Genomic DNA, 144,179 nt, shown 5'->3' on the forward strand with positions numbered 1-144,179 from the left:
AATAGGTTGCACAACAACGCCACCCTGGGAATTTCACCCAGAGAATATTTTCTTTTGGTATAAGGCACACAGGTTCAGTTATGCATGAATTTAGCACATCTGAGACAGTTTCAAATTTATAAAACAACCATTTATTAAGCTCTTTTTAAAACACTTTTTAAGACCAGTTTCTTTAAGAATGGGACACAAAGGAAAACAAAGAAAATCAAAGTAAGTGCAGTAGCTGAAGTTACCGGCCAGAGGGGGCGCTATAGGGACGGAATCCACCAAACACAGCAAACAAACAAAAAAAACCCTTTGACACACCAGACGCAGTGAGACAACCCCAAACTCAAGAATCACAGCACGCAGAAGAGGAAGACACCGTCACCACACAAACACCGCCACCGGACCTCAGCAACTGCAAAACAACAAAAGAAAAACAGTTAACCAAGATAACAATCTTAAACCTAATTAGAAAAAAACAATATCAGCCCAACTAAATAAAAGACAAAAAGGGCCGTAAGCAAAATAAGTAAAGTAATAGAAATTAACAATAGCCAATGCAAGTTAAAACATCAGGACCATGCGTGGCCCGCTTGTCATGCCACAACAGGGGGTGAAAGGGGTGCGCCGATGCCACACCCCAAACACCGCTTCGATGGAGGCGGATAATACCGCCGCAGTCCAACTTTAAAAACGACTGAGATGGAAGTCCGGGAAAACGAACGCCGACTGACAGATCCGGGAAACGAACGCAGACAGAGCAAAGCAGAGTAGATCCGAGCAGAACAGAGCAGCAATGGTCCAACTGTGGGGGGACCTAGAAAAAAATTAATTAGCCACCATTTTAAATAAAACTAACAAACTATTGCTTAGATGAGCGTTAGTTTCCTACCTGCCGATCCAAACACGCACACACACACTCGCAGAAGGAGGAAGAGAAGGAGCGCAGCGCAGTGGCGCTTTACCTATAATCACAATTCCATTTAGATTTTCTGGCCAAGATCAGCTGAAGTGCAGGGAGAGAGAACACCTACCACCAGGATCTTAGTGTAGCACGCACCAGCCAGCCAGAGATTCCGTTACTTTCCGCTGCCAGAGTCCACAGGATGCAAGCCACACAGTGGAAGAGCAAAGACGACACATCCTGAATGAACGCCGCAGCTCCTTATATACCACGCCCACCTTAACAACCGGAACTTCTCACCTGACAACCACCTGTGTGGAATTAGGTGCATTTCTATACCACTACATTCTACCCCCCCTTCTTGCATCGTCGACCCGACGATGACCAATTCAAACCAATACCATTAGTTCCAAGGTCTAAACATCGCTGATACAGTTGACAGGGATGCAGAAGAACCCCCAGGAAGATCGTCTCCTGCTGGCCGTGGAAGATGGTACAAATTAGAATGTTGTCCAGCAGTTGTACGTTTGGAGCGACGTAGGGCCACTGGATCAAAACAGCTGACAGTTGGAACAGTCCCAGATGTAGAGGGTTCAGCAGATACAACTGGTTCACATGGTGACCCCGGTTCCCGGGATGCAGTTGGAGGCTGTGATCTACCAGAAGGTAAGTCAGAAGCAACCACCAGGGGTTGTTCACAAACAAACAGATCATAATCAAATGGGCCATTGTCCTCAGACAGTCCCTTTTCTACAGGAGGTAAGTTGTGAGGAGGAATGTGATCAGGAGGAACAACACCAACCACGGGCTTTAGCATGGTCCGGTGCACCTGTCTTACTTTACTCTGGTCATTCATAGGTGCAATGGTGTAAACAGAGCCATCCTCCTTTGGTGCGCTCAACACTTTATACTTAACCGAGCTCCATCGGTCCCTGGTCTTATGAGGCCCCCTAGCAGTAAAGTCACGCAAAAACACAAATTGACCTTCCTTTAGTGGCAGATGTTTCACATGAGTGTCATGGGCATGCCTTCGGCGATCTGCAGCATGTTTCAGGTGCTCTCTAGCCCCATCAAAGGCTACCTGCAAACGAGCCTGATGCTCTTGAACCCACTCATGGACAGAACCACCAACTGGACTCTCAACTCTACCCAACAGGAAATCTAGGGGCAGTCTAGGTTCCTGACCAAACATCAAAAGGAAAGGAGACTCTCCAGTAGATTGGTGAGGAGTTGTGTTGTAGCAATAAAGAACCTGGGGCAAACAGGCATGCCAATCTCTTTTCCGAGATACAGGCAGCGTCCTTAACAGATTGTGCAGTGTCCGATTAAAACGCTCACATTGGCCATTTCCTTCTGGGTGGTATGGAGTGGTGCGTGATTTTATAATACCATACAAGCTACACAGCTGCTGGATAAGTGAGCTCTCAAAGTTACGACCCTGGTCGGAGTGCAACCGAGCTGGAACACCGAACTTATAAAACCATTCAGACACCAAAACCTTAGCCACAGTGGCTGCTCGCTGATCCCGTGTGGGGACAGCAACAGTATATTTACTGAAAACATCCGTCAAGACCAAGACATTTTCTAAGCCATTCTGAGTGGGCTCTAAGGTGGTATAATCAATAGCCAAAATTTCATTAGGACGTGACGCTAGTAAATGTCCCATGTAGCCATGAGCTTTAGGGTGGACATCCTTTGCCACCTGGCACCTCTCACAAGCCTGGCACCATTGGGCCACTTCAGAGGCCATATGAGGCCAGTAACACCGGGACCGCAAGAGCGCCAAAGTTCGCTCCACTCCCTGGTGACCATGTTCTTCATGGACTTGGGTCAGAACATCTTTAATTAGCACACTTGGTAGCACCAACTGGAACACAACATCACCCCCGTCAGATCTAAATACCCTTCGATAGAGAACTCCATTTCTCTCGACAAACCGGTCCCACTGTCGAAGCAAAACCAACGTGGATGAAGACAACTGGGCCCGCTCCTCTCGACTGGGATGCTGTCCCCTCTTCCAGAACACTAACATGTCTTGTAAAACAGGATCTGCCTGCTGCAAAGCACAAAGTTCAGCTGTAGTATGCTGTGGCAAAACTGCAACAACTGCTTGGGTTGCCTCAACCTTTTCAATCCCCAAAGCTTCTTGCAATGCTCTAGGCATAGCTGTACCTGGAAGCATGACTTTCACATCTGGTGGATCAGGTGGGTGCTGGCGAGAAAGTGCATCAGCATTGGTGTTACTCCGACCTGACCGGTACTTTATCTCAAAATCAAAAGATGCTAGCTGAGCAGCCCACCTCTGTTCAGTGGCAGCCAATTTAGCGGTGGACAGATGGCTGAGAGGGTTGTTATCGGTGTAGACAATACATCTGTTCCCCAACAGATACTCTCTAAACTTGTCAGTCATGGCCCACTTAAGGGCCAGAAACTCAAGCTTCATGGAGCTGTAATTTACCATGTTTCGCTCTGTGGGTCTCAAACCTCGACTGGCATAAGCAATCGGTCTCACCTTGCCTCCTTGCATCTGAGAGAGAACTGCTCCCAAGCCACCATGGCTGGCATCAACCTCCAAGATAAATGGCTGAGTGAAATCTGCATAGGCCAACACTGGTGTTGTTATCAACTTAGCCTTCAGGATTTCAAAGCTCTTTTGACACTCATCAGTCCAACATGCAGCAAGTCCACAATCTGATTTCTTACCAGCTTTGGCACCAGTACACTGAGCCACAGCTCTATGCAAAGGAGCTGCCAGTTTTGCAAAACCTTCTACAAAACGACGGTAATAACTGGCAAAGCCAAGGAACGACCGAAGTTCTGAAACTTTAGAGGGAGTTGGCCAGTTGGCTACAACTTCAACTTTACTAGGATCTGTAGCAACCCTTCACCAGAGATCACATGTCCTAAATAACGTACCTCTTTTTGAAAGAAGGAACATTTACTGAGCTTTGCTTTAAGCCCCTGTTGCAAAAGTCGATCCAGCACCACCTTCAAGCGTTCCAGATGTTGATCCACACTTGAAGAGAAAACAACAATGTCATCAAGATATAACAGGACAGATTGGCACTGTTGATCCCCAAAAATCCGCTGCATTAACCGCTGGAATGTGCTAGGCGCATTACAGAGCCCAAAAGGCATCCGGTTCCATTCAAACCGCCCGAAGGGGGTACAAAAGGCAGTTTTGAACGATCTGCCTCCACAACTGGAACCTGATTATACCCGCTAGCCAGATCAAGGGTGGAAAACCAACATGCACCAGACAAGGCATCCAACGACTCTTCTATTCGTGGAAGAGGAAAAGAATCTTTTCGGGTCTTGCTATTCAACTGCCTATAGTCAACACACATCTGAATACTTCCATCTTTCTTTCTCGCCAAGACTATGGGAGAAGCATATGGGCTGCTACTCTCTCTAATGATCTGTGAAGCTAGTAATTGGTTGATATGGTCCTTCACCACCTCATAATCAGAAGGGGGAATACGCCTATAGCGTTGTTTAACTGGGACATCGTCAACCAAAGGAATTTCGTGAGCTATCACACTAGTACAGCCCAGGTCACCATCATGAGATGAGAAAACTGTCATGTACTGATGGAGCAATGATCTCACCTGACCTTGTTCTTCCACAGGCAGTGAAGACAAATCCAAGTCCTTCACCTGCTGTTGCACACTAACTGAAGCCATCTGGCACCCCAGCGTGGCTACTTTTGCTGGAACTTCAGTAATTCCTGCAGGGAGACTCACCACATTAACAACATTCAGTGTGCCAACAACAGTGCGGGGGTATAACACCACTTCAGTCAAACCAACATTAATAATGGGCACATAAGCTGTACCCCTGATTACAGGAACCAAAGCAGGGGAAGCAAGCAAACCAGAAGGCAATCCGGACTCTAAAGGTTCAAACAGAGCGGTAGAGCTCGAGTACCCATCAGAACATGTGGCAGCCACAATTTTCATGACTCCACCAGGGATCCGACAGCCCTTTCTACCCCTGACCTTAGCCCTTCCAGGACTACGAGGCTCTTGCAAGTAGGCAGATTGACACTGCTGCAGTGCCTGCACAACTGCCTGGGGTGCCTCAGAGACACCAGACACAGAAGACCAAGCTACACCATGCAGCCCAAACAGTTCCTGATAACACTTCCTGATCACATTCATCCCCAAAACACCTGGGACTTTAGCTGGGAACTCACCACAAGGGTCCTGCACAACTAAAACACCACAGTTGGGAATCAATTTGCCACAGAGTTGTACATCAAGTTCTAAATAGCCAACATAAGGAATCCTAAGACCATTGGCAGCTCTAAGCTCCAACCAATGACACGAATGGAGGCGCTCCCAACCCCAGGACTCCATATGCTGACGAAAAAAACTCTCAGAGACAGTGGACACCATCGAACCAGTATCCACCAAACATGTGACTGTTACACCACCCATGACTACATCTGCATGAGGACAAGCTGAAATCAATTTAGAAGCACCCAAGCTTCCAATAACGGCTTGTGAGCCAGTAGCATCCCCACCCAAACTGTGGCTCTGCAGTTCGGTGGGAACTAGTTTTCCGCCGCTGAAGCAGAATGGGACCGAGTAGCTGAATCTGACTGAACTTGGGTTCGACGAGGGGCACGCACCCCGTCACACTCTCGTGCAAAATGACCAGGCTGATTACACCGCCTACAGATAACTGGACCAGCAAAGGGTGGACGGTTAGGACGACGGAAATTCTGCAACTGAGAAATGCTCTCACTAAGCTGCTGGAGCTGCTCTTGCTGATGCTTTAGCATTTCTCTTATCTGACTCATTTCCGTTGCTGATGTCAAAGAAGCCATCTGAGAACCGCCATGAACCCCATACTGGACACCATAAACTGAAGGAACCGACTGACTGCGGCTTCTCACAGGATGAGGTACCCCTTCGCGTTCCCACTGGATCGCTGCAGTCCTGACATCAAGCAAAGTGCTGTCTGGCCTCACGCGTACGAGCTGCTTCAGCTCACGACGCAGAGAACCGTCCAACACCTGCTCAACAAACTGATCTCTTAGCAGCGTCTCAGAATTCAACATACCAGCAGGTGCGCGCTGCTTTACCTTCTCCATAAGACCCATTAATGCGAGGGAGAACTCCTGAAGACTCTCTCCCTCTTGTTGTCTTCTGGAAAAGAAGGCCTCTTGCAGAGCAACATATGACTCTGAGCAACCATACAATTCCTGTAAGATTTCAAATATCCTAGCAGGGTCCTCTCTCTCTGCACTAGAGCGATACTTTATTTCATTCCTAGCCTCTCCATCCAAGTGATCAAACAGGAAAAACGCTTGGTCAGCCACAGATAGATGTCGCGCTCTCATACACACCTTCGCTTCCTCCATCCACTCACTCAATCCTATGCCTGTCCTTCCTCTAAAGATGGGGCATTTCCTATCTCTAGGCACAAAAATCAGTCTCTCTGCTACAGGGAGACTAGGCGTAGGAGGGGCATTAGGCAATGCTGAAGAAGTGGACGGCTGAGCACTTAAGCTAGCCTGCCCTTGTCGCAACTGCTCATTGTCAGCTCTTAAGCTTGCTACCAGCTTTTTAAGTTCCTGAATTTCTTCTTCCATTGTCACAAGCTTATGCTGCTTCTGATTACTGCAGTGCAAAAATAAATTTAAAAAAAAATCTACGGTTAAACTATTAACACCTCACCCACCACTTTGAAGCTCTACATGGAACCACTGCTGCTCTGTCTCTGGATCGGCCAATCTGCACAAATAGGAGGGGAAAAAAATACACAAAACAAATATTGAAAAACAAATACTTGTCTCAGATGTTCATAAAAAGCATAATCCTGCCAACAACGCCAAAAATGTGGCGATACTAGACGGAAACTCAGATTTGGTGAACTTTTAGTTTTAATAGGTTGCACAACAACGCCACCCTGGGAATTTCACCCAGAGAATATTTTCTTTTGGTATAAGGCACACAGGTTCAGTTATGCATGAATTTAGCACATCTGAGACAGTTTCAAATTTATAAAACAACCATTTATTAAGCTCTTTTTAAAACACTTTTTAAAACCAGTTTCTTTAAGAATGGGACACAAAGGAAAACAAAGAAAATCAAAGTAAGTGCAGTAGCTGAAGTTACCGGCCAGAGGGGCGCTATAGGGACGGAATCCACCAAACACAGCAAACAAACAAAAAAACCCTTTNACACACCAGACGCAGTGAGACAACCCCAAACTCAAGAATCACAGCACGCAGAAGAGGAAGACACCGTCACCACACAAACACCGCCACCGGACCTCAGCAACTGCAAAACAACAAAAGAAAAACAGTTAACCAAGATAACAATCTTAAACCTAATTAGAAAAAAAACAATATCAGCCCAACTAAATAAAAGACAAAAAGGGCCGTAAGCAAAATAAGTAAAGTAATAGAAATTAACAATAGCCAATGCAAGTTAAAACATCAGGACCATGCGTGGCCCGCTTGTCATGCCACAACAGGAGGTGAAATGGGTGCGCCGATGCCACACCCCAAACACCGCTTCGATGGAGGCGGATAATACCGCCGCAGTCCAACTTTAAAAACGACTGAGATGGAAGTCCGGGAAAACGAACGCCGACTGACAGATCCGGGAAACGAACGCAGACAGAGCAAAGCAGAGTAGATCCGAGCAGAACAGAGCAGCAATGGTCCAACTGTGGGGGGACCTAGGAAAAATTAATTAGCCACCATTTTAAATAAAACTAACAAACTATTGCTTAGATGAGCGTTAGTTTCCTACCTGCCGATCCAAACACGCACACACACACTCGCAGAAGGAGGAAGAGAAGGAGCGCAGCGCAGTGGCGCTTTACCTATAATCACAATTCAATTTAGATTTTCTGGCCAAGATCAGCTGAAGTGCAGGGAGAGAGAACACCTACCACCAGGATCTTAGTGTAGCACGCACCAGCCAGCCAGAGATTCCGTTACTTTCCGCTGCCAGAGTCCACAGGATGCAAGCCACACAGTGGAAGAGCAAAGACGACACATCCTGAATGAACGCCGCAGCTCCTTATATACCACGCCCACCTTAACAACCGGAACTTCTCACCTGACAACCACCTGTGTGGAATTAGGTGCATTTCTATACCACTACATATATATATATATATATATATATATATATATATATATATATATATATATATATATATATATATATATATATATATATATATATATAAACACACAGAAAAGAGACAAAAACAGGCAACCTTCTACCTGATAGGTAGCCGAAGATCAATGAGTAAGCATATTTTGTTTTCTTAGTCTAACAGAGTCCTTAACAATCTTCATTTCTGTATCAACGAGAGAAAAAATAGCAATAAAGAGAGTTTCAGAAGATGGAAATAATAATAAAGGCCCCAAAACACATAAGAACCAGAGGCAACAAAGAATCATCATCTAAATGGACAAAAATGATCCCAGAGAGATGCAAAGATGTGCAAAAAAACTGAGAAGAAGAATAAAATGGTCACAAAACCAACCTACAATCTGAAGTCAAAATCACAAACTGATTTCAAATGACAAATGTGCATAATTGGAGATCATTTGTTTCCATTGAGAATCATTAAGGCAATCTGTGGGATCTGTTTTCCATGGATGAGCGCACATGTGGGACTTTTGTTTCGTTACCTGTTACTTATCTTTTCAATCATGAAGAAACTGTTTCTAAACAGAATGTTTTTCTAATAAATCCCAAAGCAGACAGTTTGAAACTTGTAAGTTGAAACTTGCAGGCAATAATTGGAATACATCCATCTGACTATTTCAGGTGAATCAAGAGAAATGACAATGAATCCTGAGAAGTACTATTCATTGCAATGCTAGCTCCAGCTACAGCATCAAAGCTGTGACCCCAGCAGGATTCAATTTGGTTTCCTTTACAGTCTCTACCACAGCTTTTATTGACAGATGCCACTGCTGTGCTTGCTTGAGAATTAACTCACCAGCTTTATGCTTAAATTCTTTCCGTTCAGATATGTTGCTCTGGAAAGTTTGATACCAAACATTCTGCACGCTGCAACATGTTGTTTCTTGTACGAAAGAATGCGTTGTGCGTCTTTGAAATGTATGAGTTTGAGCAAAGAAGAATGCGATGTAAAAACATTACCTTGAGGGGATTCTTCACACCTCAGAGACAGAGAAGACAACAGTGATGCTATCTAAACACACTAGAGCACTGTTTCTAACCGCAGTGATCAGACAGAGTCGGATGCACGTCTTTCACAAAAAACGTCTCCGGCTCGTTTCAGAGTGAGATGTCCCACAGCTAACACCAGGCGAGCTTGACAAACTCCCCCCCAAGCTAAGCTGCGACTCACTGATAGGTCTGTCACACAGCAGTCGACTCGTATATCACAGCAAACCTGAAAAGTCCCCACCTGCAGGGAAAAGTCGTCCACAAAAGATTGAAAATGACACCACAAACAGTTTTACTTATCTGAGAGCTAACCAAAGCAACTCTGGTTGAATGTTTAGCCAGTCAATGCTTATTTAATGTCAGCGGTTCTGCTGTAAAAAAAGGATTTGACACGGATGCATAAATATTGAATTACTTGGGATCGTATTGCTCAGAAAATAACAACAGCAACAAAAAAAAAACACACTTAAAAATAATTGATCCAGTCTGTGCAGGGAGCAGCTGATTTACTGAAAGAGCCTCCAAAATCATGTCCACCTTCATGGTCATGCTGCCGCCTTCATTTTATAGCATTTTTAGCTTAGTCCTAAAAAATGTGGATGGGAAAGCAGGGAGGATAAATGAAAACCTGTGGGATACGACTCTAATCTGACAGTTAGGAGGCAAATGAATTACAACCACGATAACAAAGTCAGCAGCTATGAAACATCTAAGAATGTTGAACAGCAGGCGCCACCATTTCAACTGTAACATCAAAAAACCATCCAGTCTGAATGGGAGAACAAATCTTAAAAAGATAATTGTTTTTCTGTAAATTATTGTTATCCTTCTATCCCACGCTTTCTTAAAGATCTCAAAGTGTTTCCTGGCTTTCCCTCAAACTGGTTCCAGTATTAAACTGGTGCAAGTGCTTATTTAGTACCAGTTCGTTCTGGTTCTTTTCCTGCAATCGCAGGCTGTTCCTCAGATGAACTGGTGCTACCCTCGCTCCAACTGGAACTGGGCCAGAGGAAAGAGCTGCTAAAAGCTCCTGATGAAAGGAGGCCAACAAGCCATCATTTGACGGTCATGTGTAAAGTTGAGTTATTTTAGTCTTTCATCTTCCAAATTTAAGGTGAGAAAAACATCTAAAAACATCACACCTCAGCAGCACTAAAAAAATAAATAAATAGAAATCAATAAGCAGTGGAATAATCTAGGCTCTCTGCTTCTCCTCGCTCTTTATTTCCATATCACCCGTCACAGAGTTTGATTTGTTCTATGGGCTGCATAAACTGCTCTTACAGATTATATTTTAAACTGAATCCATAAAAAAAATTCCACCGCAGTTCATAAAGACCGTTGGCCATTTAAATGTTGCCAGGTTGTGGTAAATCCTGCTGTAGACGCTGCAGTTGCAGTACTGCTGATCATGCCAGGGCTGTGAAGCATTCGCAAACACTTGTTTGAAACACACTTAATAAATAAACCTTTACCCAGACATAGTAGGACATTTTATTGTAGGGAAAGTGCGAAAAATACTCTGATTTCACTGCAACTCTCCTCACAAACTCAGAAGGCAGAACTGGAGAACTGACTCTGAAACAAGGTGGAAAAACCTTCAAAGTCTCTTATGTAGCTCCTCATCCTACACTCCCTCTTCAGCCATATGACTTTTAGCAGCACCACCATTACTGCAGATGAGACCCAATTGGTCTCCCACTCCATTAAGCCATCACTTCTGAACAAGAAACTTAGATACTTGAACTCCTTGGCTTGAAGCAAAGACATACCTCTGACCTGGAGGGAGAAATTTACCTTTCAGAGGTCGAGAACTATGGTTTCAGACTTGGAGGAGCTTAATCGTGCCTGACTATCTCACACTCAGCTGTAAACTATTTTGATGTATGTTATTATGCTATTCACACAAAGCATATTTATCATATTTGCATTCATGGATTACTTTTCTATGGCATTTCTTGTTTTTATGAACTAAAAAATAGCAGTTCAGCGTCTGGTGCTGTTGCTACAATCATGGTATGGATCATTTTCTGTGCAAGACGTCTTCTCTTCAATACATAATTTCCTGCACGCTAGGAAAGAAAAGTAAAATCCGTCATAATGTGAAAATTGATTAAATCAATATTGAGCTTCATTATTTGCAGTATTGGTTGTATATAAATCCAGAGAGACTGCAGATGCAGCTTAACAGCTAAACTTTGTAACATAATATATGACCCCAGCTCTGACCCCTGCATGGCAAAGGTCAACTTCCCATATGCATGTCTTGGTGGCAGCTTTCCAAACTTTTCAACACAATGACGCAAACATACAAGCACACGCTGGGAGAAGAGTGGGATGTAGGGCACATACAATTAGTCAGGAATGTTTGCTCCCCTCTCCGACTTCTCAATCCTCTCAGTTTAAAAAAAAAAGACATTTCATTTTACAGCTCAGAGGTGAATACATTACATTACAACAGAAACTTTAATATATTGAGTGGAGCTTCTGTCTGAAGTCACAAAGCATCGCATAGGTAAGGTGGAGGGAAAAAGAAACACAATTTTTGAAATTATCTGCAAATTAAAATAGGAATGAACACTGAAGTGCAGCGTAGATTAAATTACACTGCTATACAATTCAATCGCTAATTCAGTTTTGTGTGTTTCCCCATTAATTATTTCATATGATTACTTAAATTGTTGATTTATTTTAACGAACTTCCTTTTTTTCCGTTCTCATTAAATGATCAATTACTATGCATTTAAAGCAACGAGGACTTAATCTGTTTCTTTCGATCAGAGATAAGGCCGTGTCACCCAGGGGACGGGAAAAAAAATCCTTTGGGGTTATGGTTTGAATCAAAATGTAACTTTATTATGTGTTTATATAGAGAGATATTTCTGACAAGAAACTTAATCAACAAACAGAAATTACAAAATCAAAGACAAACAATGAAAAACGAAAAGCACAATCTAATTCTGCTGACCAGAATTTGAAGGGCTTTGGCGAAAACAATGAGAAGACCTTTGATGACTTATCAATTAACCGATTAAAACTCCATGAGACCTTTCAGACTTTTCTTCAACCCTATCTGAAAGATATCCCTGCCTTTTCTGATTCCGCAAGCAAAAAGAGAAACTACAGTCCATCCCAGTAGTTTCTGTGACTTTGAATCGTACTGTGGTCAGTAACATGAACAATCCCAGCTGTGTGGCAGGAGGCTTCTGTCTCTCTTCTTCCAACTCTCACCACCATCTCTAGCTTTTGGTTAATGATCCTCCCTCAGCACGGGTGGTTTTAGCTGGAGGCCACACTTGGTGAGTCGTGGCTATCAAACAAAAGGAGACAATTTTTTGGCAAAAACAGAAAGGCTCTTTCTTCAGGAGGGCAGGGAATGAAGAGTAGACAGAACTAATTAACACATATAGTGTTTCCCAAACCATCAAGTGAGAGTCGTTGGTCCCACAGACGGCGCCTGCTTGTTGAAGTGAGGAGCTCTGATGACATAAAGATGCGAAAAAGTCTCTTTCTCCTGAAATCCAAATCACATTTGGAAGAACACCAAATCAGCAGCCACTATTAGATATGCATCGTAGTGTGTGTGAGTCCTAAATCGACCTCATCTGTCCTCATTAAATGCGAGACATTTTTTGCCCACATTCAGGGAACATATTCGCTAAAGCTTTCGATCATGGAAGTCTATATTCAAACATAAATATTGTTAAAGCAAATACTCAATCAGTCAAGTTTCACATCATTCAAAACAGCACTGCCATTATTTTATGTTTAGCAAAACCTTCAGTTTGACATAAAAATAATAATTAAGGAATATATTAGTGGGGGAAAAAAACAGCATTATGAAGAAAAAAAGAACATATCCGACAAGCTGTGACGAATTAATAACAGGGTTAAGTTACAAAGCAATATCCCAAACTTGGAATATTTCACAGAACACTGTTCAATCCACCATCTAAAAGGGGAAAGAGATAAAACTACAAATACTTTATGGTTCTCTAATCTGATAGGTTGCACAAGAAGAGATTTAAATAAGAGAAGCAGCTGAGAGACCAATTGTAGCTGCAGAGATCCACATGTCAGATCCGAGAGTCTGTCGACCTGAAAGCCATTAATCGTGCACTGCACAAATCTGGTCTAAATAGTGTTAAAGGGGCACTACTGTGTGTTTTCCAGGCACGTTGTATCATTTTATAGCACAATCAAGTAGCTATGTTGTTATAAAAATGCTGTATATATCAAAGATGACTTGAAATTGCTCCTTCATTAACCCTTTAGCAACATTTTTGCACTGGGAAGTAATGCATGTAATGAGCTCTGCTTTTGCTGTAGTGAACGAATACATCAAACTATTTCTACTTTCATTTGTAATAAAATATAAAAAAAACTATGATTCCTTTGTACCATCAACTGAATGCATTTCCAGTAAAATGTACTGAATTTACTTATTTTTGCAAGTCACTCTACTGTTCTGCAGTATTAGAAAAATGCAGCCAGGCAGCACTGAGAGGCAGAAGGGGAGTTATGGAGGTAAATAATTTAAGTAACTGAGAATATGGAACGATACACTTGCTCTTTCTCATGCATGAATGCTCTTACATTTTTCATCCTATATGTGTAACAGAGATATTTTACAGAGCTATGCTCTCAGATCTCGCGTCAAATAAAGTGGACAGGCCTGATAAGCCGATAAGGATCCGTCTGAGAGAAGTACCAGAGCTCCTTACTCACACATAAATAGTCAGGAGACTGACATGCCAGGAAGCTGCAGTTGCTCTTTTTTTCCGTTACAGCACATGAAGACCCTTCTGGTCTCATAATAATCATCACTAGAAGGATTTCTTTTTTGTTTCTTCGTAAAAAAAAAAGTTCAGAAGAGACATAAAATAAAAGCAAAAGTAAAAAAAAAAAAAAACATCTCTCCATGTGTGCTCATCCTTGTTGAACAAAACAATGAAAATGCACCTCAAACCCTGTTTACTCCACCAGCTGGAGAGAAGGGAGTGAATACCTGAGTGCGAGGAAGAGAAAAAGGAGGACAAGCTCGGCTACAATGGAACAGCCCCATTAGTAAATCAGTGGAGCATAAGATAGTAATTATCAGGTGCACTCCTGGGACGTCTCTAAGTTGCTCTAACTGTCACCGCTATTACTATTACAACACACGAGGGAGCGCACAGAGAAAGACGGGACATAGAGAGGCGTAGGAGGGATGCAGGCATCACCGCCATGATGTAAACATGTTTTTTCTGGCACCTGTGTGTGTCTAACCTCAGGCAGTTGGGCATGTTTTAAAATGTATTTTTTATTCATTTTTTTTTGCTGTGAGAGTTGGGAAACAAAGGTCAACTGCGAAGAATGTGCTATACTCTTTCATTATGCTGCAGAGCTCAACACGCTCCCAGCTATGTGCGCCATTTCTGTTCGTCTTGATTTATCATATATGTTAAAGACAGGAGCAGAGGTGTTTTTTTTTTTTTAAATGTGTGGATAATGTGTTTTAAAGTGTAGATAATCAAGAAAGACACTACAGTGTATTTTTTTTTTCAGACAGCTGCTGTAAAGTAACGTTAGCCAGTTGCAGGAGCCTGTAGCACGTAGCTATAGAAGTTCTCAGAGGAGGGAGCAACGCTCAACAGCTGCTCTTCCTTCCTGCAGGCTTCTTTCTCCTGCTCATTCCTCCACTTTAAACTCCAACTTTCTTCTCTGATCCTTTCTTTTCGCTATCTCTCTTTCAGACCCCAGGGGACTTTTTTATGCTTTTGGCGGTGCTTTAAAATCCAGCTCAGAATGTCTGCGAATATGAGAGGAATCGGAGTATTTTATACCAGACTTTATGGCTTTACTGGTGTTCAGATAAGTATTGCAGTTTATCTAGAGTTTAATTGCATGGTTATGCTTTGAGAGGACAGCCAAACAAAAAATAAGTCCCTTAAAATGATAAGATCAAAGTAATGTAACAAATAGAACACATCGCTTTAATTGCAAAAGTCGCAGTAGGTTTAAATTGTCACATTTCAGCTCAGACAGCAGTTTCTATTAAAGTTAAAATTTCAGGCAACTTATAAATATCCTCGATAAACTTGCAAAGACTTAAAAGGAAGACCAATACAATAAAGTGCATAAGTGAAAGGAAAAGACATGCTTTTCATGTTTATTTGTGCATTAACTTCAGAAGTCACACGTTGGCAGGACAAATGCTAGTCCTCCACAAATCAGAGCAATGTCTGCAAGGAGGTGCCTTGGTTGAAGTTGAAGTTATTTTAAGGTATTCTTTTGTTTGGAGGAAACTAATACATGGTGTCATGTTGTGGGAGAGATTTTATATAAGAACAGGGAAGATTAATGTAAATAAATACACGACGATCCTGGAATTACAGTCTGCAAATCAACTGACATGAGCAGAGCTCAATCTGTCTGAGCACTTTCAACAAAGAATTAGTAAACTATTCTGCCTCTCAGTTTGCAAAGCTGGTGATGACACAGCCCAAAGGTCTTTCAGCTTTGTTCACCAAAATGTGGTTCTATAAGGATTTGACTCAGGAGGGCTGCATGGAAATATGTCACACAGTTTTCAGATGCTTGAGTTAAAAAAAATCTGAAAACCATGAATCATTTTCCTTCCACTTAACAGCCATGAAATTGCTCGTATTTGCTTTGTCACATAGCACCCCGATATAATACGCTTTGTGGAAATGTTCCAGGAATATGGGTGCTGTTGAAAGGCTCCATGAGACTTCAGGTTCTGACTTAGTGGATTTTCACTTTTTCTTTTCCTGTTCAGTGAAATTTTCAAGCCTTTGATGCTCTGTTCTTTTGAGGTTTGTCTCCGATTTCCAATAATCTTTGCGTCAGGGAACTGGTGCTACCATGAAAAAAACAACAAAAAACAACCTTTCTCCTGCACTTCTTGCAGTACTTTATTTTTGAGGCATGCTGAGCACTGCCAGGTATGTCATTCTTGGTTCACTCTTACTGTTTATTTTATTTAATTATTTTTAAGTCATTTGCCATTATGCTTTCCCTGCAAGTCCTTTGATGTTCTATCATTGAAATTGTTACAATAGTAGAGAATATAACTGATTGGCAGCGTGTGCTGACCAAGCCAAGCTTCATTAATTTATCTTCAGACAATTACTGTTAACTCTAATAAAGAAATCAGGATGGCAACATATTTGCATCAGTGTTGTACAAATTTGCATATTGTGCACAAGACTTCAAAGCTTCAACGTCATGCAACTGTGCAGGATGTAGTTGGCAGAACAGTTTCCTAAAAATCTAATTACTGCCATAAAGTTGACCTGATTCTGAGAAAAGGTGACCTTTTACCTTCGTGAAGTGACAAACACCTGAGCCACATTCAACAGTGCTTTACAACAGCATGCATGAACCTTTTCACAGTTAAAGATTCAACAAGTTTCAGGCTGTTTATTGGGATCTATTGAAAAACACAAAGGATACATGCGTCACATTTTCTTGCAAATAAAAATATGTAAACATTTATATTCAACCACTTGAGTCAATAATTTCCAGAAATAACTTTTTCTCCAATGACAGCTGCAGGTCTTTGGGGACAACTTATTTTTTCTGTTTTTTTTTCTTTTTTTTTTGCTCGTTCTTGTTTGCAAAATATCTCAAACTCAGTGAGATTTGATTGAGTGTCTGCATGACAAACATTGTCTTTTCAACAGATTCTCAACTGGATTTAGGTCTAGTTTTGAAAGGCATGATGGCGCCGCCAACGTTTCAGAGATAAGACTGTTTGCTTACAACTTAAAAATATTTCTGTATGGGTCAAAAAGTTACTCTTTTGTCTCATCTGACCAGAGTACCTTCTTCTTACGACTTGTATCCTAAAAGGGCATCGGAAAACTTAAAAGAGACATTTTTATAAATTTAAATTCTCTGTGTTCTTTGACACAATTATGTTATTAGCTCTCTGAGATTATCTAACATAAACATCTATACAAAACATCTGTACAATACAGATATTTTTAGTACAGATATAGCTAATTAGTAGAGTTCATTAATAGGTGAGGTCTGCTAACATTCTCCTTTGAACTTAAATGTGTCAGCCATCAGATAAAATCCCATTTTAAAGCCTTTTAGCATGTGACTATAACATGGCATGAATACTTTTGTGTTACACACTAGGTATGCACTATAAAAGGCTCTTAAACTGACACGTTTTACAGTTTTCCAAGTTTTAAGCAACAATACGTTTACATTTTTATTGCTTTTATCTTTAAACCCCTTCTGGAAATGTATCTCTATTCCCTGCATTCGTTTCTCATTCCTTCAGACACAGCACAATGTAACATTGCCAATTAAAATGAGAGCACACCCAGCTGTGCCTTAATAACCAACCGTCCCACAGGTGGTCTGGAAGTCCTGACTGACACCCACTCACATGTTCGATAAAACTCTGGCTGCGGGAAATCAGACACTGCTTGTCTGACCGACATGCTTGGTGATATAACAGATCTCCACAATGTAGATATAGAAAACGCAGACGCAAGATACACAGACACCAGCTTCCCTGCATCATATGCAAGCAGCAAACACAGTTGGGCCCACACAGGATATGAAACCTAAAGAAGAAAGCAGATAAACACATTTATCACAGGTTCTTTCATTCTTTATCTTTGCTCAACACACCTCCCCTCTCTCCTTTCCTCCATCCAACTTCCTCCCCAGCCTCTATTTGAGTAACGCAGATTTATGACATATTAACAAATATTTAACAACAATCACTACTTTCATTTCCTGCCATCCTGACAGGTGTTCCTCCTCCCTTCCCTTCTTAGCTTGCTACTTTTCTAGAGCCTCTGCATCAATAATATTCTTCCCCTGACATAAGCAGCCTGTTATTAATCTCTACACACATGCAGATCTTTATCTTGCCTTGTTTATTCACTGGGGTTCTGTGTGCTGCTCGTTATGCAGGATGATGGATCACATGGTGTCTCTAGGAACTTGTCTGACATGGAATCATCTCCATCCCAATGCACATAAAGTCTAGTACTCTCTAGAAAGGAATGCTACGTGCTTTAAAATATTAGTCATGTAATTATTTGCGGTTTAAATAATTCTTGCAGAGCAGTTTGTGAATGTATGATTTAGTAATTGGTTGCATTTCAACAAGTTTAGCTAAATTTTAATTAGAATTCAACGATGTTAAATGTTAAACATGAATCATATTTGTTGTGTTCAGTGTCCAGCGGAGAACATTAAGGCTGTTATGGGAATATGGGTTATGTTACCAATGAAAATCTAAATTCTTTAAACGTTAAGAACTGCGATGAGTCTAGCCCAACAAAAGGTTTAGCTATTTTAGCAACAGAGCTAATGCTAAAGCCTTAGACTAGGAGGAATTGTTAGTAATCAGTGGCCCATTAGATATGGACCCATGGTGACATTGGGAGGAAAAATAAAAACTCGTGAGAAGTATTTGTTTAATTCGTGGCCACTACTTAATTACTTATGACCACAACTTGTTATTTTAGGTAATTCCCACAAAATAAATAAGTTGAGGTCGTGAGTAATTAAGTCGTGGTAAACAAATTGTTCCCACAAGTTATTAAGTTGTGAGCACGAATTTTTATGTCTTTTTTTCCCATGTCACCAGGCGAGCTCTGTAGCTAGCTGTGGTTATCAGTAAGAAGGAAAGAAGTTTGCTTTCCACCTTGTCATAATGTTGGGACATGGCTTCCAACTAACTAGCATGCTATAGGCTAAGCATTTAGCCATAGAAACTAGCAAGCTGTGCTTGCTAATGAATGGCATGTTAGCTACGTCCACTGATATGTTTAAACTATATGTGAACGTAAAAAAAATATAGGACATCTAGGCTAAAATTGGGATATTTGGTATGAAATTGACATAGTATATAAATCAAGTTTTTAGATGTTGATTAGTGGGCTAAATGTAAACATGTTGTAGCCAAACGTTTTAAGAAAAACTGAACTACAATACAGTGAACCTGCAGAGTGGATGGACTCATGGGGATTAGGAACCACAGCCACCTACAAAAAACACAAATAATTGAAACCCCCTCTAGTAACGCTTACAACTACCTTAATAGGTCAAACACCAAATATACCTACCTACCTTAACATGCATTAATGCACACAGTGGAAACCACTCTAGCACCATCACAGATGATAATATCTACATTTTTCCTTATATCCATTCCTGTACAGTCAGTGAAAAGAAAAACAAATTCGGCTCCTGGATTGGCTGCTTTGCAAATGCAAGCCAACAGCATGTCAAGTAGAACTGTGCCAAGGTGTTTCACCTTCCCAAGAGGCATTTTCTTTTGAATATTTTAGATACAAATATCCAAATAAATCTGTGAGCAGGCAGACTTTGTGGGAATAATTTGGAGTTATGTTCCACAGAAAAAAATAGAATGGGTGAATCTATGAATACTGAATTGCAAATAGGGAGAGGTTCACCGTAGCTTCATGTGTTGGGATTGCACATCTAAAAGCACACTGACTTTTTTTTTTTTTTTTGCGTGAATTAAACTCCATTCCTCATTTGGCTTAGTAACATCAGTGCTGCATCATCACCTTTACAAGGCTGAATTAACGACTTAACTTAGAAGGCTTAGAGCTGCTGAGTCTATATGAGAGTTTAATAGCTCCAGTTGGAAATTATGATTTATACTGAACAGATTACATTTTGTTTATGCGAAAATGACACAAATTTAGTGTCATGATACAGAAAGTCTCTTATTTTCAAAGAACAACCTGCACTAATTGAGCTTTTGGAAACACTTAAGATAAAATTGTTTATTGTTTTCGTCCTCAAGTGTACACATATGTAAATCTGTCTTTACAGTTATCCTGTTCCTTTTTATTCTTCATTCGGAAATAAAAATACAAAAATTTCCATAGCAATAATATCAACAATATGAAATCAATTACGTTTTGGTTTGTAATTTGTCTCCTGTATGAAATTTTAAACTGATCAGTAAATAAATCTGAGTTGAGTTTTTTTTTTTTTTTTACCTTAGATTTATTGCTTAATGAGGTAAACAAATTAAAGCAAAACACTTGTATACCACCGTGAGAGAATACATTTAAATAGTTTTCATTTGATTACAATACCTTATTGATGAGGCTAATGAGTCAAGCTTGCTAGCATGGTGAACGTTTTACCTACGAGGTAGACATCCCAGTGATTAACATATTTTAGCTGCGGTTGTCAAGGAAACAAAAATTTACACGCCATCTCCTTGGAACAGATTTAAAATGTGTATTACTATTTTAAAATATGCACATTTTATTCTAGGTTGATAGGGTATTTACATGCTTTGCTTTCCGCTGGTTAAATTTTAACAGCTTGCGTTTTTTTTCTGTGCAGCCCCTGCTACTCTCTGTTATAGAGGTTGAGCCAAGAGCTGCTGAGTAACGACCGGACGTGGGCTGAAGAGGAAGAAGGGGACAGACAGTGGCTGTCATTTCTCAATAGGCTGACAGAAAATGGCTAAATCAGTTTAAAGCTACTGCAGCTTAAAACCCATTGAAGGGAGAAGGAAGGCTCCCAGCGGGTCGAGGGAAAGAAGGAAGGACTTTGGTGTGAATGACAGTAATCCGTGTCATAGTCAGAGAGACTGAAAATGCTCTGATCCCCCTCATTCTTTCTAAAACAAAGCTTGAGAAAATCACATGCTCATAAATACACACTCTCTTGATTCATATCCCACTTCTAAACCCTTGTTATATTCTTCAAACACTGCAGAGCTTTAATCGAGGATTTGCCTCTGATATAGTATTTCAATGATTATTCAACATTTTAATTGCTAATAGAAAACCTAGTAACTTCTAAAGAACATTTGAAAACAGCATTCTTTTTTTTTCTTAATCCTTCAAAATGCTCACTGTCAATTCAATAATTTGAAAAAAGCTCATAAAGAGCAAATGTAGCCACATCGACAGACGCAAAGGGACAGTAAGTGTTTTTGGTGAAATGCTTGTGTCTTCTCCCTCTTTGGCCGTTTGCTTCCCGTTTTGCTGCTTTGTATTCAAAGCACACATTGATTTGACTGGGTCACTTTGACAAGAGACTTTTAATTTCCTAATGGAGTTCCAGCAGTGCAGTGGGCGTGTGTCGCTACAATGACTCCAACCAGAACGGCAGAGCATGATTCCAGTAAAAGGTTTACACAAACACATCCTCAGCATGATTTTTTTTTTTTTTTTTTAGGTTTTATCTATTATTTGAACTACAATGAGTAAATATTTTAAATACAAATTAGATCCACAAATTAGATTGTTTGTATTCCTCTTAATTTCCAGTAATCCACACAGTCAAATATGTGCATAAGCTTCTCCTAATATTTAGTTAAAAATCCCTCAGTTCATGATGCCACCACTGGGTTTGAAAGTCTTACCTGAACCTCTCCAACATACATCTTGTCATTGTGGTTTAATGGCTCTAAGTTTGTTTTGTCTGACCATAAAAATGTTCAACAGAATTTATTCAGGTTGCACATTTACACACCTCCAACCAGCTGAGTTAAACTGCAGGAAGGGTCATCAGGGCTGACCTTTCTTCCTCCAAGGTCAGGAAAATGGCTACTAACATCTCTCCACAGCACCTCACACATCCCAGAAACACACATCAAATCTGGTTTTGGTTACATTAAGCATCCGATGTGGGTTTCTTGATACCCTGTTCTCACCTAGAGTGGATTAGAGAGGATCCACTTTAAATTGAATCATGTGGACTCAATTCTTCTTTTCTACTCTAGCAAAGAAAGTTGGAGTAAAGTCTAAAATTAATATGTTTTCCCATTTTGGCCGTAATGTATGTGTGCATAAGCTGCATATGAAGGTGTTGGGTAAATCTCACTGTTCTGGTACAAAGTTAGAAGCTAAAAGTATCAAACACAATTTCCAAATTCTGAAGGTTTTGTTCATTTTGTGTAGTGATTGCTGTTGCTTTTGATGGAAGCATCAGATTGGGAGGCAAGTCATGATTTCCTAACGTCATCCCACTGACTTGTACTGATCTGTGCACAAAGCAACTGAGCAATTTGCTCATGATTGATGGAACTAATTTCAGGAAACAATGGTGTGATGAAAGTAACCAGCATCGTAAAATTTAGCAGAGAGAAAATCCATAAACGCATCACAGATGCGAAACGTGTTCCTCCATTTTTCCGTTCTGTCAGAATAAATCATGAGATCAGCCGATGTACATAAAGATTTGCATAATGTGGTGGGTGGTTGAAATATAGTTAGATATATTATTTCTAGAAAGCAAATGAAAAAAACTGAATTACATCAAGAGGGATTTGATGGCTGGCATGTGAATGTAGGGCGCATACGGGCGCATCTTAATATTCAAATTCAAATCAATTCAAAAATACTTTATTAATCCCAAAGGGAAATTAAATCTTGTTGTAACTCATTAATTTAGATTCTTTAGAGTTATTGAAGATTGTGGTGGCTGCTGGCAGGACAGACCTTCTGGAATGATGAATGTTATGCAAGAATATTATTGAATCAAATTTTATTTCGTAGTTCAATTAAAAAAAAAACAAACAAACCTGAAAATCAGATTTTGAGTGATCTACTTTCAAAAAATTATTGTGGTTTGCAGCTAATATTCACTCAAATTAAATTATCAGAAAATTGGAAGATGGTGTAATAGAAATAAAAAGGATTTTTCATATAAAAATGTAATTTTAAGGCCCTTTCAGTTACTGTAAATGCTCTTGACTTGGCAATTAACTTGAAGGTGTTTGCTGAAAATGTATGTGGATGTACAAGTGCTAACAAAATGGGTTGTTCATAAAGTGATGTATTTTAGTGTGCATTTTAATGGAAAGTTGTAAGGAAGGAATAAGTTTGGCGAGCTTTCTTTTTTTGTTGCATTTTGGTCCCACGTTGTACTTTTTTGCAAGCGGACTATAATTTGTAAACAAAACCGACGACCATCATTGCTCCCATTTGACTTAAAATTACGTGGGCAGGAGAGAACACACACACGGAAAAAAGAAACTGTGTAAATCCTGCACTCTGCATTTCTGTCATGCACGTTTGTGTTCTAATTGCGACTTAAATATCATTTTGAACGTCAAGAGCAGCTCATGCAACACAGATTTTACAATGTGGTTTTCCTAACTTTGAAACAGTGTCTGCAAAAATGTGTGCTGCATGCTGAATGAGACCGGAGGCTCTGCGTGTTCTGATCTACAACATGGTGACAGCAGCATCGATAAGCAGAAAACTGGGAATCAGGTACGATTTCAGTACAATCAATACATTGAATAGTAGTGTTGGCAACACAGAAGGGCTGATTTTTACCATGATGCCCACCCACAGCAGCTCATGAAGTTCAAAAAGATGTATATTTCCTGTAGTTGGTTAGTATCAAGGCCGGTCTGGTGTATTCACACCAGAAGCGAACTGGTCCACTTCCAGTTCGTCTGGAAGTGGACCAGGACCACCTGAAAAAGAGAGTGCTGGTCCAACAGGGGAAACAAACTCTGGTTCATTTAAAGTGGAAGAAATGTTAAAATTAATACCCAAAATTAATATGAATAACCACATATCTGTAAGATACTTTGAAAGTAATTAGTCTATTCATGGTCTTAATCTATTTAGATGCATCTGTGCTTCAGGTATAATGATGTCATGTGGGTTTTACTGCACAAATGTTTCTATAGTTATAAAACCACAATTAACTCAGAGAGAAATAAAACCACAGAGTATTGGGGTGTGATTGGCTTTCTTGAGTTTTTTTTTTTGTTTGTTTCATTATAAATTCTAAACAACTGGAAAAAAAAAAGTAAAAACACATCACAATGATCACAAACAGTGTACCACAAAATATACAGCATACAATAAAAAGAGAAAGAAGTAAAGCACTGAGAATATCTCATTTGACAAAATAAAATCAAAAGTAACGCAAAATGTCCCAAACAATTCTATCTTTTCTCGGCAAGCGGAAAAAGTGTGGAAACAATAAAACTCAGTAGTTCCAAAATTAAGAATCCCCTTTCTAGAAAAACAAAACAAAAACAAAACAAAAAACAAATTATATATGACAACATTATTATATAAAACATGGCAAAAAAAAAAGCAAGGACAACGATCATTTCTGCTGAATAATTACAACTGACATTGAAAAAAATAAAATAATAGGTTTCTGGCCACAGACAGTGGTTTGATGTGACCTTTTCTCAGGAAATCTATTAAGGTAATTGGTTCCAGTGTATAACAAAGTAAAAAAATATGGAATCAACCTGCTACCCAACCTTTTCTGGCCTGCTGACAGTGAAAGAAGAATGTCTGAATTACGTACCTGAACACTGACAATCTGATGTGTCTGTCGCCACATTTAAACTGGTAAAAAATAGAAAATAAAGACACACCTCATATATTCCAGAAACAACCCCAAATCTTGTTTTCTCTCTTCCCTGCGTGCTCCAAACTAGTTTTACTTCTAACAGGTGACGTTATGACTGCGCTGCTGCACCTCCTGAAAATCCCATTTTTCTGTAATAGAAAAAAAAGCTAATGTTTAAGACTCCATTTATAGTTTAACATGGAGATCATAAAGATGTGAGAGGTGGACATCCAAATATGCTCTAATTGTAACAAATGAAACACAGCAGCTTTTTCTGATGTCACACAGCAGCTTTTTCTGATGTCATAATTTGTAGTTCCCCATCTGAAAAATGTAATTGAATGTTCATTAAATTTGGAAGTTTCACTTGTAAAGTCAAAGATCCCAAGCCAGCTTGAGCTTATATTCAATATGGCTGCTGCGCATAAATGAAACACAGCTGAAGCTGTGGGAATTACTGTTTACTTTCACTTTTGAGAGCTTGTAACTTGAAACAGTGCAGCTACTATTTGGGAACAGATTTAAGTTTACATGCATAAAAATAGAGGGAAAAAAAACACACTTTTAATAGCTAGTATCTAACGCTAGTTCCAAGCTAATTCCACAGTTTTTCCCAACTTGCTACCAGAACTCACTTAATTCGAGACTGAAGTCCTTCCTAGATATCAAGATACATCAAACACAAGAGTAGGAGCCAATTTCACCATGTTCTCTCACAAGAAAAACTCTCTCTGAACTTGCAGGGAAGGATAACAGCAAAGCAAAAAGTAAAACAAACAAAAACAGAAACAACAAAACTCCCAGAAACTGACATCATATACATAAATGTAAATGAAAACACAAAAAAAAAAAAGTACAACCAAAAATTCTGGCTTGTTTATTGTTTTTTCAAATGAATTTAACACCATTTGGGATTCTAGAGAGAGTGATTAAGTACCTGGCCTGATTCTATTAAAAGTTTTGGATTTTGAAAATAAATTTTATGCCAAACACAAGCAGCTGGCAACAATAATGTAAAACAAATCAAATACAAACTCTGAAGCAAAGATTTAACAGAAACGGTTTGCTTGAAGGATAACCTTATAAGAGAGGAAATTCTCCACAGAAGTGAGTGAGATAATAGATTATAGTTTTTCCCACTATCCCCAGCAGACAGAAAACAAATTAAACACATATTACAAAACAGAAAAGCTTACTGCTTAATCACTGAATTAAGACGCCAAACAAAACAAGACACCATGGGTTAATGAAATGATTTGATTGCAAAAATAAAAAATAAAAAATCATGTTATCCAGTGAAGCAATTTATTTTTTGTGTGAATTGTTTTGATGCTGTGAGTTAGATGGAGTTTTAAACAATTTTATTGAGCAAGAAAGGTAAAAATCTCCACCCAGCTGCTGTAGCCCAGGTTGGAAAACAAGCTTAGCCAAAGTTAATCATGGTGATCCTTGAAGCTATGAGCATGCACACATCCCCAGCACCACCCAGGTCACCCCCCTCACAATCACAAATCAGAAACCAAAAAAGCCCTGCTGTCCTCAAAACTGTCCTCTTCTGTCCTTCGTCCCTCAGAGTTATTTAATCATCTGGGTTGATTACTGAAAACAAACAAACAAGTGAAACACAAAATTATTGGAAATATGTCTAGCAGTTACAGACTAAATAAAAATTTTTTTTCTTAAAATATACTCTGATATTTATTATTAGTGTTTTTAGAAAAATCTGCTCTTTCTTTTCATGTCTATGGAGCCACAAAGGGACACTGAAGGAAAAGAACAAACAAACAAAAAAAAAAAACCCAAAAACGCTCTGATGCTCAAATGCTTATGAGAATTTTTTCCCCCATTTTTTCCCCTTCAATGTCCCTTTAGGGTTTCCATACATGTTCCAGTCAACATAAATAATAAATAAAGATTTGTCAAAGGCTACAAGATTCAAATGCATGAATGAACTTGTAATGTATTAACACTGAAAATACATACACTTCCATTCAGTTTACACACTCACCTCATCTTTAATGATATAATAGTTTTGGGCTTTTAGTTGTGATTTGAGTCTGATGTGTGTTTGTCCTGACTGAACACCAAGTTATGCCAAGTTTCATTCATCTAGCTGCTATAAAGTTGATGAATTTGGAGAGAATGCTCATAATTTGTCATTATTCAAGAACTTAATGCAAAGCCACAGCCCCATTAATAATGAAGCAAACCCCTTACCCTGGCTATTCCCTTAGAGAATAGACCTCAAAATAATTTTGTTAGTTTCTAAATCACTGAATGGCTCAGCACCAAAATACTTTAAAGAGCTATTGTTGTTGTTGTTAGATGAACCTTTCAGACCACTCAGGTCTTCTGGTTCAAGCTTACTCTGCATCCCCAGAATCAGAACCAACATTCAGTTTCTATGCTCTACTAATTTGTGACAAACATCCAGAAAATTGAAAAAAAAAATAAAAATACTGAGTTCCTATAAATTAAGTATAAAAAAACCCCCATCATGTTTTGAGCACCACTGCTTTTTCACTCAGTCTCACAATTTACCGTCCTGGGTCAGCTGAACAGATTGGGCAGCTAAAAAAAATCTGACTTTTTTCTCCTAATTCTTATCTCAGGTTTCTGAGATTAAAGTCAGAATTATTATTTTTTTCAGTGGCCCTAATCCTCTTCCAAATGTTTTGACAAGTTATTGTGGAAGATGACAATAACTTAGGGATCTTATTCCTTATTTCTGTTTTTACCACTAAAGGTAGCTGGCCCTGCATAACAGATCAGTGGGCCTAGAGAACTGTAGTTTCAGCCTGTTCTAACCTGTTCTGTGTTCATCTTTTTGTTGAGGAGTCCGGCCTCTTCGTTGGCCTTTTCCGTCTTCATCTCCACCACAATGTTGTTCACCGGTGTAGCAGCCCTGAAAAGAAAACACGAAAATCACTGACTACAAGTCAACAACTACAGAGATGACATATTTGGTGCAATCGGTTTACTGGTTAATCTAACCAACCACAGAAGACTGTGCTTTTTATTTTGCTCAAAACAGACAAAGCATGAGCTCAGTACTGTCAGAGTTCATGCCATCTGTCTCCTCATGTCATCTACTCACGCTTCCTTCTTATCCTTCTCGCCGCAAATCGTGGTCTTCTTGCTCAGGCAGTAGATGAAAGCTACCAGCAGCAGAAGAAGAAGAACGCAGACCACCACGGCAATCACCACAGCGCTGGAGCCTTCCTGCTGCTTCTCAGCTACAGCGCCACAATAGAGGGAATGATGGAGGGGAAGGAGGAGGGTGGGGTGAGGGGTTGGTGGGACAGTGGGGAGCAGATTTAAGGGAGCGGGGGGGAAGGGAGGGATGATCAAAGTGAAGAGGTGGGGGAGTGGGGATGGAAAAGAGGGGAGTTTTTGATTTGCAGGGGGAGAGAAGAAGTGCGTGGGGGGTGTTTGATTTGTGAGTTGATGGGGGGCATAGGGAAGGATTGGTGGAGGGGTGTTGATTTGATTTGGGAAGGATTAAAAAGGGAAAGGATGGGAGTTGGTGGGATCCAGGTGAAGAGAGTTAATAGGTGGACAGGTAGGAGGGAGGAGATAATAAGGGAGTGGGGGTTGGGATGTGGAGTTAGACTAACTTCTGAATGCAATGGTTGAAATGTGATGGGACCCAAACACAGGGCCAAGTTCCTCAAGGAGAAAACACACAACTGACCAGAGCCAGAAAACAACACTGAACATACTCACCCATCGCTTCACACTTGTATTACTATAATTTTGAGGACAAGACATGACATGACAGACGTGTTTTTGAACTGACTTTGCCCTGTAAGGGCAAAAGCAAAAATGGGATTTTATGGTTATTATAACTGCTTTTATATTTTTTCTCCTGGTAAATGAAGAAACATGCTTTCTTTTATGGAGCAGTTTAATAGGAGGTTTGATGATAGACCGTTTCTTGGCTTGCAGTGCTGACATTCTGGCATCTCATCTGTTTGCCTGGCAACCACACATTAAACACAAGACTCTAGCTAAATTTTTGCTTCTGGTTGTGAAACATTATGAGACTCTTTATTAGGTTCTGTGGGCTTTCTTAGAGTCAGTCCTACCTCCAGAACCTTTTTTTTACAACTTTCCCTTATGAACAAACCAGAAACAAGTTAGTGGCATTGTGAATTGTTGTGAGATGAATCAGATATGTTGTAAATTCTTAACTAATGAAGTCACTTTTAACATAACACAAGACATCTGTCAATTATGGGACTTATTTCTGTAAAAAAAATGTATTAAAAGCAACAATCAAAAGGAAAAAAAAGTGTATTGTAGACTGTATTTCAACTTGGAAACCTAAAATGTTTTATTAAAGGAAGATAATTTCCCAGTACCTTTTATTTTACTCTTGCAATAAACCATGTGCTTTTTCACTGTGAGATCCAAAACCAGGCTATTTAGGTAAATGCTGTCCACCAACTACGACACTACAGCCAGAATGTAATTGAAAACAGTGAAGTCAGATTAACACAGCAATAAAACTAGACTTTTTCACAGCAGTCATGGCTTACTAGTAGAGGTGTGCCGATCGATCGGCCACCGATCATAATCGGCCGACGTCCGTGAAAAAGTGTATGATCGGTGATCGCCGATCCACGGTCTCTTGTTGCCGATACCGATCACCTGCATCTCATTTCGCAGCCTGTCTGTGCAGCTGGTCTCCTCTTTCCTTCACACTGCGCAAACGCGCAGCAACAAATCCTAAGCGATGTGGAACTATAACGCACTGAGTGAATGGGGAAGTTTGCGCGTTGCAGCAGAAAACTGAAGCACATGGGGTGAAGCATATCAAAATGCATCTTTCGCTGTCCTAACATGAGACAGATAATCTCTGAAAAAATAATCAATCTCCTCCCTGTTCTGCATAATTACTCCGCTCAGTCAGAAACAGCCAATCAAAACTAGCAGTAATCAGCTAGCCACCATGCTAGCAGGAAGTTTTCATTCAGTAACTCAGGATTGTTTATTTTAATGGATCCTGTATTTGCCTTTGAATGTTAAGTTTTATACTTGAATTTTTTGGGGAATGTTGAGAGGTTTTATTTTGGCTCTTTGCATTATTTAGCCTCTTCATAGCCTTCATATGTTATCAGTCTGTTAAAGATAGTATTATTGATAGCAGTACAATTTGCAGAATGCCTGTTTTGTTTTTTTCTTGGGAAAAGTTATTAAAAACAAGTTTTTGTCTAAATTAAGGTGAATTCATAGTTACTTTTTCCACATAATGTAACCGGTAGTGCTTATGATTAAAAAAATAATTATGTGATCGGTATCTGTGATCGGTATTGGTGATCGGTATTGGTGATCGGCCCTCATGGGTGATTGGAATGGGCAGGAAAAAACCTGATCGACACATCTCTACTTACTAGCTAGGTGAATTCACTCCAAACCTAAATTATTAACTACAACAGATTTTAAGCTAACTGCCTGAGTCACAGAAGGAATGAAGGAATTTCAGATCCAAAAAAAGCTGTGATTTTTGGCAAATGACTTCTCTTTCATAGCGATTACCCTTCATTGCTTATGAAGAAATTCTTCAAATTTTTAGAAAAGTTGCACATTTAACACATTTTGAGAAATGTACTCATTTTGAAGCAAGAGGAGCTCTATAAACTCGGATTATAACCCTACATAGCATAGTCATAAATTGAATGTTTCATAGCAGATACTTTCTACACCTACTTCAATACTCAGAAAAAGTTTGTAGCCATCATAAACACTTAATTAAAGCCTATGTATCACATCTATAAGAATCAATAATGACACAAATGCATAGCAGTCCTGGAGGTTGTGATTTTTGAAGGAATCTAACTGGGAGAGGACTGAAACATCACGCTGGGAAATTTAACCAGCAAGAAAGTTTCAAAACCTCACCTATTCTTAAGATTCCATCCTTAAAGTACCAACTATCCTCTGGAAATGTTTTTTGGAAAACATTTCTACTCCTCGAAACAGATTTAGTCCTGGCTCAGTGTAAATGGTGGTTAAAAAACAAGAACAAAGAATAAAAGCTATTCAAATTGGCAGATTCCTTGAAAAGGCTCCAGCAGTGGAAATGTACTTTTAGGTGTATTTTTTATTTTAAAATAATTTTTCAAGTGAAGGTTAGAACTTATTTTGGTTATTTATCCTAGAAAGTAAAATGACAAATGTTTTCATAAAAAAACTAAAATAAAAATAAAAATCTCAAAAGTTGGAAAACAAAATTTTCCAAAATCCAGATTGATTTACTGTGAAATAAGGCAAGAAAACCCTCATGTTTATGTTTTGTATCAAAAATAATATAGTCTAAAACATTTTATTCTAGTGTCAGACCATAAAATGGAGATGCAAAACTAAGATAATTTAAGATAATATGATGGTTTATCATCATCATATTGGTAAAAATGTGTAAGTCAATGCTTCCAAAGCAGCGGCATAATCACGCAGCAAAACATCTGTTTCAATTCTCTAATTGTACTGTTTGAAGATGATATTTTCCATCGTCTCCATCCACCTCTCAGCTGTCAGATAAAAACTGCACCCCGTCCAGCCTTGATTCTCACAGGGGCAAATTGTTGCTCACCCTGCAGATATTGGCTAGTGAAACCTAGTTGCATGTTTTTTGTATTTATTTCCTGACTTATGAGGATAAATCTGACTTAAAGCATGTTTTCTTGTCGTTCCCATTCTGAAGATTCTGTCACATTGTTTTCATACGCCAGGGAAATAATAAGACACGTATTATTAACTATCAGCTCCCAGACACTTTGATATGCTTATATTATAGGAATTGTTAGAAGTGCCAAAATTTGCACTAATTTTGCACAAGTTTTTCAGTTTGAGGTCATGCTACTACCATAAAAGATTTCGCTAGGACAAACGACCTTCGTTCATCTTTGTCAGGTATGCCAATAAAATGTGGAAGACATCATTTTCAGGCTTATTTTGTTATCCACGGGATTTTATGCAATTTTATTTAACCTTTATATTATAATACTAATACAGTATGTTGTTAAAAGACATGAAATATTGAGAAAAGCTTTTAAAAAATATATAAAACTTTTCTGTATTTGCAGTAAGGAAATTTTAGATGAAATAATTATTTGACTGCATGACTATAAATAGTAAAGCTAAATAACTAAAAGTCAGTTTAAGAAAACTTTGGGCTGTGCATTGTGCAAGCAAAAAGCTATTTATCCTTCTTATAACGTCCCATTTCTTTTGTCCTCGCAACTATAGTAAAACAAATAGGCTGCAAATACACGAAAACAACAACTGCTCTAAACATAAATACATTAACCTGTGTGTGTAAACAGACATCAATACACACACAGTAACTTGCAGCTCTAGACAAACACCAGAGACACGACATGTCAGTAGGGTTAGCCATACAGACCTGACGTAAGCACAGGGTTTCCAGAGAGCAGCACTTTGAAAGAAAGAGAGTTTTCAGTCCCATTGCATAGCAAAGCAACAACCACAAATGACACACACACCACTGATAGCATTCGCACAAAAAAGCCAAAGCTACTCTATCTACATACAGCGCCAGGAAAAGGAGAAAAGCAGAAAATAGAAGTGCAGTTGGAAAAAAGGGGTGACCAAGAAGACACAGTCAGGAAACAAAGAGAGGAATGGAAGGAATAGAATAGAATAAAATTCTTTATTGTCCCCAAAGGGCCACAAAAACTTAGTTGCATCCAGGAAATATTGGACAGACATCATACAAAGGTGACAAGAGAAGAAGAAGAAGAAGAAGAAGAAAAAGAACAATATACAATATCCACAGTGTTCGGTAGCAAGAGGGCAAATATACAAGATTACAGTACGACAGAGGAAGATGCGTATTCTGAATGTGTATGTGTGTGTTTGTGAAAGATGGTGGGGCTGGGGCAAGAGGAGATGGATGGATGGGAGGTTTCTAGATTACAGGGTCTATACAACAAAGAGTCCTGAGAGAAGAAGTGAGGAGAGGAGGAGAAGGAGGGAGAAGGCTCTACCTTCAGCTGTGTTTGCTGCAAGAGAGAACAAGAGAACAGAAGAGAGATTCGGAGTTATGTTGCTGCAGCATGGCTGGCTGCAATTAGGTGGCGGCAACTGTTAGTAAATCAACTCCCAAGTTTGTGATACCTTGCTGGATTATAGATACACAAATGTCAGAAGTGATGTAGTGGAGGAAAGAAGCTAAGCTGCGAAACCACTCTGGCATAGGTTCTGGATTAATACAGAGTCTGTTAACGTTTGTGCAAGTTACAGACACTCTCACATGAAAAGAAGCAATAAAAACACCAAGAGATTACAGTTTAGTTGCAACATTTACGTCAATTTTAACTCTTTAGTAGTAGTAAATATTCTGTTTATTATACTCATGCTTCAGATAAATTTAATTTGAATGACAACTTGAGTAAATTGAAAAATAAAGTTTTTTACATGATGATTTATTTTACTAAAGAATAACAGCTATTCAAACCAACCTTATGTTTGAACTGTAATACTCTACTGAGACCAAGATGTCAGTCATGTTAAGCCAGCACTGGAAAAACACTTGATACAATGTGATTGTGGTTTCACTTAAAGTAACAATAGGTCCAGACCTGTGAGACCTTCTTTACTTTTCTACATGCAATGTGGCAACCCTAGATAGCCTAAGAGAGTCTGACCCTCATGAAATGTGTCAGTCATTTTCAGCGGTGCTCAGAATTTCCTGTTATTTTTCCATCCACTAGACTGTAAAAGTAATCTACTGAAAATGCACACTCTGTTCTCTGAAATTGCAGTGAAATGTATGGTAAATGTAAGATATCTTGGTTGTTTTTTTATAAAATAAATTGTGTTGAAAGAGGGAAAGACAATTTTCACACTGACCTCGTTTGACAGCTACAGGGAAGTCCTTGCTATCTTTTCCGAACTCGTTGGAGACCTCGCACTTCACACCGCTCTTTATGATCTCAGGAGTGGCTTTTAGGGTCAGAGAGCCTACCACCTTGTTCTCTTCCACTGAGACAGACTGGTAAAAAAAAATGGAAGAAAGAAAGCAGTGAGGGGAATGCACTATTAAAATTTAAATGAATTGTTTTACCAAGCCCCAAGGTTCCCAAACTATGATCCCACTGTTGGTACTTGGGCTGGTTTTAAATGTACTCAGAGGAAATATTGCTATTAATTATTTGCAAGCTTAATAATAACTAGGATGTAATTGATGACAGACAACCAGAAACAGCTACTTATGCTGTAGCAGAAACTTGGATCTGGGAAGGATATGAAATAAAACTTAACCTTCTTGCATTTCCAGGTCAAAAAACATGTAATAGTTGTTCAGTTTACGTCAATTTTAACTCTGTAGTAGTAAACACTACCAGGCTAACAGCTACCACTGGTAAAAGCAACTAACATGTTGCATTTTATTTTTATTTTCAAACACAGTCACTAAATATTTATTACATGAGGTTTAATACATGAGTGTGTGTGATTACTATGTCAGTGCAAAAATGTGTAAATAAGTATTGTTTTTTTTTTTTAAATAGGCTGCATCTTAATAAATTAATAAATGAATCCTATTGTAGCTTATGGTGATATTATTTACAGGAATGTTTCCATTAACTGGAGATGATCTCCAGTTAATGGACTGTTTTTGTTTTTTCCCATGTGCCTCGTTCAGCTTTCAGCACTTTAAACTCTACCTTCTTGCCAACTGTCCAGTTGACAAGTTGCTCCATTGGTACCAAAACAATTTAATTACAAGACAATCATTGGCAAAACTGTTTTTTTTACCACTGTCGCTTAGGTTGATGTTAAAAGGAGAACTAGTTCTCAGTCATCTCACCTGGTCAGATAAAGTTTGAATTAAGTTTGTTGAGCCAGGGAAACATCAAATATATGCAGGATACCTCCCTTCTATGACTTCCTGTGGATATCAGTGGATTAAGGGTAGGTGGTACTTGTTATAATACATTTAAGAACCTCTGACTAAGACTTGCTGTAAAGTTAAGTCAAGTCAGTGAACTAAGTCCTGCTTGTTACGTTTTGTACTTAATGCCAGAGTGTGATTCCTTCATTTTCCCTATGCTCTTACAAATTATCACTCGAGCAAGTTAAAGGTTCTCGTAACTTTGATCTAACATGCATCATTATTTTCACCTAAAATTATCCAGTTTTTCTGAATGTTCATTAAAATTTAATCTTATGATAAAAGCCAAACTCCCTGTGTAAAATCTTTTTTGCTGCTTCTTGGGGAATATTCACTGAGTTCTTTATCGGGGCTTTTTTTTTTTTTAGAAGAATCAAGAATAAAAATGTGATAATGTAATGAAAAATTTTAAATTCCATTCTGACACATGGAAAGAAACATTTATTTTCCAGGAACCCTGCTGTGTTTTCAGATTTGGAAGTGGTACAACAGAAAGTAGATGCAAAGGATAAAGAGCTGATTCATTTTGCTTCTGTCTTTTTTTGAAGTGGTTACCTGCTTTCCTTGGGTTGACCAGGTAAACTGAGGTTTGGGAAAACCGTTGGCCGAACACTTCAGGGTCAATTCATCTCCTTCTTTTGCCACCTCCCCAGCATGAGGGGTGTCAATCTCTGGTTTTCCTGGGGAGGGTGAGAGAAAGTTGTGATTAAGCAATGCAAACAATAAAGGAATGTTTCAAACCAAACACACACTGTTGAATTTTGTGATTTAACGAATGACAGGAAGTGATAGCCACATTTCCTCTGCAGTGCTTCCATCAAACATACAACATGCTTCCTTTAACTGGAACAATGCTGAAACATTAGCATTGCTCCACTGTTCACTACTATTCTCTAACAATAGGGTATACTTCGGATATTTAAGCTTGATAAAATGACTGTGTAGTTTTTTTTTTTTTAGATCTGTTGAACACCAAATGTGATGAAAACATATTTTATTGACGCCACCATTATAAACCACAAACTGCAATGTATTTTTTGGCTTCTATGTGAAGGAACAACGAAAGAATGCATATTGATGGTGAGCCTCAAGCTGAGCAGTTCAAGTATCTTAGTGTTTTGTTAAAAAGTGATAGCAGGAATGTGTGGCACATGGTTAGAGAGATATGGGGTATAATGTGCCACAATGTGAGTATTGCTGTATTCTGATGTGATGAAGAAAGAGCTGACACAAAGAAATAAAACTCTCAAATTGCTGGTCCAACTCTGCATTTGGTCAACAGGATCATCCTTCTCCCTCTTTGGTTTGTTTATTATTAAAAAATATGGAAGTACGTGTCCATCCACTTCTCTCAAAACTTTTTTAAAGACAGAGCGAATAAAAGTAACTTTCTTCTCTTACTTTTTCTCAGATAGGATGTGCAAGGTTTGGATGAATATTTAGAAATCATCTGGGTGTGTTACCTTTCACCGTCAGGTTTACACTGGCCTGAGCTGTCAGTCCCGGGACTTCTGGAACGCCGCCAAAACACACGTACTCGCCAGCATCTTTATAGGCAACACTTGCAATTGATAGAGTGCCATCCTGAGAAAGCACTACGTCGCCCTGAGGAAGAGAGAAATGCTGTAATAAAACCGGTTGGATTCACAGTATCACCCCTTTCATACTTTCTTTATGCTCCGTCTGTTTAAAATTGAAAACAGAACAGCACAGAGAAAATCTAGACGGAGGGCTTGGTGTTGTGCTGGGAAAGCAGGGGAGCAATCTTCACACACACTGTTTGACAGTGCAGTGATAACAGGTCATCCTCGGTGATAAACCTTTCGTTTGCAATTCTTCTCCTCTTCTTCTCATAGGAATCCTTCCAACTCGGAAACAACATATTCCCAACACAGTTTCTACCGTACCCACGAGACACAACAACAGATAATAAGACTGGAACAACAGGCCTAACGCTGCAGGAGCATCACACACATAACAAGAGCAGATGCTGGGGTAAATAGCAAAACATTAAAGTATGATCGTATGTAAATAGAGATGCTTCAAATAGTGTAAGAAAAAGAACATATTAACTTAATAGGTTAGTCACAGGAAATAATTACTGAACAAAATCAGTATAATTTGAGAAAAAACTGACAGTATTGAGTCGAGAACATATAATCTAAAGATACCTATTTATTTATTTATTTGATTTTTAAGCAGGAAAAGATTAAATGAAAGACTCAGCATAATTGCTGTTTTAGAGCACGTTACTGTTCCACGCAAAACACAAAGATATGCAACATAACATCACAACAACATATACTGTAAGACACACAGAGATACTAATTTACAAAATAACGGTGATCACAAACAGTGTTGTGGAACAGATGACGTGCATGAGTCGTCTTAGTGCCAGTGCCGAGATGGACTTTATATGTTGTGGAATGTCATTCCATGCTTTAGTATAAACACAGAAAAATGATCTCTGGTCATAAGAGTTTTCAAAGTACTGACCAATACTGACCTCAGATGTATATTACTACCTTGTAAGTTATTTAATATGTAACCAAAAAAACTTTGAAGTTTAAATAATTTTGTGTTTGAATAATGAAAATGCTAAATTGCATGTTAATGGGCATGAAAATTCGCTTTAGCTTTTATTTTTTCTTGCTTTCACTTTTTGTCTGTTTTGAAGAATATAAGTAAGGTAAAATAAAAATAATAATTTTGATAAAGTTGACTTGTTTCATGTATTATCAGCTTAGGTTTATAATATCTGAGAAAAATAATGTAGCAAATAGTATTTATTGAAAGCCTATTTATTGAGGACTAATACCCACAGCAGCTCTACACCATCCTCTTTCTATTTTGACTATTAAACATCAGAGTCATAAAGAGTCTAGCTGTATTCTTCCACCAATAAGAAAGCTGGTTCAGCCTTAATGTACCTTCTTCCACAGCACGGTGTGAATTTTAGACGCCTTGGTCTTACACTGCCACTGAACCTGCTTTCCCAAATCGATAATCTGATTCCCAGCGGGAGTGACGCTCATCTCGTCAATGTCTAGAGAAAAGAAAACAAACAGACGCTTAGCAACATGGATTGAGACACCTTGAAATCTGAGGTTTGGTACAGAGAGGGTAAGGAAAAAATTTTAAATAAAAAAAAACCTGCTCATCCATTTAACATCCATGTAATAAGACTCCAGAAATTACAGTACATAACAGAGTATTGAATCTTAAACTTACTCTTAATTTAATCCAATTCTGAAGCCAGAGTTAACAATTTTTCAAGGCTATCAACGCTTAATGTGTGTGATGAGATCAAATTAGACACTGTGGTGGAGATAGCATTAAAGCAGCAGATGAACTGTGAAGAAGTGAAGCAGATATTGAAACCCTGAAAGGATTTTATTATCGCTAATTCCATGCAAGACTTTTAAATTTAAGGATTTATGACTCAAATGTGAAAAAAAAAAAATCTTAAAAGAATGATTCACTGTTAGGTTGAAATTATTTTTTTTATGCATTGTACTTTGATGTGCATTTGTGTATGTGTCTGTCTCACTCACAGTTGACAGTAAGGACCGTGGTGTTAAACTTCTCAATCACGTCTGAGTCGTAGTCGTACGTAGAGCACTTGTATGTACCGGAATCCGTACGCTTGACATTCCTCAGTATCAGAGAACCGTCCGCACCAGGAATATTCTTTTCCTGTAAATTGAATCACAGATTTAACACCTGAATGATGAAGCCAGCTAAATATGATGTGAAAGATCGATAATCTTGACGTGTTTACATACATCTTTCGAAAAGTCAAACTCAGGCTGTGGGTTTCCATCCGTTTCACATTTTAGGGTGACAGTATCACCCTCTTTGACCACAGTTGGGTTGAACAGATTAAACATAATGTTTTCAAAAGGATCTGGATGACGACAAGAGCAGATGTGGAACAGGTTGAAAATTCAATCAGTGGTTAAAGCTACAGTTATACTTTACATAAAAAGATGAGCATGACATTACATTACAATCTACAACCATTGGAGTTGAGATAATTATTGTCTGTAACAGCACCTGAGATATTTGGACAGGTTTTTATGTGCTTTTTAACCCGCAGGTTAGGGGTCAGTCAAGTATGGAAATACCATGGTGATTCAACCAATGCAAATGGAATCAGAGTAGTCATAAGCCCTCCTTATCTAAATTAACCAGGTAGATGGCTGCTTTTGCTTTGGATTTTATTAAGCACAGTTGACCAACAACTGTACTTAAAATTGTTTTTACTAAAAAGACAATTTTCATCCACTCCTTTCATGTCCTTTGCCCAGGGCTAAGATGGAAGACAACTTATTAGACACTGCAAAGGACTTGAGACTATAAGGTGGAGGTTTGCCTAAAAGCAGCAACAAATGACTCTTATCGTACAGCCAGTACGATAACTGAATGGTTTCGAAGAAAGTATTGTTATGTCTTACAACAGTCAAAATACTGGGAAAAAAAATTGAGGCAAGACTTCAAATGTATTGTTCTCTGCTCTGACTGGAGCTTTGGCAATTTTGCATTTTTAACTATTCTATTTATACTATTTTGCTGGGAAGCAGCATAATCTTTATTGGAAATTGCTTTGTTATCTGCCGTTTCCATGTTCTATCTGAGGCAGAACGAGTGTCCAAACGTTCCGATTCCTGTCACTGTCCAAATGCACTCATGTCACACTAACAAGTAAATCTAAATTTGCTGAAAATGTGTTCTGTTTGTATAAAAAAAATGAAACAAACCCCCATTAAAAACACCCAAGCACCAGTCTTTCTGTATTCACTCAAACATTCAGCTCCCAGATTTTCACTCACAGTTAAGATCAATTTTCATGGGTTCAGACTTCTTCTGGATGTTCTTGTTCTTCTCTCCTGCCAGGCTGTACTCCACAGTACAATGAAACGTAGAGTCCTTGTCGGCCTTCGTGGGCTGCATGTACAGTGTGTTCTTTATGGTGTAAAGACCCGTAGTCTCCTTCACCGTAGAAAGAATCATGTAGGTCTCTGACAGAGATTAGTAAAACCATTAATCATGACATAAACGCCTTTGAGTGTCTTAAGCAAAACAGTATCAAGCTCCATCGTCCAGAGGACACATACTTTCCCTTCTGTCTTTGATCTCAGGAAGAGGCTGGTTGTCTTTGAACCAAATGATCCTTGGAGAGGGGAATCCATTCTTTGCTTCGCAAGTGCCGACCTGATTCCAATTTGAGAAAACAGAAATTACAAAGTGATATCAGTTGAGAAACTATTTGCTGAAAGGATTTGGAAGGTTTTCCAACTGGTCCAGCTCTGACTGGTGAGAAACGGTTTGAAATGCAGAAATCTGATCTTATTTTCAATCGGAGAGTGCATCGTACCCTAACACTAACGTTTTGCACCACAACACTCTTTAACTGTAGGAAGACAAAATAGCTATTTTCAATATCAGTGAGATGATATCACATCCAAATTTTCATCTGGACTTAAATTAGACTTTAAATGGCCATGTTAAGACATTGCTTTTGTTGTCCTTAAGCCATTTTGTGACATCAGCACTAATAATGGCCACTGTCTCAAAACAAAGACAAAAAACTAAGTTTATTCTCCAGGGGAAAAAAAACCCCAAACAAACAAAAAAAAAACAAGGATTATTTTTTTGTAGTAATTTACATTCCATTCTGAATATTTGATTACAAAACAACAACCCTAAAATCTTGGATAATAACAATCACCATCCAACACAATGTTAAAAATTTTCAGCATCGACAAATAAAACTTTTGAATCCAACAAAAATCAAAATCAGAATCAGCCTTATTGGCCAAACAAGGGATTTTACTGGGGGTTTCAAGTGTTCACAGTGTATATACATAAAATATACTGCTCAAAAAAATAAAGGGAACACTTCAGTGTTCACTTAAATGTTAAAGTGTTCCCTTTATTTTTTTGAGCAGTGTATAAATGTATAAGCTTTAGAGGAAATAAAATAAGGTAACATGTACACAAGATGAAATACAAACCTCTGAGCTGAACTGTTGTGTCACTGAGATGGCCTGAGACGGTTTTTGGATTTCTGGTTTCTGGGGAGCAACTGAAATGAAAAAGAAAACAACTATTAATCATCAAGAGAAAGGGGTTTTTAGATATCATATGCAAGTGCTCACAATCACTGACTTCCCACATTTGTATTTCAAACCACACGCCCTCTGACCCTGTTAATTAAATCTAGTAGTAAATAACCTTGCTCATAGTATTCCTTTGCAAACCGGGTTCATCTGCGTAGATAAGAGTCAGACAGGGAAGAAACTCCCACTTCCTACTCCCTGCTTAACACAAACACACACATTCAGCCACAGGTGTGAGCTCCCCCATTTATTTCTCTCCTTTATTCCCAAGCTGACTTGTCCAAGGTCATTTTATCTCCTCCTGCAGCTGTCGACTGTGCATGGAAATAAACAATAGATGGGTGTTTCTTTTTCTCAATCCTTCACAGAGATCTACAATTTTCAATCCCCTCCTTGTCCACATACGTGTGGAGTGTTTGGAGAGAAAGAGACTATATTTTTTTTTTTGAAATTAAACCCTCCAGATGGAGTTTCTGTCCTTCGTAGCTCCATGGTGAAGGACCTCTACCCTCTCAAGGACTTTCTAAAAGTACTGGCAGGCCAAGGGAACGGGAAACTGAGAGTTGTTTTTCTTTTGTAACACGGTTCCAAATTCCCTTGAGAACTGTTTATATTCTGGACAATAGCAGTGTAACCAGATTTATCTTCTCTTCCCTCCCACATATAAAGCAATGTTTTCAGCAAAAAACTATTTGGTTTTCTGTAGCTGATTGTAATTTATGAAAACTTGGCTAGAGGAGGAGAAAAAACAGCATAAAATAAATTATGCTGGTAACCAGTATTACAGTATTCAAATGTTTCAAAAAGTAGGATTTTGAAGTAATTCTGATGGTCTAAAGACTTTTTTCATAAAATGCCAGAGACAGTGCAGGAGTGGCTGATGCTTTCTCCAGATGTGTAGAGTACAGAAATGCAGCATTGTCTTCTCACTGTCCCATTGTCCTCAGACAATGGGAAACACACTATTTCCTCGTTTACAAAAATATTGTCTGATTGGAAATGTTTCGAGTCTGTTTGAAATCAAGAACTGTCACAACTTCTCTCACTCTAAAATTCAAATAAAGTTTTATACTGTTACAGAGTGATTTTGTTGGATATAGTGGCTTTTGAGACAATTTTATTCAACATCTACCGCACCACAGTAAAGCCAAAGATCTTTAAGCAAAAGCTTGATGTCCTGAGTTCTGTTGTGCTCCTCTAACTCCTTCTTTTCTGTTGTCTGTATTCAGATTTAGTAGCTATGCAGTAGCCAAAGTTACACATTCAAGCATAAAAGAGTTACTCCGAGGCTTATTCAGTTATTGGTAGTAGATTGGCACTCTTAAATCCTGGGTATGAGCATAAACAATAAATAAGTGCTATTACATTATTGTTGCAATATTATGCCTGTGATTTTTATCAGAAAGCGTGATAATCAATATTACATTATGCATTATGTTTTTTATGCTATAATGTGTCGTGTTATTGTAGCGTTTTTGACAAAAAACTATTACACACTGTCACTATAATATTTTCCCTCAAAGTTACTGTTTGAATATCATACCTGATGCCTTTTCACAAAGTAATTGCTGGTTTGCATTTCAGATATTATTTAGCAGAAATGTCTAGTTATTGTGATAACACGCATATAACAATCTCATTGTTTAGTCATGTAGCATTTTTTTTAGATGCTACCTGACTATATGGTTGTTATTCAGTATTTAAAAAAATAAGAACAAAATAACAAAAATAAGAACAACTGAAAGTCCAATACAAGACAGAAGTAAGTGCTTCTCATTTAAGATTACATGGTAAGGAAGGAGCAAGGAAACATCGCTCTGCACCAGGGTCAGGCCTTCGCATGACGGTGATAAATCTTGACTCTTATTAGGAAGAGATATATGAGACGTGACAAGTATGATTGAACTATTCATCAATTATGCCTAGTGCCATTAAACTGTGGTTAATTGACCTCTGGGGAACTTGTCAAAGGAATTTGGGATCAGCGAAAGCCTAAAATTATAACACATAAAAATAAAAAAACATCACACAAATGTTTTGGTTCTTGAAAGGTCCAGACTATTGCAACAAATCTCTCTACATCTCATTTAGGAGACTTAAGTGTAAACGCATACATGTCTCAAATCAATTCAATATGCATTAGGTGCTTAAGACAAGCATAAATGGACACACATAAATCTCACAATTTTGAAACCTTTTTGAAAGTGACACAAAAAAACTCAGCATAAGTTACTTTTGAAGTTCAGTAGGAATGTTTGATGCGTTAAGGAGAACTGGCCTACGTACCAAACACTTCAAGAATGGTTTCGCCTTCTCCAGACCCGTCCTTGCCGGCAGTGACCTGGCAGTAGTATTTGTTTGGATCTGAGGGTTTCACAGACTTGATGGTCAAGGTGAGGTCTTCTTCGAGAGTGACTCGACCAACCAGAGGAGTACCGGGGTCGCTCATTCGCTCGCCAGAATTTGTACGATAGGCCACTCTTATTCTTTGATTATCAATCTCCTGAAAAAGATTTAAAGAGAACAAACAAAAAAACAAAAAGCTGAATCTCTGACAGTGCGCTTTGTACTTTAGGAACTTCAATGTAAAAATGCTTCTTATGTGTAAATATTTTGACACAGTATATAATCCACTTACAATGTGCCAACCAACAACAAAACTTGGCAAGGCTGTGCCAGAAAATGTACAGGGCAGTTTGGCTGTTGTTCCTCCGTCCGCCTCCACCTTCGGAGTCACCTTCACAGTTACAGCGCCACAGCAAACTGGAAAAAGAAAAGCAAAAACAAAAAAGTTGATCATACGTGTCATCCTGTTTACACAGACCTATTTAATACATTTGAATATTATTGAAAGGTTATTTTATTTCTGTAATTCAATTCACAAAGAAAGAAACATTATGTAAATTAATTACACACAGAATAAAGTTTTCTTGCATTTATTTTGCTAATATGATCATCTCTCTGATTACAGCTATTAAAGGCAAGATATTTAAGATTTAGGAAAAAAAAAACATGGTGGGAGTGTTGTGATGTCTGGAGCTGCTTTGTGACTTGCTGTAATTGATTGAACCTGGCATTCTGCTGTCTACATGAAAATCCTAAAGGGTAATATCGATAACTGGCCTTAAGCTTACATCTATTTGGGTAAGTAGCAGAACAATGTTCCAAAGCACACCATTAACTCTACATAGGAATGACTGGGCTTCTCCAAAACCTTCATTTAGTTTTTGTTTTTTTGGGTGTTTGGACCTCTGATTGAGATCCTGTGACATCAGTTCAAACAGGATATTCAGGCTGGAAAACCCTCCAAGAAATAAATGAACTCTTTAAAACAGGTGGGCAAATCTTCCTCCTTAGCTGCTTAAAAGATGACCTTCCCTGTTGTCAACACTTGAGATCTATTCCGCCCATGTTGACAATTATTTATAAGGCTAAAGAGCTAATTAAGTTAAGTCAGGCTGGTTTGAAAAGTTACAATTTCTTTTTCCCAAGGATTCCTTTGTTTGTTAAAAGATGAATTTCATTTCAGCTCTCCAAAAAATATTCTTTCAACACATCTGTTTGAAAACAATGCTGAACCTCAATAGCAAGAATGTAAGAGACAAAGAAAGACATACAGGTAAATCTTTCTGGTGGTAAGACAATGTCAGAAGGTGAAACATCTTTTAAGTATCTAATCATTCTTGAATCGGTTATGGAAACTGTATATTAGGACCACAGCTGTTCTTTAATGCAAGAGCAGCACATCCACATTGTTAAGGTACCCCAGGAGAAGCAGTGCAGCCCTTGGGACTGGTGTGCTCCCATTTCAACAGACATTAGGATGCACCCAGTGTCCCAGATTTCCATGCAAGACAATGCAGCTGAGGAACAAAATGGGCCTTGGCTACTTTCTCCAGGGACAGACAACTTATTCCCCAAGAAGACTGAATTACAATTCGAGCTGCTGAGAAACAGGATGGAGAGCTGGGGGAAGCAAAAGAGCTCAATTCCTGCAAACACAATGTGTAAGTTCCACATGTTTTCAATCAAAATGACAAAAAGCTGCAGGAAAAAGGCAGTACTACAAAGGGTTAATATATTTATCATGCTATATTTAATTAGAAATCTGTCGATAACCATGACCGGTCTTTGTCGTTCCCAATTTAGATGTGCAATTTCAGGGCTTGTCAATATTACTTATGTCAGACTTATTCAACACGTCGGGAAATAGACCAAAGTTTTTAAGAAGTCAGTCGTGTTTGTGATAAAATAAAGCATTGAACCAAAGTAGTTAATCCGAAACGCTTCAAAAACACCCTTATATATAAACTGAAGTTAATATTTAAACTGCAGGCATGCATATGGCTAATGAAATACACAGACCCAATATTCTGTATGATCACATAAATTAATCATACCATCAATTTCTAGACTACAAAATCCACCTCTGAATAATTTATTTGTTGTGAAAATCTGCCAAGAGTGGAGAGAATATAGACTTCTGGGAACCGTAGCGGCTTGACAGGCTAGTTTTATTAAGGAGGCAGAGAGACGGAGAAGGAGAGGATGAAAGGGAGTTTTTATAAAATGTCTGCAGAGAGATGAGAGGAGCTAAGTGATGGACGTCTCGTTATCAGTCTGAAGAATAGAAGGGAAGACACGGAGCATTAAAAAATTTGGGAGGAAATAACAGGGTGTGCTGTCAAAATGAAGTACTATTTTAGCTTTGAGTTGTTAGTGAGACACATTCCACTGTGGTCAGTCGCTGCGATTCACCACAACCCACAAACCACAGAGGGGTCAAAGACCAGTGAGGTGCTGACATTTGATAAAACGATCTCACGTCTCTGTCCAACATTTTACCCTCTCGCTTACTTTGCTCGGTTACTTTTTCACTTCCCTTGTCTCTATTTTTAATCTTGCTTCTCTTTTTTTCCCCCCACTCCTCCTCATAAAATTTTTCAATCTCAAGAGGACTGGTTTTACAAACTGATACTCATGGCCTATGTTTGTAAAGGGGGGAACGCCGCTAAAAGTATCCTCTACTTTTACGCCAAAACAAACAACAAAGCAGCCAAGCAAATGTACGGGAATGTTTGCGCAAATGAAGCACAGAGCTTTTCAACAGCACTTAAGGTTTAAGCGTCCCGCTGAGTGCTACATGGGAAAAACACACATTGTCGCACACAAAACATTAAAGTAAAAGACCTTTTGGCACATGTGCAGGATGTTTTACTCTTTACCAGGTGAGATACAGTAATTGGAGTTCTTTTAGATTTACAGTAATTATGGTACTAATAATTGCAACTTTTGCTAAAACTTTTTTAAGCTACAAGAAACTATGCTTGGGTGGTGAGACGCTGTAATCAGACCACCCAGGAAATCTAAAAGCAACACTGCTTTGCTTTGATTGCTGTTTTCAAACTCTGTTTTAACTGATGCAAATGTGGACAGATAAGTTCAAACTGTGCAATTGGGTTTGTGTTCATGTTCTGTATGAGTGCAGAATTATTTTTCTCTTCAGTGATAAAAGCAGGAAGAGCAGTACATTTGTATTAAAAAGTGTATTTTCATTTAAAAGTGTTTCACCAGATGTAGTGGGACATGCTGTCCTAGAATAAGCAGTGGAAGAGTCGCCTGTGGAAGCACAACACCTGCTACTTGACGTGTTTGCTGCAAGAAAACTTCCAGTTGGGTCTTCAGAGGTTAAAACTTTGCCACATTCCCAGTTTAGACATGATTAAACGTTAATGAGATTTGGGAAGTCTCAAACTTGATTAGAAATCATAATTCATGGCTTGTCAAAGCGCGAAAGCTAGAAACTTGTTGAACTATTTTCCCATATCTACCCGTATTACAGGTTTTGAAGTGACGTCTTCATCTAAAATCATCTAAAATCCAAAGTGGCAGATCAGAAATGGGACTGAACTCTGAAAAGTGCATTATCTAGTTGCAGCTGCATGAGAAAATGGTTCCAATTATAATCTTTAAAAAGGTTTGCAAATATGCTACAAATAACTAAAATGATTTAATTTAGAAGGCGACACACATTCTTTGACAATAAGTTGTAATACTTTATACTGCAGCTTACTTTAGATGGCTTAAAGACTGGATTTCAAATTCCAACCCTGAAAGCAAAGAATATTTTCAGTTTCCTCACTAGTGTTTGAGCCATCTGTTAGAACTCAGATTGGACAACCTTGTCCTGACCGCTTAGTATTTCTGACTGCCACTGATGTCACATGAGCAGAATACATTGAGAAAAATTAAAATAAATAAAGGTTTGTCAGAAAACCTTGAGCATTGATGCAATAAGGGGAAAGAAGACTCTTCTTGTAACAATAACGCACAAGAGTAAAAGGGAGATGTAGCCTTTTCCACAGCAAATGTGAAGCCTCTTCACTGATTATTTGAGGATGCAGATTAAAGATTCAAATCACATTGGCTGACAGTTGATTTTGAGCCATGCAAGTCACACTAAAGCAATCCTATTTCAACTCAGGAGGAAATACTGTAACATCTGTGTCTCATTCTTGCATCACACATTAAGAACATTTTTCAACCATCCATCCATCCATCCATTTTCTTGCACCCTTTTTCCCTCAGTGGGGTCGGGAGGGGTGCTGGTGCCCATATCCAGCCAACGTTTCGGGCGAGAGGCGGGGTACACCCTGGACAGGTCGCCAGTCTGTCGCAGGGCAACACAGAGACACACAGGACACACAACCATGCACACACACACTCATACCTAGGGGCAATTTGGAGAGGCCAATTAACCTGACAGTCATGTTTTTGGACTGTGGGAGGAAACCGGAGTACCCGGAGAAAACCCACCATGCACAGGGAGAACATGCAAACTCCATGCAGAAAGACCCCAGGCCGGGAATCGAACCCAGAACCTTCTTGCTGCAAGGCAACAGCTCTACCAACTGCGCCACTGTGCAGCCCCATTTTTCAACCACTGGTGCAAATTTGCCAAACATAATGTGTTTACAACCGATCCCCTCTCACTTCCACAACTGTTAAAGCCCCCCCCTTTTTTTATTTTACTTTTATTTTATAATGATGTAAAACTGTTATGAGTTGAAGCATTCGGTGAAAGACTGTTACCATAATTTACAGAACAAACAACCCACTGAGGACGATTAGGTGGCGCTGACGTCTGGTAGGACTCAATTAAAAGGCATAAAAGTCTAAATCAGCAGAGTCCATCTACATCACATCCTGCTTCTTCGGCCAAATTGCTGCTCACTGATTTTATTTTCTGTCTCCCTCTCAGACGTATCTTTTGGTGCAATTCGCAACACGCTGAGTCCGGAGTGATCAATCGGGCCACCGCTCTGTGTTTTATACACTCGGGGCAGCTGGACAGTCAGAGATGGGCAATTAAAGAATAATTAGGGAGTCTTCCATCCAATCTGAGCCTGGAGCAGCTTGTGGGTGTGTGCTGCAGTGTTTGTGTATTTACAGAAACAGGCTGATGGCTATCATATTGTGTGAGAGCGAGAAAAAGAAACAAGGAGGAGCAGTGGGGGCTACTGGAGCGTAGGGAGGGATGGGGGGGAACGGTGGCGGAGGGGCCTCGTTAGCTGATGCAGGCTAGATAATCGGATTTTGTTAAAGAGAGGGAAAGTGTGTGTGAGGTGTGTTTGAGCGGGTAGAAAGGCAGATGGGAACAATATGGTCAGATTGTGACCTGCACACATAAAACATAAACACACACACACCCTTACAGTACATCTATAATGCATGTGATATTTATGAGCATCCTAACTCCTTTAAAAAAGCTCTGGCTAAGTACGCTGTGTGAGGAAAAGCATCCAAAGTCTGCAGCAGAAGCAGAGAGGAGGAGACCCAGAGGGTTGTGTCAGTCCCACATCTACTGAAAAGTTAATGTGAAACGAACTTTAAAACCCTCCTGTCTGCCTCCTCTCTCTGCTGCATCTCTTTCTTTTTTCTCCTCTCTTTCTCTCTCTCTCTCACACACACACACACATGCACACACACCCACGCACACACGAAGAGAGAAAAGAGGGAGCCTCTCATTATGAAAAGAGCCAGCTGGAGCCTCTCGCTCTCTTGTCCTCTTTTTCTTTTGTTTTTGTCTCACCTACTGTCATATTCTGGACATCATACCGGGAGCCCTTTCTCTTTGGCATGCCTCCTTTTATCCCTGAATCTCAAAGAGCATCTTTTAATACCCAGTGCTCAAGTCTTTTATTTACAACAGAAGCTTAAGATTTGCAAGTTGGCGATATAATAAACCAAAGAAGAAAGAGGGACGGAGGGAGAGAAGAAAAGAAAAACACTGTGCTGTATGACAGTCAGCTATAACCAAAGTTTTTTAAGTCACCATATACTCTTTTTATATATATATTTATATATATAGCTATCTTGCTAATCCAAACACAGTTCTTGTAAAAAGTGATAGGTGATTGATGTAACTCAGAGAAGTGTTTACCTCTGCATAATACAGCTAGGGGTCCAAGAGAGGTGACTTAGACTTCAGACTGCATATATTACAGTGATGGATCATAAAACCCCACATCAACACTGCCACAGGAAGTGTACAGAAGATTATTCTGAGCCAAACATAGGGAAGTGCAGCACACACACAACGTGGCACCTGATGAACGATGAATGTCAGTGTGCGTGCGTGCGTGTGTGTGTGTGTGTGGGCGTGACGGGGTGCGTGTGTGTGTGTGCGTGCGTGTGTGGGGGTGAGTGTGCGTGTGTGGTCCAAAACTCAGACAGGATTAGTGGCTTTGAAAGTTGGCAAAGCAAACAGTGCTGGGAGACACAGCTTCAATGTCATGAAGGACTTAATCACCTACAGTATGAGGTAATGAGGCTCACAGCAAAAACACAGGCAACTTGCAGACATTTTCACATGATGTCAACCAGAAGCTTCAATGCATTTCATTGGGAAATTATGTGACAAATCAAAGCAAATACTACATAACTGTGAAGAAGAAGAACATTAAGACATGGTTTTCATATTCTGTTACAAATGAAACTGATGGAAGCTCCTTCATATTTGGCAAATCAATGTCAATATTTTGTTGAACAAAATTTCAAACTGTCAACTGTGGCCTGAATTTTGACTAGAGCGTTGCAACATTGGGTAATAATAGGTTAAGATTTTTGTTGCAACTTTGACGAAGAACTGGTTGCTTGAAAAATCTCTTTGGTTGAATAAGTAAAAAGTCTAAGAGTGCAAGTCTCTTTTGAGGTCTTTGCAATTGTTCATCAACTATTAATAGATGGAAAAATCATTCTAAATATACTGAAAGAGGTGCTGATCAGTCGAAAGCGTTGAATTCTGGAAGTTGCATCATGCTTTGCTGATTACCACATGCTGAAATCCACTCAGCTCTCTATGACATCGCAGCTGTTTCTTCTAGATTTCACTCAGTTTGCTGTGCTTTGCATTTTTTATCATGCTTCTTCCATGTTGTTCCAGCTATTCTCTTTTTTGGAATGCATATGTTGTATTTCTTACAGCTGTAAATAGCGTCCTTTCCTTTTCCATTTAAATAGATTTGCCTAATGAAAAATAATATTCGGAGGTGCACTCAGTTGGAACTGAGACGAAACACGTTCCTCTGGCTTATCTTTAAGCAAGAAAGCCTAGAATATTTTTGATTTGAAGCCATCAGGGGATGAAATTGATTGTAAGACTATCTATTTATTCTAACAAAGAAAGTAGCAGAAGAACAATGCAGTTTCACTTCCACAAACAAAACGCTAGCATCGCCTGTGTGGACAAAGTTTTTTAGCTAAGGATTAAGTCATCTTCCCCTCATCTGGCTAGCACTGACAATTTCCTGTAAATATTAAGGACTGGAGCAGATTCAAATCTTGTCTTTATGGGCCTCCTTCACTAAGTGCTCACATCAATCTGCTTGCCATGCCATATTGCAACAGTATGACAATACAGTTTGTTTAGGGAGTTTCATTTCTGCAGCCAAACTTGATCAATCTCAGACATTTTTCCCAAAGGTGGAGACATAATGGAGTAAAACAAATAGGAAAGTGTCCCTGTGGGTGTTCTCTAAGTAAATGCGGTGATTTTTCTTTAAGTTGCAAAAACACACAGCATCCCAAAGATGGTTGTTTACTGTATTTACAGATAAGAAAGAATAAAAAAGGAATTGTTATTATGTAGTGTGTAAGTATCCGGAAACAAATTAAAACTTTGTTAGTGATTTCCTCTTGAATCTCCTAAAGTTTGAGTGGGTGACAGTTTGAGACAGAAATAAGCATGGGTTTACACCACATGGCACAAACCCAGCATGTGAGCTGGGTCTGTGTGTGTGTGGGTCAGAGCCTTTCAGGGGCAGACTCCCTCTGTCAGGGTGGGACCTTGTAAGGCATGGAGTCCATCAACGCCTGAGTGATGAGGCAGGAACAGGTGCAGCGCTGGGGAACGGCAGCTGCTGCGAGCGCCAGACTCAATCGGCAAACCAACAATGAGGGCCACATAGAGAGCAGCATGGGAGAGAGTGAGAAACCACGAGTCACACAGATGACAGACAAGCAGTAAGACGGCAAGTAACATGGTTGGAAAAAAAAAAGTCAAACCGTTTGGAGAATAAGGCTTTTAGTGACCAAGGAGACAAAGACACAGCTCATGAAAACAAGCTAGACGTCTGGCCCCATGGAAGGGTGTGAAGGTAATTGCATCCTAACATGATGCATGCAGATATTGAGGGTTGTCAGTTCAATGTATTAAAAATAATCAAAAGTAATAATAATATTAATAGATTTCACTTTCCTTGAACATAGAAAGTACTTCTGATTGAGCTTTTTAAAGGACAAAGGAAATGAAGGAATCATCTATCAAAAAATGCTGTCACATGGTAAACATCAATTGCACCTTATACTTAGCTAAACAAAGTATAGTCATTAGTAGATGGCAGGTTGAATGTGTAGTCTGCTGAGGAAAACTAGGAAGGTTCTTTTTTTTCTGAAAGAAATAATGTAACTGATCAACTTCTGCGATCTGCCACCATGCTTGTTTGAACCTTAAACACACTGAAAACTCTGCTCCAACATACAAACCACCGGATTACTTGTATCCATTCATAACATTAACCTTGTGCTTTTTCTTTGTTTTACTTTTAGGTTTATTTATGTCTTTTCTGTCATTTCTACCCAGCAGGGATAGATTTTTTTTTTATCATATTGGCAATAAATGATCAACTGAATATGACTGTATTGTATTTTAAGTTGATTTGAACTGGGATCATTAGATCTGGCTCTAACTATATGACTTAATTTGATTTATATGAACTGAACTTATTTAAAATCAGTTGTAGCAGACTTAGATACTGTATAACTCAACATGATCTGGACCTGCTTGTCTTGTAAAGTACGCTGAGATTAAATTTGTTGTCATATAGATAAACTAATCTGACATGAACTTAATAGAGGAATATTAATGCTAAGCTTTAGCAACTCATTTGCATTCAATGTGCCAATTCACCAAAAGTATTAATAAGGAATATTAATGATTCATTTTTAGCTTTTCATTATGACTAAAACTACAAAATAAAATAATTCTAAAAGTGTCAAAGTGTAATTGATATTTCTTAAAATCATGTTTTACCAAATACCTGTAAAGAAAAATTACACTGAAAATTGTACCATCGACTGTAAGGAAAACAAGGAGAAAGAAAATGTAAAACTCAGGCCATCATAAAAGATGTTTGTTGATAAAAATAGTCATACATTTGTCAAAGACCATAAAAATGAAAATGTCAAGTCTGACCACTGATCTAATAAAATGTCCAATATCCTGAAGCACTTAGAGCCTCATCCAGTTCTTTACGTAGATTCCATACACAGTAAACAATAACATAAATTTCTCCATTTTGGCAGACAATTACAGTAACTATGGCTACAGTTTCTCAGCTGTTTTCTATGCGTTTTATACAGAAGCCCTTTGCAAACCTTCCTCATAACAGATTCATGCACAGCTGAGACCAAATTATCTCATATAACCAGATACTAAACACTTTATGAAAGGGTACAACTTTGTTTTTACAATGTTTGACACTAAATCTGAGTTTATTTTCTTTTCCATCTAAATTAGGACAACTAAACTATTTCAGCTGGCTAAATGTCAGAAATATTTGGTAAAACTAACATTCATTTTCCAAAACAGCATCAGAAGTTTACACTGACATTACTTTAAGAAAGGTAAGATTATGAAGTCATGTAAACTTCTGATGAGTTAATTGCCAACATTCATTAATGTGACACAATATTGTAATTTGATTTGCTCCACATCGATTTACAGGGCATTTCTATCAAATGCTACAAAACTATACGTAAACTTCTACAGCTTAGAAAAGTAACAATACTTGTCTAAACATTTATGTTGTTATTCTGAAATTTAGCAAATATAAATAATTTGTGGAAGTCTTAACTGAACATAAAACATCAACAAAAAACTTTTATACTGATTTCATGTCAAACTGCAAGAAAAAAAAGTTATGAATCTTGTTATGATGGTTGTAAATATAATTTTAATTTGATGTTTTATGGTAAACTGTAATTTAGGACGATGTGTACAATTCCCTGCTTCTTCTCCAAAAACAGAAAATTGAAGTTCTGAATCTTAAGACTCTCTGAACATCCAGTAAATCCGTATAAACTTGTTCACTCAAACACCCACGGATTAACTAAAGTGATCATCAGAACCCTTGTGGAGACGAAAACTTTTTTTTTTTTTTGAAGATCTTGGCTAAGTAGAGCATTGACAGCAGCACTCTAAAGTCCCAATTACAGCAATCTGAAATTCAGCTTCAGATTTATGAATCTTATCTGATCCCCACAGGCCCTTTAAAAGCCTCTCTTCTCATAACTTTGACTGGATGGCAGAGATTTAATGTCCGTCATAGACGATATCTGGGCCTCTAATTGGAGTCAAACAGGATTACATGTTTAGTTCTCGCATGTCGAATAGAGGTACCCTCATTTTCAGTGGATTTCCTGTATTTTATGAGGGCGAAGTGTCATATCCGTATGTCTTCAGAAGGAGGATTGTTGATTAAAGGTGCAATACAAGGATACCAGCTATTATTCTGATGCCACCTGCTAACCCCCCCACAATTACAGGATAAATGACGGTCTGCTCGTCTTCCTGTCTCTGCTTGTACCGACGCTGCTTCAAGTAAAAATAAAATTCACACCTGGGACCCTGCAGTAACACACAAATTCACAGTTATACCTGAAGGCCATCAGACTTTGTATCATGTTTTCTTTTAGCATATTGATATTTGAATAAGTTAAAAAGTGATGTCTTCACAAACACAGAAGATAAAACCTGATATGCCTCAAGATTCAATCCCATATAAGTTAAGGCTTCGGTATCCTTTTAATGTTAGGGTTTAATGTTAACTTAATTTGTCTATTCTCTTAGGCTGCACTTTTATAGCTCTTAGATCAATCCCCTTGGTTAAAATCTGTTTCATCTTCTGTGTCTGAAGTGCAAAACACACTTTCAATGGCACCAATTTGATTAACACTTAAAACACGTTTCACTTTATGTGGATTTAGAGGTCGAGCTTCCTTTTAAACAAGTGAAATGAGATGAAAGGATGGGGCAGAATGGAGCAGGATGGGGAGAACACAGACATTAGTTTGGAAGGTCGGATCTTCTCGGGGACTTGATGTTGACGTAATGCAGCTGAGTCAAACACAAGCCAATTTGCAATGGGCTGAGATTGCATCAGTCGTCTCCCCCTACTGCCATAAGGCTCCACGACTTTCACATCTGCATCAATGCTGTAAAGCAGGGCGAAAAGGCAATGCAGTGTTTAATGACTCTGCAAATGAGTGAACAGCAGTACCCCCCCATATGGTACCATAAGGCAAGAAGATTTTAAAATATTCCCTGTAGCTCAGTAAATCTGATCAGATGCGATTTCACATGTCTGCAATTTTAGGGGTTTTTCCCAAAAAATTTGGTGACTTCACTTTGACAAACAGATGTACAAAAACAATGACATGAGGCTACAGAAGTAGTAATAACCACCCCAAAAAAAACCCAGCAACAACGATCGTGTGCACTGATGACTGAAATATGACCTGACTGTCTATTCATCGTACCAAAGGTAGTTCAGTGATACACCGGCCCCAAAGAGGCTCAGTGGTGAACAAGTGAAGCGAAGGCTGACCAATGGTCCAGTGTAGCTCACATTGCTGAGGAACCTCATTGTCAGATTAAACAGTTCATAACAGTTTATGAAATATGAGGCTACATAGCCACGGACTAATCAAGGTGCCCTATGTTGACCCTTGTTTAGTGACGACATGCCAACAAAAAGTATGAGCACAATAAATGGAGCATGTAGAAAGGAGGAAGGTGTCCTGGTCTAACGAATCATGTTTTCACTTCAAACAGGTTTCTGCCACGTGAGGCTCCAGAGCTAACTGGATTTTGACAACATTTTTTAACAAAGTTATGGTAACAAAGGTTTTCAGGTTTCAACAGTTTTTAATTCATGGAATGGATCCATTTGATTTCTGCAACAAAACGGCACAGAAAGTAACACTAGTATTTTTTTAGATGTATTTTTCTTATCAGGTTTGAAACAAGTGTATGTGGTCTTTTTTTTTTACATCCCACAGAAGGAGTTTTTATCTCTTCTCTTTTTGCAACATTTTTACAATGTTGTTTTATTTAAAAATCCAAATATATTTTAAAAATAGCAAATTTGGTAGAATTTGCTATATTTATAAATATAAATTTGCTATATTTTTTTTCAAATTTTTTAGGTATTAACTTGGGATCCAAATTTTCCAGATGTCAATCCAGTCATGCATTCGTGTAGAAATTTAGAATCGCCAAGGTTTTCACTACTTCCAGGTCCAAAATAAATATGGCTGCCTGTGGCAAACAGGGTTCTTAGTTTTAGTCATAAAGTTGTGCTGTCGGTTTGAATTTTACTAACTTGGTAACACAATGATGTATGACCTCTATTAGTGAGAATGTTGTTGCAGTGTTGCAAGGTAAGACATGCCATCACTAGACTGGTCATGCAAATAGTCCTCGTTTTCCAAATCGAACCTGAAATACTGTGGAGCTCAGTAAAACGTCATTCCCAGATCTCTGACTTCAGTGACATGATTTAGGAGTGTGGGTTTTGTTTCCTGTAGGCAGTAGGGATTGGCACTGGGTCTGCACTGCAGTAGAGGGCAAAGAGGTAAGATCACAGCGTGTGTCACTGTGACAGATAAATCACAGCTTTACGACTTGTGCGCTGTATCATCTCATGGTGGTTTAGGAGCTCAAGACAAACAGTGTGAAGTGGGCTACAAGGTCGGCCCGTCACGCACCCTTTTGTCCACTGAGAAATTCCCCCTCATCAGTCTTGCTGCCCTGGCAACGGGGTGAGAAGTCAACTCCATTCAAACAGAAGAGTTTGGAGCGACGCCGTAAATAAGAGGATTTGTACGTGCGTGGGAGAGGGAGTGTTTGCCCTCTTCGGACATAAGCGTGCAAGTGGGAAGGGGAAAGTCTGGACAAGGAGAGATGGGAGACAGGGAGAAAGAGTCCACAAGAAGAAGATAAATCTGCCTGCTGACACTGCAGCCTACTGTCCTCCCTGGAGCAAGCAACAGTTGTAAAAGAAAAAATAAAACAAAAGAAATAGACTCAAGTAAGAGATTAAAAATAGAGAGAAGAATGTATGAGTCTGGGGGAATTTTAGTGCCGTGTCAGCACTCCTGGAAAGGTTGCTTTGATATATCGCCTTAGTGAAAGAGCAAAGTGTCCTTCATCATTTGAATTAGCTATGTAAAACCCCGCTCATCTCTCACACTGGATTTCTAAGTCATTCATAATGCTAATACATTTCAGTTAATGCAATCTGCACGCACTGACTGACTCCATTTATAGTGACTAATTTTTTCCAAAAGGCAGAGGGAGAAAAGATACACTCACCAGTTACTTAGTTAAGTACACTTATTCAATTGCTCATGCTCAAATAGTGAATCAGTCACTCATATGACAGTAACTTCAGTAATTCAAGTCTAATGAACATAGTAAACATAGTTATCTGAAGTTGAAACAGAGGATCAGAATGAGGACCGAGGGAGATTTAAGTGACTTTAAATGCGTCGTGGCTGTTGGTGCAAAATGAGCTCATCTGACTACATCAGGAACTGCTGATCTGCTGGGATGTTTGCACACAAGCATCCATCAGGTTTACAGAGAATTGCCTGAAAAAGAAAAAGTATCCAACGAGCAGCAGTTGTGTTTGATGAAAATAGTCTTCTTGATGTCAGAAGTCTGAGAAGACTATAAGATTATAGAAAATAGCTCAAATAATCACTTTTCGTAAGAAGAAGATACAAGATGCATAATCCACATATCTTGCGACTGTTACAATCTGTGTTTTCTGTGTAGTTAGTTTTGAAGTTTTTCTGTGTTTTAGTTCTGTGTCCCCCATGAGTCTCTGTGATGTCCTGTCCTCCCTGTTGGCTTCCCAGGTTTGTCTAGTTACCTGATTACCCGCCCTGTGTATTTAAACCCACCTGTTGTCTTTGTCTCTTCTCGGGTTCTCATCTACTGTCGTCTAATGTCAGTTGTTGTTTCACGTCTCTCCAGTAGAACTGTTAAGTCCTGGTTTGCTTAGCTCTTGTTTTTCAGTCTTCAGTTATCAGTTGCTACCTGTATTTAGCTGTTTGCTAAACTCTCTGCTGTGCCGCCTGTTCTGGACTGTTTTGAGCTTCTTTCATTAAATTCGTCATCATCTTCATGATGGGTCTCCGCGTTCATCCTCACCACTCTCCAACCACCACTTTATGACAAGTTGCGTGAATTACCTTAAAACGAATCGGATGGACAACAGCTGCAGGAAACCACTTCTGTCAGCTAAAATAAACTGAAGCTCCAATGTGCATGTGGTCTCCAAAACTAGACAATGACAGAAACAATTAAAAGTTTCCTGGCGTGATGAGTATTGATTTGAGTCGTGACATTCAGCAAGAAAGCGTAGATTCCTCTTAACCATTGCTTTCAGTACAGACGACAGCAGTGCTCTGGTGTGGAGGATATTTTCATGATACACTCCAGGCTGCATAGAACTGACAACCCAATGATCTCCACTGTCACTCAGTCTCAGTCCATGCCTCTTTAACATGTGGTTCAAAATGAGATTAACATTTTAAATTTGCAACCAAACAATCTGATGAAATGAAGACAATATGAAGCGAAATTAAAACAAGGAATGATTCACGTTGTTGTTTTTGTGCCTCTGCAAATTATGGCGAAAGGGAGTGCAACCCAGTGTGATGAAGGTGTACCTAATAAAGTGGCTGGTGACTGCATGCATGTGAATAATATGCAAGAATGGATTAAAATATAAACTAGAATTTTATAAGTCTGTAAATCAAAGTGAACCAAACATAAAGCATCTCCAATTACAGCAAACCATCTAGTCTTGGCTGGCTTTCATTTTTAGGGAGAATTCAATTTGGAAAAAGATTGAACAGGACGAAAAAGTGTGTCTGTGTGTGTGTCCTGACCGACCTAGAAAGAACCCAATCAGTGGATGTCACTAAAGGGGCAGAGATGAGAAAACGTGTTAATATTTAATGTTTTGGGGGCCCCAGAATCAGGGCCTCCTCTCTCTTTTGCCGCAGGCCCTCCAATTACCATATTCTGTCCTGTACTACCCACACTATCTCTTTCTCGCTATTACTCTCCTTCCCTGAAACGCATCCACAAGCAAAAAAGGATGAGAAAGGACCAAGGAATGGAGAGGATGAAAAGAAAAAAAATGACAGGAATAGTTTGTTGAACAAGGTTTTTTTTTAGAGACCAAGGTAAGGTAGCCAGAAGGTTTCGCAAGACTGCAAACATATGCAGAAGAGAAATGAGAAAACGAAACTGAAACAAACAATAAGGAGGAAGATGAAGTGAGAGAATAAGAGAGTCCCCTGTGCGTTTTCAATTCCACTCTGCCTCTATCCATTTATCAAAGTAAATGACTTGCCTTAATGGGCCACAATAATATGCAGTGTTTGGCAGAGGTAATCTGCTTGCATATGTTGCCGCTAATCTTGCTGGTGCCTATAATGGGCTGTCCTAATGAGTTGCATTCAGTGATGGAAGTGGTGGAAAACACTATAAATTGCCCACAGGACCAAAATAAAAGGTAAGACAGCAAAGGGAAGATGATAGAGGAAGGAATTGCAAATCAAAAGGAGAAAACTGGTTTATTTATCTCTCACATTTTGAGAAAAATGTCAACAACTCTCCTAGCCATTAAGTATGTTGTTCTTTCATTGAATAATGTTAAAAATCAGTGAAACTATTAAAATAACTGCTGTTATGCATAGATATATAAATATATATGTATATTCTCAAGTTATCTGCATATAATTGGAATTATTACTGCCAATTTATGTTTTCTGTTTTTCTTCTTTCTAGAGACTGTACCCCTGGTCTAGTATTTTTATGTCTAGTTGGGTCTTTTTCATGGAAGAAGCCATGACAAACACAGCAATGGGTGCAATTTCTACCTTTATTTTCCCCATTAATATTAACCCTGGTTTAGTGACTCTGTGTTTAGATGGATCTCTTTTCTGGTAAGAGACATTGGTGAAGGTAATACTCTCACTCACTTTACAGTGCTTTTTTCCTGTATGTGATTTTAGTCCTCTCAACCTTGAGTCACTCCCTGCAGACGGTCACTGATGCTAATAAATCCGACTTTTTCTTGTCAAAAATTATGATTTTTTTTTTCTCCACTGCAGATGCAGGTTTGTTCAGGGTGTTAAACTGATACGAGTCAAGAACTAAAAGCCATCAGCTACATTTATTAAATGATCAACTGAACTCGACTGCATTGCACAATAATTAAAATGCATTTAGACTGTCCAATTTGATCCAAATCTGGCTACATGATTATGATTGTATTGTGTTACAGTTATTATTTGTATTCAATTAAGTTTACATTTGGACTGAAATGGATTATACATGACCACATAAGAGTTACATTTGAACCTATTTCAAAGTTTTTTAAGGCAATGTTTTGAATTTATTTTTGTGGTAGAAGTACAGGGGTTTTATTTTATACTGGATAAAACTGTACTCACTGCTAGTTCCAGTATTTTTCTTCTAAAAATGAATGGTACTTTCTAATGCCTAGTTTCCACTGAGTTTGTGCAGTGTGCTATTTTATGATACAACAAATTCAGGAAAATGTTTACATTGGGTTTATCTGGAGTTCAACCCAAATGGCTAATGTTGCGTCATTCTAGTGCAATGATAAACATGACGCACTTGTATGTCTAGTGTTTGCTGCAAGCTGTGACGTTCTCCTATCCCACATCCAATGGACTGTGTTGTGTAACACCAATAGATTTACACTAACCTTACTGTGCAGTTGTCTTAGGGACCTACAACTGAATTCGGCCCATCAATGTTGTGAAACTGGTCAGTTGTATGGGCCGTTTTACAATAGAAACATACAAAATATCACATCAAAATGCACCGCCCCTGTCTAACCTCTCAGTTTGAAATGAGGCATAAGCCTTGGTGGTTAATGCTTTTACTGTGTAAGCCTTAATGCTTCTATTTACTGTGGAGTAGTTTAAATTCAGTTTGTGAGATGTTCTGAAAGGTCAATGTTTCTGCGATTTTACGTTTTGATTAAATGGATCACAAAAGGAAAGGAGCTGCAATTCTCAAATATTTCTAGAATAAAAACATTTGAGTACATCTATAAAGGTTAGTGTCTTCAATATTGAAAACCTTTTATTTTGGGATGATTTCATAGACGAGTAGCTGGAGTGCAGAGACAGGAAGGAAAATGTTCTGAGGTAAAATAATCTTCAGTCATATTGTCCTTAACAGCATCTAAGTGTATTAGTTTCCATTTCTCTACTGCCCAGAATTGGACAACCATCTGTTCCTTACTATAATTTCAGTGATTACCTTTCTCTAAAATTGGAAACATTCAGTAAACATCAAAATATGCATTCATTTCTCATGCAGATTTTGTGTTTTTTGAAATGAATTAGAACAAACTGGGTTTACAATCTGACAGGATTTATTTTTTTTTGGGAAACTCACTTGAACATTCATCACAGTCCAATTTCCCACATAATCATCTCCACCAGTCAAAATGAGAACTGACACTGCAGCTTGAAGCTTGGTTAAGAGTTTGGCAGTTTTATTATTAACTGATTAGACGCAGCTAAGCATCTCCATCCTGACATCATCTATCCGCAGAGCATTACAGCCTCCAATGTGGTTTCAGTGGTAACTATGTGGAGTTTAGAACCAAAGCTACAAAGCTACACTGGTGGTGCAAATTTATAGATTCAACAAGTCTTCGTTAACAAACTACTTTGCCAGGAGGCATTGTGATTCAACTTTGCAATGTTGTCAATCATAATATGAGGTTGAATTTGATATTGAGTGTAAAGCAAGACATTTAAAGATTTTTTTTTTAAATACATTAAAGCCCAGGTTCAGGCTCTGCAACAGCATATGAATGCAAACCACACAAACAAAAAACCTCAAATAAAAAACTTTAATGGGTTTTGGATGCAGTTTGCAAAGATTGGGTTTAATTTGCATTCCTGTTTCCCTTTATTTCCCCTTCTCTGACTTTATACGGCCAGTTGGTATACAACCTCAGCATATATAAAAAAAACTGATTTGCGCTCAAAGTATAGACAGAACCCTGAAGTCAGGAAGGATAAAAAGGATAGCAGAGCTGACTTAATAGAAATGAGTGGGTAGACATTACAGCTAATCTCACTAAAAGGGTTAGGACAAAGTGCTGCTGCCTCTGCTGTCGCTCTCGCTTCCCCAATAGATCTATCCTTGAATCAATTCATTCTGCAAGCCATTTCCAAACATGCTGTGCAGATAAATACTCTGCATTAAAATAGCTCTTTAGTCCATTTGATGTAATAAAAACCAACTCCATTAGCGGATGTCCATATGTGAGTGTGTTTCCAAAAATATCACAGGACAAGTTGTGTTAGGTAGAAAATAAAAAAATAAATTAAAAAAAGACAGACACTGTGATAGAGAAAGTGAGATTTGCGATAGGCAGTAGAGTGAGGAAATGGACAAGGTGCATTACGTGTTTCTCTGTAGGTCAAATATCACCGGCTGTGCTGCCAAATCTCAGTGTATTTTAATACTGATGAGACTGGAGATGAATATCTGAGGGTATATTTACAGTAACCTATTTACCAGCTCATGCTGCTCCAACTCCAAACAGCTAAAATACACATACAAACATACACATCTGCTTTTCACCTCTCAACATCTCTTTCTCAACTATAGCCTCCATCTGTCATCTTTTCTTTCTTTCTTTTTTTTTTTCCCAGCTCTCACCTCTTGCTGAATTGTAGCGCCGAAGTGTTTGGTTGGTCTGACAAAGGGGTCTCTCCCTGCATGGATGGGTTACACAAACAATGTGAGATGAGGTAAACATAGTGAGGGCCTATAGGTAAATAACAAAAATGTTTTCTGGCTTTCTAACCATCTCTCAGGGAGCAATATGACAGAATTGTAAAGATGACTGCTTCCTGCTTCTTCTCATTCTGCAGGTCATCAATCATGTTTACATGGGATGAAGGTGTAACAATTCATCAGCGCTGGTTTCATAAGACAGGACAAAGTAGCTGATGGTGAAAATGACTAAGTTGTGATTGTTATCACGTAAACACAGACTAAGTTGTGGCTGTAAGCTTAAGATTAAAATAATATATGACATGTTCAGCACTGTACTGCAACAGGAAATTGCTTTAAGACCTGCAGGTGTGTTTAAATAAACTAGATAACTAAAACAAAGTGAAAACAGAAGAGAAATAATAAGACAAATAGTCATGCCAGTTGACATGCCAATTTCTTCCAAATGAAAAGCAGGAGGAGGATCTGATGACTTCCTGTCCTGTCTCATACATATCAACATTTAAGCAACATTTAAGCATCACCAAACCAGATAAACATCCATTCAAAAAGGGAAATTCACACAGATTAATTCCTCGAAATGATATATCTCACTTTTATAGTGTAGAAATAAACGCTTTTATAGAAATAAAAACTCTTATTGTGTTTATTTCTGTTAATTTTGATTGCCATGGCTTCCCACTAATGGAAAGACTGCGAGCGTTTGCAGTCTACCTTCTACTGAGGGTATCACAGGTAAAAAAAAAACTGCCAACTGCCCCAAAGTTTTATATGTTCTAATATTCAGTTCTTCTTTTTGGTTTTCAGTTTTACTATGATCTATAATCTTTCCAAAGGCCAATTTGAAGCTTATTTTCACGAACAAGACTAAAAATTATCCTATTTAGTATAATTCTACCCACCTTGGCCCTAATTACAATTGCAGCTCTGCTCCAGATTGTATGTATTTTCCATAAATCATTTTGACTCTACTTCAGTTAGAATTGCTCTGTCTGCATTTTCTGTATCCGTTGCATCCTCTTCCAGGATCTCTCTCCTCCCCTTGCTTGTCTCTCATTCACTGTCTGTTGCAGTGCTGAGTAGCACTCTGCCCATCTCATTTAGAAGCAGCCCTCCCTTCTCGTCTAATGAGGCTTCAGCTTGGCAGAAAAGGGAGAAAAGGCAGAGAGAGGAAACCCATTTCCACTTCTTCGGCTGACAGCAGTTCCCTCTTGAGTTTCTTTTCTAATACCCACATGGGATTATGTTAGAGAGCTGGAATAGGGGGAAAATGGTGGAACAAATGGATATCCACTCTTCCCCATTAGCCTCCATTATCTGGAAGCATCATTTCATAACTAGTGACTAACAAGGCCGCAGTGGATGTGCCTGTGCCAGTGTTGTAGGTTCAATTGTGCGCCTCAGTTGGACCAGGATACACAAATCTGGTGCGGACAGCTCAGAAACCAGAGTGAATTGCCCTTCTTTGTGCCCAAGCTGAAATGCGAGAGCGCTTGCTGAATAAAGAGGGTCTTATAAGGGGGTGAGGGTCCTCCTTAGGGGCCCAGTCAGTCGGGCATGACAAGCCAGTGCCGCTGTAATGAGATAACAGGCCACTGGTGTACGCCTTGATTCATTCCTCCTTTCTTTTCTTTCTCTACATCCCTTATCCTTTTGCTGTTTTCTTATCCACCCATTGCTCTATTTTTTCAAAACAGGCCATCATGCTCAGCAGGCTGGTAAAGCCTGTGTGTAAGGGACAGATAGAGGGATAAAGAGGAATGGGTAAACCCAGTGGCAGGGAGATAGGGTGAAGGGGAAAGACAAGGGCACAGGGGTGTGAAAGTTAGAGCTTGAGAAGGAGCATGCCCCTTTGTGTGTGTGCATTTCTGGAAATATACCCGAGCAAATGATAAGAGCTCGGAAATCTTAAATTCAAAGAAGGGAGATAGGTGTAATCAAGAGACAGACATATGACGGGTATGCAGTCACCAGCTCTGTGAAGGCTGAGCAAAGCCAACCTTCAATCCTCAGACATCAGAGATTTACCACTGTACCAGCCCCCCAGCCCCCCAGCCCTCACATCTCTCCCCTCACCCTCAACTCTCCCTGCCTTGCCCAAGCAGACCTTTACGGTGTTAACAGTGGCAACACTCGGTGGGAGGTAGAGAGATACTGGAAATCCCCGTTCGACACTGAACCTGTTCACTGTGTGCTAGAAATATGGCTTTCAGCTTTTGACACCACCTACAGTGGCTTGAAAGTTTTCAGATTGTATCGCAGTACAACCACATGAGTTAATGTGTAGCATATTAAGATTAATTATGATAGACTTTTCCTAAAGAGTGCAACAAAACTGGCCCACCTATGAAAAGCTGTATGTGGAAAAAAACTGCAATAGCATGTAATCAACAAATGAATGTGGTGGTAGATGCGTCATGCTGTGGCAAGGCTTTTCTGCAGCAAAGCCGGTCAGAGTTGATGGAGAGATGTAAGGAGCTGAATCGGTCAAAACCAGTTCAACTCTGTAAGACAACATACGGGCTGTAAAAGATTCGAGACTGGTGAAATCCATGTTCCAGATGAACAACAACCCACAACCTCTAACTAAATAGATTAACACATACATGTGATAGCATTGCCAAGTCAAAGTCCAGGCCTAACTAAAGAAGCACTTGAAAATGTATATTAGTCCACTTATTCTGACTAAACTTGAGCTATTTGTGAAAAAAGAATTTCCCAAAACATCAGTCTCTAGATGTGCAAAGCTGGTAGAAAAAATATAACAAATAACTGTATCTAGCTTGTTATAATATGCTATAATAGCATTGTCTGCAATACAAAAATATATAAACAGACTCCTTGGATGCCAACACTTGATTTTCAGATTTAAATTTTTTTTTTTTTGTGACCAAAGTGCAACAGCTCACAGAGAGTAGTGGGAACATTATTATGAAGTTACAAAAAAGAAAAGCATAATCACACATTTCCCAAGATATTGTGTGACTATACACTGGTAATATGTGCATTGATGCAGAAGGTTTGAATAGAAATGCACCCCTCACATTTTTGCTTCTACAGCATTTAAAAACATGACAAAACACAAAAATTTCAAGTACCGCATTTTCCGCACTACAAGGTGCACCGAAGTATAAGGGGCATGGAATAGACGCTACAGTAGAGGCTGGACTTACGTTATGCATCTACTAGATGGAGCTGCACTAAAGTGAATATCAACAAAACAGTCCGACTCTGGTCGGTGAGGAGAGCCTTGCGTTACTGGGCCGGGGCGTGGCCAGACGATGGTCACAGTTCTCCGCTCGCGCACAGCATGTTCGTGGAGAATGTGGTGCTAAATGACCTGCAGACGACCTGATTCTAGATGGTCGGTAGGTAGATGGGTCAGTCAAACTTTATTTACAAACCAACATTCTGACAACTATCCCAGCATGCAATGCTTCTTCTTCTACGGGTGAAAATGAAGTCGGCGGCAGCTTACCGTAGTTGCTAGACCTGTTGTGGCTCAATATAAGGCGCACCAGATTATAAGGCGCACTGTCGACTTTTGAGGAAATTGAAGGTTTATAGGTGCGCCTTATAGTGCTGAAAACGAGGCACTTGCCTTTTTGTCTCTAAGCAGCAAAGATTGATGGCTTCAACTTTCCTCCTGGTATGATTTGCAGCTTAACTTTCTCACTTCCTCAATGATTCATTAGCATGCTTCTTCCTAAATCAATGTGTTCTTATCATACAAAGACATATTTATAGTCGGGGCATACAGGCAGCTAGTGCTGAGATTTAATCTCAGTCACATGAGCTGACTTCTTGGCTATAAACACTAGCACCACCAACATTAAGAGCTGTCTGTGGACCCTAAATCTACATCCTCCTGATTGCCACACAGAGCACACTGCAGACTATAACACATGCAAAGATACCTTTTAATACCCTTCATCCCACCTTCAGTTCCTTCCTAGCAAACTACCACTACCCCCACACGCTCTTTTTGCCTATTATGGTGGATTAACTTGTAATGCTTGGATGAACTTCAGTAAGTGGGGGGTACAAAGTCACACCTCGATACCATCGCTGGCAGGCAGGCAGGCTGATATGGTCACAGGACTGCTGGCACACACACATGGAGCCTTCTGGTCTATGGTGAGACACATGCAGGCATGAACACGCAAACACACGCATGCGGGTATACACACAGGAACCAGACTGCCATGCCACAACAGAAAGAAAGGTGCAAAATCCAAACCAAAGCCTCAATTAATCCCTATGATCCCTCAGAGATGGAATAATTCAGAGTTAATTACTATTCTCCTGCTTTGCCTCTTTTTTTTCTCCTTGATTTCTAAATCCACTAAAGTCCCTCTTCCATCCATGAGGCAACCATTCAAATATGCTGTCTACAGTAGATCCTTCTTTGTCTCGGCTCTACAATTGTATTTATTTTCCCCCTGCTGCTCGCCTTGTGCCTTGGCAGACTCTTCAACACTTTGTCTTGACTGAGTGAAATGAGAAGCAAAAATGGTTACGGGCCCTCTCTCTCTTTCAATTCCTGCCTTCTGACACACACATACACACACGCACACACCCAAACCCACGTAGAGGGTCTTGGCAAAAGGCAAATGCTGAGTCTGGCATCGAGGTTGTGTCTTTCTGGTTGGAGTTGGGAACCACAGAGAGTTTAATTAGAGTGGAGAGAGGCACCACATGGATGGTTGACTTCCTGGTAAGACTGGCTGAGCGGCTGAGGGGTGGAGAGGCCCACTAACAACCACCACACTGTGAGATGCTAGCTGTAAAGCAAAAAAAAATATGCACACAAGCAACCAGCAGTTATAGCTGTAGACACAGTAGCTGCACTCTCATTTGTATGCAGTGTGTGCTTTCAAAACAATCCTTATGCCTCAAACCGACGCCAGCGGTATTCCTGAGCAGATAGCTCATTAAAGAGATAAAGCGCAACCTTATAATTTAACCTAATTTATAACTGAAAGTGTGCTGCATTCTCACTCTCATTCCTCTGCATTATCTCATGTCTCATCTGGCATTTTGTTGCATGGGCTCTACCTGTTTTAAGAAACATATTGAAAAAATAATTTGCAACTCCCTGTTACTATTTTCTGCACCAAGACAAGCAAGAAGATAAGATAGAGACGAGGAAATGGAGTACTGGGGTAAATAGCTGTTACCTGTGCACAGGTACGGGCGACACACACACACGCGCACACACACACACCACAAGAAATGGAAGAGAGTCAAGGTATTTGCCCAGTCATTCATCATGGTATAGGTACATTCTGTAAAACACACTCCAGGTAATAACTGCTTGCTATACACACTTGATTTAACCTTCCAGCATTCCTGGATAATTTGCAACATAATGGCACACCTGCCTTCTCCTAAACTCAATTACAGTGCCTTGCAGAAGTGCCCAAACATTTGTCTCATTACAACCACAAACTTCAATCTATTTTTCAGGGATTTTATGTGATAGACTAACACAAAGAGGTGCATTATTGTGAAGTAATTGGAAATCTTAAAAGTGGAATGCATTAGTGTGCAGTATCAGTATTTTGTAGAACTACCTCTCATTGCTAATACAGTTGTTAAGGTTTTCAGGGGTGTCTCGGTTCAGACCGATTAATTTTTCAATCCCTGTTTGCAAATAAAATCTCAAGATGAGTCTCACTTTATGGTCAAATTGCCATACATTTTTAACTGGACAACAAGTCATGAATGTGTTTTGATTTGTCTTTTTGGGGTTGTTAGGTTGTGCCAGCACTTGGAGCAAACTGCAAATAGAACTTCTTCTGACTGTCTTTCAATAATGGATTTCTTCTTGCCACACTTTCATAAGTCAGATTGATGGAGTTCATGTTTCATAGTTGTCCTGACGGCAAATTCTTCCACCTGAGCTGTGGGTCTCTGTAACCATCAGGCAAATATTATACCCCTGACCCAGTTCAGGTTGTGTCCATTACCACTATGAACCTTCATGAAGTTCTTTAAGGGGTGATAAAAGATTCAGATATAATTTTCTGGCTCTGCAGAATCGGATGAAGATGATAACTTTGCTCACAATTAAAGCCCTGAATACATGTGGACATCATGTATGAGGATGGTGACACAGAACTCAACACTAGGGAAATCTCCCAGGGAAAATTCCCTGCAGAATAAGACTGCCAGTTTTAGGTCGAACCCCCTTTGATTCTGCAGTCAAAGGAAAATGAGCTGAAAGCACACAGGTCTCAGAAGATTGTATCATGTGACATGACAAAGTAATTTATAATAAGGTTTTCTGGTTGTGTGTTCATAAGGAAAAATGAACTTCTGATTAATGCTTAAATCTTAGGGTTTAAGCTTCTCTTACATAATGAGATAATAAAAAGATGCTAATTAATTCTCTTTACAAATTATAATATTTTGGAAGACAATTGGTAGCACAGGGCTTTACTTAGGAGTATCAGAGTAAATGGGGAGGGAGAGGCTACAAATGAGTGCAACACATTGTTTATGAATCATTAAAAAAAATTATGCTTTTTTATTTCATTTCACAATTATGTAGTACTTTGTGTTGGTTTACCATAAAATCAAAATAGAATAAACTGGTGTTTGTGGTTATGTTGTCATAAAACATGGAAAAGTTTGAGGGGCAATGAAATAGTTTGGCAAGGCACAGAAACACAGAGTCAAATTAAATTAAGCTTATTCAGGGACTAATATCTGTTTCACATCGTCTGTTAATTTTAACTTTAATTATGAATCCATTACAGGCAGTGGCTTGGCTTTTGCTTCAAGGGATTGCATGTTACCACAGTAATAGACGTAGAGGTTATTGTCACAGCAAGACAGGCATTACACTTTGTAAAAGTAGAAATAACTGAGGAAGAAAGGGTCTTTTCTGGGGCATAGGCGGGTCAGACACTGGAATATTGCAAGCCAGGGGGCGAATAACTAAAGCAGCGGGGAGGCAGGCTATGGCTCTGTGGGTCACATTATTATTGATTGCCAGACATTATGAGGACAACATGGGAGTCCACAGAGACAGTGGAATAAATTGTGGCTTGACATCAAAGTCAAGCTGCTGACACTGAGCCTGCAGGGGACAGGAGCTACCCAGCGCTGGATTAGAGGTGGATACATACCTCTCAAGCCCACAGAGAGTGAGAAAGAGAGAGAGGCACAAAAATAAACAGACAATGAGATCACTGTCCGCCAGTTACCTGATAAAATAAAGGTAAAGACTGAGCATGAAACGGAAAATGGCACAGCGTAACAGGAGGAAATGTCAACCGTGGAAAATTCCAGCTCCACGCTTTGATTCCTTAGGAAGTCACTTTTTATAAATTCAACACTTTTCATACAACTGTGTCTTATTCACTGACACATCAAGGCTCACCAGAGACTTCTGCGAAGGTGCATTATTCCAGGCCTCATAAAATTCCAATCTGCTACCCCAGAACATTTCCACATTCATTAAATCTTCGTTTAATCATTATTCATAGCATGACTGATGATGATATTAGAAAAGAAATGGAAGACAACAGATGAAATAATTAGGCAAATGAAGCTACGATATAAATATTCAATGTTCAGTTTCATTTAAGCTGATTTCAGGGACACAACGTCTTGGGAGTCTGAGCGCATTGGAAATGAAGCGTCTGATAGGGGCGTGAGGTTAGCTGCAAGGATAACCACACGACTGCCCCGACATGACAAGGACACATCTAAGGAGTGGCTTGTCATCGTCTCTTGGCATCAGGCCTAACTCGGAGGGCAACATGCGTCACCCACTGCTGTGCGACTGACCGCACTCCCATCAAGACAGCTATCAGACAAGATAGTTAACTGGAACTTTGGAGATATAATCTGGAATGCATCAAACTGAAACCAAAGACAAAACATGGTCACACATCACATGTCCTGACCTGCGCCGACGTGCAGCTACAGGAGAAACGATGACAGAGATACCTTAGTGGAGGGGGTGGGGGGCAGCTAAAGAAGATGTGAGGTATGTGATGGGGGAGGTGTTGCAGGTGATGACTGCACGGGTTAGTGGAAGAAAAGGCAGACAGAAACAGTGGGGTGTCGCTACGCTTTGAGAAAGAGACAATGAGGAGTGAAAGAAGGAGTGAGGAGGCTTGGGAGATTATTATGACTGGATGAATTCAAATCCTTGGAACCAACAGAGTTCTGCAGTTCCCCTTAAAGTAAACACATTAGGTTTGAGTCAATAATTAAATCTTGTCTACTGCTCGGACAGCACGTATGTTTTGTTGGCAAAAAGCAAAGAATAAAAAAAACTGTTATCAATTATTTCCCTACCCCTGAGTGCAAATTCAGGCCATATGCTCACATGTGGTCTCCCCTGAGGTCCCGCCACAGATTGGCCTGTGACCCTGTGAATTATGCCTACTTTTGCACCCACACATGCGCAGGCAATAATTCATCCTGACGAACAAAAGGAAATAAATACAACCTTCTGCAAGGTTCACATTTTGCACTGACGTTTTGTCAATACAAAACGTCAGAAATGTTCCTCTTGTGGTGCCCCTAGAAAGCTAAGCTCATGCCTCTTTAATGAAGCGTGTTAAAGGGAGAGTTCAGATTCGTTTTGAGAGGTTCTGCAAAGTTATCAATAATAGTTCCCTTATCTGTAGCGGAAAGGTTAATGTAACGGCGAGTTTGTAGAAAAGTAGAAAAAAAAATCCATAATGCAGAGTTGTAAATGACTAACAGTTCAACGTACCCACACAAAAAATGAATTTGAACTATTTAGAACAATTTAAGGTGCAAATGTTCACATTCACATCATTCAATGCTATTTTATCAAGTAATAAACACCTTCTGAAGAGACCTTTGTAAACTGTGTTGCTATGTACCCAGACCTGAAGGGATGTTTTAGGGTGTTTATGACAAACTAACTGCAGATGGATTGATGGAGATTTTGGGATGTGAAAGACAATGTTTTCACAGGTACCTTGTAGCAAAAATAGTTGAACAGAGTTAGCCGAGTTTGCCGTTCCTGATGCAACATCATCACACTTTGGCAGCTTTGACTTTGTGTATTTTTGTCTCGATTTCAAATAAAGTGTGTTTGTGTCACCATGTTCATGGCTGACTGATCAATTAAAGCAAAATCTATTCTGAGCTTTTAAAATACCAATCTGATGACTCCTTGTTAGAAGACAGATTTAAAAGATAATGATTCATCAGTCAAAACTCAGGTGTCTCTTGGAGATACCACAATGAGGGAAACAATGCATTTACAAAGTCTGAAAAACACAAATGATCATGTGAGTCTAGACGGTATAGATGAGAAGCGCGACAGACACTGAAGGCGGGAGAGTGTTAAAAGAAAAGCATGCAAGTGACAAAACAGGCAGAGAGACACAAAGCCAAATGAAGGCACACCAAGATGAAAGAAAAGATGAAGCATAAGAACGAAGCACGTCAGTGTGTCCTTGTACAGCTTCAATCGTGGCTCCTGCATACCACAGAGGCACACAGTGTGCAGGAGGTTTTGTTCCAAAATGTATCAGGGCTGAACTGGTCTGGGTAACAATTGCAATGTAATTAAATGCTAATCTGTCAGTGCAGAGAGCGGGTTCTGCTCTATATTCTGGGTTAAGCTTAACTTTGAATCCATTTACAAGAGGAAACCTACAATGTCAGCAAACGTTTGTGTTCACTTATCACTGGCAAAAAACCCTATTAATTTGGGGCTTTTGATGATGCAATGAAACGGTTCTTTTCCAGCAAGTAATTATTCATTGAAACTTTACAACAACCGTTAGCGCACAAGTTTAAATTTCTGGTGGATTTTTTTTAATATTAACTACAGGCTCAAAAATGCACAGGAAGCCCTAATAATATTTAGATAAAAATCCTGCAAGTTACAGAGAAACTACATACTTACGGATATTTGTCCATTCTAACATTTTAGAATATCGGAGCTCATGCATTTTGATTGGTTTCCTGCCCCCGATTTAACATTTGTGTATGAATAAGCCAAACTTACAATAGGATCAATGTGTCACAGTCATTTCACAAGCTTATTGTGCCTAATTTTTCCATTCCAATACCAGCTTCAGTGTGTTTGGGCACTATGTCCAGGTGGGATTTCCAAATTACATGATCTCCTCCATCAATATTTCAACCACCAGCCAGAGGTGCTGGTTCAACCGAGCCTCATTATGATGCTATCATCATGCCTAACAGTTAATAAAAGCAGAATTCAAAGCTATTTTTAAAAGCTGTTTGTTGTGTTATCATTTCACCCTGGAAATAAATAACACATGATTAGTAAATATGAACTTCTCACCAGTGCTGTATATGCATTATATAACCGTCCATGCTTGTAAACACATACTACACTTTATATAGGAATAACATTAAAGCTAAAACAGACTTTCATCTGCTAGAAAAACTTCCTGCTTTTTGACCTTGCAGATAAGGCTCAGAGTGAATGTTTACCGAAGCAGATGGTCCAGGTAGGCGTTGCAAAAGCTGTTTGTTTACAAGAATGGAGATGGAGAAAAACTCATCTTATGGTTGGGAGCCAAAAAGGACGGCCGTATGTGTTTGTGTGTATTTGGAAGAGGGGGTGGGGGGGGGGGTCTGATTTTGCTTGGTTGATGAAGCACGGCTATCAGAGCCTCGACTAGTCTGGCATCATCTCATCAACCTCCTCTGTCTCCAAAATCTGGTAATAATAGGGAAACAGTAAAACATCATGGGTGAGACAGGATGGAGACGGAGGAGGAGGAAGGAAGTGGCACTGAACCAGGATAGAAAAGTGGGGTTAAACAGAGGTTAGTGGACTAGAGAAAACCAGAGGAAATTAAGGAGAGAGCAGATAGAAAAGAATTTAACTGTCTGCAAGAAAATAACAAGATGGAACGCTCCTGTATATTATCATTGTGGTGCTGTCTTAAGATTGTATCCATCAATGTCAACGGGAGTAGCAAGAGGAGGAAAAATAGGAAAAAATGAAAACCAACCAGATGTTACTGAGCTTGTTTCAATTAGATGAACCAGTAAGGAAGTGGCCTGTACCACTGCGCTGAGCATCATGTAATATTTTCCCCAATGTGATCAAAATGAAAGCTTCATGCTAAAATCTCAAGTTGAGATTTCCATGTAACTTTCTCAAAGAAAGTCCTCTGAGGCACAAAATGCCATTAAGAAATGACTTAGCTAAGGTTAGAATTAGACCCATTTTGCAGATGGATTAGCAGGCCCGGGGCAAACTTTGACATTTATGGTGAGGAGGGCAAAACAGCATTTTCCGGTGGCTAGCAGAGGCAAGCTAGAGCTTGTCCATTCAAGTTCAAGCGGGAGAATGAGGGCAAAGAAGGAAGTGGAATGAGTGGGGAGTCTGTCATAAACTGGAAGATGTGAGAAGGCTGACGAAGTGTCACCAGAGGAATGTGGAAAAGAAGTCAGCCAAGTTGACGGACACGAGATGTGGAAACTGTCTGTCACGGGCCGCTCCAGAATTTTCCATGACTCCAACACTCCAAGTAGAGATGTTGCTGCAGGGCAAAAAAGCCAACCCTGTCTCCCTATAATGAGCTATGAACCAGAGGTGGAGATGGAAGATAGAATGCTGGGAGGAAACATTCGAACTTCAGCTTTAGCCACTCCTAAGTGAAAGCAGAAAGAACCAATGTGTTCAGATGTATCCCCCATGATTAAAGAGGCGTTCCTGTTTGTGTTCAGCGTACCAGCACCCAGATGCTCAGCATCCTCCGTTATAAATCAAACCAAGTGCTTGTTCCATCTAATAGGTTTCACAAAAACAGCACGTGGTTATATTTAGAAGCTATGCCCCAGAAAGCACACAGAATAAATTGTTTGAGTAAAAAACGGACATGCAGTCAGATAAATTAACTCAGTTAAGCAGTCTCACCTGTTTCTCACTGATCCTGGAAAAGAGTCATTTATGGTGGCAGCAAGTTGGAATAGTACTGTTACGATAGTTCTGATTAGCTCTTTTTTTAGACTTTTGTTCATAGTTTTCGGGTTGAGTTCTTTGCAATATCTTAGCTGTTCCTTGGACTGCGCTCTTCCGGATTTAGGGTATTCTTTGCATCCAGACTGCCTTGTTCCTGCCTGCATTTAGTCCTTGATTCAACAAATTATTGATTAAATAATTCTCTCAATTTATAAAATTGAGAGAATTACATTATCACCTTTTATCCGTAGTTACTCCAAGGAACAAACAATAAGCCCATAACAATGAGCAAATACCAATGTTTTCAGCTTGTAAAAAAAAAAGAAGAAGAAAATCCTTGTTCAACTTGGGCTTAAGCACCCCATTAATTGATATGGAAAAAAAGGGTTTCCATATCATAGTAGTTCCAGTTTTCCTGTGATGGGCTGCCGACCTGTAATGGGTGCATCCCGACTATCGCTCATCGACTCTGAGATAGGCAGCGTACCTCAACAACCCCGCATGTATAGATGGGTGTAGAGTAGACGAGGGATGGTTGGATGGACAAACAGTAGATCCAGTCAGAACTGTGTTTTGTGTGAGTCTGCAATATTGAAAAGCTATGACTGAGGTTAATGTTTGCACAGTTTAAATAAATAAGAAAAACTTTATAAATGAAATATGAACACATTCTAACTAAAGTAAAAGTAAAACTTGCGAAGCTGGAATACTGCATTGACCCATCACCAATCACTTGGAAAATAAATCTAAGAGCAAAAGCTCCTAGGGCTTTAAGCTTATTAACATTACATAACACTGTTTTTTTAAGCGCAACTCCTCTTCACACCCACATGTTAAACAAACAGTAATAGCTTCTGGCCATTTGTTCCATGTTGGACTGAACTACACTAAACACCAGCTGAAGCAAACAAACAGAGGCACAGCAGTGTATAGTATCACTGGCTAATATGGTTCATGGACTGAGCCTGGCTCAGTCTGATATGGTTGCTTGTTTCCTCAGTCTGGAGCCAAGTAGCCAACGATTTGGATATTGTCTCATGTTTGTACTGGAAGCCTGGTCTGCCCTCTGCGAGTCGACTGACTGATAATCCACAGCAGGGGCTCTGACCACATGGCAGAGTGAGAGCAAAGGGAGACTTGAATAAAGAAACTGCAAAAACAGCAACTGGCAATTGGTTGTGAAATGATATGAAATCAAATACAGACATAAAAATGCACAAACAATATCGCAACCAACACTCTAAAACCCTGGGAATAGAAATGACCCAGATTGAAGTTTTTTTTTTTTTTGTTAAGATAGAAATGTGTCATAAATTGACCAATCTAACTCTGGATTGAACTAATACAAGAAGATGTGTTTTAAATTAAATTCTGTATAAAAAATAACCAGATTAAACAAAAAAAAGACAATGTCTCATTTGAAACAGGATGAGGATTATACTGATTATACAGTAAAATATCACCTCTATATTGAAAATATAGGAAACATAAAGAATCTTTAATTTTTAAGATTCAAATTTACCATTTAAATCTTTAAATGGTACATAGGATGTGAAAGATGGTCAAATGTTAAACTTTTTACCTTCATTAACTAGTCTAGTAAAGTTCACTTTACTACACTGGGTGTAGTAAAGGACAGACAGAAGGACACAACCACAGAAAGGTCAGAGAGAAAACAGGTGCACAGCCCCAGGAGAACAAGTGTGTCGTAACTCGACTGGCTATCAGCGTAACCATCAGGTCCACCTCTTTTCCAATTGCTCTGAGCATGAAGCTTTTTTCAGGTAATCTGAGTGTAGAGTTAGCTTTAGCTTGGTGTTTCTGCAGCACGCTGACGCCTGAGTGCCTTCTATGCTGCCATGCCGATGGTGGGCTTGGCTTTGGTGCTATCCTCAACCGTTCTACCAACTGCCCCATAAGCACAGCCAAACACACACACACGTCCGCACACCCCCACGAGCAGATGGGGCAACGTGGGGTGTGTGTGTGTGTGTGTGTGTGTGTGTGTGTGTGTGTGTGTGTGTGTGTGTGTGTGTGTGTGTGTGTGTGTGTGTGTGTGTGTGTGTGTGTGTGTGTGGGTGAAGGGCTCCTGAAAAGGGTGCGGACCCTCAATGGTCGATTTTTTTTTGGCCAGCTTTACTTCACCAACATCCTTGCCAAGGAGAACAGGTTTAACTCTGACAGCCTGGATTATATATTGCCAGCTGTTAAGCGAGAGGCCACAGAATGGAACAAGCTAACAAGCAATATAGCTACAAAGTGCTAAAATAATCTAAATTAGAGCAGCTTATTTTTGCTAACACGTAAAAAAATAAAATTATTTAATCAACATTTGAACTTGCAAACATTTTTAATGATGAGTTTTTTAAAATGGGAATGAGGCAATGCAAAGGACAAAGCCAAAGCTAATGAGACATAATGACAAAAGCAAATCAAAGGAAAAAAAAAAAAGAGGTTGTTCTGTTCTTGTGCAGTCAGCAAAGAATTGGCTTTGGAGCAAACCTACTGCTGTCCTATCGCTCACTGGTACTCCTTCTTGAAGTGGGATTGGACACACACACACACACACGCACTCGCACACACACTTATTTATAACCTCTGTTAAGTCCAGATTCCAGGTTGTGTTGGGGTTCCATGTTCACATGCTTTTAACAGCCCTGACTGCCCCAAGTGATGAATGCCCACACACGCAGCAAAGGCTGGTTCCACACCAACTGCTAACACTCCCCTTTGTTTGTCTCTCTCTCAATTTCTTACTCCTTCTCTCTCTCTCCCTCTCTCTCTCTCCCTAACATACACACACACACACACACACACACATATATGATTGGTGTTAGTTACATTAACGCAGTAAACATTTCAAGCAAACATCTGTAAAACCCCACACCTGCAGCTACAGATCTGTCCTCGCACACGTTCATACATGTGTACAAGTATCCAACCATGTGTGCATAATTGCACATGAATTTTGAGTAGTACCAAGTACAATCTTTCATCGGACTCTCCCTTTCATGCTGCCTTCCTTCACTCCCTTCTCTCTGCACCTCCTCTCCCATTCCTTTCCTGCCCCCCCCCCCCCACTAAACCCTCCTATGTCTGTCTGTGCAATGTGTGTAATCAGCCCAGTTTTAATACCTGCATTCCAACAGACTGAAGGAATGCCCTTACAATGTAGCATTGTTCAGGTGCAAACAGAGGAGGGCCTAGTTGAAAATATACAGGAAAAAATACAGGTTCACTTGAAAAGTTATATTTGAACGTTTATTTCAGTAATTTAACTCATACATCAGTTCCATCACAGTATAATTCATATTAAGATATTAAATAATAACTTTGTTTTTGGCAATGAACTTAAAACCAGAGAACTCCTGCTTTCTTTCATGTCTGTTTTTAACTCAGTCCTCTGACTCATTGAATATACAATTGGACTGAAATACAGTTTGACTTAAACAATTTCAACAAACATGATTTATGTAGGGAAAAAAAAAGTTTGTTGCAGGTCTGTTAATAAATAATTAGTTGAAGCAAAATGATGGTGTATTCAACCACATGGTTGAATAAATACTCTATTTACTTTCCTGTCTTACATTTGCTTCAAAATACCTTTATCATTTTACAAAACAAATGATATGGAAGTAGAGAAAAGTTAGTTATCCAAACTGCTAGCTATCCAACATGCAAGGCCTAGCACCTTAGCCAATGCTAGTATTTTAGAAAATAATAGTTGCTGTTAGCATACCATATAATCTAGTGTAGTTAGATTTCGCTAATTACAGGTAAAATGCTGTTTTTTCAGGATTTAACAAGTCTTCTATGTTTGCATCTCTAGCACACCTTTTTAACTCTGTCAATGGATTTAATCCTTTAGATGTTTAGCTTTTCTTTTGTGATCATCTGCCTGCTTTGGATTCTTAGTTTTTTGTGGTTTTCAATATTTTTTTCCTGTACATTTCTTATCTGTCAGCTAATCTGTACTCTTCAACAACAGTCTGCTGAAGCTCAGCATTTTTAGCTGTGTTCAGCTTTAGTTTGCTTCATTCTACTTTTAGTACATTTCATTTGAAATGTTTGGTCAATTATTATTGACGTTACCATTTGAGCTTCAGCATATACGCTTCCAAATTTACCTTTCAGCCTCAATTGTATAAACAGATAAATCCAAATTACTCTCATTGTTTCTTCAGAACTATAAATTCCTTATTATTATTATAATTAAACCTGGTTAAAATGTTTTCATTTATATAAGGATATTAATTTCTAGTTCTAACTAGAAGTGAGACATAATGAAAAGCGGTGACACGTTAAATGCTCCATCATCCTCCCACCGTGCTGCAAACCCTCCCCTCTGCTTGTCCCTCTTTGTCAGGACTTATTATTAAACATGTGTCCACTCTGCCTGTGTCATTAACCCGTCCCCCCCCCATCACACATTGCTTTCGATTCACAGGAATATGGAGCGACACAACGAGCAGTGCAAACGCCTGGACTGCTAATTGACATGAGTAGTTGGTGCATCTTTAATCATTCTCCACAAACACAATCTTCAAAACGAGTGTGTATGTGTGTAGGGAACCGGATCAAAGGGATCCACTCAGCTGTCCTGGACCTTCACACCTCTCTCAGGACACATTGTGGCAGCGAGCACATGCCCTTCCCTTCCCAACCTTTACAAGCACAGAATACAATATATTCCCACTTCCACTTAAAAACACATTCAAACTTTATTTAGAACATTTGATCATAATGTTGCAACAAGCCGCAGGAGCAAAACGCAAGATGCTCTCAAGGCAAAGATTTGGAAAGTAATTACTTTAGTTCCTAATAACAAGTCTCTAAACCAGTTAAGTACTTTGTAACAATAACTATCCATCACATGTGTTTTTCTGCACTGCAGACATGTAATTGGGAGTCATTTAGTCTGATGGAGCCATAACACAATGGAAAGCTATTGATTTTGAATTCAATATTTATATTGGCCCGACGGAAACTTGCAATATTTTTCCACTAAATGGACAAAAGAAATGACAGAAAGAAATTTGACTCTACTTCTATGACAGAAATATGTCCACAAATAACACAACAAAAATGAAAATAATGCATAACACACAGTATCTGTTACTTAGCCTATCCATCCATCCATCCATTTTCTTACACCCTTGTCCCTCGGTGGGGTCGGGAGGGGTGCTGGTGCCCATCTCCAGCTAGCGTACCAGGCGAGAGGCGGGGTCACCCTGGACAAGTCGCCAATCTGTCGCAGGGCACACAACCATGCACACACATACTCACACCTAGGGGCAATTTGGAGAGGCCAATTAACCTAACAGTCATGTTTTTGGACTGTGGGAGGAAACCGGAGTACCCGGAGAAAACCCACCATGCACAGGGAGAACATGCAAACTCCATGCAGAGAGACCCGGGAATCGAACCCAGAACCTTCTTGCTGAAGGGCAACAGCTCTACCAACTGCGCCACTGTGCAGCCCTTTACTTAGCCTAATGCACTCTATTTTATAAATACAGTAAATGTAACAGTAGCTGTAAATGTCGGTGGGACAAGCACCTTTGAGCTTATTTATGTGAAGTAATTAATTGAATTATTTTTTACTCAAAGGGGAGAAACAAAAAATAGCGCAGTTGGGAAGTAAGTTGTCTATTGACTTGAACTGAATGATCTTCAGCATTATCAGCCCTGACTGGAAAGCAGGAAGTACAAAAATCCAATCTTTATTTTATCCATGAACATGCAACTACAAGGTCACATTAAACATTACATTTCAATGTGGACGCTAATACTGAGAAGATCCAAAGTTCTTCAGAAGAAGAACAAAAAATGCAAGAAGCTACAGTATGTCAAGACATCTCTGTGGTTTATTCAGGCTACGAGACAACGAGAGAGAGCAAGACTTAAAGCATACTACAAAGTTCTACTTTATCATTTTAATTTTTTTAATCTCTGTGAATCATAGAATATGCTGAATGTGGGTTTTTTGTGTTTTTTTTTTTAGAAAATACAAATACAGACTAGTTTAATAATGACAGTGTAGAGAATTAAAAATGTAACCTCTGGAATAATTTTGTTGTTTCAAAATAGTAAAACCCCGTTTTACGGCAACAGCTCTAAAACAAACCATCATGTCACATATGATTCTAACAGACAGACTTAATGACCAATAACAGAAGGTAGAAGACTGATATATCTTCTAATATAATATGATTCCTTAAACAGAAATTAGAAGTGACTTTACAAAAGCAACCACCAAATTCTAATCACTGAAGCATATCAAAACTGTGATTGGCAGAAATCTTCATATGAAGAGGATGGAGACTGAAAAACTTCCTAAGGAAAAGAAAAAAAAAAACTTTAGAGCAAAAAGACTTGCTCTAAAGTTAGGAACCTGGTGTGACTTGAGGAGAAAATTAACATTCAGAGCATAGGAACTCTTCTCTTTCAAAGTCAAGTTCACACAAGCAGAAAGCAGCAAAGGAAACTGAAGTCTTTGGCTATAGTTTGAGAGGGGCTCTGGTAAGAAAACAAATCCATAAAACAAAGGTGAGTTATCTCCTCAGGCAACAGGACTGAGTCAACGGCCTGAAAACTGATACTAGATTTGGTCAATGCGGACTTGTTCTCACAGGACTTCAGGTGCAACGCCTTCCTCACTAACATGCATCAAGTCACAGGAAACTATGAACTTCAAAAGCAAACAATTGCATGCAGGTGATGCAGCACACGCACATATATGTATACCACCTCTGTTCCTCACACACAAACACTACAACTAGCACTCCCCTCCTCCTTTTTCTTTCTACCGCAGAGGATTAATGTTGCCTCGCTTGTCTCCCAGGTCCCCCTGGCCCAGTTAAAGCAATACGATCTCATTGTCAAACAGTGACCAGCCTCACTGGGGAGGTTAACGCAGAAGCTTAACCATTAACTAGATTAAAGTTGAGGTCTCATCAGGAGTGCTCTGACATACGGAAAACTGACCATGAAAAATTGTGTAAAAGAAAGAGAATTTCATGTGATTTTTGGATGTGACATTGTCTTTGTTTTTTGAAAGAATAATAAATATTATAATAGTGGTTTGTTTATATTAACTTCTGGATAAATTGTTGCCACTTATTTCTTAGATTTTTTTTTATATCGTTCATTTTCTTTTAACTCTTCTTCCAGTTTCTTTTTAAAGTCTGTTTGGCTGTGGACACAACAGTTTGACCTCTGTCACATGAAATAAGTCTAGATTTTGCTATAATTGTTTTGTTTTGTTTTGTTTTTTCTTGGGATTTTGCCATCCTAGATTAAGACTGAAATTGTAAGATAAATATTTTACTACTAAAATCTTTCCATGCTCAGCTTATCAAGAAATTAGGACAAAAACATATCTTCATATTTCCTTAAAAAGACATTGGACTCAGGTTTACAAAATAGGTGATTGACTATAAAATAATAGATGGGTACGTCTCAAGCCAATTCTTAAAGTAATAGCGGGGAAAAAACTGAATTGTGAGTTAGAATTGTGCATTTCTAACTCACACAATTCTTGTGTGTTTTGTCTTTCACACACAAGTCAAAACCAGCAATGTGGAAAGACAGAAGGTGCTAATGAAACCCCAGTGTGTGTTTCTGTACGTGCTAAAAGAAAGTGGCTGTTGTGAGGCTTCAATCGAGGGATGCATTCAACAACTGCTGCTGAGGCAACTGTTGATGTCTGAGAGGCAACAGCTTGCGGGGCTCCCAGCGGGCCCTCTCCCAGCCAGCAGTCAGATGGTGGGTTTAGGGTTGGAGGGGCACAGGGGTTAGGATTTCTTCCCTGCTTGCCAGGAAAATGATCTCCTTGGCCACAGATCCAGGGATTCTGCATGGCATTCCCCGTTCTTAATTGGTATTCCTCAATCCTGTCGTTATCCCGCCTGTCGTATCTTTATTCCTGCAGCCGTAGATTTATTTTTAATAATATTTGATTAAATTAAATGGCAACGACATGAATTAAGTACTGAAAATCCCAACAAAATCATCGTATTTTACCTCTCGGTTTAATGCGTCTGGGTTAAATATGGAATTGTTGAAAGAGCTCAAGCAAATCCTGCCTTTCTTTGTGTATTCTAATGAAAAATGGACTGAGGCACAGAGGTTCTTCCTCTCATCTTTCTGCTGCACGCTCTATCTAAATGGGTTGGCTCTTAACCCCGTATCCTGAAAGAGCTTTGTGAATTTTCAATTTTGTTCCAACCCAAGCTGCATCGCCCACCCCCCAACCCAATTTGCCAACTTGCAGCAGCAAGGACACACATGCAGAGACATGCAGTCTCTGTTCAAGGCTGCATTCAAAATTACACATCAACACCAACTTCCTCCCCAGAGTCGAGAACAATAAAAGTCCACAGTAGCAGAACAACGCTCTGCTCTAATCACTCTCTCATCCCACTCCTTGATGTAACCATGTCCATCCCTTCCACCCTGCTTCCTTCCTTTCCTGGAAGCAACTCCCACTAATTTCACGGCAGCACTGCTTCAAAGTAAAAAAAGTAAAAAAAACAAAAAAAAACAACGCTCAGCAATTTTAGAAGCCTCTTATTCACCTCACTTTTCCATTTTTCATTTTTAAACAATGCATGTTAGTTTTCAAGCAATTAAAGGGCATGTGTCATATTTTTTTTCCTTTTTGTGGGCTGATAGCTTACAATAGCTGTGTTGATTTTCAATAGCTTGAGAGAAAGAAAAGCAGCACTAGAACACCACTGCAAGTTGTCATAAAGACATAATGTCAGGTCTGAAACACCAAAGGCACAAGTAGTGATACTAAAGTTTCCAGCTCAAATTTGGGTTTATGATTTAGAAGGTGATTTATTCAGACGGGTTGAAAAAGTTAAGAGAAAATTATTTTAGAGACTCAACAAATCAGTATCTTTTGCAGAGATTCAAAAGTGCTCTGTGGCAAATGCAATCTTCTTGTATTTTACTTCAGCAGGGAATGATCGCATGGGATGAAAACTCTTAATTTGAAACACTGAAATTCTGGCATTATTTAGGTTAAAATGCTGCAGTTTTTGATCCAGTTCTTATTTTGGGCACAAACAACACTCCAAACTACAGTCACCAAAACATTTTACATTATAGGTAGTTTCATCTCATCTTTCTCCACATAATTAACATTTAACAGTTCATCAAGAATGTAGCCTTAAGCTAAAGACATCGTCTGCCACACCCTCAATGATCCATTTGTCAACTTACTTTAGCCAAAACATGTAATTTAGCCATAACAGGTGCTTCAAGCTAACACGACTCATCTGTCGGTTGTAAGATAAAACATGTTTTACTACAGATGGATCCAAGGTAAAACGTTCTCTCCTTCATTTGGTTCAGATTCAGATAAACACTGGATACATTTTATCCGGCTCATAAACAACAGCTACAGTCGCCCATGCAGTCTGACTTTTCTTGAACCATCTCTAATGGTCGAGTCATAAACTGTTGTTTTTTCTTTCCTCGGGCTTGGGTTGTTTCCTGGCTTCAATATGTCTTCGTTTTATCCTTCTTTGGCCAAAACTGATTCCAGCAGAAAGGACGTTTTTCAGTGGATTTGGAAAATATGTTTATCAAGCAATTAATATATTAACATGGGAGAATCACACAATGGGGTTCCGGACAACCCGTTATCACACATGTATGTTTTTTTTTTTTTCAAAAAGCTCTTTTTGTTTCAGAAATATTTTTTTATATTTTTCAATATTGTTTTGTGCTCTACAAAACATGAAGAAATGTGGGCGGTAAAAACCCAATTGAAATACCAACCATGGCGTTGATGGATACAAAAGTAGACAAAGTGCTTTTCATAATGAAAAACAAGTGGGCAGGTCAAGTAGGGGGGAGGATGGTCAGTCTTATTTGAAAAATCATTAATAGTGTTCCATAAATCCATTGTGAAAGGGCTCTAGGGACGGGCGTAAAAGCAAACAGACCTCTCGCCCTCTGAAAACCAGCAGGCTGTCTTCCTGAAGCTTGGCGGGGTCATTAACAGTTAGCCACACATTAGAGCACAGCAGTTTGTACAGGCAAAGGCTACATGTTAAATCACAGCAAGCGATCGCACGTAGCAACAATAGGAAGAAGATAAGTGCAGTAAATCTCTCATCATAATGGAAACAACATAAACAGACAGAAAAAAAAACAAAATAAAGGGACGAATCAGATGGGATGATAAGGACAGTGACGGTGAACATTGACGAAGATAATCTGGTAAGTTCCACCTGTAGATTAAACTTGTGGAGGCTTGTGTAGTCACCTCTTTTTAAAGTAGTACACAACTTTTACAAAAATATGTTCTTTCAATGTTTGTTAAAACAGCCCCCATGTTGTGACAGTATAATCTGTGAAAAGATGGAGCTGCTCCACCGTATGAAGAAATACACTGCAACAAGAGGCAGGAGGAGGGTCTTAGCACTGTCAATCAGGCTCATGTACGCTGCTAAATGTGCTAATTGCGGGGAAACAACTCACAATTCCACTGTCATCCTTGACCATGCTAACTGACCCTAGCATTCGTGGAAGGCTACGTTTTGGTGAACTAGCTGTAGCCTAGCAGAGAACAAGGGAAGGGGGCGAATGGTAAGTACAGAAGAGTGATTGATTTTTGTCACAGACTGTATGTCTTATAGTATACTCTCACAAAATAAAGATAATTTCAACATTAGTGTAAAATATGTATATATAAAAGTTACATACTGCGGCTTTAAGCCTACAAGCCTGTAGGAAAAGACAAAAAATGAAGAGGAAAACTTTCTTTCATCTGCTCTCTGAACCACATTCAGCCTATTAACGAACTTTGGAGAATTAAGCACGTGTGTGCACTGTACCATGTGCTGATGCCCAGTTGTCTGGGGCTTGCTGCCAGCTCACCCGCCAACATCAGTGTCCTGTCACTTTGATGAAATGGCTTAACATGGTGTTCAGAGGAAATCACAAACTGCACTGGGCATTTTAAATGGACTTCAGAGCTTTTCAGAGTTTTTTTAAACCTTACTTAAAACATCCTCTTATCTATAATACTACGTCAATGAGGGAGATAAAAAGTACATTGTGGATGCTTGTTTGTGCATGGATTACTGCCTAAGAAATGTGGTTGGAGGGGGCTATAAAGTGAGAAAAGAAGCCCTCTTTCTGTAGAGTTTGAGCTGATGACAAACTAAAACACATATTACATGGCAGGTAACAGCATGCTCAGAGGAATGCCACTTATTCCAACTCAGTGATTTACTCAGTCATTATCTCAGTCACACATATCCTCAAACACAACCATTCTGAATCCTCCGTTTCAATCCCTACTCCCCCTACAGACCCAAATGGGAGTGGGGGCAAACATGTGCTTGCATTTCCAAGCAGTGACTAACTCAAAATTCAGTTACAGTCCCTTGCAAATTCATGCCCCTTAAACTTTTTAACGTTTTCACAGTACTAATTTTAAAGTACTTTACTGGGATTTTATTGATAGACCAACTCAAAGTAGAGTACTGCCTTGAAGTGGAGGTTTTATGGATTTACATTGATGTTCCACAGTTTTGCATTTCTATTCATCCCCAGACTCAACACATTGTGACAAACCTTTCGCTGAAATTACAGCTCAGAGTCTTTTGCTGTATGTCTCCACCAACTTTACACATCTAGAGACTGAAATGTATGCCTATTTTTCCTTGCAAAAAAGTTTAAGCCCAGTAAGACTGGACAGAGAATATGTGACACAAATTCCTACCTGGGTTTAGGTCTGGGGTTTGATTAGGCCATTCTAACAAATGAATATGCTTTCATCTAAACTATTCCACTACCTCTGGACAAACTGTTAAAAAAGTTCGAGTAGTGTGGATATTTTTGTTATGGACTGGAAATGGTAGAGGGGGCCAACTTGCCCCATGCATTCCCAAGCATTGTGCCACTGACAATTCATCTATACGGTTTTAGGTATTGCTTAACATCAGGAATCCCCATTAGTCATATACATGTTCGCAGGACAATTAAAGGTTGCGTGCCTGCACAGCTATAGATCACTGAGTAGATGACATCTGTGCATACCTCAGTGTGTGGCTTTACAAACCTGAGACCCAAAGTGCCCGAGGGCAGCTGTTAAAGGAGGTCCACTGGATTTTATCTTCCTTTGGCTTAAATGACTCTTTTTCTGGCCTAATACCATAATAATTACCCACGGCTGCAGGGGGTGCATTTCTGATGCGTCGCTGGCAGGGGGAACAGAAATTAAACAGTGAGGAAATGAGTATGGGGAATTAAGGCAGCCTTAGACAAAAAGGCCAACTCTATGTGTCAGAGGCCGACACCTTGATCTGAACGGAGCCTTGTCAAAATGATTCTTTACACCCAATGTTGGTTTGGATTCTTCTCTTTTCAGCTGTTACAAACCCAAATCAAAGCTTCCTTTCCTGGCCAAGATTTTAGAGAAGGTTGTAGTCAAGTAGATAACCGCTTCTAGTCAAGTAGATAACCGCTTCTCTTGATCAGTGTAGTATTCTGGACTACTTTCAGGCAGGTTTTTGTAAATCCCATTCAACTGAAATGTTTCTTCTTAGAGTCTCAAATGATATTTTGATGCAGAGTAACGCAGGTAAATTTTCCTCAGTCCTCTGCTTTTGATATTATTAACCACCCATCTCTGCTAAAAAGGCGAAAGTATTTACTGGTGTTTCAGGTTTTGCTTTAAAATGGTTGTCCTCATACTTGCATGACAGATTAATCTTCCTGGCTACATGCTTACAAATCAAATTCAAATCTTGCTTAATTTGGAGTTCCCCAGGGTTCAGTTTTGGAGCCATTGTTGTTTTTGCTTAATGTGCTCCCATTTGGTCCCTCACTGTTGTCTTTTAAAAATCTCTACTATCACTGCTATGCAGATGATATACAATTTTATTTTCTTACAAATGTAGTTTCAGAACTATACATTTTACAAAAATGTCTAGATCTAGAGAATGGGGATTTTTTTCAGTACTGTATGTGACAGATCACTGATAGGAGCTGATCAATGGAAGAAATATATGTTGAATTATATCAATAAATTATTTAGCAGCAATAGAGACCTTTTTTTTTTACCTTAAATAAGTCAGTTTTTCATCATTATATTTCAGTGCACACACTAAGGTACTGTGGTATTTTTTGTTCATACCAAAAGAATTTTATGCCTATTTGGACTTTAATCTTATAATGGCTAAAGACTCAGAGCTCAGCAGCCAGTAGTTGGTGCTTTAATGAACAAGAATGACTAGGTAGTAAAAGCTTTCTTTCACAAACTACTGACAGAGTTTTTAACCCACTTAAGTGACAGCAAACATCTGGGTGGTCTGTGTTTGTATATTTTTTCTCATCTGTGCTCAACATTGACATAGTTGGAAGCAGCAAGCATGAGACCAGCAACCTGTGAAAGTCAACAAGAGCTGCTATTGTTAGACAACAACAAAAAGACGCTCAAGGGAGACTGAAAAATATGAGACTCCCAAAAAGAAGAAGACAAAGTTTTTTGTTTTTTTTTCTTCTTTAGAGCAGCATTACCAGGGTGTGGGGCAGCATGGATGGAGGGAGGGATGGGGGGGGGGATTGGGCGGAGATAAGCTCTTAGCACCTGGAACCAAGCCTTTTAATCAACGCAGCGCAGCTGTGTGATATGCTGCACACTGCACCCAGTTCTATCAATTACAGGACACATTATGGGTTGGACTGTAAGCTCCAGGGAAACAGCAGCGCATGATAACTTTGTCACTTCCAAACAACAGACCCAACCAGGATATTTTAAAGAAATATTAGAATGAAAAAGAATGAGAACTGAGAAAACCAAAAGCAACATTGAGGTGGATACAGAAAGGAAGCAACAAAAAGAAAAACAATGGAAGAACCATGTCACTTTCACAAGAACTGAAAGTGACACAATTAGCTCAGGTTGTTGAGGTTGAATTCAATTTCTGTCTTGGAAGCTGGAACTTTTCCCAGGTGAAACACAGCCCTCATTAATATGCCCTTTTTATTGCTGTAGTGGCAGTATCATGCTTTGGGATTGTTTTCTTCAGTAAGTAAAGGGCAGCTTGTCAAAAGGAAAGATAGGTGGAGTTACATACAAATCCAATGGAGAATAAGGAAAATGCCAAGTACTAGTTGACAACTGCAAGTCTAAATACACACCACACTTTTCAGATTTGTTAGTGAAAATGTTGAAAAGTACTCCATAAATATGTGCTAATTTATATTTGAGCTATCACACTAAATAATAACAAATGCTGCAATATGTGTGAAAGGTCATGGGGTGTGAATACTTTCACAAGGCACCATAGTTCAGGTTTAAATGTCTGCTGTGAGACAGAGCTGCTGGTGAAGGAAGGAAAGCACAGAAAGAGACTCAGGCTCCACCCTTCACCCCCTCCCTCCAAAAAGGTAAAAGGCAGGGCTGTAATTCTCAACTTCCAGGATTCTGTATGTGTGTGTGTGTGTGTGTGTTTAAATATATTTCAATGTCATACAAATGGAACTAAGCAATGTGCATGCAAAGATTCTAGATTATTGTGATGATTAAAAAATAAAATTATATTCCCCAGGAGGAAAAGACAACAAAAAATAACAACTGGACCATTAAAGATGAGCATCAAGCGTACTATATAAATATTCCTCTATGGGTAAGCCATGACCAAAGTTTGTTTAATACGGATCAAATAAGGAGAAATACAGGTTAGATTTTAGAACTAAGTGTTTCTGGCAGCACCAAAGCAGAGCTGAGGGTGGAGGCTCAGTGCCAGCAAGGGAGACATAAATCCCAAAGATCAGACATCAAAGAGCTGGAAAACAGCCTGATCTTGATCCAGAGGTATGGTCTTCACAATGAAAGGGACTCCTAAATCCGAAGGGAGAGGTTTACTGAGGAGATTTTAGGATTTGGGAGCATTTTCTTTATGGGTTTGTGGTATTTTTTTTAGCAATTAAAAATTATGAGGGATTTAAAAAAAAAAACATTTATACAACATTATTATTTTTAATTTAGACACTACTAGGTGTTCTTTAGCTGAAGCCCTCTGAAGTAGCAGGAGTAGCATGTGAAAACTCCAAGCACTTCCACCGAGAGTCACCTTTCACACTTCGACCAATCACTTCACGCTCAGCGGCTGCGCAACTGCAGCGACTTTTTATTGCCAATTCCGAGTTGAAATAAATAAGTTCCGTCCAACGCCCAAATGTGCCTGCTTCTCCACTTGTTCTTTTTTGTCTTTTGTATAAACTCCAAAACCGAACAGGTTGTTTAACGGTGAAAAAAACTGGGAACCGAACCAAACCAAACCAAACCACAGCGAGTGGAAAAGAAGTTGCCCACAAACCGCGGGCGAAACGCAACGCGGCGTGTGCAGACAGGTTCGGTGTGGCTCTCAAAGTCGGAGTCAGCGGAGCAGAGAAGTGGGGAACTTACAGCCTGCAGGCACGAAAATCCAACCTGCACCAGTTCACAGCAAGTTAAAGTTATGTGTATGTTTTTTTGTTGTTTTTTTTTAAGTAGCGGACTTACCTTGAATTATCCAGAGGAGCAAGGTGCACAGCGGTGTTCTGCGTCCCAACCTTATTCCGGTCATGACTGCGTCTTCAACTTTTTTTTTTTAGAACAAAGTCCTCACTTTGTTTTTATTTATTTTGGGGGAGATGAAGAATCTGTAAATTTGACCCAGTAGTAAGTCTTTCGCTTCTTTCAATGCTCCAACGATGTTTTCCCTCTCCGTATCTCTCTCTCCCTGCGAAATGAACGCCTCTCTCTCTCTCCTCCTCTCTCTCTCTCTCTGTGTTTCTCTCCCTCTCAGAAACCTGATTCGAGTGGCAGTCTAGTTGGCTGATATATTTGCACAAAAGGTGACCCCCTCTTCTCCAAATACAGCCCCCTCCTCTCTTTTCCTCCCTGCCTCCTCCCCTGCCAGGCTCTCCACCTCAGTTGCAATGAAAAGACTTGGTTGACTAATCGCGTAGGTCTGCTGGGGGCCCGCGGGACTGCTTTAAAGAAAGTTAAAAGTGATTTTATCATGAGGCTGGGTGACTCATAGCAAACCCCAGAACTGTAGCTGCGCTTAAATTATTAATAACTAAGCTTCTCGGAGAAGATCTAGATTGTGTAAATCAGAAATTAGTTCGCTGCTGCTGCTAACATCTTAACATCACATTAAATGCACTCATGGAACTGAGAAGTGGAAGATAAGTGCGGTTCTTGCGTGAATGACGCCCTGGGCAAGCCCCCTCCTAAATATGCAAAGCATGCAATTCTGGAATCTGTGTGTAAAACATGTTGGAGGGAGCCCACGTTCACCTGGACCACATTACGGTCTTATGGAAGATAAAAACAATAAACATAGTCTCAACTTTACCTTCACATTGAGAAAATATGAAATAGAAAAGAATAGTTAGTTGCTATTTTATTATTACAAACATGGGAATAGAAGCCACTGACAGTATGTTGGAAAGTGTTTTTACTTCATTTGCCTTTGTTTCAAGTATAGCGATAATGAATGCTGTTTTAAAAACATAAATTGCAACTCATCTTATAAAGCCTGCCTGGTGGACCAACTTGGTATAATACTAAAAAAAAGCATTTAAGTGATGATATTAGCTAAAAAGATAACTCTAAGTTCCCAAGAGTCAGACAGAGGACAATATCACGGCAATATATTGTTGCAGAGTTTAATAATGATGCAGTACTGCTGCAAAGAGCCTACAATTCTATTAATTACTGTTATCTATTAATATATTTTGATCGTTTTATTATTTTGAAGTATATGTTTTACTTGGAAGTTATTTATGTAATAGCGAGACAGTAAAGTGAAAAACACTGTTGCAAATTATATATGGAGATGTGAGCCGATTAACTGCTGATTAAGTATGAAATTGGAAAAGAGACCATTTTGCATTTGTACACATGGGAAATCATCTCCATCTCTAATAATGGTTGGAGGAGAGTGAATTTTTCCAGGTACTCTTACTGTTGGAGGGATCATATATATATATATATATATATATATATATATATATATATATATATATATATATAAAGAGAGAGAGAGAGAAATGATGTTTGGCAAAATAATCTGTTTATTTTCAATCATTTTATCCCACAAAATAAGGAATCTCATTTGTTACACTTTTAACAACATCAACCTTTTTCCCCCAGATGTTATTCAGAAAGATTGTTGGATCAACTGGACACAAAGCTCTTCAAAGCATGTTAAGCTGTCTGTCATTGTCTGACATACTATTCATTCCTAGACACGTAATCCCCCCTGAATTTGTTGGGGTATTTACAGGGTGTGTCCAGAAGGTCCAACAAGCTTAGTTTATCTTATTTACAATGCTGCATTTATGTCTCAGTACTTGGACACAGCAAATCCTATAAGCTTGAGACTGGACAACACAACTGGCAATTATTCCAGCATCACCCAGTGTAATAAAACCAGCGTACACTTCAGTGGACAACGCAAATATCTATCTCATTGTAGTTTCCGTCAGCCGGACGCTATGGCACACTAAAGCATCGACGTGGCCTTCAGGTTATAAAAATCCTACAAAGAGCGGTTGCGTTCAAAGACGTGCATTCCTAACATAGCTGGCCCATAACAGCTGGTTAATATTTTCTCAGCCCTGTTTGAAGAAAAGCTATACCAGCAACCTGTTCCATGTCACCAAGCGCACACAGCAGTCACATCTTAGGATGGGATCTGTTAGCTGAGCTCCCAAGAATGTGCACTCACAGCTGCTCTTCACATAGAGGACACTGGGAGGAGAGTATAAATCTACTGAGAGTTTATTGGGACATAGACGAGAGGAGCATCTAAAGCCCTTTCTTTCTCTAAAAGTTGTTCATCCCATCTATTCTTGGATTTAACAGCAGGAGAAAGAGGCAAGTCTTCCCAGCAGCCTCCGAACATCAATACAGCCAGTGATTCCTAATATTGACCCACTCATAATCATCTCTCCGTGCTGTTGAGACATAAGATCCACTAACAAGTGTCCTGTCCTGTGGTGAAGGACTTAGCACAGCATGGTCCTTTTTTTTCTGCCTTACGTAAGACCCCTGCATCATGCTGCATCGCTGTGGAGAATGCTGATTTAGCCAAGCATGGGAGATTTTTTTTTGTTTTTTTATGTAAGGCTTTTAGTCATACGTACAGTAGCAGTGATTTACTGAGCTGGTTCATTACCTAATGGATCTGCAGTAGTGGAGAGGAGTGATGAGGACAGAGCTGGGAATGGAATTGGATTGTAGATGTAACAGCGAAGGAGAAATGAAGGGAAAATGTACACGATAATAGAGGACACAGACTGATTAAAAGAGGGACGTAAACACGGACGTTCCAAGTCACTTTCTCAGGCTTGTCTGGTGAGGCACGTGAAGCAAAGTTAAGACATCAAAAGGAAGAAGCTAACAATTTAATTATGCTAGTCATGCGGCATTTCATAATGTCACAGAGGGAATGCTTCTTCAGGGAAACGGCTGTCTGTGTAAAGGGCCTTGTGAAAGTATTTGCAACCTCCAAATCTCGCAAACACAAAGTTCAACATAGTTTTGGAGGGTTTATGTTGAGACTAGCACAAAGTAAAATAAATGTACTTCAGGAGTATTCTTAAAAAACCCTACTGAGTAAATGATCATAACATCTGATTTGATATTTTATAATGTCAACAGACAAAAACATAATTATGTGCAATGTCGGATAGACTAAAATGAAAAAAATGAATACAAATCAATGACGAATATCAATAATAACCTTTATTTATCCAGATTTATCCCATTTCGACAGCTTCCACTAGGTAATAGATATATATGAGAAAAGGGTAAAGTGCTTCCAGTTACAATGTATAGTGTTTACGGTATATTTACTTCCACATGGCAGTATAACCGGTTCAGCAGACAGAAAATAGCTTTAGAACAACAAAGATTGTGTGCAAACAAGAAAGTTCACTTTAATTTAAGCTCCAGGTTTAGAACAAGTACATTTTTGGTTTAAACATGTTTGCTCCTCATTCAGTGAAGTTATTTACAGTCAGGAGATTATCAAGAGGTTTTACTCAAGTATTATAATACTCTAAACTAAAAAGTACAGTGTAGTAAAACTATATATATATATTTTTTAAAGTTACTCAAGTAAATATAACAGTCAATGTAACTAGTTAGTCTGTTAAGATGAGTTTCTCTTCTAGAAGAAGCCACTGAAGGAGCCACCACTACCACTAACTTCCTACTTTTGACTCGATGCAATCTCCCAGGTCTCCTTTGATGGAAAACTGTTTTTAAGCAATTTGAATAATAAACTGAATTGGACTGCATTGTTTGATAACTAGATTAAATTGACTTTTTTCTATGTAAAGCGTCTGCAGATGACATTTGTGAAATTGAATTTAATTGCCACTATTTTCAGAAGATTAAAACTACTTTGTAAGATGTTTTTTTGTAGTGTTGAACTTCTACAAGTACAAATTAAAGGTACTGATTCTTTTTATCTTGATCAAAAGTATTTAACACCACAATGTGCATTCTACAAAAATCTGTATTGTAACTTTCTTCCACTGACACTGCTACCAAAGTGCATTGGTTTGCTTGCTTTCTTTTGGCTTTGCTTGCTTTCTTGCCTTTTAAATCTAACCAGGTGCCTTTGTCTCTAAAAGTTGCCTGAGTTCTGTTTTCCTCCTCATTCCATCCATTTCTCTTCTGCTGACACAGAACCAGGCTGCAGCTGTACCACACCGAGTCATTCCACATGCCTCTCTGCCTTGGTATGTTCCCAGGGCAGGTGGGGTTTAATCACCTCAGTTTCCTTCAAACAGACATGTCCTGAATATCTCCAGTTGAGGTAGATCCAGAGGGCATTCTGCTTGAAATCCCATGTCTATGCAGCTTACATCTTCTAACGCGAAAAAGGATCTATCCTGCTCCGAGTGATGTATGTTCAGGCTAGTCTCTCTTTAAAATAAATTTGACCCAGTTGAGCTAGTAGATCGTGTTGTTTTTCTACAGAGTTCTTATGCACAGGACGTGTTCAGAATGCAGATCGGCTGAATGGTTTAAAGTTTTGCTTTTAGCTTCAGTTCAACAGTCAGGTGCATTGCATCAGCGCTGAAGTCACAACAACCTGCTCGTAAATGTCAGGCTTCATCTTCCCATCAGTGATGAGTAAGACTATGTGGTATTTGATCTCCCTCTCCTGGGGGCTTCCAAGCCGAGGAGGGAAAATCCTCTAATTCTCAGAAATACATAATGGGCTCTAAGGGTGTTTTCACCCAGTTGCTTCACATTCAGCTGCAGTCTTACAAGTTTTCTGAAGCAGCCAGACTCAAGTCAATGAGATTCTCAGCTTAACTTGTTTGCAGTTTAAGTCAGCAGTTTATTCTCATGGTGAGAATATATATTTAATTTGTGCTTTTAATCATCATCATTCCTGTTTGGAATGATTATACAGGCTTAAATATGTTAATATAGCTTTAGTATTATTTGAGCAAATGTCTTGGCAAGTCGCACCTCAACCACATATGTTGCAGCTGTTAAACATCTGGCATAATCCAGGCTGGATTTTTGGTGAAGAACATTTAAATCAAATAGTAGGTTGATATGGATGCAGTTTTTCAGAATAATCTACACATTTCCAGTAAGACTGATGTCGGATATCAAGCAAAGCATAATGTTTGATTTGTTTGGGACCATTCTCCTATTAAAACAACCAGCTGCATCCAAGCATCTGATTAATACCATCACCCTCAGAGTGAATGAATTTGTTTACAATCAGAGACTGAGAGGTTGCTAGCAAAGAAAGAAGCATTTGTTCAAAAAAAGTACTGGAATTTGCTGCTGCCCTCTTAAACAAGCCAAATGGCTTCTGGGGAAAAGTTTTATCATTAGAAGAGATTCAGCAGTTTGGCAACAATAACTAGAGTTCTGTTTGGAGGACTCCAGTAAACCTGCAACGCTAACAACTGTGCAATGTTGTGATAGCATTATAATTAAACACTGATGGTTAAAACAACTTGATGTTGTAAGAAGACAACGATCTTAAACAATTAGCTTGTGAAGTGGGTCCAATATCAGTCCTGTTAATAGTTACGCCCTGTTACTTTAATGTTGGGTCTCTGCCAATTTAAGTGACATCCATCATTATTTATAAGAAAAGTGGCCAAATATCAGCCCTAATTATGCCACAAGACTGTTGGTAGCTGTAAAAACTGCTAACCAAATTTCAGTGAGGGTGTTTGTTTTACTACGTCTATATGTGTAATTATTTCATAAAACTGCTTCCCCAACTCTTGCTATTAAAAATCACCAGAGCCGTGCGTCAAACACTCGTTCCACCTTGAGACCGACCACATTTTATATGACATTCACGACAATGACGAGTAAATCTCTGGCCAAAACAACATGAGGCAGATGCATAATGATTTTAGAGCCCATTTCAGGGAAGCTGCAAATCATAGCCTTGTTTTGTTTCTTTTTTTCAAGTAAACACATCAGCACATAAGAATTTTTTTTTCAGCGTGGCCAAGCCATAGTGCAACAGATGCGCACCTTAGAGCTTATGGAGCAACCTGTCAGAATGATATTTTGACAGATCCATTCTATACCTCTTGTCCTTTCAGAGGAGATGTGCTTCATCTTAATTGCTTTCACTAAAACAATGACATGCAGAACATCACACTACATGGCAGCTCTGCCAACACAGAGTTGTCAACATGGTTTGACGTGCGTTGAACCTGAGTGTAAGTTGAGTGTTAGACTGTCAAAATTACAAATCAGCCTATTTTTTAGTCCCTTGTTTAATATGATTTCCACCCCCACCCCTTGTCAGAAATGAGGTTACCTGACAGAGGGAATATTTGACACACTGGCCCTAAAGCGAGAGGATAAAGAGAAATAGAGACATGGGGGAGCTACAAAGGGAACAGGGATGTGTAATGAAAGAATAATGAAGAGAGCAGATTAGGAGAGGAAGAGGAGGAGAGAGCTTTAATTCCAAAGTCAGAGGATGGGTAACACGTAGCCCCGGGGAATAAAAGCACAGAGAAATAAGAAGAGGAAAGATGAAAAGTGAAGGTAGCTGTAATCTCATATTAATTCTCATGTCCCAACGTTGTGGCAAAGAATGATATGCTGAGGCTCCATCCTTCGTTTCCCTCATGACGCTTTGATCTCACCCTTTGTTTCTCTCCTATGTGTCCCCACTCTCGCTGACTTTTTGGCAGGGCCACAGACAAAGTCATTACAGATTTCTGGGCACTGATGCACAGTGGGCCGTGAGTCACGTGAAACCTAAGTCACGATGACGGACAATGCGCTGTGAAGAATCCATTCCCAGGGAACTCAGCATTACACGCACATTCTTGTCGTATTACTTGGGTTTCCTGCCAACTGGTGTTGATGGTCTGTACAGCCAGCAGTGTTGTCACTGAAATTAACCTAATATGATTAACCACAGCATCGTTTTTTTGTTTTTTTATCCCAGATGCGATGTGGTTTGATGTGAAACGGAAGAAACAACTGCAAGGTTTTAATGACAGGAACCGAGCTCCAACATAGCTGTCTTTGTTTCCTGAAAAGTGTCACAGAGGACAGTAAGCCTGTCATGATGCCACCCACTCCCAGAGTGGCTTCCTGGGTGGATCTGTCACTCTGAGAGGAATATACAGGAGAATATGGGAGTTGCCCTGACACTTCTGAGCCTACAGGTTAAGGTCATGTTTGTGGAAAAGTGATTCTCATTCATGGGTACTTTGGAATTGTTAAAATATCATCAACAAATTGATTTATTTCAGCGGTATAATTGAAAAAGTGAAACTCGTTCGTTGCGCACAGAGGAATGTATTGCAAGCATATAACTGAGCAATTATTGATGACTATGGCTTACAGCTAATAAAAATACTAATACTCGTTTCTTAGAAAATTAGAACATTACATGAGACCAATAAAAAGGGTGTTAATTTGGAAATGTCAGCCTGCACAGCCGTGAACTGCGTAGAGAATGGATATCAATACTTAATACCTGGCAAGGGCTTCTGCTGCATGGCTTTCTGTCTCTAAGCAGCGTGGCATGGAAGCCCAGGTTGCTATAGTGGCCTTCAGCACATCTTTACAGTTGGCTCTTGGGTCTCATCTTCCTGAAGACAAATCTCCAAAGATTTTCTGGTGAATTTAGGTCAAGCCAGTCAAACGTAGTGATACCACGTTAATGAAACCAGATGCTGGTGCTTTTAGCAGTGTGGTCAGTTATCAAGTCCTGCTGTACAGCATCACGAGTCGGAAAGCATGAAGTTCTCAAACATATCCTGGAGGATGGATGTGCTGACTTTAGTCTTGAAAAAACATTATGGTACAGCAAAAAGCGATTACATGCCCTAAACAACACAGTCTACACCTTCTGGGTCTTCCCTAAACTCAACAGGGCTTTGCATCACAGTCTTCTTGAAAATAGGGTTTTGTTTGCCCCATTTTTTTTCTACAAAAGATTTTTCTTCCACCCAACTTTTCACATAACTTTTAAAGCAATTTAGCGATTACTTTTTTCTGCATTATTGGTTATATGCAACAGTCTAAAATAAGCACTCAAAACATCTATGAAATAAATTTATAATGTTCCCTTTTGAATGAAACTGTAACAAACCTTTGACATTCTAATTTAACGAGACGCATTTCTGCATCCACATTTCTGCATCCACATTTTCCAATAGAGCCTTACCTAAAACATATTCAAATCTCAATTTGTCTATAAAGAATCTCTCTGCAGCAGGGGACGATCATTATGGTGTCATTTCCAAACATTATGAACAGAAAGGAAAATACCTTTGCAGCACCGTTACAAAAAGAAGCTTTGTGATTAAACTGGGATAATGAAAGCGGGTTTGATTCACCTCTACGTGTCATTCAAATAAATCTCTCACAAATACTTTGAACCCCCTGAATAGTTCAGTGCCACAGAGATGGTCCAAAGCCTCACCAAACATTATTTTCATCACAGTGCAAAGAATAAACTTCAGAACAGCATCTATTTTGTTCAACTTTACATGAGTCACTCTCTATAGGGAAAATCTAATTCTATGAATTTCTGTTTTGGATCATCTTGTTATTTTTTTTATTCTTTTCTGAGCATTATTGATGGAGTATTAAAAACCCTTTCTCTCTTTGAAATGAGAAAAAATAATTGTTTTGTGAGTTTTTTTTATGTGAAAAGCAACCATTTGTTTTCTTCCTCATCTATAAAACATTATCCAAAAAGCCTGGGGAACCTTTTTTTATTTTTGTGCTCATATATTGTCAACAACTAAACTTGAATCATTACTTGTGATTGAGCATGCTCTACGTAGAGTTATGGCATAAAATCTAATTTTGCTACTATAAATCCATTTCAGTATAAAGTGAACAAGCAGGCTTTTGTATTATTAAATTACATGACGTCTTCTCTTATGACCGTTTTCCAATACGATGTCTGTTAATTCTTTGTATATTTTGGCTAATCGAAATAAACAATTTTTAAAAAAAAGCTTGCATCCTTCATGAAAAGTAATAAGCTGAAAGGAAAAAAGAGAAGCGGGAATAGAGAGAAAACAAGAACATATGACTTTTCCATAAACTCCAAATGTAAATTCTAAGCAGCTTTTATTCTCAAAAACTACAACTGGCTTCCCTTCAGAAATGTTTTTAGCAAAGGATGTTAATGTCGCTTTCAGAGGAAAATTAATTAGGAATCAGCTCTTTCGCCTTCAAAGTCCCCAGCGCATCCAGCGCTGCACTTTATGTTGCGCATTAACACACATTCACAATCCGGCATGCCTGCTGGGCTTTGTGGACTTTATCAACCCTACACCAACTCAACGTTTGCGTCGTGCTCATATTCAGACCCTCAGGCTTTCAATGGGAATTCATAAACTATTTTCCGGAATATTAATCATCCTTTGCCACTGAATGAATTGCAAGCAAGAGCAATTTATCTGTGTCCTCCCCAGCGGTTACAGCTGAAATATGAAAGTGTTCCCACCTCTGTCAAACTTAAATGGTGTATTTATGTGCACACATTCTTATTTGCATGTTGAGACCTTCTTTGGGGGGGGCTTGCTATGATTACACGCAGCATTCTGATTCGCTTTTGATGGGTAATATCCCCCAAAAGACACATTAATGGTTGTGTAAACAGTGGAGTCAAAGTTGCTGTGGATGTCAGCTTTTAAAGAGCAACAACTAGGTCAAAAACATGCGATCTCATCATTTACCTGCTATAAACAGCAGCCAGAGCAACCTTAGTCTTAAAGATAAATGGTCTGTACTTTTAGAGCACCCAGCTAGTCTGTGGCTTATCTTAGTCATTCACACACTGTTGGTGGTAAACTATACTGCAGCCACAACCTCTGACAGAAGTGAAACAAGGACACACTGACTGATAGATGAAGCAGGGGTTCAAACCAGCAATCCACCAGTTACAGAATGACAATACCTCCATAAGTTAGGAGTTCATTATCCCTCATCTGTTGTCCCAGATGAGGGATAATTCTAGGACACTCAGCCGGCGATCCGGCCGTCCGTAAAGGGTTTAATTTACGGACGGCCGGATCGCCAGACCTTGAATCTAGTCAAAGAAGGACAGGTTCAGGTGATTGTCTAAAACAATCTCAAACATACCTAAAAGTGTGATCAAATAACATTTTCACACCCTAACTTTTGTATGATATTACACTTTAACTTAATTTCCATCTATCTGGGTGTAACTGTAATTTGAAATTCAAGCAGATGCTTTACAATAACGGAACGTGTGATGGGAAGCCATTTTCGTGTACAGGAACCTGAACAGATGTACCTAATAAAGTGGCCCATGAGTGTATAATTAGTAAATAAAAAAAAATGTAATGACGGACGTGGTTTTGCCAACCACTGATAATCAGAATTCAATCAGCAGATCATGATTGGCTGCCCATATCAGTTAGCTTTTACATGGCAATGTGTGCATTTTGTGGTCCAACAAAAGGGCCCCATCTGTGCGTGTCCAATGAAGCCTGAACATCTTTATTGATGTGCCCACCCCCATCCCCCACCACAGGGTGCAGAAAAGCATGCCCCTCTGAAACACGGTGCTCCAGACGGTGTTTCTCACGGAGCACACACACACACACACACACTGAGCACAAAAAAAAAAGACTGGATGATCTCCTGTACATCATGCTGACTGTCAAATATTTCACCCTTTACTTTCTCCCAGTCATCCCTCTGCTCAATCGACCTGGACCGCCTGATCGATTCTGCCATCTCATTCTGCATTCTGTCACTTTCTCTTTCCAGCTGAAACCAACTCCCATCTCTCCCCATCTTGTCTATAAAGTGGGGGTAATTACCTTATTACAGCCACAACGGGGGTCCGAGGAACTGCAACACTTGATCATACATTAAGGCCGACTGCGGGGGGGCATTAGGGCTGGGTGGAGTCAGAATAGGTTGGGGTAAAATACGATTTGGTGTGGAGAGTTAATTATTGCAAGTAGAAGAACGAGAAGGACAAAAACACTATCTTCATGTAATGGGTTGTAACTCCTGCAGACAGTATGATAATAAAAAAAAAGAATAAACAGTACATCTACAGGAAAGGATTGACTGACTGGAAACAGAGAAGCAGACTAATGTATTTCAGACAGTGCCAAATCAACTTGGGGCAGGAGATAGAGAGAACGACCGGAAAAGAAGAGAGAACAGAAAGAGGTGGTTTCTGTCAATAAAAGCAAGAGGGAGTGTTTGCAAGCCGACGGGCTCCCTGTGGCTGTCTGTGTACTTTGTTTAGCTTGACTTGAAGGGCTGGGCAGAATGCTTGGCATGATGAGATTTAATGCAACTCTGTAGCGAGCTGCCAGTGGGAATGTGACTGGTGGCTGAGCTGTACATCACGCTGCTTTAGCAGCACAAGACGAGACGGCTGCATGAGCAGCTAAAGAAGCAGCGTTGTGCAGAAAGGGGATTTGTTTAGTAAATTTAACAATATATTTTAAAAGGAATGAAGTCGATATGTACTGGGTGGCTGCTTAAAGGCGCCGTTGGCTAAGGTTGTCTGTTTGAATCAATACTTGTTACTGTAATCAATTGGCAGCAGATGGTTACAGCTAGTAAGGAATTCAGCTGAAACATGAGTGGTCAGCTGTGTGCCACTTAAGCAGAGTGCATTTGAGGCCCCGGCCCAAAACAAAAGCATCAATTAGTGCCCGTGTCTGTGGGTGTTTCTGCATCCGCTCACACTCCTGGCAGATCACATGTTCATGAGCCCTCTGAGTTCATTCGAGGCAAAACCATACTCCATACTCATTCCTTTGTGAGTTAAGCATGACTCATATAAAGAGAAATGAACTCGCAATGTCTTTATCGCCATGTATCATCGTGACCTTGAGGTCATTCGTCATCACTTTCAGAATGTGGGGGAGGAGGGGGAGTGCTGATGCAGAAATGGACAATGGGAAAGCTGATAGACTCGTGATCAGAGAGCACGCTTTGCTTTGGTGAGTCATTAGGAAGCACAGGGGAGCTGCTGGTGAAACTCTGATACAATCTGCATTTTGCTGCCTTTAACTTGTTTTCTTCTATGATTGCCTTGTTTTTAGCATCCACACGTCACCAGTTTGTTCATTAGGATGTGCAGGGATAGTTTTCTTCCACATATGTTTTACATGAAGGCCAAACAGTTCAGTTTTGGTCTCATCTGACCAGAGCTCCTTCTTCTACATGTTTTCTGTCCCCCTTACATGTGTTAGGTTAAACTTCACCCCCAATGGTGTTAAATCAACAATGGTTTTCTTCTTGTGCCTCTTCTGTCACTGCAAGATTTGTGAAGTGTGCACTGTTGGTGTGGCACAAAGTGGCAGCCTGGCTGACACACTTGTGCCAATAGTGTCACATACAAAACTGTTCAATGTGAACATCCCCCCCACCCCCCCTCCTGAGAACTTCACTACTTGTGGCCACAACTTAACAAGTCGTGGCCACAAGTTGGTTTTTTGTTTTTCCCATGTCATCAGATAGCCTCAGTAGTTTACTGTGCAACACAAAGTTTTCAATTGCAAAAAATTACCTTTGTGCGGATGTGTCCATTGGACGTCTGCTTTGAGTGCATGTGGACATTTGCATTGTGAAGTACGCCTGAGTATGTGGGGGCCTTGGCCCTACCCTTTTCTCTTTGCTCTAGACTGCATTACCTTATCAAACATCAAGCGATTACGTCAAGTGGCTAATTTTCCATAAAATAGAGCCACAACCTCAAGATTTAAATGAATACATTACCGCATCACAACCTTTATATGAGCCTTTGGGCTTTTGAGAGGGACGCCTGCAACGCACAACACATGTCAGCTTCCTCTCTGTGCTTATGTAAGGTTAAATGATTGAATTAAATGAATTTCCCATCTGTCAGTAACATTTCTCTTTTTATCGTAGGATCATTCTTGCGCCTTTGGCACCCCCCCTTTCTCCTTTTTATCTTTCCAATCGCATCTCTGAATGTAGAGAAACCCCCTGCTCATCTGCATGCTGAGCATCTTGGTTCCAGCTGTGAATGAAGGATTGAAATGGAAATTGGGAAGGGGAGAAAGCACAGCAATGCTCCTCAAACACATACACAGGCTCCCAACTGACAACCAGCCCAGCAGAGAGAGAAAGGTAATAACTATGGGAGAAATTTTGGAAACTTAAGCACCAAAAGGAGATTGAGAGGGAATGCAGACGATGCCTAAACTACTGAAACAGTAGATCAAGAACTTCTCTCACTGTCTGATACAGATACAAAGGTGCTCTTCATGCACACACACACACAGTCTAATGGATGAGACAAGATTCATGTGAACAAACTTAGACTGGCCTGAGACATGGCCAGACCTTGAACCGGGGCAGCTGAAGGAGCAGACATGCAATCTCTGAAAGGGTTGGTTTGTAGTTTGTACATGTGTGTAGGTAACACTGTGTACTGCCAAACAGAAATGCACATCTCTTGTCTGATAAATGTGCAAAGTTTAGTTGAATGTTATTTGCAAAACTGCAGGACATTTTTAACAATGAGTTGTCAAAAAATGGGAGCGGTTCCTGTCAGCTCAGAAAATACGAATGTTCGTCAGAAAATCCAGCGCTTTATCAGAACTGGCAGCAAAAAAAAATGACAGATCCTCTTCAGATTACAATCTGAATATTGAAATGAATCTAAATTCAACACCCACTTTTCAAATGTCAGAGGCCTGCGGGTGCGCTGCATTGCTATTCATGAGATTCCTGCGTCCCGGTGCCACAGCGGAGTGGCGTTTGTTAACCTCAGCTGGAACGGCCAGATGGGGAGAAAGGGAGGGCGATATTGAGCGAGATGGTGAGAGAACTGTATTTGGGAGAAATAATTTAACAGAGAAAACAGAAGCCAGACAGGCGAAACGCTGTATGTGCATTACACGCCACCCACTTTGGTCAGGCCCTAAGGCGAGCGCACAGTGTTAGCTGAATGTTGCATCAAACCCAGCTGGACCTGGCTGCAATATGAAATGCACTCTTAGAAGACTGGTCTCTGTGGAGTGCTTGGATTTTCAACAGTGGGAAAAATACAATTTCTACTGTTGTCAGCAATCAAACACATATCTTATTTTTAGTTCCTCCTGACATATAAATGTGACCCAATTTAGTCCCAGAAAGAACCAGAAGCAAAATAATAAAAAAAAAACCCGAGATGGTCACCTATTATTTAAAAATATTCTTATTATAGCATAAATGGTTGACGCAAATTGCTTATGTTGTAAATGAAAAACAGAGTCAGAAGTTTCTCTAGAGATGGTTGTTGACAATTAGACACAGGAAGCTTTGATGGCTAACAAGTGGTTAACAAGGTTTCTGTTTCTCAATTTTCCCACGATTGTTATATGCAGGCAGGAACATTGATAACCATTTGGGTGCCTTAAAGTCAAATGTTTTGTGATTTTTTTCATGTTTTGCTTCTGTTTAAATTTGTTTAAATATATGTCATCCTGCTTCTCACCCTCCCAGCCATGACAAGACGGCATATAAAACTGCTCTGAGCGCTCTTTCTCGAGATGTTTTTTAAATACAAGATTGAAACACAACAGAACGGTCGACTCGGAGGCAGGGCTGGGTGGGTATTGCTTATATCTATTGACATGCTTCAAAAATGTTCATTTAAATATATTAACATGCAGTGCCTTCTGGCCATGGGCACAGCAACAGCACTGTTTGAAGTATACAATCACAATGTTTCTGAATGTGCATAACATAATTGGTTCAGTTATTAGTTGCAAATGGTTTAATGCAAAACAAGAGTCAGAAGTTTCTCTGGAGATGGTTGGTGAGAATTAGACACAAAGCTAATTCTCACCAGAATTAGCCCAGGTTGGTGGGCTAACTCTCACCAACCTGGGCTTCAGTTTTACCCACTGATAGCAGTGGTAAAAAGCTTTTTCCTTCTTAATTTTCCCATAGTTGTTAAAACCCAGATATTTTTTTTATTTTTTTAACAAACAACTGCCAAAGTATTTGAAAGCAAACTGATCGAAGTGCTAATTATTTTTCCGCAGACCATCGGTGTCACTGTTCATTATATAATAGAGCAGAAAATGTCCAAAGAGCTAGCAAAGAAACTATGGGCATATATAAAGAATAGACGCCTCATGGACCCATCTGGCCCATTGTTGCTGATATCATGTAGAGCCGCCATCTTGGAGTGGCCCGCTCCACTCGGTGCTGTTAGAATCAAGTATCAGCACATTTAATTAATCATAAATCGCTAAATACTTAACAGATTTTCACGCCTTTTTGCTGGAAACCTCGTTCGAGCAGCTATCATAGCTATTCATTTTTTTTTTCATAATTAAAAAAAAAAAAAACACACCAACTCCAAACAACTTTGAAAAACAATTCGTCGCCCTGTTCAATACTCCAATCCCTCACTTCCGACGTCCATCATGTAGGGTTGCCACCTGTCCCTTAAAATCATCCCGTATTTGGCTGTTAAATGTTGCGTCCCGTATTGAACCAATACAGGACGCGATTTGTTCCGTATTTCTATAAATGTCCGATAGACATGCCTATCACACACATTGTTACCAAGTGTAACAATAATGACCAAAATAAAACAGGAAATATGAAGGTCAGCTAAATTCTCGTTGCAAGAGCTAAAGGACCCCAGAACGCTACGGACCGACGCTGTTGTCACGGTTACCTAGAGACGGACACTATGCAGCAGCAGTGAGCTTGCTATCAACCTGGATCTTTTTAAATATCCCCCACCGGATTCTCCGCCGTCCTTAGAAGCAAAACCTCTCGTAAAGATACAGACGTGAGAAGGAAGACACAAATCCCAGGCTGAATAATGTTAGTGAGAATGAATGCAGGCAATTAAAAAAAATAAAATAAAAATGTGTCCATGTGGCGCAGTGCTGTATGATACCAGACAGAATCAGGAGAGGGACACAGCAGACCCTGATATGGTAACATTTTGCTATGATTAAGTTTTTTTATTGTGCTTTTAGTAGATTATATTGGTTTGATTATTTGCTTATTTAATACAAAAGAGAGCCAGTCCTAAGAACCGTGATAATTTCTTAAAATGTATGAAATATAATATCCTTCAAAAATAGTTATGTGCCGCTTCTGGTCTTGCTTAGTTATTACCATATCACTTAAAAGAGATTTTGAAATTTATGCAGCCATCAAGAATGTTAACCTAGCACACAAACCAGTTCTGAATGGCAAATAGGAAAAAAAAACATTAATTTTGTTAGAGATTGGAAGCTTTCTTTGTCCTAAATTTATCTCTGCAAAAAAAATTGAGCAATTTGTGAGGCAAAAGTTTTATGTTCATGCTAAACTCCACATGGAATCAATCTCAACAGAGGGTCTTAAAATGCAAGTTGAGTCGACAGTTTCATCCCAAGGAGTGAGTATCTCTAACATCTTCACATTCGCACAATTTTTAAACCTTTTTTTTTTCTTCCTTTTTCCAGTTAAGTGACCTCGATCTGAGATGTGTGGGTTTTTAGGCTGAGCATCCAGGAATCTGGTGGAAGCTGCTCTGTTGGCCGAGTTCTTAAAAGACTTGGACACTCTCTGACACTTACTTGGCATTTCTTTGAAGACATGCCGTCTCACCCACAGACACAGATAGTGGAAGTGGTAGAGAAATGCAAGGCTGGAAAAACACAGTTTCTTCCATAACATTCAGCTGCAGTGTCCAGTATCCCCACAGCCGTTCGGTGTCACGCCGTCTCTCTCTGTCGCTCTTTTGTTCTGCACCGAAGAAACCGTGCACCCAAGGCATCAAAGTATGACTGACTTTTAAGCTTCTGAGCGTGTTGAAGAAATGATACAGGCTTTCCACATACACACGTGCACATAGTGCACACCGTGCAATTGAGACAGTTCGGCTGGCTGAGCAGACAGCATCTGTTCTGCACCCCGTCATCCTCCCTTTGTACCCCACCCTGTGTGACAGGTGGAGGGGATTCAGACTCAAAAGCTAAGCAGCCACACACACACACACACACACACACACACACACACACACACACAAGCGTGCAAACACACCTGCTAGGGGCCGTGCAACAGCGCCGTGTGGTGCCAGGCAGACTGAGCGGCACGTTGCATGTTTACACCACCTGCTCTCAGGCCAAACAGGATGAGGAATTAGAGTTGACAGCACACAGATGAACAGCAACACACATATAGAAGACAGATGTACATAGCACCCTCTGACTGTCAAGTCTTTCTTTCACACACAAAATAAAACACCATCCATCTATCAGCTGCTCTTAAATGAAGCAGCAGAGGAGTGTGTGACCCTGACTTCTGTCCAGGAGGGGGTCAGTTACTGATATCAAGGTAAAGATTTGAAAAAGTTGCCAGCGTGGAGGAGCAAAAGTTTTCTGCTGGACCATTCTTACAATTATAATGTTCTTTTCTTGCAGTGAAAAAGGTTCAAAATTGTTGGAGTTTTTTTTCCAGCTGAATGTACAGTAGCATAGTGTAGCTTCATAGCAGAGCAGCTGGATTCTGACGTTTCTCCACTTTTTCTTTTGACTGTAAAACATTGATTTTCCAAATGGAATGCAGAATTTAGTTTGGAGGTAAAACCATTCTGATGTCTAGCTCAGTCACGGCGTAACAAAAGGAATGTTGAAGCAACAGTTGTGTTTTCTAGACTGTGTCCTGTGATTCCTGAAGCACCGCCTCCAGCCACCGTCCAAACCATCCGATCCTCCTCCAAACTCTTGTGGACTAGTTTCCTTATGGCTTGTGTATTCTTTGCCACTCTTTTTTCCTTCCACAAAGCTTTCCAACTTTAGCATGCTTTGGAAAAAGCCCCCTTATTTGTTAATCACCTTTTGTAGCTAACCCCTCTTGTGGTGAGTGTCAATGAATGTTTGGCAAACAGCTGTCAAGTCAGAAATCTTCATAAAGTTTAGGTCACAACATGACATGTTTCTTTTAAACATCTTTAATTGGTTTAATTTAGTAATCAAATCATCTGGTAAAGTGAATGCTGGGTTTTTGCTAGTTGTGAGCCATAACCATCGAAAATGCCTAAAATATATATAATGGATCTAAATGTTTCAATTTTTGAACTGATTTAACATTATCAGTGGTTTTATGGTTGAGACAAACGTGTATTTCTGCATAAAGCTAAAATAAAAATAAACTAACAAACTGGAGTAATTGTAAATAACTTTGGCCACAGTAGGAATAAATAATTTCTTAAGTAAACAATTTAGATCATATTACATACTTGATTTTCACTTTCAAAGTATGACTATATATTTTTTTATTGAATTTTTAATTTCATGCCAACCATTGCCTACTTTTACCACATGGGATGTTTTCTTAGTGAAGCTCACCTCTTCAGTGAAACAGCTTTGACCTTTTAGCCCATAATTTCCGTACACAGCCCAGCAAACGAGGTCAAACCCACTGCGGACGGCATGAAACACACAGCATGCCGATTCGAGATTAGATCACCACCAACGGCTTAAGATTCAATATCAAGCGCACGGGGAAGATTTATCTTTCTTCTCAAATATGATTTGTTTTTCAAACGACTAAGTAAATTGAAACATTCTTCAAATATGAAAACAATGCAGATTATGAGAAAACCTCGCATTCCCCAAACAGGAAGCATAGTTGTTATCCTTACTGGGCGGGCTGTATATGCATTCCCCCACTGCTCCGTTGACTCAATGTGACAGGGCTCTGGGAATGCCGGGAAAACTTTCTGGGGAATGTCATGTCTTCAGAGAAAACATGCCACAGGGCATGAAGCTGTGGGCTGACAGTGTGTGTAGGCTGTCCTGATAGTGGTTCTATTTGGAGAGGCCTGAGCTGCAGCGAGGCATTTCTTAGTTATCTACACCTTCCAGCCCCGAGGAGGTGAGAGGCAGGTCTGCATCCATTCCCGGAGTGATCAGGCTCCCGGCTGCCAGAGACCTGGCTGAGAGAGGGAGAGAGGGCGAGCGAGAAGGTGCAGCCACCCCCATACCAGCGCAGGGCCCCGACTAACCACTTGAGTGTGCATTTGTTAAATGTGGTAATTGCTCAGCAGCAGCGAAGCCTGCTGATAATGACAAATGGTGCACAAACAAGTTGACTGACTGCAAAGGAAATTGCCTGGAAAGAAGGAATATACTCTCCCTATATATAGATAAAATCTACAGCCACATCCATGGACAGTGTGGAGCAAACAGAAATAAGTGTGTCGAGATTCCACACATTTCTATCTTCCACTCAAGGACATGTTGCTTCTTCTCTCCTCTAAATTACAGGGTAGAAGGGAAAAAAAAGCACAATCAGGATGGGGGGGGCAGGGGAGCGAGAACCAGAGGAGGGGGAATGGACAAGGTAGGAAGCAATGATGGGTTCAGGTGTTTAGAAACAGCTGTTCTCCAAATAAAAACAGCAGGGAGTGGGCGGACAGAGGCCCGAAAGAAGGGAAGATTGAAGGATGAGGGAGCTCGGATAGCAGCATGAAAAGACTACAATGTATTCTCAGAGAAGTGCAGAATAATTGGAGACTGTTATGACTGATATAGGGGGAAAAAAATAAAAAAAGACAGCTGTACACTCAGTCCAGCAGGACGGCACACAATGCACTGTGTACTGTACACACATTGATAGAGAAGTTGACAGACTGGGAAACACAGTGAGGCTTACTGTCAACAAATAAAATATCTTCCAAACACAGGAGTCAGAAAATACTGGCTTTGCAGACGGAGTGAGCAGAGGGCTGAGCTTCACAGTACAGATCCTCCAAAATTCACTCAAATTAACTAAATAAGCCGTTTGTAAGATCATTACGTCCACATACACATGCAAACTAGCGCTTTACAACTCCGTCTTCAAGTCCAGATGAGGAAGATTAGTGATGATAAATACATGCCAAATGCTAATTTAACAACCTTCACCCTGGTTATTCTAATTAAATTCAAACATTGAAATGGGTTTTCAAGGATTTGCTTTCATTACCAAGTGATGCATTTCGGCTGTTTATTTTTTAAAGCTCACTACTTTAAAAATGTTTAAGCTTTATCCAATAATATTAGCTAAAAATTGAGAGGAAGGAAAAACACTTTGTGTCAAGGTTTCAAAATAATTGAAACCTTGACACACAACCAGTGTGAACCTGGGGCTGCTGTCCTGCAACTTTTCTATGCATCCCTGGTTCAACACACCTGAATCAAATGGCTAAACTACCTCCATAGTATGCAGGCAAGTTCTCCAGAGTTCAATCAATTGCCTAATTATTTAGTTCAGGCTTAGAGACATCCAAGAGTTGCAGATGGCTGTTATCACCAAGCTTGATGGACTAGCAAACTGCCAGACCTGAAGCCAATAGAGAATCAATGTAGTATTGTGAAGGAGACCCGTCAGAAAACAATGCAATGAACTAAAAGCTGCTTTATGCCTCTTCACATTAATGTAATTCATGAAAAAGCCCCAACCAAGATGTGTGTATACGCTATAATACAAGGATGTTGTATTCAGTTGGCTAAATTTTCAGCATTAAAATTCTAATTCTATTCAAATTTGAGTCGACTTTAAAATAGCTGCAAGTCACAAACAAACTAAATAGAGCACCAAGAGTAATTCATTTCCTGTAAGTTTAATTTCCAAACCAACCTTTTTGCTGACATTCATCTGTACTTTGTGCATTTCCCACACCCCTTGAAGCTGCTGCAGTTCATTTCCATTATATTCAGCCAATCTTGACAGCTTTTATACTTTTAATCCAGTTTTGGTTTCCAAATTTTTAAAAAGCCTTATAAATAACCACTGCATAAAAATGTGGTTCAAGAGTAACAGCTTTTATAATTAAAAAGAAAATGGAGGCATCTCTGTCCAAGATGATTCATATTCTGCAGGCTTTGGCACCCTCTACAGGATCGTAGACACTCAGCTAAATTAAGCGTCTGGTGTCTCGTCTCAATAAGCTTTAATTAGCAGTGCAGACAGACGCTTAAGCAAACCCAGACAATGGCTCAACCAAAACAAAAAGGAAACATTGCAATGATATAATATATATATATATATATATAAAAATAAAAACTTTTCTACTGCTAAAATGTTCATGTCTGTTTTATGAATAAATGGATTTAAGTTTGCTATAAAAGATGTTTTTGAAAATTTGAAATAAAATTAGTTTCAAGTCCAACATAGCAAATAGATTATTTCTTTTGTTAAAATAAATTAAGTGTAATTTTAACCTCCAGGTGGCACTGTGGTCCCCTGTATATTTTACTTGCAGATAAACTGAGCTGCTACTGAAAATCTAATCATCTGCCATTATCGTTTTTAAAACATTTGCTCATCATGGGATGACAACCAAATCTCTACAAGCTGAAAAAAGGCAACACGTGAACACAGTGGCAACAATAGAGCTCTGATGTGACAGAAAGGGAGGGCGCTTTAACAATCATGTCTGGCCATTTTCTGGAGCCTGCAGTGGCTCAGCGAAGGAGCAGCTCTCTGTTCACTTCTTAAATATTTCATGAATACAGCACCCACAATTAGGCTTTTGAGTGAAGGTTCATGTTTGATCACAAAAATGACATGCCATGCACTTAGCTTACTGCTTAAAAAAACAAAAACTATGCTGAGAATGATTTTAAAAGGCTCATTTTTTCTCAAATAATACACACACCAATTTTGACTTTGTGCAGAAAAAAATGTTTATTAAACAGACTTTTTGTTTGCAGCTGCAACCTGTGGAGAAGAAAACAATAGGTTATTAGATTTTTAAATTCAGTTCTCTGCTACTACAAATGTATGAGTTTGGAGAAGTGGGGCATATGGTTGGTACAAATGGCTAACCATTTAATCTCCTTCAACACCAATCTAATCAAACTTCCCATCTGCTTAATCTCCCATTTGTTCATCTTTTACTTCTAATTTTCACCCATTTCAGTTTCTGCAATAGTGTTTCAAACAGCGCCTGCAACACATGGGAGTGACTTGCCATCAATTCACAAGGATTTAAGAGGAACAGATCTTGGAAAAGAAATCGTTCTGTCACAGTTGTGGGTAATATCAACATTAATACTATAATACAGAGCAGAAGAGTCGCGATGGACGAATAAGCCATTAGAAGCTACATAACGAGAGTTAAGTTGAGCCGCGCCAACATCTTGCCAAGTTTAGTGCAGCAGGCAGGAAGGCGGGGCGGCTCAGGTCTGCTCATCTGCATACTGCTCATTAGTATGGGTAAACAAGGAGAAAACTGGTGCCATACGGCAAACTCGCCAAGCATGAAATTCCCTCCTCATGTTTACCCCTTTTTACCCTTGGCTTGTCAAGACGTTGCTGCTTCTCTTGATTTTTTGACAAGGCCCAACTGTGAGGGTTTGTTTTTAAACGAAGGGCAACGATTCTAATAACGTGCTGCAGAAGAAAATCTGCCCCAGGACAAGCGCCTCCAGAAAAGCTTTGCATGTCAAAGTGACACAGAGGGCTGGCGTCTTCCTGCCGTTGACACGACGCAGCATCAAAGCCACAACAGCAACCTTGTGATGATTTCAAAAGCTTAACGCTTCACTCCGTTTGTCACTAAATTGAGCTACTGAAAAAACTGAGGTTGGAATAACATTAAAATGCTTAGAAGTTCAAGATTGAAGCTTTTTATTTCAGCAATGAGTCTGACTTGCAAACCCATAACACACATTGTTCTCTCACAGGCTAGGTCACATCTGGAGAAATCATAACCAAATCAAATTTTAAGCAAATGAGAATTCCTACTGGATCCATCTTCCTATGTTACACATCTATAGCTGGTTTTATAACATATTTGGCATTAGAGTCTAAACGATTGTTGAGCTTTATAGTCTGCATGTCGCACAAAAGATAAAACCACACAACCGTGAAGTTGGCCTCGGGTCATGCAGTGTGATAACGGGCTTTTCACTGCTTGGTTGGCATCTGGACCAACTCACATCAATCCTTTTAAAATTCTCCACTCTTGTTCAATCTGGATTACATTATCCCTCACTAGAAGCAGATTCTTTAAAGCACAGTTCATAATATGAGACCTTTTATTTGTTGCAGAGTGAGCAGAATTTGTTTTGAAATCTAAATTTGGCCCAATTTAAATGCCAAAGCACCTGTTTTAAAACCTGGTCTAAAGGAGGCTAGAACGCTTCCAAATGGACTATTTTTGATTTCTAATATCTGTCCATTCAATATTTAAATAAATTTGACAAATTTTCATTCTTCACTAACTGAGTTAATCCAGGTGAAAATTATTTTACTCATAGTTAACCAGACAGAAAAAAAGCAAATTCAATATGTTCCAGATTTTAAAGACTCCAGAAAGTGTGATGCAAAACAGGAAGTTGTTTGGACAACAAGGTTTTAACCACTAGCACAACTACAATGAATGAGCATCTAAACAGCAGTACAACTGATTGGAGTAAATTTACACCAATAGGTTCTCTCTATTGGTGGATGTGCTGAAGATCATCAAAACAAAAATGAGCTAGTTCAAGAAAAAGGATCTCTGGGCATCTGGTGGCCTAATTTTAATTTATATGGTAATGCTGAAGCATCAGGGTGATGTATCCACTGTGGTACAGGCATGAGAAGGTCCAGTTATACAAGGACTGGTTCTGACACATTTCTCACCTACAGACAGCTGCGCTTGATTAAAATTACTGTTGACTAATTGAAGACATTTTTGGATAAATTAGTCGACATCATTAGCTGGAGTCCTAGTGTGAAGGTCATTTTATAGAAATTATTACAGAAAACGTTTCCTGCTCTGATTTTGATTTAAATGTATTTTCCCCCCAGAAACTTAGTAAAATGCATTAGAGAAAAAACTAAAAAAAATTAATTTTACTGCTATAAAAGTAAAATTAGAGATGCAATCACTATAGTTTTAGCATAAAACAAGAACCAAATTATGTTCTTGGATTGTTTTTTATGAGTTTGGTCAATTGCGGGACAATTAATGCAGAAAACTGTTTCTCACCTGGCCAGCAATTCTGTCCAGGTCTCTTGTTCCCTGGGGGGTCAGCCTTCGGCCACTAAACAGGAAGAAAAAGAATGATCAATCTCTGAATTTATTTATACGCCACAGACCAAGTGACACGAGTAAACTACTGATCAATTCTCCAATAAGAGATGCAAAACTAGGGAGGGAACAAAAAACCTCAAAAGGCTAATTTACAATTATGCTTCAGGTGCACTTTAAAACAAACAACAATCAATTGTTTTGTTTTTACAGAGTAATTACATCTCAATTGCTGTGCTGCAGTAAAAAAAAAAAAAAAAAAACAGCAGTTTTTAATCACCGTTTTGAAAGAAAAAGTTTCAAAGAGAAAGGATGAGAATTGGTGTCTGCTTAACAGGCAGTTAGCTGGCAGTTTATGTCAAAGAACATCAACAGTGTTTCCAGAGGGCAGCATTAGCTTCAATGAAGGCACAACGGAAAGGAGAAATGGTTGTTAGGACAGAAATGTTTGAAGAGGCATTCTGGGTTTTCCCCAAGACGTCCAATCTAGATTTTGTTTTCACTTGCCTCCAGAGTCATTAATAAAATGTTGGTTTTTACCGTCTCGTTTCAAGCCGTTTTGCTTTCATTAAAAAACATCAAGAGCCAGACAGTCATTAACCAAAGGCTGTTTTGTTAACAAGCTGCGTTTTGCTCATGTGTAATCTGTGTTCCCATTTGCTGCTCTAAAATGCAACTCTGTTCCAAGCTGAAGAATTCTCTCTCAATATAGCAAAAGTCAGAAATGGAAAGTAAAAAAAGCATTTCCTTTGAATTCAGATTTTTTCTTCTTCTGAGAACTGTAAAAACTGACAGAATGTTCAGTTATTAAGCAGACAACTGAAAAAAACCCAAGTGCTTATTTATAAGGAGCTTTGAAGATACAAACTAGGCCTGGGTGAAAAACGTATCACAATGTGAGCATTTCCTGTCAGTTGATGTCAGGATTAGTCTTTAGTTTTAAATGTCCAAAATACTGTCAAACTGGAAGTATTTTATCCACAATTTCATCTTAAGCAAAAGTCATTTTCCCCTTTTACTTTATGTCTTTTTATTTTTCAGCAGTTATGGAGCACTGTGACAAAACATGACCCGGCTCCGACATACTGAGGCAGAGTGAATGAAAATCATCAGGAGCTCATTCACAGAAACCAAGAGGCCGACACCAGCTACTGAAAACAACCCAATCATTTCCTCGCCACCAAACTTCACACATCCGAGAATGACAATAACAACACTGTTGGACATTTTTGGCTTTTGTTTTAGTTTGAAATGCCAACAGTTTTAATCAAGGGCTTAGTACATTTAATTAAAACCTACATTTGCAATAAACAATTAAATATTTATTCAAATATGTATATGCAAGCTTGAAGCCAAATAAACCTTTATTATTAATTTATTCCTCTTATTGTGAAGCCTAGTTTTGCAACTGTCTGGCTCATAACATACTGAGGTTTTCAATTCAATTTCATAGAGTGCAAAAGCATCTTCAAAGTCAACGTAATCATCATCAGGACTGGTTTAGTTGCCAGAATAAATACTTTTGAAAGTCGATTCAATGTTAAAAATACAAGTTGACAAAATGAGACCAAGTCTCACCTCAGCAAATGGAGAATCCACTGGATTATCTCCAGAGGAAAATTAATCAGTATATTTGGTGTAATCTTAAGTTATTTAAGCATTTAGACACCAGCTCAAGTTTTAAACTAGACTAATGTCCTTTAATTACCGAGAAACTAAGTCAACAACGCAGAGCAAGCAAAATGTTGTAAAATAAAAACATTTGGAGGCTGTGTCTCATCACCATAACGTCAACCAAGCTACAATAATATATTGATGAAAATGGTGCCTTTCACTGCAAAAAGTGAAAATAAAATAAATCCATCCTACATAGAATTGTACATCATGTGGAATCAAAACTTTAAGGCAACCTAAAACAGGCTTAGGATCTATAATCTACGCTTTCATCTCTTTGAACTAAAATATTGCCTGAAGCAAAAATAAATACTCCACATTGAAAGTGATCAGAACAACCCGTCGTAAAACACTTATCCTTTTATCCACAAACTCTTCAAAATGTTAAATACAGACAGGTGCAGCCAAGGCCGAATAGAACTCCCTATTCACAGGTTTTTGTAAGAGAAGCTGATGCATAACATCACTTACCCATTGGGATCCTTCTCAATCATCTTGAGGAGCTCAAGAGACTGCAGCACCTTGCGAGCCACATTTTTTGATCCAACGCTGTAGTGGGCAGGGCACACACCGTTCCTCTTGCGACCACCATAAATCTTGGTCATGGAGCCAACACCAGCACCCCCTCTGAGATACAGGTGGCGAACTGTAGATGCTGCAGAGAAAGATTAAAAATAATAAATCAGGTATTGTTAGCCCCATGCAGTGGCAAATTAAAACAAAAGTCAAGTTGTTCCGCATAAAAAGCAATCATGCAAATTACTGCTCTCCTACAGTACAGAAAATGATTTTAATCATAAAAGATATTCAGACTTACCAGCTCTGATGTAGAACCAGTTCTCATCGCTGGGAGAAAGCTCCTTGTGCTTACCCAGCTTGACCAGGTCCACCCAGTCAGGCACCTTCAGCTTTCCTGACCTGGAGAGGAGAAAAACATCAGGATCAAATAATCTGATACATCTACTTTTTAATGGAGCCAACAACTCAAAATTCACATCAGCAGTTTCCAACAACCCAAGTAATTCAAACATACAAAGAAATCAGAGGAAATTAACCCACAAATGATAGTATAGAAGGAAGACAAGAACAAAGACACTGTACAAGTTATAAAAAACAGATGCAAAATACAATTTAGTAACAATCTATAAGCATATCTTATTAACAGGTAAATAATACTGACTTCTTCAGGAAAGCCGCAAGGGCACGGACAAACTCCTGCTGGTTGACGTCTTTCACTGTAACACCAGGCATCTGCAAGAGATTAAACATCACGGCATTACACATGACAGTACAATGTTAGATCAGTCTGGATAAGATATGCATGTCTTTTATCCAAGAATTAGGAAATCGGATAGCAGTATCACAAAAATACAGGACACAGACAATACATTCAACACAAATAAAAAAACAGCATACAAAATAAAAATCAACATTTCTATACAATAAAATGTTATTTACAGCGATTAGGACTATTATTAAATGTAAAAGCAATTTGAGAATATCACAAACTACAGAAGAAAATAGTAAGTAGTCATAAGTACATTAGTGATCACATTTGAAACAATGCTATGAACAACAAAGGTCCATCCACATGTAACACTAGACTGCACACAATATATGCATTAGCAATGTTCTTCAGGGTGTGAATTAGACATGGAGCTACAAGGCAATGGCTGTGTGATATAAAATCTAGAATAATATTCAACAATATATATATATATAAACACTTTACCCCTACTTGATTCCACCTCAACTCCACTGCTCTTAATTTCTGCATTAGGGTCAACAAAAGTGTGCATATTTGACAACCAATGGAATTACAATATAGCAAGTGATTTCATGTAGGTTCAAGATGCATAACTGACTTAAGGATGATATTTTTTAAATGACAGAAAAATCATAAGATTTATAATCTGAAGTTGGCTCAATAAGTTATTTCTTTGTTTTTAGTTCAAATGTTTCATTAAATGATTATGTCCAATCTTCTGAAGCCATTAAGGTTCAACAGAATACACAGTTCAAGAAGCTCCATGTGCTGCCATCAACTGCAGTGAAATTAATTTTTATCATCTTCACGTGAATGCTGGAAAACAACAAGAATAGTGTGATTTTAATTGTAATATTTAATTCAATTTTATTTCACCAGGGACAAAAAGCGCACAATATTACGAGTATCTGTGCATTAGCTTTATAGCTACCGGCTAATTTGCCGATCACGTCCCTTTATTGTGCTTATCCAGTATTAGACACATGTGTGGGAAATATATTTATGAGTTTAATTAAAAAGCGAACTTAAAACAAAGATGCATTATTGCCTATACACAAAGTCAGATCTAGTACACTTACAGAAGCCAACAGATGTAGCCGGCATGTTAGCTTCAAAGTCGCATGTTAGCTTACTACCACAGTTGGCGTAAAACACTATACAGTAAAGCTTATAAACCAATATACTTCACCAAATAAGCTATGATACCCATATAGTGTAACCACGTAATATATTAAGAGTATAAAATAGTCAAATGCTGTAGCAGGCCAAATGAGGCAGCATGGGGGCAGCCATTACTACCACCACACTGAAAATCAGCGCTCTTAAATACTTAAAAACTAAGAGTCACATTCAACTATTTACGACAACGACCAAACACTTAAATGAAATAGGCATTATACCACAGTAAGGTGCGTCTGAAAATCAAACTTATAAGTTCTGAAGATATTTATGAACATAAATGTGATAAGAGAAAAACAGCGCTTTACCTCGCTTGTGGACAGCGGAGGGAAGAGGGAGGAACGGGGTTTCCCACCCGTGTTGAAACGGGCAAATCTTGTTTTTTCTCGCGAGACTTAAGTGCTTCCTCTTGCAACTGTTGCAACTGTTTACGAAAAATAAAATAAAGTAACAATTGAGATATAATTAATAAAATAAAAAGAAAAAAAAAAACAGAAAGTGAAATAGGCACATAAAGACGGAAAGTTGACAGTTGTTCTTCTTTATTTACCATGCCTATTGTGTTCAATCCCGTTTATGATATGGAAATAAATAGAGTAAACATATCTTCAATATTCACCTAAATAGTGAAATGAACACATCACCTCCACTGTGAATCATGGTGGTGATGCTTTTCAAGATGCTTTTCCGTTCTTCAGCAAGGCTTGAAGCTGGGATGGATGCTCACTAAACACTTAGCCAGAACTACAGTGGAATTGTGGTATTTAATTCAAAATATACTGATGTGCTACAATGGCCCAGTCAAAGTATAGACTGAAATTAAAATGAGAATGTGTTACAACACTTGAAAGTAACTGTTAACCATCCAATCACAGTTTGAACTAAGAAAAATAGGCTAAATCAAAGATTTCCAGATGTAAATATAGAAAAGCAGAGTATTAACTCATCATCCGGTTGTCATGCAAATGTGGCACTGTACATATTGACATTGTGATTCATAATTCTGTGCACCTCTATTTGTTGAACACTATTTTTTCCATCTTGCAAGCCTTTAGTTTGTAATATAATAATATCCAGGCAGTTTATATTAAATATTTGAATTTGTTTTTCATTTTCTGTTTAGTTGCAAAGTTGTTAATTGTTGTTGCAGTCTTTAATAGATGTCATCAAAATGTAATTCATTTCTATGTACGGTAATCTCTGACTTCATAAACCAATTACATATAATCTGTCAACAACCACAGTTAGGAGCATAAACAAATAATAATAATAATAAAAAAACAGTTGAAAGGGGATTATTTATTTAGTTGCTCCATCTTGTCGTTATAGGGCTTTAAAGTGAAAGTCTATAAACACAATTCATTGTTATTTTTACTGCTCATTAAATTAAATTACATTTTTTCAACAAGGCTCGTTTTAGAACCTAATTCCAAAATAAACAGTACTTACATTTAAGACTCCATCAGGATTCTGATTTCTGTACCTCATTTCCACGATGGATATGTGTTTTTGTGAAAGGCAGTTTGTTGATTCAGGTCAGTGTGCCCCTGCCTGGAGCATGGTGCTGTTGGTAGAATAATTTGCGCACAGACTTGGGCTTTGAGCATTAAAGGCTTCACTCTGCAGTTCAAGAAAAATCATTTGCATTACATTAAAATGAAAGATGAACATTCCTAAAGTATAAATAAAGAATTGCAATAGCTTCGGGCTTTATTCCTTAGTTGTTGTTTTAAAGGTGCTTTTTAAAATTATTTGTCTGAATTAATCAGTGGATTAATGGATTAATTTGCCATAATTTAAAGTGCTTATATAGAGTTATAGTGCATGTGAACACTTTCGAGTTATCCTTTCAACCTACAAGAAACGCTTTTCTCCAATCCTTTCAAAAATGCCCTTCATTTAGATATAATCAAATTAACCTTGTTTTAAATAAATGGACACCTGAGATCTGAAAATTTCAGGAGCAGATAGCCTTGCTAGATGTTTATTTTCAAAAAGCTTTGTCAGAATGTCTGTCAATACAAGTTAAAGTAGTTTTAATAAATGTAATTTAGAATATTTTTAACATTTAAAATAATTGATCATTATTTGTTACGTATTGATCTTAGTCATGAGATTGGACTATAACTAAAGTGCTAGTTTGTTAGTCTAAACAAGATATATAAAAATGACATTTTTTTTTGGCTGTCTCATGTGACATAGTTCTTAAATTTCTCCAAATCCACTTCTGATTGGTTGATCGGTCCTGTGAGACGTCTCATGCAGTCCATGCTGCTTTCAGGAGCTCTGCAGAGTCTGGAGATGAAAAATGAATCTTAGAATCCACCAAGAGGATTTTGCTTGAAAAGTAAGTGAAAGAGGACTGCTTACCTTTTTGAGATTTGATTGTGACAAATGTTTTTCTTTACATTATGCTGGACATTACTTCGTTTTAGAATATAATTTTTTTTTTCTTTCTTTCTTTTTTTTTTTTTACATAATTGTGTTTCTTTTACTTAATTAGTTATTACAAAGCGGATATTACTGTGATTTATAATAAATTTACCTCTTGTTTAGGCTGATTGCTGCAAGTGAAGTGTGAATTAATTATAGTGTTGATTTCAGTTAATTATCCTCTTGAAATACACTACTGAAAATCTTGAGACTGGGGAATTAGAAATTAAGGAATTTACAATGTTTTGAATTTTGTTTGTAGTTTTATAATGCAAAAAGAAGAAAGAGGATAAATATGCAAGTTGTCAAATGATGGAAAACACCATTTAAACTCAAACAGGCTGTTCATCAGTCAATTAAAAATGTAGGATCACTAACCTCAAAAGTGTATTTGGATACAGGTGAAATTTAGACTCTTAGATCACTAAGATTGTCCAATAAAAACGGGGCTGTATCCATTAAAGAGGTGCTTAAAGAAACACCTCAAAAACTCATAGAAGTTTTTTTGGGACGAATGAGAGGGGAGATTTACATTAACAGAATTTCAACCTAGTGATGATGTTCTTGAAGCCGTCCTCACATGGAGCAATGCTCCCGCCAGTGGAAACACTCACTTTAAACAAAGCTCAGTCCTACTCACAACTGAGTCTTTTTAAACATTATTAGTTCTTTTTTTTTTTTTTTTTTGTCATTGCAAAACTTCCGGTTATCTGATAAACAGCCTGTTTGGAGTTTTATGGTCACTTTCAATAAATTTCGTACTGTATTTGTTTTCTCTTTTGTTTTTTTGTTGTTTTTTTTTAATTCAGCAAATTGAAATATGAGTTTCAAAAGTTTGATCAGGATTACAACACACAAACATATTTTCTAGCCTCTTCAATGTGACAGATTTTGCCGAATACAGCATAGGTGTTCTTAATTTGATTCTTCATTCATTCCACCTACAAAAAGGCATACTGATTAAGAGCTCTTATCTCCACCATCCCACACAAACTGAACCAAACTAAGAAAGAAAAAAAAGAGTGAGAATTGAGTGATTATGGCTTCTCTTTGCTTCACCTTATTTTAGTGTGGTGCCTGTGCTTCTTTATTTGCATAGTTGTCTGGATGGCAGAGGTGCTGTTGCCCTTTGCACATCTTAGATGGAAAGGGCAGCTGTGCTCCAACATTGACACAATTGATATGTTTGCAGAGACAGGAGAGAGATAGAAGTCGGGTTGATAAGCAGGAGGTTTATAAATCAGGTTCATTGTGTCAGTGAGGGTGCAGGCAGCGTGAGGAAGGGAAATAAAAAAAGACAGCTTAGACTTAAAGAAGACAGATAAGAGCCTTGTATATTGTATCAGCCTCATCACAGGGCCTTAAACAGGTAATAGTCCTTTTCTTTTTCTTCTGATTGCCTTCCTGAAATCACACAAACATCTGGGTAACTATGACCTTTTTATATCTTTTTAACCAGTTGCTGAAAAGTTTGACCCCATAAATTGTAAGAGATCGATGGACGAATGCAGACAATTAATTACACTCCAAGACTCCAACTTACAATTTGAATTGAAAATTCAGACAAAGAGGATTAAACCTTAATAATTAGGTCTGTAAATCAATTCTGCCCAAGCACTTCAGATGGCGAGACAGGAGACGACTGTATAAAGTGATTATGAAGTGGAATATAGGAGTTATTCGAACCATGACTACTATTGAAGTGATGTCTAACTGCAAATGTTTCGAAAAGGTCAAACTAATTACATTGAACAGACAGGTCGCATAACGAGGCAGCAAATCTGCTGTTTGAATTTTCCTCCACTTTGCCTTTTTTTTATTTTATTTTTCTTTAACATTTGTTTGGAAATTGTACTAAACCTTGCTGCCAATCATTGTGAATGTTGAAAATTACTTATCGAGGTGGAGAAGTGAACTGGTGTAATTGACTGTTGTGCATGCAGCACCCTAAAAAGTACTCACACCACCTCATGACTTTTTCACATTTTGTTCTGTAACAACCACAAATGTTAATGCATGTTTGAGGGATTCTGCTGTATGTGAAATTTGTACATAATTGTAAAGTAGAAGGAAAATTATACATGGGAAAAGGGTGATGTGCTGTTCCATGCCCCATGTATAATATGTTACTGAATTACCTTTTGCTCCTTCTAATGCTACAAATATCTTCAAGCTTTTCATGTCAAAAGACTGACATTTCTTCCCACGATTGTTTGCAAACTACCTTAAACACAGTCAGATTGCAATGGAGAGCTTCTCTTAACAGCAGTTTTCAAGTCTTGCCACAGATTCTGAAGTTGGTTTAGGTCTGGACTTTAGGTCTAACACCTGAAAATACTTTTATATTCCATTCCACTCCGGCTGCTTGTTAGTTTAGAAATATCCAACTGAAATGTCGACTGTGTCTCTTGGACTTCATTAGGTTGCTATCTCACTAACCTTCTGAAGGCAAATTGACTTACTGTGTTTTATTTAGGGGTATCAGAGTGAAAGGAGTTAATTACACTTTGATTTGTCAAACATTTTGAAAACCTTGTGTGCTTTTCCTTCAACTTATCAACTATGTGGGTCTACTGCATGAAATATCAGTGGAACACATGGAAGATTTTGTGAAGATAGCTTGATAAAATGTGAGACGAATTGTGTAGAACTTCGTATTGTATGAATACTTTTGCAAGGCACTTTAAATGTTTGGGCCTATTTGTGTCTGAGAGATAGTAAGTGAAAGAATGGCTACACTGCACAGGAGAAGTGAAACAAGGTCAACACTATGAAAGAAAGGAAAATGGAAAAGGCAGTGTTGGCATTGTGTTGCCACACAGCTTGGTGCTTGTTGTTGCATGTTTGCATGGAGCTCACATCCTCAGAGGAGAAGCTCTGTCAAGTGTGGTCCAGCCTGACCTTTTCACTCCCCGGGCACGCTTCCAGTTCTCCAATACCTATCAAAAAATCTACTCTCTTTGCGTTGGGAGCCCAAACTTGCATCTTTCAATACTTTCTCCTGCACTCTTGCCAGATGTTTTAAGTATTCTGCACATGAACCCAGTGTGCTTAACCTCGGTATTTCCTCAACTCTTTGTCACTCTTTTCTCATTTATATTCCTTCTCTCCTTTGGCTTTCTATTTGTGTTTGACCGTTCTTTTAACAGTCTATGCTGCTTGAGCAATTCTTGTGGAAGACCTCTGCGGGAACTCAGGGCGCTGCCAGCAGCTACTGTAGGAGTAAACAAAGCTGCATTTGCATAAGCACTGATATAAAAACATTTCCTTAACTTTTTCTTAAACTTAAAGTTTTCCTAATCTATTTTTCGACTTTTAAATAACCTTTTTTTCTCTTTTCGTTTATTTTCTTTCAGAAATGGAGTTCATTTGGCTATACTCCCTTTGCCAGTGCAGTCTTTCTTTATTTCTGATTGTGGTCAGTGTGAGATTGTGCATGGCAGTCAGCAGCAGCAGAGCTGTGGCTGATGTCCACCAGGAAGCACGGGGTGGCGGGGTACAACCTGGAAGTGTTTCATCCTGTCTCCGGCTGTGCCTGGGCTGTGTGGGGGCCGTGGGTGGAGCAGTGGGAGTTCCTGTAACTCTGCTGCTCAACCTGCGAACTCCCCACTGTCTCTACACATGCATGACGCTTGTGTGTTGCCCTTTGCTGATCCGACAGTTTACCATGTTCCTGTTAATGCTGCTCACACTGGACACCCACCTTCAGCATCATTTGGCAGACAGGTGAGTCTGATAAGTGGAAGAATTCACGTCAAAACTGAGCATAAAAAACTTCCAAATTGGAAAATATGTTACACATATTGTCAGATGTTACACATGAAATATTCTCATTAAAGAAGCAAACAAGTGGGTCGTGGTGCTTCTCCTTAGTGTGAAAAAGCTTAAAATCTAGGTACCAACATCAACAACTCTGTTCAAAATAAATCAACACAAATGAAGACAAACATTTTGGATGTACTCTTGTATCAATTTGATTTAGATTAGAAACTTTACTCTAAAATCCAACAGACATGACAGTGTCATTAATAATTCAAAATGAGTGCCTGTGTCTGGCGATCATTGGGCAAGAGAGGCAAAACGCAGTTCAGAATAACAAATTAACATATTGTTAGACTGGAGAGGACCCAGCTAAGCACGCAAACCTCAAATAAATACAGTCTGACTAAATAAAAATGCAGCTTTTATATCCCCAACCTCTTTTGTTGAATCATTAATTAGGCACTAATGAAACTGTTGTTTTACTTCACCAGCCACACTCAGCCCTGATTACTACCAGACCTGTAGAATCAAGAAATCACTTAAATCAAATCTGTCTGACATTGAACACACTGGGCGCTGAACAGGTGAGAAACACAGTTATTGTCCATCAGTCTGTAAAGGGGTACCAAGCCATTTTTAAGAGTCTGAGACTCTAGTGTGCCACAGTAAGAACCATTGTCCATAAATGCAGAACAATTTCACAGCTCTGAATTTTCCCTGGAGTGACCAGCCAATGCACATCTCATCCACTAAGTCACAAAATGACCTTGAACAACATCTAAATCACTGTAAGCCTCATGTGCCAAAGTCAAAGTGTTCAAAATACAACAGTACAAAAGAGGTTGGGGAAAAAAATGTCCATCTTTATGAAATCATAAACAAAAACACAGCTTTGCCTTACGATCCTGGCGTACATGCTGCTCGTGTATTTGCAGCTGTGAATAATTCATCGAGTTATCCAGAGGACAAACATTAGCAGGAAAAGCATAGATGTTGTTGTTTCCAGCAGATCGGCTCTAAGCCATGCAAGGAAAACACCTCTGCTGCCCAGCTTTCCTTCAAGCACAATCCTGGATTATGCCAGTCTTCACTCAGTCAATTCGGCCAACTGGGTTGTCCTGCTCAGCACTTGGCGACACAGCACACTCCTTCACACAAAGCCATCCACAATCCTCTATGCAAAATTGAATGCCTACCCTGTCTCCATATAAAGCAGACAGAAAAAGCTGTCTCTGTTATGGTGCATAGAGAAAAGCATATACATTGTTTTCCTGGAGCATGAGAGGCTGCTGTGTGTGCTGTCGTTCTGAAACTCATACAGAAATGGCCAAAGATTTGCACTGTCCTGCAGAGGATTTGCCCCATGGTTTCGTAGCAAGTCCACCCTGATCCGGAAATGACACAAATTGGCAAAAATGAAACTCTTCCTGAAATTCTCTTTAGGGGACAATTAAGCATTTGTTTTGCCCAAATGGTTTGCGTTTCACAAGTTATTTGAACAGTTACAATGCACTCCCCTAAAGGATGTTGCATATTAATTGAGACGTCAGTTGTTGACACTGACGCCATTAGAGCTATTTCAAGTCACAAGTCAAGTCATCCAGATATCTTTATTATAGACTAGAGTCTAATTTCAGAACTTACTCTAATGTTTTCATAACTTCTTGGCAGATACTCTTCAGTGGTGACCCGTCGGAGAGCTCTGTGTGTGGTCCTGTTGTGCTGGTTGGGGTCAGTTCTCTCGTCCTTCGCCCAGTTCATAGGCTCAGATGTCCTCAGCTCCTCCAGAAGTGATGACTCTGGTCTCAGCAACGAAAGTCATGGGCTAAAATCCAACTGGACCACCTCCTCACCCCCTCTTACAACAACTCCTGTACCAAGGTACTTTCATGACCGTGAGGTAATTGGGAAGTTCCTCCCATATGGAGGTTTCTTGTCAAAGTTCTATGTGGAGGACATGAGCAACTTCACCTATGCAGAGATCCACAGCAGCCACTGGGGGGTGTGCGCTCCTGATGCTATCCTCAGCCCACAGTTCATCATCTACGTTCATGGAATGACCGTCTTCATCCTTCCCTTTCTGTTCTTACTGGCCATTTACTTTGACTTGCTGTGCAGTAAGCCAAAAAAGCCTCTTTTCAGCCACACTATTCCTGAGAAACGATCCCATTTGCTCCGCTTTCTGGTCCTTTCCATGTCTTTTTTGGTTATGCTTTGCCTGCCACTCTATATCATCCAGGCCCTCTTGCTTTTTAATCCCCATGCCCATCTACCTTTTTGGGCCCATGCAGGTGCCATATTCCTCTTTCAGACATATACTCTGGTTCCCCCGGTCCTCTTTACTCCTCCAAGGAAGCAAGTGGGGGAGCAGCAGGCGTCCTTTCAACTCGCTGTTCCCAACCTCCAGCCTTCACTTTCCCATTTCAGAGGAAAGTCTGTCCACATGACACTGCGCGAGGTAATGCAAACAGTTCCATGGTCTTCAGCTAAAAATTCTCTGAAAGCTAAAGTGCGCCCAGAGGCCTGAGTTTTGAAAGGGTACAAATCTGTATTCTGTGCACACTGTCACCAATAGTAGGTAAACAATCCTGTTTGCAAAAGAAATATTTAAAACAAATAACCTAATTGAAAAGAATATATATATATTTTTAGCATTTTTATCTAATCAAAAACACTTGCTGTACATATTATGAATTAACTTGCAAACAGAAAGGCCATTTAATTATCAAGTCCCAAACGAAATGTCAGGAAAATTAAGTCTCCAGATGATAGCCACTATCCTGATCACAGATGCCCGTTTCCTTTGACTGCTCCTTCCTCTGGGCTTTATTCTTCTCCTCTTATTAATCCCCACTAAGCTAACAACTAGTGATGCAGATATATGTGTGACAGAGACTAATTAAACATTCCCTAATAACAGTAGTCCAGGGAGATTCTGGTATTGTAGGCGAAGCATACACTGTAAAAAAAATTCTGTTGTTTTTACAAAAAAAATCTGGCAGCTGTGGTTGCCAGAATAATTCTGTAGAAAACACAGTGAACATGTAAACTGTTTTACTGACCAAACAGTAATTATAACAGTGTTAAATTGTGAAATAAACAGATTATCCCATAGTTTTGCACAAATTTTAACTGTGATTTGAAAAGGTTTATTTTGGTAATAAAACAGTTTTATCAAGTAATTTTAACCAACTTTTTCTGATGAATTATCATAATAATGCTGTTATTTTACACTTTTTTCCCCAGTAAGATTTACTCAGTTTTTGTTTGTTGTACAAAAAAAACTTCATTTAGTCCTACTGATAAATTACCTTTAAATAACGGATTAGAACTGTTAAAATGTCAATTTAAAACATTGTATTAATACTTTCTGAAAAACTGAAATTTGCTTTAATTTTTTACTTTTTACTAAGAATTATATATTTAAATATCTATAAGCATGAAATTTCAACAAACATTTCTCACTTAAAGGAAACTTTAAAACACAAGGAAGCCCAATATAAATTGTATCTATGATAACCTTAAAAAAATAAACATACACTTGCATGCCTTTGAAATATTTATTTTCAATGAAGTTCTCATTTGTCTTTTCTGAACATCATGAAGCACATGCACCTGCTGAATACATATAAATTTCTTCAACGTTTTTAACTTTATCAGAAACAGTATGAGAGCCAACTTTCACCCCCTTTTTTTTGGAGGGGGGGGCTTGAAGATTATAACATACAATAAATTTCTATTTCCAGTATACATTTTAATAATAATGTTTGTTTGCTTCAAAAGTTTTCCTTTTTTAGAAGCAATTCTATTTTCAAATATCTATAAATAATCAAATTTCAACAAACATTTACCAGTTAAATGCAAATTTAAAACACAAGGAAGCCCAATATAAACTGTATCTATAATGATAATTCAATATATTTTTTTAGAAACAAATAAACATTTTAATTGAAAACATATTTTCAATGAAATTCTCATTTGCCCTTTCTGACATGGAACAAAATTCAGCCACTGAACAAATATAAATATGTCTTTTCTACTTTCTTAACTTCAGAAGACACTGTGTGAGATGCAACATACATTTAGAAATCTATTCAGCTCTGTTAAGATTAAACACTGTCTTGATAACTCACTGACTTTATTCCTTTCTCAAACATCACGCCACTCATGATCCGCAAGTTCCCGGATCAAGGTGAGGACACGGGGGTTCACACGCAGTCTGGGTTTACGGGTTTCTTCCACCTTACTGCCCATGTCTGGGTTGATTGAGAAGAAACACCTTAAGATAAAGAGGACAAACAGAAAACTACATCAAAATGTGCTTCACAAAGACATAAACATTTTATTCAAGATATAAAAGTTGTCAAAAGTCAAATTTAACTGCCTACAATTTAAAAAAAAACAAACAAAAAAACAAGAACTCATACCTCTGCAGAAACTCCAGTGTAGACGCCAGCCCCGATGGATAATGTATGTTAAAACAATAATAGCTCCCAAACATCATGCAGAGGGCAGAAATAAAACAGGAGATGTTGTTGTTTCCAATCTGTTGATCCACACTCAGCATGAATCGTTTGGCATGGAAGCAGGATTGACCTAAGGAGAAAGAACAAATACATTTAGACTCCTGATACAACAAAACAATGACATTTATATGAAAAATAACAAATTAAGTAAAAAGTACGAAAAATAATATTAGTATAGTAAAAGCTTAAGAAAATAATTGGAATAAAAAAAAAACTATTAAAGAAAATGTCAGATGGACAAAAGTGCAAAGAAAGGGGACAAGACAACAAAAAAGACAACAGGTCAAAGAAACTGGAAAAACAAAAATGAACTCACCACACACAATGATAGTGGGAGTCAAGGAGACATTCTCCATCTGTACTTCTTCAGCTAGGCATGTGTCCTCCACACAGAAGAACACTGCTTCTTCATTTTCATTGAAGTAGCAGAGAAGTAAGAGCATCAACTCTTTAACACTCTAATGCCTGCATCAGTTCTTCTGAGAACTTTTCCCATGGTATCTCAAAGGTGTCCACCCAGTCTGCTGCACATGTCTGGTTGCTGCTGTAGGAGTTTGATGACACACTTAGCGGGGACAAAGACTGCTGTGATGGAGGAGTATCTCGTGATGCATTACTTGAGGACCTGCTGGTTTCAGGGGTCCTGCCTTCAAAAACACAAAACAAAAAATAAGTTATCAGAACTGAATATGAATATCAGTGTTTAATGGTTGATTTTCTAGAATTTTACTTACATCTGAATTTCCAAGCAGCAAGTGCCTTTCTGGCTTGAATTGGTCTTAATGCTGACAGCAAGTCTTTCTCAACAATGAACTGGAAGTCATCATACGTTTCTACTCCAATTGACTGTAAAGTCTCCTCGAGAATGTCTTTTGAAGCCTCTGCAAGATCGGGCAACACTTCATTGATAGCACTACGTAAAAATGTTTGCTCAGCCATTTCTGGAATAAAATCAGACAAAATAATGGTAAAAACACAAGATCACCGTAATATAACATGTATTCAACTATGTACAAATTAAAGAGAGTCATACTTAGTGTCAAACAAAATATCGTGCCCGATTCACACTTTTTATTCATGTACATCCTTAAATTTTTAGTCAAACTTCTCTCCCGGTATCTTGTCACCAATAATTACTGGCAACAATCTCAGCAAGTTCCAGTTTTGAACAGCTTGACCTGAAAGCCTGATTGCCTCAGAGTTGACAGGGCATGGCATTGTGAGAGCATCTGATCCTTTGTACTTGAATTGCTTGATTCTACGGTTGAACTGGGAATATGTAAACCATTTCTTTGTTTTAACGAAATATTTCAAGTATAGTGCAAGATCATAGGATACGACACCCTCAAATAAGTCATGGCCTAAGCAAGGTGGAAGACCAGGTTGGCAAACATGAAAAGACTTTAGTGAGTTGAAGTCAGAGTTTACCTTGACACCTTTGATGTCTTGAATGCTTCCAGTCTCTCGATGATGGACTGCCAAATTGTAAGCTTCAGGGGTTCGCTGTGGACCACAAGCATTTGGATCATTAAGAAAGTCTTTTCTTGTGATTTCACAGTACCTACAAAAGTACTGAGAAGTACTAAAGTTTTCAGTAAACCCACCAATGCTGTGTTATGTTATGTTTATCTTATGTTTACGGGACATATGAGCTGTGAATGATGATTTGACGCTGAAAACTTTTTTGCAGGCTTTTACTGGACATGCTACCGGCCGCCCCTCCATTATATGCTCCTTTAAATGAGCAACGACTTCTTTCACAGTTTGGCTTTGGTGCCCACACAATGAAATGGTGCATTTCAATTTAGCAGCAATGACTTTGGCTAATTCGGGTTGTGAAGCCACGTTGTGAACTCGGTAAAAATGAGTTTTAAACGCTGCATATGTACAAAATGTCCGCTTACATTCTGTGCCGAGGCATTTGAATACACAACTGGGCTCGTTTCTGTGCACTCTACAATGCAACACATAGCCCCTCAATGATTCTAGTGTTTTACAGCAAAATGTACATATAATCATGTTTAAACAATTTCAACCTACCCAACAAGTTACACGTGTTGCAGGTGTAGCAAAAAATGATTCTACTGCATATTGTTCCAAGAAGCAATATGACGCCTTAAAAACAAAATGTAATCTCCCCAGAAACACAAATTACCGTTACGTTTGAAGAAAACAAAGCTTAACTTACATTTGCTGAAAGCTGACGAGGTCCAAACAGCGCTCTTTTCTTTGTCAAGGTTTGAGCACAATTCAGCTTCTTCTGAGATGAGAACCGTTGTACGAACTTGTTCAAAACAGCTTTCAGGCGCCAGGTAAGCGAACCAATCAGAGAGCAGAACAGACCGGAAGTTGAGCACAAAGCGGCGTTCTCTGTCTTTCTCGCAGTAGCCGAACTTTGAGCTTATAATGGCAACGGTGACGGTAAAAAATCCAGTGTTAGCAAAAATAATAAATAAAAATAAAATACATGTACCAATAAGCAAGTACATGACTTCCTTGTTGATTCAGATGTTTCCTCCACGTTAGACGTGAAATATGAAGAAATGATCCAATCAAAATTGACAGAGAATAAGTAAATGAATTAAAGAGGAAATGACAATCTAAAGAAGTGGGAAAATACAAGTGAATATAAATAGATAACTAGTGAACAAAATTGGAAGTAAACAATGCGGAATCATAATTACTTAATTCCACATTAATTTCCAAATCTATTAATTTATTCATTTATTTCATTGTCCATCCATCCGTCCATCTTCTACTTATCTGGAGTTGGGTCTCAGGGGCAACAGCTTAAACAGGGAAGCCCAAACTTACTTCTCCCTAGCAAAAAAATGGTAAGCTAGCTTCCAATTCATTTGGATTTAATCATCACAGAATGTAAATGTTAGTTTTACACTGCTGAAATGTTGTGAAGGATCCAACTTTTTTCATTAACAATACATAATTTGTGTTTTCTACAACTAAATACAATATTATTTACAATTTCACATTTTAAAATTTACAATAATTTTCTGTTCTACGTTATACAACATTATACTGGTAAATGAACAAAATATAATTGTGTTTTTCTTTACAAAATTTTTCTGTCATGATTTCACAGATTTTTACTGTTGATTTTACGGACTTTTTTTACAGTGTAATTAACCCCTGGTTATGACACAATATTCAAGGCTGCTTTGACTTTAGTTGTGAATACAATGTGATGCTCTTTTGAAATAAAAAGGGTCTTGCTCACAATAATTGGATTGTTCATCTTGTACCATGTTGGTGTTACAAAATCACTGATGGAGAAAAATATGATAAATTCATCTCCCTCCTCATAGAATAGAGTCTTGAAAGACATCTTTTCTTCTCTGCTTCTTCGATTTGTCCTGATAATAACCAGCAATTTCTTTTGAATTTTACATTCATCAGCTCTCATAATTGTCCTCACTCAGCCACGTGCAATGCCTTGTAAAAGTGTTAATAAACCTTGAAGTATGTCATATTTTGTGATATTACAACCACAAATGTGTGTGTGTGTATATATATATTTGTATGTGCACTTTATGTGAAATCAAAGTAGTGCATAATTATAAAGTGTAAGTAAAATGTTGTGTGGTTTTCAGCAATCCCCATGCCCACCCTCCAAGTGCCCCTCCCGAAATGCGGTGGTCATGCCCCACTTACAGTTATACCCCTAATTGAAATACAGTGCAAAATTGAAAACCTCCATTTGCTGCAATTACAGACACAAATATTTAAATGTATGTTTTTAGCTTTCTGCGTCTATAAACTAAAATGTTTGTCAAATTTTGAATGAGTGTCTGTAAACAGAAATGTTGTAGTCCACAGTCTCTAAAATGGAATTAGGTCTGGAATTTGATTGGGGATTTTTGTTATGCTTTGATGTAAACAATTTAATTGCTGCTTTTGGTGTGTGTTCAGAGTTGTCCTGAAAGAAAATGTTTCATGAAAAACATGAAGACATTTAACCCTTGTGTTTACAAATGGGGTCCAACCAACACCACACCCGTATCACTTGTATCATTTGCCTCTGTCCTCGTACGCACAAGGGTTAAAGGTTTGAATATATTCACATTTACACATTTGGTGGCTTAAAAATGAGGATGTAGCAATCCAGTTAATATCAAATATACTAATAAGCTAATTAGAAGAAAAGCTATGCGAGAGGAAGGAAGGGTGATCGGGTACAGTGGACCTCCTCCCATTCAAGGTTTAGGACTCGCCTATCTGTGGATTTTCTGTAGAACAAAACTACTAACTATGCACAGAAAATGTGTCTAGTTGCAGATGTTTTCATTGAAAAAATATGCTAAAAATTTTGAAATAAAATGCAGCTTAGAAAGCTGAAATACCTGGATACAATGCTACTTGACAAGTCGTTGGCTGGCATTTGCAAAACAGACAATTTGAGCACCATTCATTTTCCTTGTCATTCCCTGATTAAATCCCCAAAAGCAGGGAAATGGATGTTAGTTACTGCTATGGTGATAAGACCGCTATGTGCCTTATGGCATCTTAAGATATATTTGGTGTTTGACTAGGTACTTACAAGCAGTTTAAAAGGGAGTCTCAAGTATTTCTGGATGGGTAGCTATGGTCCCTAATCTTTGTGAATACCAAGTAACAACTATAAAAATCATGTCAGCATAGAGAAAACTGCAAAAAGAGATAGAGAGGGTTATGAAGTACATGTACGTTCATGGAAAAAAGATGTTCTTTAAAGAGTTTCTTGAAGATGGACAAAATATGGAAGACATTTTGGCAAAGCACCGAACAGGCAACCTCTTGTGAGCATAATGAAACGTTATTCTCTCATTCTTGCTCTACACCTCACTCCTTTGTAGTTAGAGTCATACTATGGTTTATTATGGGCACTGTTGAGTTTTCAGTCACTACAAAAAGCCTTCACTGGAACACATTATTGATAGAGCAATTTGGTAAGGACAAAGACAGACAGAGAGGAATCAGAGTGCCCTTTCTTCTGTGGTGCAGCTCTCCGTTTGATTGCTCTGCTTGCCTAAAAGCTTTCTGCTTCCTGATTATGCAACACCAAGATACACAAGTCACCTCAATCAATGCCTCATGCTAACAGCGTCATCACTGTGTAGACATTGGTCTGTGCCATGTGCCATGTCAGGTTCCCACTGTCACCAAAGCAAAATAACAGGAGACGTGTTCAGGTTGCATTCACAGATGTATAAAATTGTCCTAGTGTACCAAGAAAATAAATAAGCTCAAGATCCAGTCAAGTGTGATATTTACAGCAACTCGTAGAACTGAAATATGATGTAATAAATGGGTCATAACTGGGAAATTCCCTGACATGAGCCAGTTTTAGGTCATTAATCTGTTAAACTGGAATCAGAAAGAAGCAGAGTGGGTTATTCATAGGCGTTTGGCTGTCAATATACTCCAGAATATCACTAAATTCACTGGATTATGTTGGGTAAAGGTTTCAAGGCCTCACTTTCCTTTTAGATTTTTTTCAATGAGTGAAACTCTTCTGCAATATCATAATTGGTTTCTCAAAGTCTTTAATTTCCCTATTTTCTATTTACTTATTTATGTGGGAGGACCTAAATTGTGCTCAACAGTGTGGACACGTTTACTCAAGAAGTTGAAGAAATGCACGTTTTCTTCCAGGTAAGCTCAGATTTTTATCTCAGTGCCTCTGCTCCAATACACTATGTTGCATCAAGGGAAAGTAATAAGTTCACAATTCTTTTCCACTCATTTCCTGTCCAGGCCTTGCACCTGACCATGACAGCTTATTGTGCACTGTGGGCTTAGCAATGTGAACACAAGTTTTATCAAAAAGGTAGACAGGTGCAGGACAAAAGAAAAAGGATTAGACATCGAAAAAAAATCTGCAACGTGTCTGAAAGTCTGTAAGAAATAGAAAGAAAGTCCTGACACGGCATTTGATTGATGCATTACTCTCCACTTAATTCATCTCTATGCCAAGTTTCCTGATAATAGGTTTTATGGAGTCATGTTGTTGTTTTCTGTCTCTCAAGCTGTTTGCAATTGCAGTTCTGCACACAAAGTGTCTGAAGACTTGCCTTTTAAATTGGTTTTGTCTGTTTTGTGTTGACAGAACACTGGTTCGTAACTTTTAGCTTAAAAGCCTTTTTATGTCTGAATGATTTATACGGAAAACAAACCAACCTTTCTATATATAGGTTGGTACTGACATAAAATAAAACAGCCAAAGTCAAAATAAAAACTTTGAAACACCTTCAGAAAGCCCAATGAGATATATAGTTTAAGGTAAATGAGAGTGAAATACAACATTTGAGTATCTGTTAATGGCTAGAAAAGTTAAATACAGCAGCAGAATCTCGTTATAACAGGAAAGTTTCTTCCTATTGCGAGAAATAAAAAGAATGAGTCATATCTCACTATAATGAGATTTTAATTTCATTAAAACAAAAAAATATGCTGTTCTGTAAAAAAGGAAGAATGTAAAATTGCACTCCATTTCTTTTAGACGACACACAGGCATCCCTCAAGATTATTTTGGTTTTAGTGAGATATAAATCTCATTCTAATGCCAACTGAAATATGTTCTGATGAGTTTTGTATGTCGTTATGAAGATAAAGCTTTCATGTCTTAACGAGATACTGCGCCTGTCTTTATTTCCCAGCTTTGGCGATTAAATGCGTTCATAAATAAGATCACCTTTAGGAGAGAAATTATTTACTTGTACCCAGATAGTTTTTTAATGTTTTTATGTCTTTACAATTTTGACAATTGGATCTGTGTCACTAGATGTCATCGAGAAAACAATACATCATGAATCACAAACTTAAGTTTCCCTAGCATTCTAATCAATACCATAAAACCTGCTGCTGGTGTATTTATTTTATAGAACATGTCTGAGATTTTGCAACAGCTATAAAACACACATTTCATTTAAGACTTTTTCCACATCTTTATCAGGAATGTCAATAAAAGTGCACACATCCGTTGCTGAGGTCACGCAAGCAAGACAGGTTTTAACTTGATTGCAATTTTCAGTATAGATTACAAAATAGACTATGACATAAAATATATAATTTAATGTTTAATGTATCTCCTTTTTAAAGAGAAGCACAAAAATGATGAAAGACAAAGAACTTGGGTAAAAAAAAAAACATTTACTTGAAGGGTGTACACTTCTCTCTGGAAGACGTTCAAAGGAACAATATTCTCTGTTTTATTACTCATCGACCACTGCAGGTCTGATAGCGAGCGCTACCAGACCTCCCTTTGCGTCATCATAAACTGAAGATATGTCTCGAACCGGCTGAATTGTTTGCAGTTGAGAGTGTCAACTCATGCCGGTCGCGCCTGGCGAGTCCATTACTTTGATTGCCGTTTGACAATCTGTCTTTATGACAGGCGACTGTGGAGCTTCGGCATCAATGGGAGAGAAACACATCGATCCATCCCCTTGTGACCTCCAGCTGCTTTCAAATCTAGCCTTGCACACAGATGGACATGTTGAGTGCTCCTCGACAGAATCGGGTATTGATTGCGTGGAAGCTAATGGCAGAGTCATATTTTTCTCTGTGCATCTGACTCAACCCTCCTGTCCCCCGTTTCTTCCCTGCTATCTGTTCTTGTGATTCATTAACCTGGCAGCAGATGCGTCTGTTTTGTTTATTTCGACTGAGCTGCCAGTGTTAGCATCTTTCATCCTCTTAATATCTATATTACTGACTACATTTCTGCTATTCCCCCTTTAATCTGATTGTTCTACCCTTTCTAAAAGTGATCAGAATCCTGGCACTTTTTCATATTTTGTCACATTACAGCAACAAAGGTTCATGTGTTTCAATGAGAAGCTCTGTGATAAACTGAAACAAAGCAGTGCACACTACTAAAGCAGAGAAGAAAATGTTTTCCAAAGCTTCCTACAGAGACATATCTCATATTTTGTAGGGCTATCTTTTGGTGTAATTAGTTGCAGAACTTTTGAGTTATGTTTTTTCCACATTTGTACCTCTTCAGTGTTAATTTTTGGTCAGTCTTCTTTGGAATCCCACTGATTCCTTTCCCACTCCCTGTTAAGAGAAGGAATCCCCACTGAATGATGCTGCCGCCAACGTGTTTGCAACAGTGATGATGAGTTCAGGGTGGTAAAATACAGTGTTGGTTTTCTTCCACACATAGTGTTATGCATGTCAACAGGTTCAATTTTGGTCTCCTCTGATAATAGCACCTTTTTTCTGCATGTCTAATGTCTACATGGATTTTGGCAAACTACGTTTTTTTCCCCCCTCAACTTTCGAAAAGAGCCAGATGTGTTAAATACACAAGTCATGGTTTTCTAGTGAGTACATTCTCCAACCTGAGCAATGGATCTATTTAGCTTCTGCATTTACAATGTCAATTTAGATTTATGGTCATGTTGACATATATTTGCACTTAAACCAAACTATTTCAGTTTTAGGGGATATATTTAATTTTTTTTTTTTTGTAGAAATCTTAAAGATTGGGATTTGTTTTTGTCTAAACTTGTTCATAACTCACTTCTTAACCAACTTTATGGGTTTCTTAGTGTTTGTGGTTCTATTTGTTCTTTAATGTTCTCCTACTAATGAAATCTTCGCACCACTCACAATACAGATGGCTCCAACATTAAACGACATTGAAGTGGACTCTCTTAATGCGAGACATCTGAAGGCAACTGGCTGCACTGAAGTTTATTTGAGGTATCAGAGCAAACATCGCTGAACCCAAAACTGGCAGAACACAAATACACCGTTTTTATTTTTTTAATTTTTAAACCATATATCATTAGCAGTGCCTTGTGTTGATCTGTCAAGTAAAATCAAATCAAACCATGTTGTAGTTTGTGGTTGTGATGTGACAAAAACAAAGTTAATTACTGTGATACGAAAACCGAATGATTAATTTCTTTCCCCGTTTCTCTAAATGACAAACGGCACCGGCTGATCACACAGACACAAGAATCAGTCTGATGAGGTTATTTTTGTATTCTTTTTTTTTTATTTTGTCGTGCTTTGTTTCTTTCCCCTATAAAGAAATAGTTAGCTATATATATCAACAGTGGCACATGGACTCTAAAATAAACAGGTGTGAAAGACAGGAGAAGAGACAACTAGGCACAGGAGACAAAGAGAGAGAAATACTGGGAAAGAGAGGAAAGGTAAAGAGGAAAAAGAGTGAAAAATGACAGCAAGTTTATTTTTTCTACAGTAAACCCAAAAACAAACCATGGGAAGTGTACATTTCTTTAACATTTACAATTATAATAATAACAACGGCAATAATAATAACAGTAACAACAATCAGAATTGTTCAAATAATAGCAATAATTATTTAAAAAAAAATCAATAAGACCTCTGTTTTTTTCATAAAGACAATTTTTTTTTCATTTTTATATTTTCTTTAAAGATCACTGGACAGTAGTTTGTTCGGTGTTGCACCTCTAAAGGCTAATATTCTGTGTTAGTATAGTTGCTTTATAATGCGTTTCAATAGTAAACAGTTTTCTTAATTCTTAAAAGTTTAATTTAACTCATGTCACTGTTCTTTTTTATACAAACAAAGAATTCAGAGATATGTATACTTGTTCTGTGGACGTGTATGTATCGATGTGTGCATGTAGCTGCATACGCCCGTGTTGTTCTCTTGTTCGCTCCATTTTGACAGCTCCCCTCGTCTTTTTATTGGAACTTTTTAAACCTTTTTATCCTCTTAATGACATTCTAAAATAATTAAGCTTCTCTTTAATGCCTCTGCAAGTCATATTCCTTTCTTCCTCCTTGGGAAAGCAGCCCGACGCTAATCCTTTCATTATTACGGGGCCAACAACAGGGGGGAACGATAGAGGAGGGGGGGGACACTGAGAAGAAGAGGGATTGAAAGAGAGAGGAGAGCATGGTAACAGGTGTTGAGAGTCACCTTTTTATTTCACTCTTGAACTGAAAGGAGGGGGGATCACTTTAGGTTTTCTTTTAAAAACTAGCGAAACAACAAGACATTCAGCTTGTTGCCACAGTCCAGATACTTCTCGCAGCTTTGGTAGGGAATTATGGACAAGCTGTGCTCCGTCGATGAGACACGACCGTAATATGAAAAATCTCTGTAATTTACCATCGAGCACAAAGTAGCTTCTGCTCAAGTTTCCCCTCCACCACCTTCCTTCCCCTCCCTCCCTGCGCAGCTCTCCTGCTGTCCCCTTCGGTTAGAGATTGGGCTTTGTGAAATAGATTCTTCTATTCTCCAGGCGGTGAATTACAGCAGTCATCTGCCTCTAATTCCCCTTCCACTTTGGCGGCTGCACAGGCGAGGCAGAGAGGGGCCACTTTTCATTGTGTGGCCCTCTTCCTTCTTGATCTAAATAATTATGGGATCATTTCGCTTTTGCCTACATTCACTTCACTCTGTCGCCGCTCCTTCGCTCTCTCCAGCAGTCCGGGACTTACAGTACTGTATATGGCACAGTCGTTGATGTCTGGCGGGGCCGAGAGGCTCTCCGTCTCTCGGTCTGTCTCTTGGGTTACGCGAGTGTATATGGAGGAGATGGAGTGGAATGGAGTGTGATGGATTGGCTATGTGCAGTACAGTCGCTTTCAGAAGGCTGCCTGTTATGGCGAATTGTGTCGAAGTGTGTGCGCGCGTGTGTGTATTTATATATATATACTGTATATAAGGTTGGAGGCAGGGAGAGGGAGGGGTAAGGGTATGAGGTCAGAAGAGAAGGGATTAACAAAACGAAGGGCTACAGTAGGTACTCCTTCTTGCCCTGGCTGGCGTCGTTCCCGTTGAGAAAGGCCTCCTGCACCTCGCCGTGTTCGTCCAAGCCGCTGGCCTCATGGGTGAGATAGGAGCCTGGATGGGAAGAGCGAGAGAACAGAGGGAGAGAGAAAGAGAGAAGAGGGAGATTGTAGGGGGGTGGTTAGGTGGCAAAGCGTCATGATCATTGCAGCGCCATGCAGCGTTTTCACACCAATCAGCGCTCATATTACCGTGCTCCATACCTACAACTGATTAATCCATTAGTTTACTGATTGTTAGGTCAATACCAGGCAAGGATAGGCTCTCGTGTACGATATGAGCCTTACGGGGCAGAAAATTAGAGGTGGCGGATGGACGCATGGAGTCAGAGGAGAAGGAGGTAATAGAAAAAAAGAGAATTACAGACAGAGTAAAAGAGGGAGAGAAGAAAAAAAAATGGTAGAAAAGGATGGAGGTAATGTTAAGTGCAGGAGAACAAAATTTTTGCTTGCATCAGCCACAAAACTATTCCAACTTATTTTAAAAACCATAACCCAGGGGGTTTGTTTGGGGTGCCGTTTTTCACACAACACGTTTTAATCTGGTTGCAGGACATATGAAGATGGATATGATTCTGCTGCGGTTGCACCTCCTGTCTACATGCATAAGATTAATAAAATAACTACATAATAACAGCTGTTCTCCTCTGAATTATGTTGCTCAGTTCTGGCATGCTCCATTGCTCCGCACCTTTAGACTCAACACCTTCAAACACAGCAAGGGTCATAACACCTGTTCATGATTGTAAGTCAACAAGTACTGATTTAAAGTCAAAGCTTTTCAAAACAGAGTATTTATTTCTTGGCAAAGCAACTGGTTAAAAATGACTAACAAGAACAATTTGATTTCATCTCCCTGAGGAAACTATAAAAAGTCTGTTTTGGGAAAAAAAAGCTTTTTTCAAGGGTTTACGAGAAGGCCAAATAACCTGCTTTAAATCCAGGGTTACATCAAGGGCTTTCTGATTTGGTCAAAATGTAATAATGGCCAGAACTGCAGCACATGAAGTGATATAAACACCAAAAATAAAATAAAAAGTTGATGAAATGAATTAAATTTAAGATATAATTGAAGATAATTTAAGTCTGTTTAGGAAAGTTAGGCTCATTTGTCCAAGATCTTAAGTTGAATATGACTATGCAGACATCAGTAAAAAAATTGTTAAAAAAATTATTTTTAGAAAGCTTTTACAACTGTCCATAATTAACAAATTATATAAATAAGTCATAATTAATCATAATCATAATAATTAAATATTGAGTTCCATCTATGAAACTGGACAGAATAGGAAGCTTTTTCCATCAAGAGATAGGTTAAAGCTCAAGCAAGTAATAGGAAAAGTAAGTATTTTTATTATTTGTCTAATGTAAAGGTGGCTCATGTTAATCAGAGTCAAAATGAGCCTGATTTTGTAGCACAAGGTCCAAAAATCAACTGTGCTGAGATGCTGTTCCTTGTAAACAGAGTTGAAAAATGGGACAGTGAGAACCAAAAGTCAGATTCAGTGAAAGGAAACAGCCACATCCAGACTGGAGAAAGGAACTGGGTATTCTGGCTAAAGAAGATTTTTAAAAGAAGAATCTGATGTGTTTAAAGGGCTCAGAGAATCAGTGCCCCGGTTTCTTCTTTTTACTTAAAAAAATACTGTTGAGTATTTCTCAAAATCCGGTTAAACCCTTTGTTTAATCTCTAGAGAGGGAGGAGGAACTTTGACCTGTTAAACTTTATAAACTTTCACACCCAGAGACATATCTCTTTTAGGGTTAAATGATATGCTTGATGTTTTATTTGACTAATCATTACAGATTAGTGTGATTACTAATACGTTAACTCCAAATTATATTAGTGAAAAAGCTCCAATAATCATTCAATTTAATCCAAGAGTTAATATTATTGGTTCTTATAGAAGTTATAGTTTTTTTTTCTGCATATACAAAACCTTTTCACTGGACTTCAGCCAAGGGATGTTTCTGCAGTAGTGGCTATGCTAGAAAAGAGAACAAAACCCATGAAGCGTCTCTCATGTGTTTAACTTTTAAGAATAAAAGATGCCCAACTCTTGATTTATGTGTTTTGTTTTGATTCAGGCCTTCTGTTGTTCTGCTATGCCGAATTACTGTTCAAATAAATACTTCACTTTTTCTGTTTTTGGTGAGCAAGAATTACAAATACTATTTCTACTTGCTAAATGCCAGAATAATGAGAGAGATCTTTTTAATGGAGTTGTTTAAAGTAGCCAGTTCAACTTCACTCAGGTTACTATGCATATAAAGAAATTGGAAAGACCCAGATGATGACACATGGGGGCATTTGTCTATTCAAACATGTATACCCAGAGGACAAACCCCATGGGAAAAGTCCACTCATCATCCCATTGAGGACAGAGATGGGGTTTGGTGAAATGTGTGCATATCAAATCTAGAACAAAAGTAGAAGACTGTATGAAGATGCTGTCTGAAGAGGGCGTTTAGAGGGTTATCAACAATGACGTAAGTCCTGGATGGACAAAGCACTGGAAAGCTACTTAGAGTGGAAGAAATCATAATCCAAAAGCAACATAAAAAATCAGACTGCAGTTTGCAAATGCCCCCGGTAACAGAGAACACTGTGAACAGAACAGAGAATGCTAAAGAATGAGTGCAAATGAGTCTTCTACATGGATCGTGGCCACAAGCATGCAGACAAATTAATTACAAACTGCTTAAGGATGACAAATTAAATGTTTTGGAGCGCAATCATAAAGCCCTGATTTCAGTTCCATGGAAAATGTGTTGCAGGGTAGCCTACAAATGTGCCTCTGTTACGTCAGTTCAGTCAGGAGGAATGAGCCAAATATTCCACAAAGCTACTGTGGATCCATGGTGGAAGGACATACAGAACATTTTACACAAGTTGCACAGCTTAAAAGGCAATTACAGCAAATACTAAGGACAAGTACTATATGTAATTTCTTTATATTCTTCTGAGAACGAGAAAGGTTTTCAGAATCTAAAAAAGAAAATTATTATTATTTTGGCATTCAGCAAACAGAAAAGTAAGCTGCACGTTTTTTAACGTCAGGTCTCAACCGAGTGTCTGCTAGAAGGAAATTCCTAGACAGTGATTTAGGTTGGAACGGACTTTTTACTGCATCTTCTCCAACAACGCTGTACTCCGCTATCTGGTTTCAACTGAATAAGCAGCTACATGTAACTCAGAGAGGGGCTTGTCTTTGCAAGTTGATGAGGACCTGTTGTGAGAAAAAGGCTGGTGTAATACAGAAGCAACACCAGCAGAAGTTATCTCCCAGCTGAAGAGTCCTTTCAGTCACAAAGTGAGTGACACTCTATTTCTCCTCTCCATAGAGGTTGACTGACACGTTGACAGTTACAATGGACCAAAGACAAAGCTCTAATGGCCTCTGTCTCAACATTGATTGGTCGTAACAGTGCTGTCTCTCTGCTGATTGGCGGTCAAGTCATGGTGGATGTTGACAGACAGCTTGTCTGGCCATTGGGTGAGTTATCCTGTTTGCAGCTAGCTGCACTATTCCTAAATTATTTATTGGCAGCTGCTGAACATAGTGTAACACTTCCAATAATGGGGGCACTTATAAAGATAGGAAACAGTGGGAGGCTTCCTCTGAGTCTTGATGCACTAACATACAGTCATAAAACATCTACGTTACGCCTGTCTTTCCTGTCCCACCCTCTCTTTGGCTTCTCGGGCCAAGACCATTTATTATGGACAGCGCTTTGCCAGAGAGGAGCATCCAATCCATCCCTGTTTCTGTTGACAATTTTAACACGTTAGTTTAAATGATTGTTTACACAGAATATAGATGTACCCAACTACTAGTAAACTTTTAATGGGAAGTTTACCAGAAGCTACAGCTGTAAGGAACCTTGCCAGTAGTAAAAGAATACTGTGTCATATTAGTGTTGTGCATTCGAGATTATGCTCTACCTTTCTGCCGGACAGAGCACCAGATGGTGACGATGAGGACACAGATGACGGTGAAAACCAGAAGGGCCAGAACGCCACCTATCACTGCATACGGTACTGCGCTGTGAGTCTCAACCACTGCGCCGGGGTCTGAAAAAGAACAGAGCAAAAGAGAAAGAAAAAAAAAAAGAGAGAAAAACTGTGCATCAGTTCAGTGTTGGGTAATTTAATAGGGACGTATGCAGATAAGTGGAAGAAACAGAGGACTCCAGGCAAAGAAAATGAGACAAAGAAATAGATGGATCAAAATGAAAGCAGGACATAAAGGGGAGGACAAAGAAAGCCCGTTAAAACGTTAGCATGGGAGGGGGTACCAGGAGCAAGACGTGAGAAAAGAAAATTCGATATCTCCCACCCAACTTGCATTATCACCCTTCATCACCCCCCACTGCACAGAATGCCAGACAATCTGGATGAGTGAGAAAAAGGAAAAATGAGAAGAGTGAATATAGAAATAAGGTAGTCAGCCTCTACAAAGACTTCTTCCAAGCACCTGTCAGGAGAACAATACAGTTTGAGTGATGGAAACTTTAAGTGTGTTTAGAATCCGTGTAGTGCAACCTTCAAAAAAAAAAAAAAAAAAAAACTCAACCCAGAATGAACTAGAGGAGATAAAAGGCTTGAAAAACCCGTGACCATTTTTAGATAAAAATGAAAACACAAGCATGTAACACTGTAAGTCTAAAAACACCTTATAATAACTTCAGAAACTGCTTCAAAGTAAAACACAGTTCAATAAAGAAAAAGAGAAGAAAGTTTGAACGCCGTCAGTGTGTTGTAGTCTTTATCACTCAGTGATATCAGAAGAACGCAGTGCAATTAATGGGTGGGAGTACTGGTTATCTCAGATAAAAGAGTAAAATAATTACCTTTAATTTCTAAATTAGCCCATTGTTTTGTCACATACGCACGTTTGTGATGTGAAAAAATATTTTCTCCCCTGTCCAATTTAAACAGATTTTACTCTTTTTTTGTCACACTTTAAAGTTTTTGTAGCAAACTGTTCCATAACAGGTTTGACTAGGATTTACAGAAGCCTCGGGAAAGAACTCTAACTCCAGACTGATCGACATCGGTCAGTTTATTTTTCATCTCATCATTACATCAGTGTATGATTTATGTGATTTGTTTATTGTGCAGATCAGGCAGTTATCTGGCCTGGTTGGG

At 38.9% G+C, this 144,179-nt stretch overlaps 4 protein-coding genes and 3 long non-coding RNA genes across 15 annotated transcripts in view; 2 read left to right on the top strand and 5 right to left on the bottom strand.

Moving 5' to 3' along the window:
* Window positions 1–214: 214 nt before the first annotated feature.
* On the bottom strand, window positions 215–8,024 carry LOC145547639 (uncharacterized). The gene is made up of 2 exons (XR_014083934.1): window positions 6,578–8,024; window positions 215–400 (listed from the first exon to the last, which is right to left on the bottom strand). It is a non-coding gene; the product is annotated as an uncharacterized LOC145547639 (long non-coding RNA).
* Window positions 8,025–23,785: 15,761 nt separating this feature from the next.
* On the bottom strand, window positions 23,786–89,741 carry bcam (basal cell adhesion molecule (Lutheran blood group)). 3 transcript variants are annotated; one of them, XM_008431160.3, is made up of 17 exons: window positions 89,386–89,741; window positions 43,103–43,227; window positions 42,751–42,967; window positions 40,360–40,430; window positions 39,460–39,556; window positions 39,175–39,363; window positions 38,128–38,249; window positions 37,897–38,038; window positions 37,273–37,388; window positions 35,806–35,947; window positions 34,898–35,022; window positions 33,301–33,442; window positions 32,436–32,450; window positions 31,832–31,864; window positions 27,521–27,659; window positions 27,232–27,328; window positions 23,786–26,022 (listed from the first exon to the last, which is right to left on the bottom strand). In XM_008431160.3, exons 1-17 carry the CDS (start codon window positions 89,447–89,449, stop codon window positions 26,020–26,022), a joined length of 1,839 nt encoding a protein of 612 aa, XP_008429382.1. In that variant the 5' UTR covers window positions 89,450–89,741; the 3' UTR covers window positions 23,786–26,019. The 3 variants fall into 3 exon arrangements, with proteins under 3 accessions (XP_008429382.1, XP_008429383.1, XP_008429384.1); XM_008431161.3 differs by lacking the exon at window positions 31,832–31,864 and having other exon boundaries at window positions 89,386–89,740; XM_008431162.3 differs by lacking the exons at window positions 31,832–31,864; window positions 32,436–32,450 and having other exon boundaries at window positions 89,386–89,740.
* Window positions 50,511–64,065, top strand: LOC103477841 (uncharacterized). 2 transcript variants are annotated; one of them, XR_535703.2, is made up of 3 exons: window positions 50,511–51,122; window positions 61,816–61,937; window positions 62,038–64,065. It is a non-coding gene; the product is annotated as an uncharacterized LOC103477841 (long non-coding RNA). The 2 variants fall into 2 exon arrangements; XR_535704.2 differs by having other exon boundaries at window positions 61,816–61,914.
* A 21,287-nt stretch (window positions 89,742–111,028) lies between the features above and the next one.
* rps19 (ribosomal protein S19) lies at window positions 111,029–117,899 on the bottom strand. Its single transcript, XM_008431159.3, has 6 exons — window positions 117,818–117,899; window positions 116,244–116,314; window positions 115,881–115,981; window positions 115,535–115,718; window positions 113,348–113,402; window positions 111,029–111,087 (listed from the first exon to the last, which is right to left on the bottom strand). The coding sequence occupies exons 2-6, from the start codon at window positions 116,312–116,314 to the stop codon at window positions 111,058–111,060; spliced, it is 441 nt and encodes a 146-aa protein (XP_008429381.1). The 5' UTR covers window positions 117,818–117,899; the 3' UTR covers window positions 111,029–111,057.
* Window positions 117,900–121,519: 3,620 nt separating this feature from the next.
* LOC145547613 (uncharacterized) lies at window positions 121,520–126,655 on the top strand. Its single transcript, XM_081597313.1, has 2 exons — window positions 121,520–123,668; window positions 125,376–126,655. Exons 1-2 carry the CDS (start codon window positions 123,301–123,303, stop codon window positions 126,229–126,231), a joined length of 1,224 nt encoding a protein of 407 aa, XP_081453439.1. The 5' UTR covers window positions 121,520–123,300; the 3' UTR covers window positions 126,232–126,655.
* Window positions 126,656–127,250: 595 nt separating this feature from the next.
* LOC145547614 (uncharacterized) lies at window positions 127,251–131,160 on the bottom strand. Of its 2 annotated transcripts, XR_014083905.1 has the most exons (5): window positions 129,659–131,160; window positions 128,965–129,171; window positions 128,547–128,877; window positions 128,132–128,300; window positions 127,251–127,983 (listed from the first exon to the last, which is right to left on the bottom strand). It is a non-coding gene; the product is annotated as an uncharacterized LOC145547614 (long non-coding RNA). The 2 variants fall into 2 exon arrangements; XR_014083906.1 differs by lacking the exon at window positions 127,251–127,983 and having other exon boundaries at window positions 128,294–128,877; window positions 129,659–129,733; window positions 130,419–131,160.
* A 6,051-nt stretch (window positions 131,161–137,211) lies between these two features.
* The window catches only part of cadm4 (cell adhesion molecule 4), a 232,848-nt gene continuing 225,880 nt past the window's right edge, over window positions 137,212–144,179 (bottom strand). For 3 of the 5 annotated variants that reach the window (XM_008431150.3, XM_008431154.3, XM_008431152.3), the window contains 2 exons: window positions 142,974–143,102; window positions 137,212–139,082 (listed from right to left, as the gene is read on the bottom strand). In XM_008431150.3, coding sequence (XP_008429372.2) covers window positions 138,973–139,082; window positions 142,974–143,102 — 239 coding nt within the window. In that variant the 3' untranslated portion in view covers window positions 137,212–138,972. Of the gene's footprint in view, window positions 139,083–139,231; window positions 139,311–140,967; window positions 141,016–142,973; window positions 143,103–144,179 lie in introns of all 5 variants that reach the window. The other 2 variants (XM_008431153.3, XM_081597516.1) reach the window with 2 other exon arrangements.

This window comes from Poecilia reticulata, chromosome 16, assembly GCF_904066995.2.
Source record: "Poecilia reticulata chromosome 16, P_reticulata-male-v2, whole genome shotgun sequence".
Lineage (NCBI taxonomy): Eukaryota > Metazoa > Chordata > Actinopteri > Cyprinodontiformes > Poeciliidae > Poecilia > Poecilia reticulata.

Excerpts from the sequence above, each read along its gene's own strand:
- LOC145547613 (XM_081597313.1), top strand. The coding sequence starts at position 123,301 with ATGGAGTTCATTTGGCTATACTCCCTTTGCCAGTGCAGTCTTTCTTTA. Across the intron at positions 123,669-125,375 it reads CAGCATCATTTGGCAGACAG|ATACTCTTCAGTGGTGACCC; the intron begins GTGAGTCTGATA and ends ACTTCTTGGCAG.
- bcam (XM_008431160.3), bottom strand. The coding sequence starts at position 89,449 with ATGACCGGAATAAGGTTGGGACGCAGAACACCGCTGTGCACCTTGCTC. Across the intron at positions 33,443-34,897 it reads GGTCAACCCAAGGAAAGCAG|TCTGTCTCAGTGGAAGAGAA; the intron begins GTAACCACTTCA and ends TTTTTTTACCAG. Across the intron at positions 27,329-27,520 it reads GAGAAGGATAAGAAGGAAGC|GGCTGCTACACCGGTGAACA; the intron begins GTGAGTAGATGA and ends TTTTCTTTTCAG.
- rps19 (XM_008431159.3), bottom strand. The coding sequence starts at position 116,314 with ATGCCTGGTGTTACAGTGAAAGACGTCAACCAGCAGGAGTTTGTCCGT. Across the intron at positions 115,982-116,243 it reads CTTGCGGCTTTCCTGAAGAA|GTCAGGAAAGCTGAAGGTGC; the intron begins GTCAGTATTATT and ends TCTCCTCTCCAG. Across the intron at positions 115,719-115,880 it reads CTGGTTCTACATCAGAGCTG|CATCTACAGTTCGCCACCTG; the intron begins GTAAGTCTGAAT and ends CTTTCTCTGCAG.